General features: G+C 33.0%; 9 protein-coding genes across 11 annotated transcripts; 6 read left to right on the forward strand and 3 right to left on the reverse strand.

Moving 5' to 3' along the window:
- Window positions 1-18,821: 18,821 nt before the first annotated feature.
- On the reverse strand, window positions 18,822-19,841 carry LOC114757071 (uncharacterized). The gene has a single exon (XM_028946065.1). The coding sequence runs from the start codon at window positions 19,839-19,841 to the stop codon at window positions 18,822-18,824; it is 1,020 nt and encodes a 339-aa protein (XP_028801898.1).
- A 37,374-nt stretch (window positions 19,842-57,215) lies between these two features.
- Window positions 57,216-68,660, forward strand: LOC114757049 (paired amphipathic helix protein Sin3-like 4). Its single transcript, XM_028946046.1, is given in 26 exon segments — window positions 57,216-57,595; window positions 57,698-57,737; window positions 57,839-57,991; window positions 58,442-58,594; window positions 58,747-58,933; window positions 59,051-59,149; window positions 59,444-59,608; window positions 59,687-59,893; window positions 59,895-60,030; window positions 60,962-61,098; window positions 61,910-61,985; window positions 62,066-62,095; window positions 62,233-62,510; window positions 62,617-62,771; window positions 62,963-63,090; window positions 63,188-63,442; window positions 63,775-64,470; window positions 64,620-64,675; window positions 65,492-66,115; window positions 66,220-66,320; window positions 66,443-66,581; window positions 66,687-66,839; window positions 66,961-67,124; window positions 67,212-67,317; window positions 67,441-67,621; window positions 68,377-68,660. Coding segments are annotated over 23 exon segments (4,275 nt in total). The 5' UTR covers window positions 57,216-57,595; window positions 57,698-57,737; window positions 57,839-57,917; the 3' UTR covers window positions 67,597-67,621; window positions 68,377-68,660.
- Window positions 68,661-71,827: 3,167 nt separating this feature from the next.
- Window positions 71,828-74,643, forward strand: LOC114757050 (nucleolin). Its single transcript, XM_028946047.1, has 2 exons — window positions 71,828-72,287; window positions 74,059-74,643. Exons 1-2 carry the CDS (start codon window positions 71,955-71,957, stop codon window positions 74,278-74,280), a joined length of 555 nt encoding a protein of 184 aa, XP_028801880.1. The 5' UTR covers window positions 71,828-71,954; the 3' UTR covers window positions 74,281-74,643.
- Window positions 74,644-79,722: 5,079 nt separating this feature from the next.
- Window positions 79,723-86,739, forward strand: LOC114757117 (pyruvate dehydrogenase E1 component subunit alpha, mitochondrial-like). The gene is made up of 8 exons (XM_028946107.1): window positions 79,723-80,578; window positions 80,683-80,762; window positions 81,811-81,888; window positions 84,287-84,382; window positions 84,479-84,550; window positions 85,094-85,147; window positions 85,257-85,322; window positions 86,252-86,739. Exons 1-8 carry the CDS (start codon window positions 79,861-79,863, stop codon window positions 86,294-86,296), a joined length of 1,209 nt encoding a protein of 402 aa, XP_028801940.1. The 5' UTR covers window positions 79,723-79,860; the 3' UTR covers window positions 86,297-86,739.
- Window positions 86,740-110,212: 23,473 nt separating this feature from the next.
- LOC114757114 (probable galacturonosyltransferase-like 9) lies at window positions 110,213-112,015 on the forward strand. Its single transcript, XM_028946102.1, has one exon. It carries the CDS (start codon window positions 110,399-110,401, stop codon window positions 111,683-111,685), a length of 1,287 nt encoding a protein of 428 aa, XP_028801935.1. The 5' UTR covers window positions 110,213-110,398; the 3' UTR covers window positions 111,686-112,015.
- Window positions 112,016-115,205: 3,190 nt separating this feature from the next.
- Window positions 115,206-116,246, reverse strand: LOC114757115 (germin-like protein subfamily 1 member 1). Its single transcript, XM_028946103.1, has one exon. The coding sequence runs from the start codon at window positions 116,204-116,206 to the stop codon at window positions 115,538-115,540; it is 669 nt and encodes a 222-aa protein (XP_028801936.1). The 5' UTR covers window positions 116,207-116,246; the 3' UTR covers window positions 115,206-115,537.
- An 8,559-nt stretch (window positions 116,247-124,805) lies between these two features.
- LOC114757073 (uncharacterized) lies at window positions 124,806-125,661 on the forward strand. Its single transcript, XM_028946066.1, has 2 exons — window positions 124,806-125,135; window positions 125,224-125,661. The coding sequence occupies exons 1-2, from the start codon at window positions 124,806-124,808 to the stop codon at window positions 125,659-125,661; spliced, it is 768 nt and encodes a 255-aa protein (XP_028801899.1).
- A 5,611-nt stretch (window positions 125,662-131,272) lies between these two features.
- Window positions 131,273-136,109, forward strand: LOC114757109 (protein WVD2-like 7). Of its 3 annotated transcripts, XM_028946094.1 has the most exons (10): window positions 131,273-131,357; window positions 131,484-131,642; window positions 131,760-131,867; window positions 132,084-132,722; window positions 132,848-133,255; window positions 133,372-133,436; window positions 134,477-134,573; window positions 134,720-134,791; window positions 134,939-135,043; window positions 135,792-136,109. In XM_028946094.1, the coding sequence occupies exons 3-10, from the start codon at window positions 131,826-131,828 to the stop codon at window positions 135,819-135,821; spliced, it is 1,458 nt and encodes a 485-aa protein (XP_028801927.1). In that variant the 5' UTR covers window positions 131,273-131,357; window positions 131,484-131,642; window positions 131,760-131,825; the 3' UTR covers window positions 135,822-136,109. The 3 variants fall into 3 exon arrangements, with proteins under 3 accessions (XP_028801927.1, XP_028801928.1, XP_028801929.1); XM_028946095.1 differs by lacking the exon at window positions 131,273-131,357 and having other exon boundaries at window positions 131,432-131,642; XM_028946096.1 differs by lacking the exons at window positions 131,273-131,357; window positions 131,484-131,642 and having other exon boundaries at window positions 131,695-131,883.
- A 137-nt stretch (window positions 136,110-136,246) lies between these two features.
- Window positions 136,247-139,377, reverse strand: LOC114757051 (formin-like protein 4). The gene is made up of 2 exons (XM_028946048.1): window positions 137,997-139,377; window positions 136,247-137,903 (listed from the first exon to the last, which is right to left on the reverse strand). Exons 1-2 carry the CDS (start codon window positions 139,352-139,354, stop codon window positions 136,703-136,705), a joined length of 2,559 nt encoding a protein of 852 aa, XP_028801881.1. The 5' UTR covers window positions 139,355-139,377; the 3' UTR covers window positions 136,247-136,702.
- Window positions 139,378-144,179: the final 4,802 nt, after the last annotated feature.

A 144,179-nucleotide genomic window follows, 5' to 3' on the forward strand; every position in this document is an offset into this window, starting at 1 on the left:
ATGTTAACACGTGAATTGAGAAGGTTTAGTTCAGATAAAAAAATCTGAAAGCTCATTTTCAAATTTTAGAAACCCAGTTATAGATTTTCTTTTTGGTAATTTACAGCTTAACGGCAATTTATATGTTTTAGCAAACATCAACGAGTTTTTTATATTAAAAACATTAATGATCAATATTAATGTTTTAACAGTGTGAGACGATATTCCTAGAATTTTATAGTAAAAAAAACTTTTAAATGCCCAGTATTGAAAATTTTCAAAACAAATTTATACCTTAATCATTATTATTATCTTCATCATCATCACTATTATCATTATTATGCTATAATGGTAAATATAATTATTGTTATGAAAATAAGAAAAACACAAGAGTGATTGGGGATAGGGGTGTTCAAAGCCAGCCTGTCCCTGTCGGCCCGTTCTGGTCCCGGTCTTATTGGGACGGGACGGGACAAACCGAGACAGGACAAAAAAGAAACAGGGATGGGACGACCCGTCTCGATTTTTTTTTTTAATTTTTTAATTTTTTATCTTATTTATATAATATCATTTTTTTCATATTTTTTTAAAATTTGAGACTATTGTATGGAACAATAGATATATTTATTTAGAGTTTTTATATTTGTTAATGATTTGAGATTATTGATGATTAGAATTTTTAGTAAGTTTTTATTGTGTTAAAAGCTTTTGTTTAGAGTTTTTAATGACTATTATATGTAATATTTTGAGCTTTTGTTTAAGAGTGTCCAAACAAATAAAAAAGAAAATAAAAAGATGTTTTTATAAGGTTTAAGCCTAACAAAATATAATTAAAAAAATCAGATTTTTTTTTAAAATTAAAATAAATTAAAAAATTTTTTAAAAAAACTTCGGGACATCCCGGTCCCGTCCCGACCGGGACCGGAACAACCCCGAGACGGACCGGAACACAGGACAGATTTTTTGTCCAGTTACTGTTCATCGGGATGGAACCGGGACGAGCTTGTCCCGATCCGATCCGTCCCGTGAACAGTCCTAATTGGAGATATGAGAGAGATGAGTGGAGAGAAAGAGCAAGTGGTTCTTATTCCATTTCATTATCCCAAATGTGTGTACATCTCCTTTCCAACCCAAAAAAAAAAAAAGCATCTGCATCTCCTCTTTTTAATTATTTACAAGACACTAACATTAAAGATTAACCTACAGAGTTATAAATGTAAAAAGAAGAGAATTAAACAACTTAATTGTGCAATTAAAGTCTACAGGGAATAAATAGTAAAAAAAATAAAAACCCCACAATATTTAGAGATTATATATGGCAAGATGTCATTCAATATGAGATGGAAGATCAAAAGCCTCATTCTTTGATATAACGATCCAAGCATAATTATAATGTTTATAACAATTATCTAATATATTATTGTTAAACATCATCAGTCCTCCCCATGAGTGTTTATCTGTTTATGAGAGCCTAATGCCCTCATTATTCATCCAATCCCAGTTATAAATCTAAGATCTATTTTATAGTATAATTTACATTACAAAATAATTCTTATATTTAAGACCGGAAGAATATCCAAAAAAAATTAGGCATTTTCAAATAGAGCCAAATGTCGGGTAGGGTCAAGTATCAAGCTAAGGTGTGTGTGTGTGTATATGATTTTATTTAATATATATAACATTCATTATATACAACTTTCTTATACGTATAATATACATAGATGGTAGTTTTGTAGTTTTATATATTTCAAGACTCAAGTTGCTGCCATATTTGTTGATGTTGTGCTAACATTTATTTGTTGCGTTTAATTACTACTTCCGATACCAAATATAAAAATTAAAATTAGTTGATTAATTTGAGTAGATTAAAAAAATAAATTAAGTTAGTTATTTATAATAAATATATATTGTTTTTTCAAAAATATCATTACTAATCAAGTATATTGGCCAGAACTATTATTATTAGAAAGACTATTTTAAAAAAAATGAATAAATATGATAAACAAAATGGATTATGATCTTATATTTAGAACCAAAATAAAAATTAAATAAGGTCTTATATTAAGACTAGAAGTAATATATAATCATGTGGAGATTACTTGTAGTGAGGTGTTTATTCTTCTCTTGGAATATTTCAAATTATGACATCCATCACGTGGTATAAAACCAGTTTAACAAGATTTTTGAGATTGATATTTGCCCATACTTTGACCGTTATTCTAGAGATGGATATTTGCTCATAAGTGGTTGATTGAGAAACTCCAACTTTATTTTGTGTTAGTTAAAGTTGCATTTAAAAAAAAAAAAAGGGAGGCCAAAATTTTTCTCCACGGTCAATTGAAGTTTATATTTAACAAGGTTTTTTACTTAATTTTGATGTGTGCGTTTTAGCTCATTTTGATCACAATTCTTAAATGAAATGTTCAACTCTTTTACTATCTTTAACTTAATTTGATTAGCAAATTGAGCCCTATTGAGGACATATCATATTTTTTTGGGCAAAAAAAAAAAAACTAAGACATTTCATGCTTTGTGTTATGTTTGGATGGAGAGAAAATGAGAGGAAAAAAAAATTAGGAGGAAAATGAGGGAGAAAAGTGAGTTTTCTCTCTTTGAATAAGAAAAGAAAAGGGGAAGGAAAGAAAAGTTGAGAGGAAAATAAGATGAGTCCTACATCTCTTTTTTTTCCTAATTTTTTTCTTTATATATAGAAAGAAAATGAAATGAAAACACATTTTTTGTCTCTATCTTTGCATTCATTTTTCTAGCAAAATAATACCTTGTTATTTTTTTATTTTTTTTATTTTTTTTATGTCTTTTTTCCTGTATTTACTTGACTGATATCTTTATCAAATTGAATATTCGTGTCTTCTTATTTCTGCATGTTTCCTGTAGTAGTGCACTGTTCCACATATCAAAATTGAATATTCGCTAACATTTTTGTGTGCTTTAGAACATCTTTGACCTTTTGCCAAAAAAAAAAAAAAGAACATCTTTGACGTAACTCGTTTGTTGAATCCACAAAGTTCTTCTGTTTCCACCTTCATTAAAACAAAATCAAGTCACAAGCAATGACGAAAGGACTTTTTTCGGAAGGGTTGTTTTCATTTCTTGCTATGCCTTGTCACATCATGATGCATCTAATATTTGAATGTCAATAGAGGAATCCCATGGCCAACCGTAATTATTAAAAATATTTATTCCCTGTTCACTTCTTATCTGATTATTTTAATGCCCATGTTCTCCGCCTTGCAGGAGTACCTCAGTATTGCAAAAGAATTTGGTCTTCATCCTGTTTCTCTTTCAATTGGTTTGACAACATCTTCCTACGTCTCCTGTGACTAAAGGGGTGTTTGGATTGAAACCAAACCATAGTTTCAGAAGTGATTTTTACGGATTACGAAGTAAATATGTGGAGGAGGTTACCTCGTTTTGCGAAAAGTAATTCTGAAACCTAAGTTTTGGTTTTGCTAAACACCCTTTAAAACTGGTAATATGAGCCAACCTGGTTATGGATTGACTCGTGACAAGTTCAAGAAGCGACAAGCCGGTCTAAAAGATTGAATTCTGGCAGGCTGATATTTTTCCAACCCAACTCGTCATGACTTGTTTTCAAAAAAAATTTTTGTGCCTTCAATTTTTTTAATAAAATTTATTCTAATTCTTAAACACCTAAAATAAAATATGCATATAGAAATTATCATAAATAAAATATGAAATCTAAAGTTTCAAATATTCCAAATACTACTATAAGCACACATGATTCATCATCCTAAATGATTAAACATACATCCCAAATTAAAACATAGCAAATCTAAATATAATAATACAAACACAATGTTACAAATCACTATCAAGTGTTCAATCATGAACTACTATTCAATGTTGATATAGTTCGAAGAATAATAGGAAATTGTGAAATTATTTTCTTAAGCTTCATAATTATAATCACCTTTTTTTTACTCAACTAACTTTGTCAAAAGTAAAATTCTTAATATATAGTAAAAGATATATTATATTATGGTAATTTTAAATAATAAGAATGAGACAAAGGCCAAAGTAGTAAACATAATTATATTTGAGGAAGGGAAAAAAATTTTGAAAAAATAAAATGAGCTGGCCTGCAACCCTGTGGGTTAGCCTGCCACGGGTTTGGTCTTGACAGTTATGAGTTTAAAAGATCTGTTTTTAAAACGAGTCTAATTTTTATTAACCCAATTTGTCATTTCTTAGCAGCTTGGCGGGTTGAGTCCTATTACTGACCCTGCTTATGGCCGTGCTGTTCTAAATTTTTATGGTGGCTATTACTTTTGTGTGATAAATATTTGCTTTGTTAATTTCATAATTCAGATGCGGGACAGTAGTGGCTGACCTGGCCACGTTGCCCATCTCGTCTGGTCATTACGATTTGCAGAGACCTTTCTTTTCTCGTTTTTTTGGGGGGGGGGGGGGGTAGTGATTAAATCATTACTTCAAATACAGTCCTACATTTTATAAGGTTCCAGATGCCAAGCACCGGCTTCTCTTTCTAGGGAACAGGAAGGTTGAATTTTTTTTTTTTCCAAGGGGGGTTGGGAATGTTGAGGGGCCCCACTTTCATGTTTCCATTTATTTGGATTTGTCAACAGATTGTCTCTAGTGTTGTTGTAGTATCTTAGCTTTTCTAAAGCCATTAAGCTATGTCCTAACATGCTGTTTGGTACGAAATATTAAAAATAAAGAATAGTTATTAAGATTGAAAGTGCAAACTATATTAAAAAAATATTAAACATGAGTAGTTGTATAACAATTAGGATTAGACAAACCCATATATGTGGGATTGGGAAATACCATAAGAAAAGATAAAAAATCACTCATCCTAAACATCCTTTCAACATATGTTTTCAATCCCAATCTCAACCCTTATCTGTTATTTTTAATACTTCGTACCAAACATAACCTAAATGTAATATGAATTTTCTTTTGGTATGAAAATACAATGTGATTGAAAGCTCAGCAGGAATGCATGGATTGAAATATAAGTACCCTCATTTTATTTTATTTTTCTTAAAGGCAAGCATGATTTACCAAGTAAACTTAAACCAGGTTATTACCTTTTTTTTTAATATATATATATGCGCACATTTATGGTTGAGTAATCTATTTATCTTTCACTATATCAAGGCATATCTAATTTATAAAATGTTCTGTCTGGACAGCCTTTGTTTTGAGACATCCCCTTGTAGCTAGCACTATTTTTGGAGCTGCCAAGTCGTGGCAACTACAGCAGGTTGTGAACGCAAGCAGCACAGAGCTCACATCTGAAATAATCGAAGAACTTAGCAATGTTCATTCAAGGTTTCCTAATCCGTGTCTCTCATGTATACTTATAGTAGTTTGATTTGTTGACAATTATTCCCCTCTTTCTGGGATTGATGTTCTCCCCGGCTAGTTAAATCCAGTCCAGAAAGATAACTAAAGTCCTTCATTGATTAAAAAATCATATTTTGCCAAATACATGAATGTGGAGTATGGACATACCAAAAGTGCAATCAATGGATCAAACACGATATGCTCATTGCAAAGATCCTTTTTTTAAAAAAGGATAAAGGGGAATCCAGCACCCCAATCTTTTTTTTAGGAACACTCATCACTCCAATTTTTTTTTTCAGTGCAATTTTACCCACTATTTATTTATTTTTCGTGCAATTCAACCCAACTCCAACGGACCCCTAACGTCTGTTAAGAAATTTTTTTTATAAGTCCATATCAGCATGGCTAAAAGAATTAAAATTGACAGGTAATATAAAGAAGGGAAAAAAACGAGCTCATGCGCCCACTCTACAAGCACCGGAACCCTACCTGTTTGACCGATTGGGAATACTAGTATCTGGTGAAAGAGAAGGCAACAAATTCGTGCAAGGAAAGTTGTCTTGATTTGGAAAGTTAACAACCTTACTTTGAAATTTTACTTTTGTTTTCCTTCATACTCCGTCTCTTTTATTTTAGAGGAGCAATTTGACTTTGCAAGCATTGGAACCCTAAACAAATTGCAAATTCTAGTAGCGAAGGTCGCAAGGAAGACGGTGAATAAAAAATCTTCATTGCTAAGGTAAAATCGACCTTAACAAGCATCAGAACCGATTAGCCAAACAGCTCTAATTCTTGAATATATATTAGAGAACTGGTCTTCTCAAATACTTATTCGAGAACTGGTCTTATCGAATACTTATTCGAGAACTGGTCTTATCGAATACTTATTCGAGAACTGGTCCCAATGTGTTGAACTTCATATCTTGTTCCTTGATGTAGCTTCCTTGTCCCTACATCGACATCAGAGCAATCGACAGTCTCCAGATCATCTTCAATCACTGACAAATGGACCACCACATCATCTTCGGCAACTAACACATCGAACGCCACATCATCTTCGTTCAACTCCATATCATCTCCCAGGTTCGCATCTCCCGTCATTTTCTGATTATAAAACCCCTTTCAGCAAACCCGATTTCAAACATAGGACCATACAAGGAAAACAAAAGTAAGGTTGTTACCTTTTCAAATCAAGACAACTTTCCTCGCACGAATTTGTTGCCTTCTCCTTCACCAGATGCTAATGGTCCCAATCGCACAAACAGGTGGGGTTCCTGTGCTTGCAGAGTGGGCACATGAGCTCGGTTTGTTTTTTCCCTTCTTTGTATTATCTGTCAATTTTAATCCTCTTAGCCGTGCTGATGTGGACTTATAAAAAAAAATTCTTAACAGACGTTAGAGGGTCCGTTGGATTTGGGTTAAATTGCACACAAAAAATAGATGGGGGTAAAATTGCACTAAAAAAAGGATTGGGGTGGTAGGTGCTCTTGAAAAAAAAGATTGGGGTGCTTTTGGTGTCCTTTTACCCTTAAAAAAAAACTTGTAAGGGGCGATTATGTCGATTTGTTACTTGATCAAAACAACTCAAGGGTACCAAATTCCCACCCAATCATTATACAAGAATTTCCTCACACTTTGTGATGCCTGCAAGTACCCATATTTAGTGTCTGATAGTATCTTGAATAAGATTGTCTCTAATAAAAAAATATGTGTGGTTAGCACAAAAAAGGTATTTCCTCACAATTAATCAATGGAGTCTCGACTTATTTAGAATTACTTAAAAGTAACTTTTCAATTGTTATTTATAAAATACAAGATAACTGTATAATAAAAGTTTTTTTTTTTTGGCTTATGTGAAAATACTTATAAAAGCGTGTAAATTGTAGCTCCGCACAAGTCCTAAGTGAAAACTTAAATTTGCCAAGGCATCAGCACAAAAATGGCCTTCCTTATGTATATGTTGTACATAGACTTGTTGAAACCTACTAAGATACGTACAAATCATTTTTAACAAGCCAGACTGCATATCTCTGCCTTCCATGGTCTTGGGTTAGTAATTGTACAACAGCTGTCAAGCCGCACTCTAAAACTAGCCTTTCAACCTTCATTTTCCTTGCTCTAATTTCAGGCCAGTCTTGACGCCACATAATTCAGCTTTGATGTCAGAACATTCTACATTCTTTACACTTCTTGTGGAATTCTTCACAGTACTCTTTCAAATGCCCAAACGTTCCACATTACGCAACATTCCCATAAACCACGTCCAGCACTTGTCCCTCCATATCAAACTCTGAAACCGAAGCTTTGTTAAATCCAATTCAATGCATATTCGCGCGAATTTCCATGAAGACCTCCGTGCAGCATGGATATCCAATCTGATAGCTTTCCTATAGCATTTCCAAGGATGAGCAAAAATTTCTCATCGAGCAAAGGCGCTGACAAATCTGAAAATCTAATCAACCTACAACAGACTCAGTGCTCGTTTGGATTAACTTATTTAAGTACTTACAAGCATATTTTATATGAGATGAGACAAAGCTCCTCTCACATATTTATTTTAAATTTCGTAAATCACAATTTTAAAACTACTTATAAGGCATTCTAAATGGGTCCTCAATTTTTTTAATTTTTAATTAGGATTAATTTCATGCCTCCATCTAGTCACATTCAAATACGCATCATAAATTACCCGTGGAACCTTGTTAGAGCCTCCATGTAATCTTCCATAGACTGGAAGCTAACTAAATAGAAATCATAGTCAAAGATCTCTATGTTACCTTTCCTTTCCCAGATTTGCTTTAGCTTTTTATCCATGAAATTGTAACTCGGCTGCCTTCCCATCAGCTTCACATTCAATATCTTCTTGAAAGGCTTTAGCAACCTCTCTTTTTCCTTCTCGTCTAGCCTGAACTTTGGGCACAAAGGATTTGACAAATCTACATGAATTCCATCACTTGGGTTTAGGACTTTTTCAAGGTCAGTGCTTGCGCCATAACCTTCAAACTAGTCCTCATCATCCTCCTTCGACCATTCCCACCCTCACACCTTTGGTCCCATATTTCGCATCAGAGACTCTTGATAATGTTTACGCCATGAAAGCACTCAATTAAGGTAGGACTAACTGCAAATGTAATATAGTTGCAACCTAGGTTATTTTTTCAAGAAGCAATTTATGTGTTTTCTTTAGATATGAATTTAGGAGATGAAAGATTCAATGGAATGGACCTAAACTATGCAAATGCTCTAAAATCTATATGAAAATAAAACTAAACTAAATGAATGGAAATAAAAAATTTTGGAAAAATTTTATTAGAAAGAAAATTAAAATGCTAAATAAAGAAAATTAATAAAGCAAAATTGAGGAGTCTTCTTCAAGCCCAGTAAAGAGAACAACTGAGAATTCATATGGAGTACACTTTTCTAGCCCAAATCAATTAATTGGACAAAAGAAAAAGTGATAAAGGAGTGGAATTAACAAATTTAATTATCGATGTAAAACATGGGAAACCTTGAAGTTCAATAATAATACTTAAACTAATAGAGAACTCATGATGGTATAAGACTGATTAGGTGGTAAAAAAAAGAGCTAGATAATATCAAATCGATAATGAGAAAATCAATAATGAGAATTCAATTATAAATTTATTTAACTATGCAAGTGATCCTCATGTCATCTTAGGTGTCAAATTAAATTTGATTTGGAATGCAATATAGTGATGCAAACCAAAATTGCTCTCTTATTGAAGCCAAAGTTGATTAGGTCATAAGTTAACGATAATCAAAATTATTATTTAAAAGGAGGTTTTTGTTGATTTTCAGATATAAAAACTACTTTGCAAAATAAATTAAAAACTATTCTAAATACTTGCTTTTTTACTTTCTTTTATATAAAAAATGAAAAGGTAATTTGAAATTGGAAATCAAAGAAAATTAATTAAAAAGACAGTAAATGATAAAAATTTGGATTTTAGGGAAATACGGGAAAATGCTTCTTAAAAAATGAAAATTGGGTTATCTTTGCTCAAAATGATCTACAGGTTATTTGATTCACTAATTAAAAATTAATACCATTGAAAATCAATTAGTGAGCAATTAGAATTAAATTAATATAATTTGGGTCTCTATGCAAAGAATACTCAACTTGAAATATTCAACAAGTATCATGTAATTATAAAATTTATCCAAATTATGAAAGAATAACACAACCATACAGAACTTCAAACGGAATATATATATATATATATATAAATCTCAACTACATAATCCAATTCCAATCACGAAAATTCAATAAACAAAAGCTCTCTAATTAACTCTGAAGCGCAAACCCAATCCTTCATGATGAGATTAGCTACACATGAATTTAAATTTTGCTAACACAAACTTAAATCCCACGGCAACAGTGAAAAGTCAGAAACGCAATGCTGGTCTGCCGAGAACGATGACGGAGAAACTGGTGGAGAAGGAGAAGGAGTTCGTCGGTGTTGATGTAGCTGGAAGTCGGAGTTGGAGATGATAATGGAATGATGAAGTTGGTAGTGGCTGACTCCTCCCCGTGCTCAAGTTCTGCCACTCGCCTCTCTCCCTCTCTCTCTCTCACTCAGTCCTCTCTTCGCACCGTGTCATTGATTATGGCCATGGGGGCATAAGATAATGATGATGATGACGATCGAGGAGGATGGTGGTGGGCGATGGTGAAGGTGGAAGGGAATGGAGGTCGTCGATTTTGATGGAGTGGAGGAAGAGGATAGATGGTGGCTGAGAGAGGTGAAGGTCGTGGAGAATGGGGATAGAAGCCGCTGCCTCTCTCTAGTTCTTCTAGCCATATTAGAATCAGATTGCCCTACGCTTCCAAATCAAAATGGTGTGCTTTGCTTTTGTCTCCCAGATCTTTGTCATCATTTTCTTATTTTCAGCTTTCATCTTCAACTTATCCCACCTATCCTACAATAAAATCTAAGATAATATCAAATATTCCACAAATAAAAAACAATATTTTTATCCTTTTTAGCTCTATTTTTATGCAATCAATTTAATTCAAATTAATCATAATTAATACATTTAAGCCCAATAAATGTGATAAAATCTTTAAATAAGATATGAAAAATCATAATAAAATTTAGACTTATCAGTAAGGGTTTTAATTATAAATTTTAGTAAATATCAAGCACAAATTAAATTTGAATATCAATCAAATCCAAAAATAAAAATAGTGACAATCTAAAACAAAATTGTTTTAAAACAATACAACTCAAAATTACTTAAGCTACAAGAACTAATGAGATCCATCATTATTTTAAAGATTAGGAAATATTTAAGCTATCATAAAATAAGGAAATAAAATATTAGCAATTAATGCCCAATAATCTCATAGCTAATTCAAAATTATAATATTTCCTAAAATTAACTAATAATCCAAATATTATCTAATAAACCCAAATTATCCTAAAATTATAATAAAAATACATGAATAATTAGGTTTTTCTTGTATTAATTTAGGTTCTTTGGGAAAAAAATATTATTGCATCAGTAGTTGAAACACCCCTAAGTCCAGAGTGCAACCTTGGCCACACCAGGGTGTCACTTGTAGATATTATCCATTTTGGTACAACTGTAACCACCTCACAGTTTTGTTCCACTGGGTGCAGCCGTAGCCACTCAAAAAACGTGTCTATGAGGGGAAGCTATCGACACCCTTATAAGGTGTGCTTCGTTCCCCTTTCCAATCAATTTGGAACTTCACAATCCACCCTCTTAGAGCTCAGTGTCCTTACTGGTATACCGACTCAACCCTGGCTCTAATACCAAATGTTCTCCTCTCTAGTCGATGTGTGACTTCACAATCCACCTCGTAAAGCATATGTCATTGATATATCTCAGGGGCAAAAACCTAATTCCCTGCTATTTGCAATGTATAGTATTATTGAGGATTTAAATTGGGAATTTTTTATTTTCTTTTATCTTTAAATCATTTTCTTATCTCGTTATCACTGCTGTCCTTCTTTGCTTCTGCTTGTATGTTTTCGAGAAGTTTGGATGAATGACATATATTATCTTGAACTTAAGACTTGCTCTGTGCTGTTTTTTCAGTTTGATGTGAAAAGAAAAAGGGAAAAATTCCTCTTTTTCTTGTTTTGGAATGCTTCAATTTGTGATTTCCTAATAATAAGTAATTATTCCGTTTTGAAAGTAGATCCTTTTGATGAAGAAATCTATCGACTTTTTCAAACGTGGAAGAAGGAGTATAATTAAAAATACAAAATCCTAGAAGAAGATATTCATAGATATAATAATTTCAAAGCCACATCAAAGTTTGTGAAAGAGCATAATGCTGTGGAAAAAGACTATAGTTTGGGTTCGAATCAGTTTGCAGACCTGAGTTTCAAAGAATTCAGCAAAATGTATCTGAAGAAGAAAATCCCAACAATGCCAGAGAGCCATACACTGATAACCAAAGATAGATACAACGGATCTAGTCCAAATGCAAACCCAAGCTGTACCATATGCTAAAGACCAAATCACTGGATATATAAATATAAATATATATACAAGGATGATCTAATAATGTCTTGCTATCTTGTTTTTGGACTTGGTTATAATTTTGTTGAGTTATTTTTTATGAATACTTTTTTTATTGGCTATCAAGAAGACCAACCAAGCCCTAATATCATTGGTATATATTCACGATGAACCAATGGCGCCCGGTTAGTGCAACATGATAGTGGAAAGGCTTGGTGATTGATCAATGATTACCTCGTCTTTAGTTTTCTTGGTAATGTCTTGTCAAAAGTTAGATTTTTATAACTTGCTTTACCTCCATGAGACACTTAGTGCTTACTATTTGGAATCACTTAAATAAGTACTTATAAGCACGTTTTACATAATATTTCAAACGGGTCCTTAAGAATTATAATTTAAGGGGATGAACATTTTGTAGGTATATGGAGTTTTTCTCAATTTTTAATTTGGTATCTATAAGTTTTTCTCTTTCAATTAAGCACTCCATTTTTGCTCAATTAGCACCCTTAGTTTCTGTATAAGGGTTAACAATGAGCAAAGTTATAGAGATGGTGAATATAGATTAAAAGTTGAGAAAAACTATAAGTAGCTTAAAAATGGTTTTATCTTTTTAAAAGAAAGTCATTTCATTTATGAAATTAAATTTACTTTAATTGATAATTATCTACGATGTCCTTTTACTAATTCATGTCACTATATCGGTTGTGGCATATTGGCAAACTTCTCCCTGTCTCTCCTAAGTTTCCCTCAAGATATGCATGCATAAGATATGGAGAGAGGCGAGAGACCAATTCCAGATCATCAAGATGGTCCTATATATATATATATATATATATATATATATATATATATATATATATCCCTTACAAGTTTTAATTTCCATAAAGAATAATATGTTTAGTGAAACGATAAACAATTCAACACACAATGGGCACTTCAGGACATCTAATTTGCTGAACTGAGCTGGGTGGGATAAAATAAAAGGCACTTTTAAAAAGTAAATTCATCTCACATACTTATTTCGTATACCATAACATCACTCTTAAAATTATGGTTTGGTTTTTATTTTGTTTAGATCGCTAAGAATTCAGCTTCTTAAAGTTCCATGATGTACCTTTTTCTCAGCTCTTAGATCCATCGGGCAGACAATATTAGAGACGCTGAGATTAAAAAAAAATTGATTTAGGTATTCTAATGGGGCTTATAGATAAAAAGTTTGTGATAAGCTCGTTAATATAATATAATTACGAAGTGTGGGAGACTTTTAGGTATATTGCGAATCATTGTTTTCAGCTGTGCTAATCAAATAATTTTATTAGCTATGCAACGATCAAATAGTTATTGAGGCTTTTGAGGAATTTTATTTTAAATAAATCAAATTAAATGTTCCTGCATGTAAATTACAGGAACTTTGTTAGCATCTTTTTTTTTTTTTTTTTGGGATTTGGGGAACTTTGCTAGTATCTTATTCGTTTGAGATTTGTAAAAATCTGAGCTATAAACAACTCACATTTAATGCGCGGGGATTTGTTTATTAAAATAAAAATAATATCCTATTAAAATTAAAATTGATAAATCTACATTAAAAAATTGATAAGTAATCTGCGTAGGATTCTAATGATAAGTATATGTAAAAAATATTAATAGAGCAAACTCCATTTGGTATATTTGTAGTTTTTTTTTTTTTTAATCATGAAGTATCCCTTCATTCCTAATCTTCTTCTCAGGAGAGTTCTTCACAATCCAATAAGGATAATTTGCAATTTCACAAGTGCATCTAATATTCCCATTTTTTAGTGGTCTAATTTTACTCATCATTTTTTTTTATAATTTTATCTGTGAACTTTTAATTTTAGTGCAATTTTTTTTCCTGCCGTATGTTTTTTCTAATATAATGTATTTTATTTAAAATATTATTTTTCCTTAGATTTTTAACTAAATATAACAAATTTTCTTAAGACTCCCTGTTCGAACTAATCGTTGATAGGTTTGTATATGTGCATGCATTTAAACTGTATAAAACCAACCGAAAAAAAAAAACTTTCAACATAATTAACATCTATACACACGCACGTGCAAGAGTTGAAATACTTGTAACTCATATAAACAGAAATATATAATGATTTTGTTCGGATGTAGAAGTTACCAGACAATTGATGTTATTTTAAATATATATGAAAAGCTGGTATATACAATTTGGTGTTATTTTAATTTTTAACTTTGCTTTTCCATCTCTTTTAATTTTTAAAGGAAAAGGCACAAAATTAAGAAAAATCTCTCAACTTTAATTGTAAAATAAAAAATCTATCTTTATTATCTTTGGTTGTTTTTTAAGGTTATTATGCTTTGGCTGAGACTTGAGAGCTTATTATAAACTCATAGCAAAATGCTTCTTGGTGAACTGTCAACTCATAACAAAAATGTTTTAGATGACAATTTGTTGAAATATTTTTGTTGAAAAGTGTTTCAGTTAATATTTATTAATATTAAGAATTATTTGGACCATAATTGGTTTCTTTTTTTGTGTGGACCCATCTCAAAAGATGTTTATACTCTGTGGTTCCTAAATTTATGAGACAAATAATTAATTTGCAGATGTTAGAAAAAGTATTTAAGTAGTTACTTATAAAAAATATGCGTTAATTAACTTTTGTGAAATATCTTTTTAATTATGTGTATTGAAAACTATTCTTTTGATGAAAAATCTCCTTAATATTTCAAATCAATATGGACAGATTTGGGGGGACAGAAATTATAAATTTAAGAGATAAATGTATTGATGTTGTAAATAAAGAAGGAGAACAGAGAAGAAAGAATATCAATAAGAGAGAGTATTTCTCTTTCTATTCAATAGGGTACTGAATACATTGTACATGGCCTCTATTTATAGGCACGACTTTACATCTTTGATAGAATCTACAGATATAAAGATAATTGCAGATAATGGGGATAATGGGAGTTACTGAAGATATTGGGAGATAAGGGAGATAATGATAGATACATGGACATCCATAAAGATATTATATTCATACCACTCCCCCTTGGATGTTCATAACTAAATATGTGCCTCGTTAAAAAACTTCTACTAAGAAAACCCTGTGGGACAAAACTTAGTAAAAGAAAAAGAGTGCAACATTTATTGATATATATTTCATAGTGCTGCCTCGTTAAAAACCTTGCCAGGAAAACCCAATGGGAAAAACCATAGACAAGGAAAAAAGAGTACAGCATACATTTACTCCCCCTCTTGACAATGTCAGTTGATATCTCTGAGTCTACGAAGTCCAATGTCATGAACAAGTCTCTCGAACGTGGTGGCTGGAAGTGATTTGGTGAATAGGTCTGCTAAATTTTCGCTGGAACGAATTTGTTGGATATTGACTTCACCATCCTTTTGAAGATCACGAGTGAAGAAGAATTTTGGGGAGATATGCTTTGTTCTGTCTCCTTTGATATACCCTTCTTTTAGTTGGGTAATACATGCAGTATTATCTTCGTACAGTATTGTTGGGATCATTTTACCAGAAGACAAGCCACAAGTAGTTCGTATGTGATGTATTAAGGACCTTAACCATACACATTCTCGACTTGTTTCATGCATTGCTAGAATCTCCGCATGGTTAGATGATGTGGCTGATATAGTTTGTTTCATAGATCGCCATGAAATGGCTGTACCGCCACATGTGAATACATAGCCAGTTTGTGATTTACCAACATGTGGGTCAGACTGAAATCCAGCATCTGCATAGCCAACAAGATCGGTCTTGGATGCATTCGAATAAAATAATCCCATATCCATTGTACCCTTAAGATAACGAAGGATATGTTTAACTCCATTCCAATGCCTTCGTGTTGGTGAAGAACTATATCTTGCTAGTAAGTTGACTGCAAATGATATATCAGGTCGTGTATGATTAGCAAGATACATTAGTGCTCCAATTGCACTAAGATATGGTACTTCTGGACCAAGTAGCTCTTCATCACCTTTTTCCCCGATTTCTCGAGGTCTAAAAGGGTCCTTATCCACCTCCAAAGATCTTACAACCATTGGAGTACATAATGGATGTGATTTATCCATATAAAAACGTTCTAGGATCCTTTTTGTATAAGTTTCTTGATATACAAAAATTCCATTTTTCAAATACTCAATTTGTAATCCAAGGCAAAATTTTGTTCTTCCTAGATCCTTTATTTCAAATTCTTTCTTTAGGCAATTCACTGCCTTTTCAAGCTCTTCAGGAGTTCCAATAATATTTATATCATCAACATACACAGCGATTATAACGAACTCATTTCCTGATCTTTTCATAAAAATACATGGGCATATTGCATCATTTTTATATCCTTCCCTCAATAGATACTCACTAAGCCTGTTATACCACATTCGCCCTGATTGCTTTAATCCATATAGGGATTTGTTTAACTTAATTGAGTATCGTTCTCGAGAGTTTGAATTGTGTGCTTCTGGCAATTTCAGCCCTTCAGGGAGTCTCATATAAATGTCATTGTCAAGTGAGCCATACAGATAGGCTGTAACAACATCCATTAGATGTAAATTGAGCCCTTTATTTACTGCGAGGCTAATCAAGTATCGAAAAGTAGTTGTATCCACTACTGGTGAATAAGTTTCTTCAAAATCGATACCAGGTCTTTGTGTAAATCCTTGAGCAACGAGTCGTGCTTTGTATCTTATGATTTCACCCTTTTCATTTCTCTTTCGCACAAAAACCCATTTATATCCAACCGGTTTTACATCTTCAGGTGTAAGGACTACTGGTCCAAAAACTTTTCGCTGTTCTAGCGATTTTAATTCTGCCTCAATTGCATTTTTCCATTTTGGCCAATCCTTTCTTTGTTTACATTCACTAATTGACTTTGGCTCATGATCCTCATTATCATTCATCACATCGAGCGCTACATTATAAGAGAAAATATCATCAACGTCGACTTCACTTCGGTCCCATCGTATCCCATTCATAACATAATTAATTGAGATCTCATCATTTTCACATATTTCAGGTACCTGACTTTCACTGAGAATTGGGACGTTAGCGTTGTCTGATGACTCTTCTGGAGTTGCTAACTTTTCTAAATTATTCTCGACTAGGCCATCTATACTTTTAACTCCTTTTTTCTTTCGAGGATTTTTATCTTTGGAGCCGATGGGCCTGCCACGCTTCATGCGTGCTTTAGAATCATTCACAATTGGTTGTCCATCAGGGACATCAATTTTAATAGGAGCATTAACAGCTGGAATATGTGATTTTGTTACTCTCTTCGGGTCAGTAAATGCATCTGGTAATTGATTTGCTAAACTTTGTAAATTGACTATCTTTTGAACTTCCAGTTCACATTCTTTTGTGCGAGGATCAAGATGAGACAGTGATAATTCTTTCCAGCTAATGTCCTTTTCCAACTTCTTATTTTCTCCCCTCATTGTTGGAAAAACTGACTCATCAAAATGACAATCGGCAAATCGAGCTGTGAACAAATCTCCTGTTGAGGGTTCTAGATATTTTATTATAGTGGGAGATTCATATCCAATATATATTCCCATCCTTCTTTGAGGCCCCATCTTGGTACGTTGTGGGGGAGCAATTGGAACATGTACAGCACATCCAAAGGTTCTTAGATGGGAAATATTTGGTTCATGACCAAAAACCACTTGTAAAGGGGAGGACTTGAGATAACTTGTTGGCCTGATGCGAATTAACACTGCTGCATGCAAAATTGCATGTCCCCAAGCAGAAATTGGGAGATTTGATCTCATAAGTAATGGTCTTGCAATTAATTGTAAACGTTTGATTAATGATTCTGCAAGTCCATTTTGTGTGTGCACATGAGCCACAGGATGTTCAACATCAATCCCAAGAGACATACAATAATCATTGAAAGCTTGTGAAGTAAATTCACCAGCATTATCAAGACGTATTTTCTTGATAGGAAAATCAGGGAAATGTGCTCTTAATCTAATTAATTGAGCCAATAATCTTGCGAACGCCAGGTTACGCGAAGATAATAAACAGACATGCGACCATCTTGTTGATGCATCAATTAGAACCATAAAATATCTAAATGGTCCGCATGCTGGATGTATCGGTCCACAAATATCTCCCTGTATGCGTTCTAGAAAAGTGAGAGGCTCACTTTTTAGTTTTCCTGGTGATGGCCGAACAATTAACTTTCCCTTGGAACATGCATTACATGAGAAAACATTGGATTGTGGTATTTGTTGACTTTTCAATGAATGTCCACATGAATTCTCAATTATTTTTCGCATCATAATTGTCCCGGGATGGCCTAACCGGTCATGCCAAACATTAAATTTGTTATCATTTACAAACTTCTGGTTTATAATGATGTGTACTTCAATTGTACTAATAATTGTATAGTACAAGCCAGAAGAAAATGCAGGCAATCTTTCTAGTGTGCATTTTTTACCTGAGGTTGACTTTGTAATAGCAAGATATTCTTGATTTTCCTCAATTGTTGTTTCGATATGGTATCCATTCTTGCGGATATCCTTAAAACTCAACAAATTTCTTTTAGACTTAGTTGAGTAAAATGCACTATCAATGTATAATATTGTTCCTCCAGGTAACAATATATTGGCTTTCCGGAGCCTTCAATCAGTTTTGCACTTCCAGATATAGTCTGAACGTTGGCTTCTTGCATTACCAAAGAAGAGAAATACTTTTTATTTCTAAGTATTGTATGAGTTGTTGCACTGTCAACAAGACATAAATCTTCATGATTGACGTCAATAGGAGCCATTCTTCGTTACAAGGAACATAGTCAAGAGAGGGAGGAAGAAACAAAATTAATAAAAGGAAAATACTCGTAATTTTATTAATTTGGAAAGATAACAACATTGAAAGTAGAAACTTTATAAAAGAAGATGAAAAAGAAGGAAAAAAAATCATAGAAATTTAACTTCACTAAAACAATTTATTGTTGAACATTCCCATCACCAATCAGGTGATCAATCTTTCCATTAGGATCAGCAAAGAAATCAGCAATATCCAAATGAGTGACATCCATGTTGCCATAATCAAATCGCCCTCTTCATCAACAAAATTGGTTTCTACCCTTGGCATTTTGCCGTTGCCTTTACTTTTATTTTTAAGCGATTCTTGATAAAGGTCAACCAAATGTTTCGGTGTACGACAAGTACGTGACCAATGACCATTCCCACCACAACGATAACACGAGTCTTCAGAGTGGTTATTACTTCCACTAGTTTTTCTCTTGCGATTCTCATCATTCTTTGTCCTCTTTGAATAGGAATTTGAACCACCTCGATTATGACCACGACCACGTCCACGGTCAATGCGACGGCCTCGTGCACGTCCATGTCCTCGTCCACGACCACGTGTTGGTCCATTTACTACTACATTCGCTTTGGGGAATGGAGTGGAGCCGGTTGGACGGGATTCATGATTTTTCATTAGAAGCTCATTATTTTGCTCAGCTACAAGAAGGCAAGAAATAAGTTCAGAATACTTTTTGAAGCCTTTTTCACGGTATTGCTGCTGCAGGAGCACATTGGATACATGAAATGTGGAGAATGTTTTCTCCAACATGTCTTCATCAGTGACTTTTTCTCCACATAATTTCAGTTGAGAACTGATTCTAAATATTGCAGAGTTATACTCACTAACAGATTTAAAATCTTGTAGACGCAAGTGCATCCATTCATAACGAGCTTTTGGGAGAATGACAGTTTTCTGGTGGTCATACCTTTCTTTCAAATTGTTCCAAAGTACGAGTGGGTCTTTAATGGTCAAATATTCCATTTTTAGTCCTTCATGTAAATGATGGCGTAAAAAGATCATAGCTTTAGCCTTTTCTTGACTAGATGCCTTATTTTCTGCCTTAATTGTGTCTCCTAGACCATTGGCATTTAGGTGAATTTCCGCATCTAGTACCCAAGATAAGTAATTCTTCCCAGTAATGTCAAGAGCCACAAACTCAAGTTTTGTAAGGTTTGACATGATGGCACTACCACAAAAGAATATAATATTAAAAAAAAATTATCATGTATGGAAATTACATTGCTCTTCGTTAATGAGAAGAAAAGAAAAGAAAAGAAAAATTATAAATTACCAAAAGAAAACAAATGAAGAGAAAATTTGAATGACTTCTGGTCATGAGTTAAAAATTATATGGCTTCTAGCCATATGTTAGAAAATTAAAATTATGGCTTCTGGCTATAAGGAAGAAAACAAAGTTTTATAGCTTCTGACCATAAAGTATAAAATAAAGTTTTTATGACTTCTGGCCATAAGAAAGAATAACAAAGTTTTATGGTTTCTAGCCATAAGAAAGGATAATAAAGTTTTATGGCTTTTGGTCATAAGAAAAGATAATAAAGTTTTATGGCTTCTGGCCATAAAGTAGAAAACAAAGTTTTATGGCTTCTGGCCATAAGAAGCAAAACAAAATTTTATGGCTTCTGGCCATAAGAAAGAATAATAAAGTTTTATGGCTTCTGGCCATAAGAAGCAAAACAAAATTTTATGGCTTCTGGCCATAAGAAAGAATAATAAAGTTTTATGGCTTCTGGCCATAAAGTAGAAAACTTTAAACCATATAGCTTCAAGCCATTTAGGAAAAGAATGGAGAAAAGAAAAATACTCATAGTGTAGAAGAGTATAGAAAAGTATAGAGGATAGACAATAAATCATGAAACATAATGTATAATAATAAGATCGAAATATTATACCTTTGTTAGAGCCCTCGTGCTGATAACGTGTTGTAAATAAAGAAGGAGAACAGAGAAGAAAGAATATCAATAAGAGAGAGTATTTCTCTTTCTATTCAATAGGGTACTGAATACATTGTACATGGCCTCTATTTATAGGCACGGCTTTACATCTTTGATAGAATCTACAGATATAAAGATAATTGCAGATAATGGGGATAATGGGAGTTACTGAAGATATTGGGAGATAAGGGAGATAATGATAGATACATAGACATCCATAAAGATATTATATTCATAACAATTGAGATATTATATTGAGAACGAATACAAATCTTTCTGCTAGCTTTATATTTAGGACCAAGGAGAGTATCAAATATTAACTAAATGTCAAATGCAAAATTTGCATCAAGTCATGCTATTAGTAAATTATGGATACAAGTTCATCTTGTTTAATTGATCATAATTCATAAAAATTGAGAGATGCAAAATATAATATATTTTGATTATCATTACTTTTTTTTTAACCGAAGATTATCTTATCATTATTAGTAGTACTTCGATCTTTTTACTTCTTTTTTTTTTTAAATCAGAGACACACATGAGAATATTTCACCTATAAAAACCCACTTTTTTTATTCAACAATATTTTTGCCTCTTATGGCTCATGAAACTAACGGAATCTAATGGTTTGAGATGGAATATAATGTATATGTAATGGAGATTATGATAATTATATTTGGTCTGACTTTACATAAATATATTTTATATATAAATAAATATAAATTATATGCAATGATCATACCCCTTTTAAATAAGAAAATTTCAACCCTCCCATCTTTTTTCCCTTCAAGTATGAGATTTAGTTTCCAGCAAACAACAGAGTTTTACGGTATTCAAGATGAATATATGAGAAGAGTTTTATCTTGTCATGAAAGCATTTTTTTCAAATGTTTATAAGGTATTCCAAACACCCTTCTAGTTTGTTAAGCATTTGCCAATATGTGAAAGTATTAATAATTGTTAAAAGATTAAAGTATACATTGAATTCTATACAATATTACAATTTATTTTCTTAACTTTAAAAAATATATTTTTGGTCTCTTAGCTTTAAAATGTTTGGCTTGAATGATAACTTTCTGTGATAATTATAGTTATTTTAAAAATTAAACTTAATATGTTAGTATTTAAGAATATTTTATTAATATTTAAAATCTCAATATCATCAATTTTTTGTTAACAATTTTAAGATAATATGTTTTTTAAAGCTAAAAGACCAAATGAAAACCCTATATTAAGTTAAATGACTAAATATATATATTTTTTGTGCTTCAAGACTACATATTTACTGGTTATTATTAAAAGACCAAATTTGACTAAATTAATTCACTAAGTAAGTGCCTGTTTGTTTGTAGAATAATGCAAGTTGTTTAGGGAATCAATATAGAGAAAAAGTCGGCCGGCTCTGTTGGGGGAAAAAGTGTTGGCTGGCTCTACTTACTTAAAAAGAAACCTATGAATCATTTGCAATCGCTAACAATTTTTTTTAGTGATATTTAGATTTAGACTATAACTAGCGAGTTACCTCTTGCGATGCATGGACAACATAAACAACAATACCATCAAAAGTCAATGTGAGCTGCAAATACTAACCAAAATCAAATTAATGATTACCTAAGTTAATCATGTTTCAACGCATGTATTTTGGGATTGTACATTTCTGAAAACTTCCCTAAACACAACTTTAGTAGTGGTGTTCTTCCTCTTGTTCTCAACATCATGCAAGAGTATCTTCAGTCCTGTAACAGATTTCACTCTAGATAAGGCAACATATAATTGACCATGTGCAAAACTGGCTTAGGTAAGTATAAACCGACAAAGTGTAACGATTGTCCTTGACTCTTGTTTATAGTCATTGCAAATGACAGAGAAATGGGGAACTGTCTCCTCTTCATCCGAAATGGCAATCGACTATCAAAGGGGTTCATGTCCATGCGATGTATCAAAACCTTTTGATTAGGATGGGAACCATTCAAAGTCAATGCTTCAATCATAGATTTACCAAGATGAGTGACACGTAGTCGTGTTCCATTACATAACCCTGAAGCTTGATTAATATTCCGTAACAATATTCCGTAACAACATAACTGGCACCCCAACCTTCAAGGTCATCTTGTGCATAGGTAATCCAGAACTGTTAATTGTATTCAAAAACTCAGTTGTATATAGGTCTTCAATCCTATCGTCATCCTGGAATGATTTGCAAGCTGAGTCACAACTAAAATAATCAACAGGCTCCCCTGGAAGCAAAGAACACATGTATTCATTAACATGGTTAGCAGCCTCAATAATTGGTGCTAATATAGCCCTATCATTAAAGTATGAACTATCATCCAAGTTTTTTAAAAGATTTGGATATGTAGAAGACACAATAGCACTAATTGGATTTTCATAATCCTTAATCAAAATATCTGAAGGAATCTCAATTTCTGCTACTCCATCATGTGGCATACCTAGATTACCATCACCAATATCTAGAAGCCATTGTGAAAAACTTTGTAACCGGCAATAGTCTTCATCAGATGAATATGAACAAAGATGCCTGTTCCTTGTCAATTGGAAAATAGTGCAATAATCCCACAAGTAGGATGAACTAATACATGCATTTATAATATCAGCTCTTGCACCTTTAGGGATGATAGGGAGTATTTGACGAAAATCCCCTCCCATCAAAACACATTTACCACCAAACGGAGCATCAGAATGCATAATATCCTTCAACGATCGATCAAATGCCTCAACACAAAAACACTGAACTATAGGAGCTTCATCCCAAATGATCAATTTAGTTGATTTAATCAAATTGCCCAATGAAGAATTATGCTTTATGTTGCAAACAGAGTCTTCATTTAGTTGTATTGGGATGGCAAATCTTGAGTGAGCAGTCCTCCCAGCAGGCAATAGTGTAGCAGCTATTCCACTTGAGGCTACTGTTAGAACAATATCACCTTGAGCACTAAGTGTGCATGTTAATGCATTCCACAAAAACGTCTTCCCTGTGCCTTTGTAACCATACACAAAGAAATAAGCACCTGCTGAAGCATTCAATGATGACATAACAGTGTTAAAGATGCTTCTCTGTTCTTCATTCAAAGCAACTGTCAGTCTTTCTGCCTCTCCTTGTAGAGCAACACGATCATAATTTAATTCTTGTAAAATCAAGTGATTTCTAACATCAATTGTAAGACTTGATGGGGGATAAGGTAGTGATGGGAAATCTAATAAACTCTTCCCATTTTGTTGTAGCAAGACTTCAATTTCTTTCAATGCTGCTGCTACTACTTTATCACTATCAGATATGATCACACCTATAAAAATTGTTTAATTTATTAAATTACTATTTCATCAAATACAAGAGACTAATAAAAATTTGTCATTTTGACTTTATATAATAATTGAATGAATGAAACATAAATATCACTTACTTGGTGACATAGGATCACTACGCGGTATGTATAACATATCCTCTGACAACTGTTTTGAAGTCTCATCCCAAACATAATCAGGCCGACTTAAGGATGAACAAAGAAGCGTGCTAACAAACATTTTCCTTAATGATACACCAGAGGCCCACAATGATGCTTCTTTGATGTCGCTTATGTATTCATTATCATCATCTAGCAACCTAAGAGTATAACATGCTGATCTGCAAGTTGGGTAAACAATTCCATTGACTGTCCTTATATCTTCATAAGACATACGGCCTTTAACCTTTGTTAAAAGAATCTGAAGATAATACAGTTCACCAGATGAAGGTGGAGTGTAAGTTATCCTCCCAATTGAAAATCCTTTCTCTCTACGTTTCCATGCTCGCTTAGTTCTTTGATAAACATAATGCTGAGGAAATTCTGAGTACGTTAATGTTCTAGCAAATGTATCCTTAACATTCTCTTGCATCCATGCAAGAAACATTGACTCACAAACTCTAGACTTATTGACCAACTCAGCAAGATCATCGTCATTAGAGTATACCACATATTGTTGATTGGGACGATGAAAACTTAACCTCTCAACAGCAGGATATCTATGATGGATGTCAAATGCAAAAATTCGCCACGCTACTTCACATGCAGATATGTATCTAAAGTTGTAATATTGACAGACCTCATCAGCTGATCTATCTCCATTCCCATCATGACTAGTATCATAAATAGAAGCAACCACCCTATCATTACCCTTACTGATATACTTAAATAAGTACTTAATTGCAGAAGACTGATTACACTTCTCAATATTGATATGAGCTTGAAACTTACAAAGCAATATAGGGTTGTAGGGCACAACAAATCGATTATCTAATGATATACCTTTTATTTCTACAGTCTGTCCATCATCTCGTCTTCTATATGTAGGATACCCATCATCATCAATTGTCGTATGATCAACAAACTTCTTTGGATAATACTTGCTACATTTATTATCTTTCATACATGGTGACTTTGTATTCAAACGACCACATGGACCATGTATCATGAACCTCTTCACCAACTCATATAGAGTATGATTCACCTGCCTATCAGGAATCTCTGCGGATATGACTTTATCCACACTATTTGCATCTTTAAGTTGATCTTGTTTATCAAGGAATAACAGAATATCTGCATGTGGTAGCCCTCTTTTTTGAAACTCTACAGTATAAACATATGTAAAACATTCAAGTAACAAAAGATCACAGATAGAAAAATATCTTCTAAAAGATTATCACTTGTGAAATTATAAAACAAAAGCTCAGCAAATATTTCATACCTGCACAAACTTTGCCAAATATTTTTTTCTTCTTAATCATTGACATCAATGCTTTAAGTTTCATATGGAACACCCTAGAAAGTATATCTAGCCTATTTGATGACAACAACGAATCACCTTCACAATATCTTGCAATTTCAGGCCAAGCTGGGTTACATGTGAATGTTAGAAATATACTTGGATATCCAAAATATCTGCAAAGTCCCATAGCATCCTGATAATTTCCGAGCATGTACCGTGCACCCCCTGTAAATGAAGAAGGCAATATAACACACTTGCCAATGAACGCCCCATTTCTTTCACCACTCATTAAAGCATCTGTTAGACCTTGGTATAAGTCAGCCCTTAATTCTTGCTGGTGCATTCTAACCCATAACAACCGTTGAGATTCAATCATTGTATAGCCATCAACTATGAACTGTTGAAACAATTTTCCTACATGTAATATTGATGATATCTCATTCACCCTAAACATCAGTCTGTATGCAAAGTATTCTCTCATGCTAAGCATCTTCTTCTTCTTAGTCACACTAAGAGTCTCTTCACGATGTGCGACATCATCTCTATAGCCATCTTCCCCCTTAGGGAACAAAATAGGGTATTGGAGTAGGAGATACGATGCATGCAACTCACTAATATGTTGAGGTGATCCAAAGAGTTCATGAATTATCACATCCCTTCTATTAAAGTTCATATCAATATCACCTACTATAAGGGCTGTAACCTCAGATGCACAAGGCAAATTATAATTGCGACCATCTTGAAGTCTATTACTAATTAAACGTAACTTCAGCTTAGTATGTTGCTTACTATTTATCATTGATGATGCCAAACGGTATTGCTTGACATTATTTATTTTGTCTTGTGGACAGCAAGCATGTGAAGGAATCTACAATTGATCCTGCAATAGTTGATCAGATAAAGAAGGTTCTTGATGATCAATATTCAAACAATAACATCCAAAAAATTCATAAATTACCTTACAGCAGAGATCCGATTTGATATTTCATTATCTGTGTCATAAATATATAATCGTGAATAGACCGGTTTGGCTCCTTGAGGCGGTAATAAGCTACCAATTTTGTGATAGTTCATTCCAGATAACACATAAGTGTATGGCCCACCACCACAATTCTTTGAATGATCAACCTTTCCACCTATTGATGTAAATGAGAACATATTGTTATAAGACCTAATATTTGTATGGAAGTTCTTTGATGCAGCTGATCTTTTATCAAAGAATAAATTGTGCAATTCCAAGGGAGGTGGAGTCATAATAGGAAGTTGAACTTTCCCCTTCAAGCAACACATCGAAAATTTAGGAAATGTCTCAGACAAGTTATTCTCAACTTTCTCATTGAACCACATCATAGCTCCGCATGATTCACACTTATAAGTAGGATCTCCCTCATCAATGTAGTCTATCAAATTAAAATAATTAGTTAACACAGATTTTTGTAGGTAAGGTACATAACAGTAATCAAATTGTAAAAAATTACTCTTACCAACTAATAAAGACTGCTCTGAAAACTCGGGTGCCTCCACTCCACCATTGTCAATAGAAGTTGATGTCTCACCATTAACTAAATCTTCTAAACAATCAATAATCAAGAAATTTGTAATAACAATAAAAAAAATACCGTGGAGGTGTGTGTTATTACAACATTTACCTTCAAAGATGTCAAAATCATTGCCACTATCTTTACCATCATAACTAAGATCTGTGGCAAACAAAAATTGTGTATTCTTGTACTGGACATCTACAAGAAGTAATGTATAACCAAATAAATAAAAGTTTATAATACACTAATATTACAAGTGATGAACAGTCGTAATAACAACAATAGTAATTTAATATCGGTGTTATTTCATCCACTTCATCTACTTCACATAAAGTAAAATAAAAATCAAGATGTAATAATTTATTTTTAAATTACAAAACTAACCATATTTTAAACTTCAAGCTAGCAATTGCCTGTTCATATCACAAACTATACGTTTTCATACTAGACTCATAAAAGATTCTGTGCTCATTTGTACCTCTAATGTCCAATAATCACTAAGTGAAATTAATTATAAGCACAGCAATCTAAAAACAAAAATATCTCTATATTATATGTAAACTATTATATAATATTTAGCTCAAATTACATAAGGACATGGGCAATAATCCAATTTTATTTGAAATACCATGTCTTAGTCTAATACCAAAAAAAAAGAAGCCAAATACAAGATACATATACTTCTTTCAAGAAATATAACGACCATCGCCTCTTGCAAGACCATGCACCACATCCACTTCAACCTCTTGCAAGCCCATGCATTATGGTTTTCTAATAAACATAATATGAATTATATTGTTCATTTAAACCCCCAACACCACCTGTATTGTGTAGATATAATTTTAAGCCCAATAATCCATACACCTATTGTAAGGCCTCAAACTTAAAGCCTCGTATAATCTAAAGTCACATCATATAAGCCCATTAATAACATGGAGGTTCAGGTTAAAGTGCCAAGAAGTTGAAATAAAAACAAACACGGTTCATTTCACACAGCATGTTTCAAGATCTTTCATTGTAATATTCCATCTAAACAACTAACTTTTAAGCCTAGTGACCTATACAAAATATATTGAAGTCTCATACTTCAGCTCTTGTATGCTAAACCATCAAATACATTAATCCCAATAAACATAAATTAGGTGCTGCTAAGATTCAAGATGGTTCACATTTATAAAATCGTGTTTTATGCTCAACTAAATAATGGTCAAATTCTAATCATATAGTATAAGGAAGAATAAATCACAGAAACAATCAGAATAGAAAAATAACAAAAACAGATATCACTTTGTATAGCAAATTGTTTGTGTCTCACAATGAATACATATACATTGGCACCTGTTATTGTAGATGGATGCATGCTGTTGGTTACATTGAACATATTGATATGTTCATTAGAAGACTCTTTTTCAGTGAAGCTCTGCATCGATTCTTGTGAAGAAAAAAATAAGCCTCTACTACTTCTTCTAGAGGAACCTTTAAAAGTAGTGACAAAATTTCATGAGTATTAGAAAAAATTGATTACTCAACAAATGATACAATACTAATATCCAAAATCTAATAATATTCTTATTTGCACAGTGCAGACTAAAAAACTGCAATCATATAGTTATGTATTCATTATTTAGTATCCATACTAAATAAACCTGGAGTAACTTTTGAACAAAGTACTGATTGTTCATATGGCCCTGTTCTGTCTGAGCTTTCATAACTAATAGCACCGGATTGTGAACTCAGACCATGAGCTACAAACTTGAATATTACAGCATTCATCTGGCATAGATCTTCATAATACAGAGATGAACATTCATTTCTATTCCTCCTCTTTGAGCTACTCTGTTCTGAGATAATTCCACCTATAGCACCCATATTAATAATGCGATCATAAATCTTCAGAACAAAGCTTATTAGTGAAATTAATTATGGAAACATCTTTTAAGTTTACCAGATATCATGTCATCCTCATACGTAGAATTTAGATTAAAGGACAAGTTGGTGATATCTCCCAAAGCAATAGCTCTTCCTCTACGTTTACAGGGTGGAGATCTATTGTCAGACGCTAATAATTTTGCCTGAGAATTCACTGCAGAATCATGATTCTCAGTAACAATATTTTCATATCCTTCCAAACTGCCAATTGTGCCAGGACGAGAGACTTTTTGACCACCTATAAACGCATAAACAAATCATTATAACTTAATAATAAGTGATATCGTTACATACTGACATATATAAACTGAAAAGAGAATACACTACTCAACATACTTGGAGTTTAACAAGAGGCATCTACTGAATTTTGTGAGCTCAACATCTTTGCTGTTAGTCAAGCCACGTAAACCTGTTCCTAATGATTAAGAGAGATTCATACTCATTCAAGAACAGAAGTTTGAATGTAAGCCTTAAAGTTACCTAAGCAGATAATACCAAAATCTATTATCCTCTTCTCTGTATCTTGGCGCTTTATATTTCCTATGTCTTAGGCAAAAACATACTAATGAAATGACTTATGAAAGCTACGAAAGTTAGCAAGTATGCTTACCAGCCTATCAATCAATTATTTATGCATCCCATAATATATTTCAAAAACAATATCTATCAGAAAATCTAAAGGCAAATAAGTAAATCATATTCTCCCAACAACCTCATATATGCCATACCCTTCATACAGTGTCACATCAGAGACTTTCTCTCTTCATACTAAAAAAAAAAAACACACATAACTCACAGCAAACGTGTATAAAAGGTAAATTAACTGTTCATAATGTACTGAGAGGCCAACTCTTTTTCTTCCTTCAAACTGAAAGTCAATCATGTTAATCTTTTATGTGAACATACAATTTGACAATTATTACTATTTGATGCACCTGAGAATATATATATTTATCTAAAAACGTATTGGCCCATACTTCATCTGACATATGATAATAATATTGCATATGTACAACAATGTTTAATAACTACACGAATCTATATGATTTTTAGATTTTGATGAAAACAGTCATTTAGAAATTACCACCTTCCAGCAATATTTGTTTATATCACCAATATTATCAAGCTTTTTGAAAGTTTAAGTTTTAATTCCCTACGTCAATCTCAATTAGAATGGACCACAAGATTTTGATGACTTTCAAGAAGCAATAGTGACGGCAAATCGGTTTATTGTATATATAAAATCCAGTGACAAGTTTAATAATATTCATATTTTTCTAAAGTCATATCTAATCAAGAAATTATAAAATGTCTCCAACACTAAGCTTTGAAAAAATCCGTAAGATTTGATTTTTTAAGAAGCTATCTTCAACTAATATGAAGCAACTAACAATTCTTGCTCTAGTATTGTCATAATTATGTTTATTTAGTAGACTTATATAGATGATTGAGTCTTAAAGATTCGTGCATGCACATACTCACCGACTGTATCAAAGTTGTCTTGTCCCTCTTTTCTAACGACAACAAATAATCAATAATACTTGTCCTAACTTTAACATAACATAAACTTCCATTCATTAATAATAGCACCACAGTACATATATAATATTAGATTCTTCTGTCAAATGGCAATGATTCCTATGGTAAATTACCATTGACGCAAAATAACTCCTATACTTAAGAGGACCACTAAGGCACTACAGATACTATAACACACGCATAAGCTATAACATTATTACAACAATGGCCACTGTGGACACATGCTCCAAACATAAGCTTCTAATACAAAACACGTACTACACATAACATCACAAGACTCTTATAATAGTAACACAGTTAAGACAAAGAGAACAAAGGTGTCACATCTCCTGCTTCACATTCTTTGAGGGAATCCAACCTCCTCTGACAGGAGAGGCATTGAGATCCTGCATATACTTCATCTTGGACGTGCCCCCCCTTTTGCCTCCTATCTTTCGCTTCCCTTTATATGTCATGGTCTTAGTAACTTCTGCATTAGGTACTTGTTGAGACATAGGCACCACATCCACTTCAACTTCCTTATCGTTATCCTCAGATATGACGGTTACATACCCATGAACAACACTTCCATCAGCAACATCTTCTCCCACAATAAGATATTCAGCAAGCTACATAGAATAATTGAAAAGAGTAACTTAGCTTTTAGTCTTTATAATCAACTATCATAAACATTACATTATTCCTTGTGGTTACCTCATCTGGCTCCGATTCAACTACCTCACCCACCTTCAAAACAAAAATAACAATGAGCAAAACTTCATAAAATTATGAAACTGAAAATTAAGATATCAATTCAAAAAATCATCACCTGATTTGGAGCTTCTGCAGCAATGCCAACAGCCTTACATAATTTTTAAAAACATGTAAGAAATATTATCTTACACCTAAAATCTTAACCGACATAGCTTTCACTATTACAGATATTGAGAATAACACAAGAACTCACCCTATCAAATTCTTCCATTAGGTCAGCAGCCTCAGTAAAAGTTGAAACTGAAATGCTTGAGTGAGGGAAATCCAGATTGTATTGGTTCAGTTTCATTTTCAATATCAAGGTCTTTCCAACCAAATTGTCCAGGTCATCAGGGAAATCATATGAGCGCTCATTCTGGTTTAATAAATGGAAAAAAGTGTTATAAACAATCTTAGCTCAACAGATATATACTGTATCTCATATGTGATTACCTCATTAAGAAGCTTCTGAAGCTCAGAAGCAGATTTTCCTATGAATTGGAGAGCTAATTTGTCAAAGAATACCACAGTACACCTGCCTGAATCATCCACAACCGCATAATGCACCTTTAGCCTACAAACCATTAAGCCATAACAAAAGTTTACTCCACAACCTAGCCATTTGTTAATAACAAATATCACAAATAAAGGTAAAGTATTACTTTGGCTTGAATGAAACTGATTTATTTTTACACATTTTGCTTGTGCAAATCATCTTTAATCCCTCATATCTTGGCTTACTCCCACACCTAACACAGCCTTGATAGTTCCATCCATGCCTAGTGTCTAGTTTGACCACCTTGCATTTGATAACAAAGTACTCATCCTGCAATTATGAAACTTAAAATTAAACCTCTCAAATACAATGAAAAAAAACCCAATTAATATTGCATATCAGGAGATTGACACCCACCAACTTGCATTTTGGTATGTCAGAAATCTTTATAAGAGGGTGATCATACAGCAAACAACTCTCAGCAGGATTCCCTTGTTAGGATGGGATAGTAGCAGACATGGTGCTAATAGTTGGCAAGGGAAAACTTATGGCACTGTAGCGAACATTCAATATCAGATAAAATCAACATATAAGACTGTTTACTAACCCGTGTAGTCAAAACATATACCTCTCAATAAACTGGTTAACTTCAGGATAATTATGTTAAAGAAAACTTTAGTAGCATAGAATGCACTACTAACCTCAGGCTTACCTGCAAAAATAATGTACATTTATGTCATATCTAATAAACATCTATAAAACATGTTGAATTTTAATGCATCACCCTTCTCATCAAAACCAATTCGTCCAAGCTGAATCAGGATCACAACTGGGGCCTCTAATTTGCTGAAGTCTGTCATACAGACACTTATAGCACACTCATCATACAAGACACATGATACAGTATTCTCCCTATAACCATACAAAAATATTAAATAAGCAGCAGTTTACTCAGAATTATTTATCTGATAAATAAAAACATATCAATGACTGAATAACTGTAAATTATACATACAAATTATCAGACAAAGTCAATCGAATCCTGTTCTTGTTCTCAGGGTTGACAGAACATTCTTCAAGCGGACCAATAGAGGTCACAAATCCGATTACATCTGAAAAAAATAATTAATCTCTAAACAAATACATGCATGATCAACCACTTAAATACATACAATAGTATAGACAGCAACAAAGTCATCCTTACCAATAAGGTAATTTATTAGTTACTTCCAATATTTCAGAAATAGGGAAGAAGTTGTAAGAATATTTAGGGATATGAGCTTCCTTTTCTTGAAAATAGGTCTGACCACCAAAAGTGATCTTGTATGGGTGGTTAGAAGCTCGGTACTCTTTGATGTTCTCAGCAACATAAAAGTTTGCTATGAAATAGACCCTTAACTCTACAGGTTTATCCTCATAAAACCTGAACACATTCTTGTTCATTACAGATGCTTGGATCCTTGTCCCCTGTTTAAAATAAGACAGCAGTATAACTATAAATATTCATTAACATAAGCACACAATAGATCTTCATGTATGTTAAGTATAAGTTATCAGTATAGTAAAAGAATCCGAATCGTCCAAACATACCTCCTCATCAATAAGCAACATTGAGATGTAGAACACTTCATTAGGAGCTTCCTTGCAATAGACATTCCATCGCCTAATCACACGAGCAATAATCTTCTAACGGTCTGTTGAGTCATTAATATCTCTTATCATTGAAATCTTTGAAGGAGCCATTGAAATCACAGCTTAGACACAATGACTGAATCTCTATTGTGAAGCTCAGATGAAACTATGTAACTAGCAGTGTGAATTAATCAACCGCTCAGATCTATTTATACTACACAAGATTTGAAAAAAAAAATTATAGAACTATGGCACTCAATTACTTCTTTTGTCTTCAAGCATGGCCTATCTTTTGTGAGTGTGTACTACTTAGGCTCATGTCTCATCAAGACAAACCATCAAAATATGACTCATAATATGGCAGAAAAGATACCAAAAAACCATGCGGCAGTCATATAGATTACGTTTTCAACTGATCTTTACAGATTATTATAATTTAAAGTCAACTCTGTTACTTACCAGAAGACCATGCAGTAGCCTCTCTTCAGGAACATAATCACTATGCCTACACAAACAACAACTCTCTGATAGTAAGATATTTGTTAGACTCAATGTACACAGTCTTACACATGTTCACACGCATGATATCATATTCATTTATATTTTTTACATAGATCAGTAAAAAGCTAACTAAACCTCACCTTACACAATCTTTTACAATTCAATCTGACATGTTCTGAAAAAGCTTAATTGGTCAAACACACATAACTTAAACTGATGACCATAATAAGCACCATGCCTCCGTATATTATTTTACATCTTCACACGCATAATATTTCCTTGAATGCAAGTTTAGCAAAGATTTAGATAACACCTAACTATACTATATCACATAAATCTAGGTAGCAGTTTTATACATCAACCAAATCATTTCAATCTCATCACTCTTCTGACATTTGAAACTTGTACTCATTAAATGATATGATTACACATAATAAATCATTACTCACTAAGGAACTGGACTTCTTGGCTGAAACAACTGATACTACAAATTTAAAACACTACAGTTACTTAGGCCATAAAAAATTCTTGTCATTCGACTTATGACGTCCACAGTTTAAATAACATCATTGATTAACTTATGTGGATTATAATTTATGATTGGAACCATTGCAAGTTAGCCATAATTTTCAATTAACTATTCTAAATAAATAAGTTACGACTTCATGGTCCTAACAATGATTATATTACTTTATAACATACGACCATTTAAGCTGATACGATTATCTCAACAGGAATCATGTAACTTATTTGTGGGGGGTGTTACACATAAATACTGAATCGACAGCATTGAAAAATTTCAAATGGCACATATGTTACCAAATGCATCTTCAAAAGTGCATCAGTCCCCATATGAGCAAGAGCAGTTTTAATCCACTCATGCCCTTGGAGGTCATCAATTAGAAATCTTAGATGGCGGCACTTGAGATCTAAATGTCAATTGGTTGGTCATAATTATCTAGTTGAAGAATGACAACTCATGCTCATTTTATGAAATCATTTTCATTCAGATTTTCACCTGCAAGCTTATCATTTAGATCCCCAAGACAATGCATAAAAGAATATCCAAGGGATTAAAACTGCTAGCCATCTCCAACAATAAAACGTTAAACACTAATGAGCATTCTGAATAAAGTTTTTGATATATGTGATATTACCTATATATATATATATTACTTATGCTGCTTTAATGGAATTATTATTACAAAGCATTTGTTCCATTTAGTTTTTCAAACCATAACACCTCAAACAATAATGAGCAATTTGCATAAAGTTTTTGATATATGCGATATTACCTATATATATTACCTATGCTGCTTTAATGGAATTATTATTACTAATGTATTTCAGCTGCATCTATAAACTGAACTCTATTTCTGAAATGATTGTATAAGTTTCAATAATAGAATAATCATTAACTCCTCAACGAAACTTAGTGAACCAATTATATTACTAATATTTTTTAGTACATTCCAGTAATAAGGAAGACACAGCTACAGTACAAAGTTTAGCTAGCAAACTTTCCACTAAAATCAAAATATTTAGATCCTAAATACTGCAATACAAACGGCAACATTACATAAGAGAACACTGCTGAGGATCATTCCTAGTCCACTCCAAAATAATCCATAGTGCTAACAAATTACACTTCTTTAGATAGAATCTGCTCCTAAATGCACACATAATCCTTGGACATATTAAAGGAACACACACAATAAACAAATCAATCTTCTTAGACAATCCGATGATTGACCTCGTCTATTGGCATGCAATCACTTTTCACTATAGAGGCAATAACTTCATGGAGATACTTCGTCTTGACAGCAGCACCTCTCTTCCTATGATACTTCTTGAATTTGTGTGTTGCAGTAGGAACGACATCATAAACAATCATAGTATTAGTAGAAGTATTCTTCACCACCTTAGAATCAGAGACAACAACAGGATTCTTATTTGTAACACTACCTCCACCGATATCATCTATCGCATCCTCAGCTGCCTCGCCATCCTTGGAAAAAAAATATTTATAAAATTAAGTGAAATAAAAGCATTCATAACAGAGCACACAATTAACCTATAGAAAATTTAAAAAACAATTACTCATTTATGTAGATAATCAACAACAATGATCTATTCATGTCTGTACCTCATGTATATAATCTAACTTCATATCCACCTCAGTATAATCATACACAGTTATACCACATTGAGGAAAATCCATATTGTGTGGAGTGACTTTCACCTTCAGCAGCAATGTTTTGCCAATCAATGCATCAAGATCAGATGGGAAACTATATCCAACACCTTCCTGCTATTAAAGAATAAATTTTACTTTAAAAGTCAACAATAGACCATTAACTACTAAAAATTATTAAGTATTATCTCATTACTCTTTCAATGTTTTATTGCAACTGTGATGCAGTTTTCCCTATAAACCTATAAATCAATTTATCAAAAAACACAACAGATGCCCTGCCTGCTCCATCATGCACCATGTACTGCACTTTAAACCTGTAAAAACATGAGAACGTGTAAGGAGTAAAAGTCCCTGACATTAGAAAAACATATTATATAGCCTGTAAACACAATTACTTAGGTTCAAATACTGAAGGCTTCCTCTTGCATGGATGATTGACACAAATTAGCTTTCCACTTATATATACAAGTTTTCTACTACACCTAGCACACCCAAGATACTTCCAACCAAATTTTGTCTCCACCTTCACAATAACACACCTAAGTAGAAAATATTCATCCTGCATAAAAATTAATAAATAAGCTGCAATCATCAATGACATGGCTATAGCGCGCACACACACATATATATATGAAAAACTAACAACATTTAGCTCCATCATACCACACTTTGATTAATAATCTGAGTTGTCATTATAAGAGGATGATCACGAAGGAACATAATCTCAGTTGGAGTTCCAGATATTAATAAACCACTTGCCATAATGATGAAACTATTAGAGATACTTGAAAGAAGAAGCTTAGATAGCTAAGAGCAAGTTGGGTTAATTGGCAAGTTGAATTGACAAACTCCTTGCCAGTTATTTATAATACGTAGACTTGAATGAAATCTAAGTGACATAATAATAGTCATTATAATTGTATTAAATTTAAAAACTTAATTCTCACTCCTTATTTTAGCTTTACATGATATGATAGAGCAGCACACTGATTGCGCTGTGCAACTAAAATAATTACATTGACCATGCATGACAAGATCACCCCTCACACATTTTATCATTGCCAGAGCAACCAAGAAAGCCAGGAAATCTTGCACTCAATTCACTGTCTTCAACCAGTGCAATCGTGTGGCAATCACTCATAAATCTAAGAATAAGCTACTAAGGTAAAATATATATATATAATATTTAGTTTGAACTTCAACTAAATCATGTAAACTGAACAAAAAATACAATCATATACTAACTGAACACATGCATATATGTCCGTATACTTCAATAATGAACACCATCCCTCACCATTATTTTTTCATCGATTGTAAACCATAACTATGTTAAACAAATTAATTCACAGCAATTTCATCGCAGTCAACTAAGTTAGCGTGTTGCTAAAGTTAGCTATAGTTCTGTTAGTTGTGATACAATTTATCTAACCAAACTTGTATGAACTTTACCCTATAAACTAAAACAAAAGCTTAACTTAATTCAAATTTTATATTTTCAATGCGGTATTTTTTTTAGTTATTGGTTTTAAATTCCATTAATAATTTTATTTTGTAGTTAAAGGCACATCATCATTATACAGTTAAAACATGTTCTTTGCAACAATGATTATGATGCAAAACACTATTTTCTACTTCAAACCAGTAGATTATGTCTATTTTTTCAATTTATGAATGTTAAATAATTTTTTTTACAAATTTTAAGAAAAAACTACCAAATTATTCACAACATACATGCCTCGTCCAATTTTCACATCTTTGCAGTCTTCAGTGGAATCTCACCCATCAAAAAGTATTGCGAAAAAACATATTCAGTAACTTCAATTTCTCTCACAACACATGCATGTGATAAGACAAAACGTTAGGTGCCATGGCACTTCCTATTTTCTTACACTCATGCATATGACAATTTTTCCAGCGCATACACACTTATGTGTACTAATGCATATGTCAGTTTTTCCAGCATACGCACTCTTATGGTAGATATGAAAAGTCTTCTAATATTAAATTTACACAAAATAACGCATGTGTGCTTCTTACGATCTCACAATAATAACACACCCATGACAGGATCTTCATAAAATATACTACAGTTTTTTTGCCCAATTGACAAGGAACATTGAGTGCTGCTATTGCTAAAAATTGACCTTACAAATAAAGCTGATCACACCAACAACTTCACCTGCACACACATGTTCCTTAAACAGTATTACATCGAACCACTAAAAAATCAAGTCATAATTCTATCAGACCACTTTTGGTTCCCAAAAACTCTTGATGGAACATGGCGATTAAACAAAAAATATATTAAATCATATTCATATAAAAGACTAGTTCAGTTGACATAAAACCTGTCAGAATTACTTGTTGAAAACCATTTTTAGTACCTTCTATTTGTACCACGCCACATGTGTATGATAAGACAATGCCATGGGTGTCATGGCACTTACTATTTTCTTATACTTATGCATATGTCAGCTTTTCCAGCACAGACACTCTTACGTGTAGTAAGTATACTAATATTAAATTTACATAAAATAATACGTGTGCTTTTTATGGTCTGACTAACATAACACCCATAGCAGGATCTTAATAAAGTATACCACGGTTTGTTTTCCCAATTGACAAGGAACATTGAATGCTATTTCTGCAAAAAAAATAACTTTACAAAAAAAGATGATCACAAAGACAACTTTACCTGCACACACATGTACCTTAAACAATTCCACATCTAACCACTAAAAAATATAACCAGATTTCTATCAGACTACTTTTGCTTCCCAAAAACTCTTGATGGAACATAGGGTAAAAAATATACTAAATTATATTCATAAACAAGACTGGTTCAATTCATATAAAAACTCACTCGTATCCTAATATCTAAAACTTGAATTACATTTAAGCATAAATCTGACACATACTTTTTGGAAAAAATGGATGAACAAACCACCCAACAACTAATAGAATATAATAAACCATTCACAACTTCATCTCTGTAACTATATCAACATCCCATCAATTCTTTAAAAAAAAAAAAAAAGCAACGACTTCTGTCTAGTAAAATTGTTCCCTAAAACATCAATAACTTTGTTTACTTCTCAGATTAGACTAAGTCTCTTCACCTAAGCAACGCTCAATATTACTTTACCTTGGTTATCAAATACATCGTGGCTGTTATTCATTATTCATGATTCAGGATTGAAATGTTTCATAATTACATTAATTAAATATCTACTACCAACATTTATAGTGCAAGCCATGGACAAACTTTCTCATTAGCTGAATTTTTTCATATTACATTCTCATATTATACATGGTGGATTTGTCAAAATAAACACCTAACTAAAGACAGGGTAACAACACACACACAACTTGATTATATTTACACCGTTAATATGCATAGACCCTTAGTAAGCAACAACATAATATAACCTTCAACAAAAGAGCTTCAACAAAATACTAAACAGCTTAGACAAACTGATATTACATCCAAACACAAAACCTAATAATCACATATTCGAACTAAACTCTGCAGAACATAAACATATCAATTCCTCCCAGCATCCTTCAATAGTTAAACATATCAATTCCTCCTAACATCCTTCAACAGCTCCCTCCTCATATGTTGAACCTCATAGAAAGTGGGATTCCAAAATACTCTTGTCACATTTGTGTAGTTAGTAAGGGAGGACAGTCCTATAAATAATAGATTACGAAAATTAATCAAGTTGTGGTGAGACAAATTTCGACTACATTAAAGCTCCTAAAATAACCCTTTACCTTGAACCCTCTTGACAAGGGCATACTGGACAACACAGACCAACTTACTCATCCCCTTTACAGCCTCAAAGTCCTTCCAAGCTTTATTAGCAGGATCACCATAAATATCACATGTAATCCTTCCATTACTGTATACAACATTATACAAATTTGATTAATTCACACAAAGACCATATTTCTAAAGTCTGATGCATATAACAAAAATTAAATAAGCATATATAACAACACTCAACTTTAAATCATGTAAGGTAAAGCTAAACACATAAGTGTGTGCTCCCCTATAGCTAGTAATTTGCAACTCCTCCACACTAACCAACAGACTGCAAATGTCTGCAAAATGCAAAACAAAAAATTTACTTGTATCATTCATACCATCAAATAAATAATGTAAAAAAAAATATTTATATATTATTAGGTGTGCAAGTAAGCTCAGCTAAACCTCTAACTTTAACTCCAGGAGACCAATCAAGCTCTATGGCTCGAACAGTGGTAAATTTGAAGTTGTGTCGTGGCAGCCAGTAAGAACGCTGCTCAATGAATGTGTTTGCCATTGGGACAATATGATACCTTGGGTTGATTCCTTCACCGCCCATAATCACCAAGAAATTTTGCACAAAATAAACTTTCCTGGCTTCAATACATTGCAGAACCGATCAATGAGTTCATCTCCGTCTAGACGCAACAACATATTGGTGCCCTGAATGCGATTTCGTGTGTTGTTAATATAAATGTTTAAATGAAACAAAAAACATGGCAGAAAAGACCAGAGAATTGAGTGCATAAACATAAAACAGGGATAGTTATCCGGCACTAATATAATATGGTGAAAACACTACACGAAAAAAATAAATGACAATAAACAAAAATAGAATACAGACTTACTTCTTCATCGAAAATGATCATATCAAGAGAAAGCAATTTCTTCGGGTATCCACAATCACGATCGTAGACGTCAAAATCAGTTCTCATGAAAACTCTATCTACCCTGATTATCACTCTCCAGACATCAACTGGAGGAGATATAGCTTCAAGCATCTCATATTGTTCACCTATCGCTACTATCAAATGCAGGCAATGACAGACTCAGAAAGCAAGCAAAACAACACACGAAACAACAAAGAAGAGGAACTGAGTACTTGAGAATGAATATAACAAGGGGACTGAAAAGGCTCTTCAAAAATAAATTTTTACCAATTCATCTACCTACCTGTATAACAACTGACCAATTGCCATAATTACCATAAGCTAATAATAAATGTAAATAAAACCAATGAAACAACAGGCGATTGAATGAAAAGGAAAATACATACCGCAAAAGATAGAATAGGAGAATGAAACTGAATACCAGCTCTAATGAATCCTGTCAGGAAATTTAGTTATACTTGGATAAATTGGTTCTCAAGACAACAACTTATATACAACCCCTTATCAAGTAACTAAATGAAATGTTGACCATTAACTAACATGCGCACGTGGGACTTTAAGTAACCCGTATAATGAATCAAAAATCGCACGCAGCCACACAAGTGAGTCGACACTGTTCATAAGCTGATACTGTACTTAGAACAATAAACTGAGTGAGGAGCCGACCATGAACTGTAAATGGCTCAGTTGGTCATCAATTTTTGTTTAATATTTTGAATGATTGAAGTTAATTTTATACAAGTCACCTAAAATCCAAATGGTTATTAAATTGGTTGTGAAAGTAGTTTGATGCTGAACATCATGAAAAGAGTAATATTTAAATAAAAAGGTATTAATTTACAAATAAATAAAATATTTATGTATGAACCACACATAATCTGACAAAATAGAATTAATAAAGTATAAATATGATAAACTATTATTTTTTAACCGAAGATGTGTGTTTAGACTCAACAAAGAGAGAAAAATATAAAATTCAATCAAGCTAATACATTCATAATTTTTGACCAAATCAATTAAAGAACTGGTTCACTAGTCTGTCCAGGTGATCCAAGTTGAGTATCAGTACCTTGATGAGAATGGAATTAGAATTAGAAAATTTGGTGAAAGTACGTAATATTTGTTTTTCATATAAATGTTCATGTTCACTAAAAGAAAATTTTAACTATTTATTTTACTGATATACTAAAAAAATTATTAAAATAAAGATCAAAGAAAGATAATACAAATTAAAAGGTATATAATAATAACATTAAACACAATATAAGTGTTTTGGGCCTATTTGGGACATTTAGGCCTCCAAACGTGCGTCCCCACCGGAGAAGCAATAGGCAAGCTGAAAATGAGTGTTTGGGCTCATGTTTACGCGATCTGACTTCTACCATAAGTTGAAAGAAGCTACTTTTCAGTGAGGGTGTGTGTTGCAAAATACCGTTAGAGGATTTGGGCATTAATTTATTGATTTTGTGCGACACATGTAGCCCGACATCTTGCTTTCAACAAGTATTAAAATATTAACATCCTGATGTTGGTGGACTCTTTCTCTAATATATTATAGGTGTAACTTCATGAATTTTGTGAGAAATATTAAATGTCTTGAGTGCGAGGAGGCAAGGCCAAAGAGGCAACTAAATTAAATTTCCTTATTTTTAATAATTTTATTTTCATTACTTCTTTGAAAATAATCACATTATATATATAATTTCTTTCTAATAATAAATTAAATTTCTTTACTTTTAATAATTTTATTTTCCTTACTTCTTACAAAATAGTCATATTATATATCTAATATTAGATATGTACTATTTAATAAAATTCATATCCTTTTAAGTCATTTTACATCCAAATTTACTTTTACATTTATCATCTAAACAAGTTTCAGCTTCTCAAACTGATTTTTTTACAAAACTCAATCCAAACACATAAATTTTTTCACATTACACTACCTAACTTTTACTCAATCTGATTTCTGTAAAAGTTAGATTGAAAAAAAGTTACTTCTGCCACCGCTATCCCAAACACACTTTTTTTGGGACAATAGTTATAGTTGGCTTATGATAAAAACAAAACAAATAGCATCAAAATTTACAATACTTATTATGGATTATTAGAACTATATTACTGTATTTTGCCTTACATAAATTTTATTTATAGTGTCTGAAAAATACATAGATAACCATTTTTCCACGTCGACGGTCATCAATTCATTAAAAAGCATGAGAATTAATTATTGTGCAACAAGTTTGGGCAAGATTATTTAACGTTATAGTATTTTCTTATGGCCAAAAGTTATAATACTTTTTAGAAAGTTATTTCCCAGATCATCATAATTACTTGTTTCACATTTTTATTTCTCAAAGAGTTCAATTATTTTTTTAAATAAATTCTAATATTTAATACAGAAACTCCCCTTTCACTCCATAATGCTAAAAAACACTATTTATTTTAGCAGAACATTAAAAACACTATCAAAGCAAATGAAATGTCTCGAGCGTAGCATTTTTCAGTCATGCTTGGCTCATGTTCGGATTTCCAATCATTCAAATGGAACCTTTAATATGAGTTAAAAAAATCATTTGAATTCTCTGGGAAAAAAGAAAAACAAATCGTATAAAAAAAAGAAAATAAAAGAAAGAAAACCATTTGAATTCATGGAGCCATTTTCAATAATAATAACATAATATAAGGAAGAAAAAGAAAAGGCCAATGTTATGGAGTTCTATGATTTTACACTCTTAATATTGAAACATAACTTTATTGATACCTCTAAAAGGGATTTCTTAGGGAGGACTTTGGAAGAAGCATATGATAATTCACAACGGGGTTAGCTTTAGGGCTTTAAGATTAAAATAAGTCAGTGGATTATTATTTTGAAACAATATTACTCTCTCTATCCTTAAATGTTGCAACTAATTGAGAGATTTATTTTAGCATTAAGTACAACATCTCAATTTAATTTGTTTTCCAAATTTATAATTTTTCTTTAAATTATTTTTAATTATTGATTACGAAGGTTAATAAGAGTATATCAAAGAAACCAGCACAACTTTTTTTACGAATAACTAATTTAAATAATTTTTTTATTTTTATAACTTTTTTTTTATATAAACCATCCGGTATCCAACCGCGCCTTTTCTGGGCCCCAGCCTCTTTGGGCCAGTTGTACCCGAGCGATCGACTAGTCCGGATTCGGGCCGGGCGACAAGTAAAGCCCTCCCCGGTACCCTTTTTAACAAGTGAGGATTCGAACCCCCGCCCTCAAAGAGCAGAGACTCGCCTCACTTGTGGCCTAGCCAGTCACCACTAAGCCAGGAGTATTCGGGTTTTATAACTTAATTATCTAATTTTTATTTTTAACAATTCCCTGTTTGATACATGACAACGAGGGGTTAGGGTTGGGATTGACCTCGTTTTGCTTTGTTTCGCATGAGAGATCAGAAGCAACTTGGAATTAGGCAACATAGGTAAGATTAAACAATACCGCCTATCCCTCGGCATTGATAAAAGCCTCCCTTGGATTGGCCTTTATAAGTGTTTACAAAGATAAAACTCCTTTTAAGTACTAATTTTATTATACTAATTTTATTTTGTATTATTTTTTGTTCTAATTTGTTTGTATCTTATGATTGGAATCAAGCCAATATTTGGGACAAAATTATCGCTGTTCACATCCTACAGTTGCCCTCACCGCACCGCCCCCATCTTCTCCGATGACAACACCCACAATCTTCCCTATTGCAAGAGACAAAAATCTATGAACCTGAAGAAAGTGGCGTTGAGATCTTCACTGCTGGAAATGCATGGAGTTTGGGAAGGATAAAGACGGAGACGGTGGTGGCTGGGGAAGGAAGATGCGCCTGTTTGATTTTAATACAGAGATTTAAAATAAATGAATGAATTTTTTTTTTGGGGGGGTTTTGGGGGGGGTCTTTATGTTAACACGTGAATTGAGAAGGTTTAGTTCAGATAAAAAAATCTGAAAGCTCATTTTCAAATTTTAGAAACCCAGTTATAGGTTTTCTTTTTGGTAATTTACAGCTTAACGGCAATTTATATGTTTTAGCAAACATCAACAAGTTTTTTATATTAAAAACATTAATGATCAATATTAATGTTTTAACAGCGTGAGACGATATTACTAGAATTTTATAGTCAAAAAAACTTTTAAATGCCCAGCATTGAAAATTTTCAAAACAAATTTATACCTTAATCATTATTATTATCTTTATCATCATCGTTATTATTGTTATTATTATGCTATAATGGTAAATATAATTATTGTTATGAAAATAAGAAAAACACAAGAGTGATTGGGGATATGAGAGAGATGAGTGGAGAGAAAGAGCAAGTGGTTCTTATTCCATTTCATTATCCCAAATGTATGTACATCTCCTTTCCAACCAAAAAAAAATATTTATCCACATCTCCTCTTTTTAATTATTTATAAGACACTAACATTAAAGATTAGCCTAAAGAGTTATAAATGTAAAAAGAAGAGAATTAAACGACTTAATTGTGCAATTAACGGCTACAGGGAATAAATAGTAAAAAAAATAAAAACCCCATAATATTTAGAGATTATATATGGCACGATGTCATTCAATATGAGATGGAAGATCAAGCCTAGTTCTTAGATATAACGATCCACGCATAATTATAATGTTTATAACAATTATCTAATATATTATTGTTAAACATCATCAGTCCTTCCCATGAGTGTTTATGAGAGCCTAATGCCCTCATTATTCATCTAATCCCAATTATAAATCTAAGATCTATTTTATAATATAATTTACACTACAAAATAATTTTTATATTTTGGGACTGGAAGAATATCCAAAAAAATTAGACATTTTCAAGTAGAGCCAAATGTCGGGTAGGGTCAAGTATCAAGCAAGGTGTGTGTGTGTATGATTTTATTTAATATATATAACATTCATTATATACAACTTTCTTATGCATATAATATACATAGAAGGTAGTTTTATATATTTCAAGACTCAAGTTGCTGCCATATTTGTTGATGTTGTGCTAACATTTATTGTGTTGTGTTTAATTACCATCTCCGGTCCTAAATATAAAAACTAGTTAACTAATCTGAATAGATTAAGAAAATAAGTTAAATTAATTATTTGTAATAAATATGTATTACTTTTCCTAAAAAATCATTGCTAATCAAGTACATTGGTTAGAACTACCATTATTAGAAGGACTATCTTCAAAAGAAAATGAATAAATATGAGAAACAAAATAGATTAGGATCTTATATTTAGGATCAAAATAAAAGTCAAATAAGGTATTATGTTAAAATCGGAAATAGTATATAATCATGTGCAAGTTACTTGTAGTGAGGTGTTTTTTCTTCTCTTGGAATATTTCAAATTAGGACATCCATCACATGGGCATAAAACCAGTTTAACAAGATTTTTGAGATTGATATTTGCCCATACTTTGACCGTTATTCTAGAGATGGATATTTGATCATACTTTGATAGTGGTTGATTGAGAAACTCCAACTTTATTTTGTGTTAGTTAAAGTTGCATTTAAAAAAAAAAAGGGAGGCCAAATTTTTTCTCCACGGCCAATTGAAGTTTATATTTAACAAGGTCTTTTACTTAATTTTGATGTATGTGTTTTGGCTCATTTAGATCACAATTCTTAAATGAAATGTTCAACTATTTTACTATCTTTAACTTAATTTGATTAGCAAATTGTGTCCTATTGATGACATATCATATTTTTGTTTGGCAAAAAAAAAAAGACATTTTATGTTTTATGCGATGTTTGGATGGAGAGAAAATGAGGGAGGAAAAAAATTAAGAAGAAAAATGAGGGAGAGAAGTGAGTTTTTTCTCTTTGAATAAGAGAAGAAAAGAGGGAGGAAAGAAAAGTTTGGAAGAAAATAAAATGAGTCTTTCATCTCATTTTTTTTCTAACTTTTTTTTTATATATGGAAAAAAATGAAAAGAAAACACATTTTTTGTCTTTATCTTTGCATTCATTTTTCCAGCAAAATAATACCTTGTTTTTTTATTTATTATTTTCATGTTTTTCCTGTATTTACTTGACTGAACAGTAAAATAACTAAAATAAAAAATCTTTCTAAAATGAACCGAAAGGAAAAATAAACAGAGATGTTGTTTTAGTTGTTTTTTTAGCATTACACAAACTTTTTTTGTAGAAGAAAAACAATTTTCTTACAAAATTATTTGATGGTAAAATATAAAAACATGATAATATATTTTTATCAAATTGAATATTGGCGTATTCTTATTTTTGCATGTTTCCTGTAGTAGTGCACTGTTCCACGTATTAAAATTGAATATTCGCTAACATTTTTGTGTGTTTTAGAACATCTTTGACCTTTGGCCAAAGAAAAGAACGTCTTTGATCTAAGTAATCTAACTCGTCTTTTGAATCCACAAAGGTCCTCCGTTTCCACTCTCCACCTTCAATAAAACAAAATCTAGTCACAAGCAATGATGAAAGGACTTTTTTCGGAAGGGTGTTTTCATTTCTTGCTATTCCTTGTCACATCATGATGCGTCTAAGACGTGAATGTCAAAAGAGGAATCCTATCGCCAACCGTAATTATTAAAAATATTTATTCCTCGTTCACTTCTTATCTGATTATTTTAATACCCATGAGTACCTCAGTATTGCAAAAGAATTTGTGGGGTGTTTGGAAAACCCAAAACCATGGTTTCAGAAGCATTTTTCCGCAAAACGAGGTAATCTCCTCCACATATTTACTTCGTAATCCGTAAAAGCACTTTTGAAACCATGGTTTGGTTTCTATCCAAACACCCCTTTGGTCTTCATCCTGTTTCTCTTTCAATTGGTTTGACAACATCTTCCTACGTCTCCTATGGCCGTGCGATTCTAAATCTTTATGGTGGATGTTACTTTTGTATGATAAATATTTGCTTTATTACTTTCCTAATTCAGATGTGGGACTGTAGTGGCTGACCTGGCCCATAGGAGAGGTTGCCCATCTCGTCTGGTCATTATGATTTGCGGCTGATCTTTAGGGCTGCCTATTCAATCGGGAAAGGCTGAATAGCGGAAGGAGTTTTGTGATTAAATCATTACTTCAAAGACAGTTCTATTTTATAAGGTTCCGGATGCTAAGCACTGGCTGGCTTCTCTTTCTGGGGAACAGGAAGGTTCAATTTCCTTTTTTCTGTTTTCTTTTTTCTTTTTGAGGGGTTGGGAATATTGAGGGCCCCCAGTTCCATATTTCCATTTATTTTCATTTGTCAACAGATTGTATCTGATTTCTGCCAGCCATATGTTTTGGTTTTTTTTTTTTGACGAGGTTTTTGGTTTCATCACCTTGAAAATGACAAAAGAAAGTGTTGTTTCGCAAGTGCATCTAATATTCTGATTTTTTAGTTGTCTAATTTTACTCATCATCTCTTTTTTTTGCAATTTTATTTATGAGCATTTTATTTTAGTGCAATTTTTTCCTGCCGTATGTTTTTCTAATATAATGTATTTTATTTAAAATATTATTTTTTTCCTTAGATTTTTAACTGAATATAAAAAATTTTCTTAAGAGTCCCGGTTCGAACTAGTAGTTGATATGTTTGTATGTGTACATGCATTTAAACTGTATAAAACCAAACAAAAATTTTCAACATAATTAACATATATATACACGCACATGCAAGAGTTAAAATACTTGTAACTCATATAAACAGAAATATATAATGATTTTGTTCGGATGTAGAAGTTACCAGCCAATTGACGTTATTTTAAATATATATATATATATATATATATGAAAAGCTGGTATATGCAATTTGGTGTTATTTTGATTTTCAACTTTGCTTTTCCATCTATTTTAATTTTTAAAGGAAAAGGCACCAAATTAAGAAAAATCTTTCAACTTTGATTGTAAAATAAAAAATCTATCTTTATGATCTTTGGTTTTCTTGTAAAGTTATTGTGCTTTGGCTGAGACTTGAGAGCTTATTATGAACTCAGAGCAAAATGTTTCTGCGTGAACTGTCAACTCATAACAAAATGTTTTAGATGACAATTTATTGAAATATTTTTGTTGAAAGGTGTTTCAGTTAATATTTATTAATATTAAGAATTATTTGGACCATAATTGGTTTCTTTTTTTGTGTGACCCATCTCAAAAGATGTTTATACTCTGTGGTCCCTAAATTTATGAGACAAATAATTAATTTGCAGATGTTAGAAAAAGTATTTAAGTAGTTACTTATAAAAAATATGCGTTAATTAACTTTTATGAAATATCTTTTTAATTATCTGTATTGAAAACTATTCTTTTGATGAAAAATCTCCTTAATATTTCAAATCAATATGGACAGATTTGGGGGGACAGAAATTATAAATTTAAGAGATAAATATATTAAGATATTATATTGAGAACGAAAACAAATTTTTCTGCTAGCTTTATATTTAGGACCAAGGAGAGTAACAAATACTACCTCCGGTCTTTAATATAAGACCCCGTTTGACTTTTTGTTTGGTCCTAATTATAAGACCCCAATCTATTTTGTCTCTCATATTTATATATTTTTTTTCCAAAATAATCCTTTTAATCATGATAGTTTTAGCTAATACACTTAATTAGCAAGGATATTTTAGGAATGACAACACTTATTTATTACAAATAACAAACTTAACTTACTTCCTTAATCTCCTCAAATTAGTCAACTGGGTCTTATAATTAGGACCGGAGGTAGTATTAACTAAATGTCAAATATAAAATTTGCATCAAGTCATGCTATTAGTAAATTGTGGATAGAAGTTCATCTCGTTTAATTGGTCATAATTCATAAAAATTGAGATATGCAAAATATAATATATTTTGATTATCATTAACTTTTTTTTAACCGAAGATTATCTTATCATTATTAGTAGTACTTCGATCTTTATACTTTTTTTTTTAAATTAGAGACACACATGAGAATATTTCACGTATAAAAACCCACTTTTTTATTCAACAATATTTTTGCCTCATATGGCTCATGAAACTAACGGAATCTGATGGTTTGAGATGGAATATAATGTATATGTAACGGTGATTATGATAATTATGTTTGGTCTGACTTTACATAAATATATTTTATATATAAATAAATATAAATTATATACAATAATCAAAATACCCTTTTTAAATAAGAAAATTTCAACTCTCCCATCTTTTTTCCCTTCAAGTATGAGATTTAGTTTCCAGTAAACAGCAGAGTTTTACGATATTCAAAATAAATACATGAGAGGAGTTTTATCTTGTCATGAAAGTATTTTTTCAAATGTTTATAAGGGATTCCAAACACCCTTTCAGTTTGTTAAGGGTATCAATTTGAAAATATTCTTGCATGCCTATGAAGAAATCTACATTTTTAAAAGCTCCATTTGCCAATATGTGAAAGTATTAATAATTGTTAAAAGATTAAAGTATACATTTGATCTTTTAATTCTATATAATATTACAATTTATTTTCTTAGCTTTAAAAAATATATTTTTGGTCTCTTAGCTTTAAAATGTTAGGCTTGAATGATAACTTTCAGTGATAATTATAGTTATTTTAAAAATTAAACTTAATATATTAGTATTTGATAATATTTTATTAATATTTAAAATCTCAGTATCATCAATTTTTTGTTAAAAATTGTAAGATAATATGTTTTTTAAAGCTAAAAGACCAAATGAAAACCCTATATTAAGTTAAATGACTAAATTTTTTTTTTTTTTTGCTTCAAGACTACATATTTACTAGTTATTATTAAAAGACCAAATTTGACTAAATTAATTCACTAAGTACTCGTATTTGTTTGTTTGTAGAAATCAAGTTGTTTAGGGAATCACTATAGAGCAAAAGTCGGCCGGTTCTGATGGGGGAAAAAGTGTTGGCTGGCTCTACTTATTTAAAAGGGAACCTATGAATCATTTGCAATCGCTAATAAATTTTTTTTAAGTGATATTTGGATTTAGACTATAATTGAAGTTAATTTTATACAAGTCACTTAAAATCCAAATGGTTACTAAATTGGTTGTGAAAGCAGTTTGATGCTGAACATCATGAAAAGAGTAATATTTAAATAAAAAGGCTAATTTACAAATAAATAAAATATCTATGTACAAACCATACATAATCTGACAAAACAGAATTAATAAAGTATAAATATGATAAACTATTATTTTTTAACTTAAGATATATGTTTAGACTCAACAAAGAGAGAAAAATATAAAATTCAATCAAGCTAATCCATTCATAATTTTTGACCAAATCAATTAAAGAATTAGTTCACTAGTCTGTCCAGGTGATCTAAGTTGAGTATCAGTACTTTGATGAGAATGGAATTAGAATTAGAAAATTTGGTGAAAGGACGTAATATTTGTTTTTCATATAAATGTTCAGGTTCATTAAAATAAAATTTTAACTATTTATTTTACTGATATACTAAAAAACTTATTAAAATAAAGATCAAAGAGAGATAGTACAAATTATGAGTATATAATAATAACGTTAAACATAATATAAGTGTCTTTGGGTTTGTTTGGGATCACGTTTGGGCCTCCAAACATGCGTCCCCACGAGAGAAGCAAGAGGTAAGCTGAAAATGAGTGTTTGGGTTCATGTTCACGCAATCTGACTTCTGCCATAAGTTGAAAGAAGCTACTTTTCGGTGAGGGTGTGTGTTGCAAAATACCATTAGAGGATTTGGACATTAATTTATTGATTTTGTGCAGCACATGTAGCCCCACGTCTTGCTTTCAACAAGTATTAAAATATTAACATACTGATGTTGGTGGACTCTTTCTCTAATATATTATAGGTGTAACTTCATGAATTTTGTGAGAAATATTAAATGTCTTGAGTGTGAGGAGGCAAGGCCAAAGAGGCAACTAAATTAAATTTCCTTATTTTTAATAATTTTATTTTCATTACTTCTTTAAAAATGATCACATTATATATATAATTTCTTTCTAATAATAAATTAAATTTCTTTACTTTTAATAATTTTATTTTCCTTACTTCTTACAAAATAGTCATATTATATATATATATATATATCTAATATTAGATATGTACTATTTAATAAAATTCATGTCCTTTTAAGTCATTTTACATTCAAATTTACTTTTACATTTATTATCCAAACAAGTTTTAGTTTCTCAAACTGATTTTTTTACAAAACTCAATCCAAATATAAATCACATTATACTATCTAACTTTTACTCAATCTAACTTCTGTAAAAGACAGATTGAAAAAAAGTTACTTCTGCCACCGCTATCCCAAACACACCTTTTTTGGGACAATAGTTATAGTTGGCTTATGATAAAAACAAAACAAATAGCATCAAAATTTACAATACTTATTATGGATTATTAGAACTATATTACTGTATTTTGCCTTACATAAATTTTATTTATAGTGTCTGAAAAATACATAGATAACCATTTTTCCACGTCGACGGTCATCAATTCATTAAAAAGTATGAGAATTAATTATTGTGCAACAAGTTTGGGCAAGATTATTTAACGTTATAATATTTTGTTATGGCCAAAAGTTATAATACTTTTTGGAAAGTTATTTCCCAGATCATCATAATTACTTGTTTCACATTTTTATTTCTCAAATAGTTCAATTATTTTTTAAAATAAATTCTAATATTTAATACAGAAACTCCCCTTTCACTCCATAATGCTAAAAAACGCTATTTATTTTAGCAGAACATTAAAAACACTATCAAAGCAAATGAAATGTCTCGAGCGTAGCATTTTTCAGTCATGCTTGGCTCATGTTCGGATTTCCAATCATTTAAATGGAACCTTTAATATGAGTTAAAAAAATCATTTGAATTCTCTGGGAAAAAAGAAAAACAAATCGTATAAAAAAAAAAGAAAATAAAAGAAAGAAAACCATTTGAATTCATGGAGCCATTTTCAATAATAATAACATAATATAAGGAAGAAAAAGAAAAGGCCAATGTTATGGAGTTCTATGAATTTACACTCTTAATATTGAAACATAACTTTATTGATACCTCTAAAAGGGATTTCTTAGGGAGGACTTTGGAAGAAGCATATGATAATTCACAACGGGGTTAGCTTTAGGGCTTTAAGATTAAAATAAGTCACTGGATTATTATTTTGAAACAATATTACTCTCTCTATCCTTAAATGTTGCAACTAATTGAGAGATTTATTTTAGCATTAAGTACAACATCTCAATTTAATTTGTTTTCCAAATTTATAATTTTTCTTTAAATTATTTTTAATTATTGATTACATATATCAAGTGAAGGTTAATAAGAGTATATCAAAGAAACCAGCACAACTTTTTTTACGAATAACCAATTGAAATAATTTTTTTATTTTTATAACTTAATTATCTAATTTTTATTTTTAACAATTCCCTGTTTGATACATGACAACGAGGGGTTAGGGTTGGGATTGACCTCGTTTTGCTTTGTTTCGCATGAGAGATCAGAAGCAACTTGGAATTAGGCAACATAGGTAAAGATTAAACAATACCGCCTATCCCTCGGCATTGATAAAAGCCTCCCTTGGATTGGCTTTTATAAGTGTTTACAAAGATAAAACTCCTTTTAAATACTAATTTTATTTTGTATTATTTTTTGTTCTAATTTGTTTGTATCTTATGATTGGAATCAAGCCAATATTTGGGACAAAATCATCGCTGTTCACATCCTACAGTTGCCCTCACCGCACCACCCCCATCTTCTCCGATGACAACACCCCCAATCTTCATCGACCCCTACGATCAGCAGAGCCACCGTCTCCAAGACCAATAGCCACCATCTCCTCCACCGTCATTCACCCCTGCCCTCCTCCTCCACCTTCCCTTCTGATGCCACATTCCAATCGCATATGGGTCTAACTAAAGCCGGGTCTTCTTCCCCCTTTGACGACACCCTACGACTCCGACGGCGATATTGGGTCCCTCGTAGGCGACTTCCGACGCCATTTCATGCTCTCTTTCAAGTCCTAAGCCAACGTCCCCTAGATTAGATTTGAATCCATAAGAAAAGGAATAGCTCAAGCTAACAAGTCGCATCAAGAAGTCAATACATTAGATCTATAATCCATAAATCAAACAATAGGAAAATCATAGCGCCGTCTATCCTTCTTGTCGATTCTAAATCCAAAAATCATGAGCTAGAAAAAGAGAGGGGGAGACACCGGTTCGGCTTCACCATATCTACAAACCCAGATTTGTTCGACTTCGCCATCTGAGAACAAGAAGACGAACTTCACTACGGCATCGAGAGAGAGAGAGAGAGAACCATCACGACATAAGAGATTCACGCAAGCTTCATCTGAAGGAGAAGACAGGAAAGGAAGGGTTACCACGACCAAGAGGGGCAGAGACGAGCGGCGCGCCCCCTTTTTTTGGGTTGTTTAATAATAAGGGTACTCTAGTCTTTTTATAATTCATAACTGATGATAAAATAATAAAATAATAAATATTGTAATAAAATAATAAAATAAAATTAATATAAGCATTACCTTTAAATATTTTGAACGCAGCTTTGCCATAATGGCTTCTGGCGATTTGGTTTGGGCACCATGCATGTAACCAAATAGTCAGAGGTTCGACTTGGCAGAAAAGAAGAAATTAAACATAATCTTAAAATCTCATTCTCACGGTCTCACCCCCCAATCTCACTCTGATCCCCGACGTCAGCCCCATTCTCAATCCACCAAATGTCAGGCCTACATACCAAACAGGGATGTTTGAACAAAAAAGGTAAAACCTTATCAACAACCCATCTTCTTTGAAACTTATAGGGTGTTTGGATACTTTAAAAGTATTTTCTAAAAGTATTTTTTTTTATAAATCAAAATAAATTTTTTTACATATTGACTCGTATGTCATAAAATCACTTTTAAAATTATAATTTGGTTTCTATCCAAACATCTCTTTAGATGTCATTTCACGTTGTAGGAGCTTTGAGGAAATAACACTTCTAGGAAAGTTAATGAGTTATAGGATAAGATGCGTAAATGTTAAATATTCTGAAAGTATTTATGAGAAAATACCCAATATCTGAAAAAAATTTTCTTCTTATATGCTTTAGAAGTTTTATTTCGCAGCATTTCTGTCCTGAACCATTATCTACTGTTAAATTTGACTGTTATGAACACTGGTTAAACAGCATAATTTAATGGTAAGACCTAACATCGAATAACGACTATGATACTTTTACTACGAAAATAGACTTTCAGGGTATATAAGAGCAAAAAAAATTTTTACATGCTAGGTGCTTAGTCATGAATACTTTCAAAGTATTTAAGTAGCTTATCTTTTTTACCAACATATTTAAGTACATTGTCTAGTAATTTATTTCTGTTTTATTATTATTTTTTAAATTATGAGCTCCCATCACAACCCGGAATGTAACTTTCTGGATATAGTGGCAATGTTTTATTAGGCTTTTTGGGCGGATGATGTTGGGTGGGACCTGAATTTTGTAGAAGGTTCTCCCAGGGTCTTATATAAACAAATAATTTAAAAGAATATTATTTCTTGAAATAAGTAATTATCCATACGAGTGATAAAAATAATATAATCAATTTCTTCCAAAAAAATTGACCAGGAAAAAAATTTCCAAAACAAAACACTTATCTATCGTATCATATTTTAAAATTCAAACCAGATGCCCTACTGCACCAAACTGAAAAAGTAAATCACATTATTTGCAACATGTGATCTTCGTATAAGCTATATTTATAAAAATTATTATAAAATGATTGTATAGTAAAAACATGCAAACCACTCCAACGCGACCCAATAATTTAAAACATAAAATTTTCGTTTCTAAAATTAAAATTGCAAAAGCAAAAAAAAAAAGGAATTTTTTGTCAAGATAAACATATGAATATTTAAAATAATAATATAATAAGTGTACTTTGTTTTTTAAAAATTTTAAAATTTATTGGGATAATCCAAAAAAAAAAAAACTTTTGAATTTCAAAATTTCAAATTTGTCTTACTTACTACATTTTAATGATAATTGACAACGTTTGAAAAGCAAATCACAATATATTTTTGTAGTCATTTTTGATTTGGGATTGTAAAATTTTAGAGGTATTTTTTTTTTTGTTGGGATTTTGTCAAATTTCTTTATTAGACCATGTACTTTTTAGAGTATTATATAAAAAGCATATAGTTATCATGTTTAACTATCAAATGCATGAAAAAGAATTTAAATATTTTATTACTAGCCATATGTATCATTTTATTGGAGGCAATCCTATTCGAGGTACGATTGAACACTAAATATGGATACTTATCTTAATAAGAACTCAAACCATAGTTCACCATGTTATAAAAGACTAATTTTTTTTTTTACTAGATCTAAACCATTGGTAGAATTTAAATATAGATATATTTGATAGACACATGTATTTTTTTTATTGGATGCAATTCTGATTAAAGCATTGTAGGGCCTTAAATATGAATACTTCTTTTAATAAGGATTCAAATCTTAGTTTACTACACTGTGGGGATTAGTTTTTTTTATTAGATTCAATCTCTTTGGTAATTTAAATATTTTATCATAATGACTCCTATATGGATCATATCGGGGCTTGATTCGCTTCATTTGGGCCCAGTTGTTGGGCCAACTATTGAAGACTGGCCCATGATTATTAGGAGTCCATGGGCACTAAAATTGAGCGTAACACTTCATTCTGAGTAAGGAAATTTGTTACAACAAAAAACTAATATTGCTGGTTAAAAAAAACAAATATAAATAAAATTATTTGAGCCTAATACATGCCGACGTGTAGCAATGTGAGGTACGAAAAAATTTGGGATTTCTTCGCAGACAAAATAGAATATGGATCATTCCATTACTTAATCTAATAACATATTTATAAACCTTACATTAAGCAAAAGAATTGAAGTTTTCTTGTTGCTATAATCGTCGGTTAAAGCAAGTTTTTTCTGGTTATATTTATAAAAAACTAATAGGCTTATATCAACTAGTCGCCAATCAATTTGATCATTCAGGTCCAAAAAAAAAAAAATCAATTGATCATTAATACATATAAAATTTATAGCAGGCAAAATATTTACATGATCTCAATAGATCATATCTTTACTTCTTAATTGGATATATTTTTATTTTAAATATAAGTTTTTAATTTATTTTGTATTTCAAATTTATAATTTTTTTTTACAAATAACTAAATGGATATTTTGGAAAAATCATCTCCAATTTTTATAGGACTGTACGGACAATTACTTTAAAAAAATAATTTTCTTTCAGCAGCAGGACTAAAATACCCCTCCAACTAATTGGAATGTCGGTAATGCCACTGGTAAGTCGGAACCGGGCCGTGATGAGTACGCACATTACAGAATCTTCAGCCCTAATTTTATGATCAGAAATTAACCGCCTATTAGCGGTAAGAGCTTGAGGGTGACCGGGAAGCGGCCGTCAATGACCATAGGCAACCCAAACCCAAATCCAAATGCACAATGTGCCGAAGTTATAATTTTTTCTTCGAAAGAGTTTTTTAATGTGTTATTTTTCATCTGCATATCCGCACATACGCACATCACATTGTGTGCTCTCACGTTCATTTCTCTCTTGGTGCATTGTCTCTACCCACTTCTGGATTGTATTTCTGCCCAGGAAAAAAGAAAAAAAAACGGGTTATTAGTAAATAGATAGATGGATTGGAGAAAAAGATTTTGAACTGAGGAGAGGTTCTTGCAATTTGTCTATCATCATCAACATCATCTTCTCTGATTGTTGTTCCCGAGGATCAAAGGGACCTCCCGAAACCGCTCGTATAGAAAAAGAGCCTTTTTTTTTTCTCTCTCTCTCTTCCTTGTGCGGGTTTCATTTGTTGTCTTTGGCCGTTGCTGGGGGCGGAAGCTTGTTGGGGAGGACTTTGCAGTTCGGCAACCTCACGATCACTTTGTAAATTTCGGCTTTGAATCCTCTTCTTTTTATGTGCTCCATATAATCTTCATGTTGCTTTACATTGACGTAATTCAAAATTTGCTTTTATTCTTTTGCTAGGATTTGGCCCTTCGGAGGTGATCTGCCTCTGAGGTTTGAGGTTGGAATTCTTGCTTTTGTTCCTTTTATTTGTTAATTTCCTCTGGTTAGATCTGTTGTCTGCTTGTTGCTTTTGTTTGAATGAGCAACTTGGGCTTGTAGGATTTTGAATATAATCGGAGTTCAGAGCATGATTTGGTGTTGAAGAGAGCGAGAGTTTTATTTTGGTTTCTTGCTGGAGATGAAGAGGTCTAGAGACGATGGTTATGTGAGCTCTCAACTCAAACGGCCCATGGTGTCTTCAAGAGCGGAAGCGTAAGTTCGAATGCTTTTATTGCCTTCAATTTTATGTTTCTTGGATTACGGTCGCACTTTCTCCTGTGCTTGATTAAACAATTGAACCTTCAACTGAGTGATTAAGCCTTTTAATTTTAGCGGTGGTGAAATAATGCGAATATTTTGGTCTGTTGGTGAATTCAACGAATACACATCGTTATACTCTACGGTAGTTTGGTTTTCTCATCTTTGTTTTAGGTTTAGTCTCTCGTGAAGGTTTTTATCGCTATTAATGTTTTTGTTAACGTTAATGTTTGACTTTGTGAGTAAGATCGGACGTTGCTTATTACTTTGATTTTAAGAAATATATTTTTGTATCCTGACGCCGTTTTCATGATCCTCATCACCAAAGTCATCTGTATGATAATGTGCTGAGTACTTTGACAATTTCTCAATTGGTTTAATATTTATCTACTCTCGTTAATGTAGCCCGGGGCAACCCCAGATGATTGGCGGAGGTGCTCAGAAACTAACAACTAATGATGCTTTACTCTATCTCAAGGCCGTCAAGGAAATGTTCCATGACAAGAGGGAAAAATATGATGACTTTCTGGAAGTCATGAAAAATTTCAAGGCACAAAGGTATGATCACGCTATTCAACTTTTGCTTCCTTGTCCTCTGACCTCGACTTTCCTCATTTTTTATTAATGTATTCTCTTGCAAGAAAAAATGTTGGCTTAATGGCTTTGTAAGCAGAAATTGACGCGTCTGCATTTTTTTGGTACATTTATAGAATTGACACTGCTGGTGTCATAGCAAGAGTGAAGGAACTGTTTAAAGGGCACAAGGATCTAATATTGGGATTCAACACCTTCCTGCCGAAAGGATATGAAATCACACTTCCACTGGAGGAGGAACAGCCTCCTCAAAAGAAGCCTGTTGAATTTGAAGAAGCTATAAATTTTGTGAACAAAATTAAGGTGAAATGCTTTTTAGCTTGCAAAATTAAGACATATCATCTATTACCACACAAAAGGAAGGAGGAGTATGACACAGAGTTGACTTACTTTTAATTCTGATGTCTTTTTTTGATGCAGGCTCGGTTTCAGGGCGATGATCATGTTTACAAATCTTTTCTAGACATATTGAATATGTACAGAAAGGAAAACAAGTCTATCACTGAGGTCTATCATGAGGTCTGTTCATTCTATGTGCTTTCTGTGCGTTTACATCACTATGAAAGTCATTTTGGCAAAAATCATGGGCAAAACACATGGTCATTATGGGGAAAAATGGTATTGAATCCGTACATGGGTTTTCTGTGGATCCCACCTGCCTGTACAGATGAAATCTCATCTGTTAGTTGTACATCCATGTATACGAAAGAATTGCTTCAAATTTTGTTATGTTGGTTGTACAGCAATGTAGTTCTTTTTTCGCTTTGAACTTTCTTTTTATGCACAATTTAATCTTGTGTTGAAATTCTTCAGGTTGCTGCTCTTTTCCAAGACCATCAAGACCTCCTTGTTGAGTTCACTCACTTTCTTCCAGATGCTTCAGCAGCAGCTTCTGCTCATTATGCTCAATCTGCTCGGAACTCCTTGCTTCGTGATAGGGGCTCTGCAATGGCAGTGCGTCAAATGCATGTTGACAAGGTTCTTCTCATCATACATATATGTCCCTCTGGATCAATAGTTTTTTATTGGGCTAACGTTTAATCATCTCTATGCCAGAGGGAAAGGACCATGGCCTCACATGACCGTGAACATAGTGCTGATCATCCTGATCCAGATGACAGAGGTTTTATGAGGACAGAAAACGAGCTAAGGAGGCGTGGCGAGAAGGAAAAAGACCGTAGGGACGATAGAGACAGGAAAGAGCGGGGACGGGATGATAGAGATTATGACCATGATACTAGTCGGGACTACAGTATGCAGGAGTTTCCCCCACAAACCAAAACATGGTGGTAGGGGCGATGATTTTGGCACTGAACCTCTGCATCAAGGAGGTGATGCTGATGAACATTTTGGTCTGCGCAGTATGTCATCGTCTTGTGATGATAAAAGTTCTGTGAAAAGTGAGTTTATCAATACAGAGAGATCTTAAATTGACCAATATGATTTTGAATTTATTTTTTCCTTGTCAGACCAATTCTAACAATGTTTTAGCAGTGGAATATTATGCTTAAATCCTGTAAGATGTGTCAAGTGCACTTTGAAATTGGAAGGAATAAATGGGGAATAAACAGACACACATTTCATCTTGAAAATTCATATTTAGTGCAAAGAGTTGCCTCCATTTTTCTGCCACTTGCATTCCAGAAGGATTTAAAATAAAGATGCTCTTTTGTGCTGATTGGATTATCCATAACTTAACGAAGCAAACTACTATGTTTTTGCTGCTATTGTTTTAGACGTCCTATCCTGTCTCATACCCCCCCCCCCCAAAAAAAAAAAAGAAAAGCGAAACTATCTGGTGCTATGCCTAATCATGATAGAAAAGGGTTGAAATGTTGTTAGCCAACTTTGAAATGTTATGAGCTCAAAGAAACCCTATACAAATAGTTAGAATTTAACAAAATGCTTGAGAATATGTTATACAATGACTTATACTTGTTAAACTTCGAATATATATTTTTTCGATGGCAAAGTTTATATATTATGGTATTTTGTAATAGTGAATATTAATTATTTTGTAAATGTGCAAGTATGCTTTCTTTTATTAGTAAATGTGCTGGTACTATAAAATTTTGCATTAATTTATTGTCATAGCTTTTTATTGCAATGTTGTATCCATATATGTGCATTAAGACATGGAATGTTTTTATTATTGATGTTTTGAGGTTGTTCAGGGGTAGAGAATCTTTCTTGTTTTACTTAAAAGTCTTTATGCAAATTTATGTGTTGGGCTTTTTGGTTCTTTGTATAATCTTTTGAGCTGCGTTTCTTTTACACAGGTTCTTTCCTTTTACACATTGTCATCTAACTTGGGAGTTCTGTTTGTCTTAGGTATGTATAGTCAAGAGTTTGCTTTCTGTGATAAAGTCAAGGAGAAATTACGGAACCCTGATGATTATCAGGAATTCTTGAAGTGCCTGCATATCTATAGCAGGGAAATAATCACGCGTCAAGAATTGCAGTCATTGGTACGCTTTTGTATATAATCTGCATGGCATATCATCACATACTATCAATATGATTGGATTAAAAAGTTTTACTATTCATTTGTTTTGACTGATACTTATCATAGACTAGGAAGTGGTTACTAAACATCTTTGTTTTGGGGTATCCTCTATATCTTGGGTAATGCTGATCCGAGCAATTTTTGTTGGAGTTTTACCCCACTCTCCATTATTTCTTTGGATTTAAAGTCATAGGGCCAAGCTCTGACAATTTGTGATTATTATGGAACGTGATTATAAAATTTTGCATAGAAGAGGAATCAGTCTATAGCAAAGAGAAATAGATTGTTAAACAAGACTTGGAGACAGTTGCATGGAAAATGCTAAATTGTGTGTGAAAGGGACTAATTGTGACCATTAAATCTGAGGCATAAAGCAATAGGCTATGTTATTTTTTAATTAATGATTGGATTTGGAAGTTAAGTTTTAACGTGGACTATTTACTGTTTACTGATGTCTTCTTGAAAATCCTTCTTAAATACTTGCTAGCATTTTCCCTGCTGGATTTTTTTTTTTTTTTGGTGGGGGTGAGGGTTAGATGACAGTAGTGTGGGAATTGATGAAAGATTCTCATGCAGTCACTTCAGTTATTAATGTGGCACTAAAAAAATATAAGTTAAATTTTTTATTTTATTTTTTGCAATCATGGATCAATTTCCTGAGTTTAATAATACTTATATACTGAAAGTTATTCCTGTTCCCATAAATCACCTATTTAAGCTCAAAAGACAGCGTTGAAATATGATGACTACTTATGGGAATCTTGTTCTTCCAGGTGGGGGATTTACTGGGAAAATATCCTGACCTTATGGAGGGGTTTAATGAATTTTTGGCAAGATGTGAGAAGAATGGTAATGAATTTATGGAGGGATTTGTTACTTTCTGACATGTTAAATTTTTGAAATGATTTCTAACTGCCCTTTTCACGCAGATGGATTCCTTGCTGGTGTAATGAATAAAAGTACGTGAACTGTCTACTTTTTATCACTGTCACTATGATAGATGCCTCCCTTTTCTGTCATCTGGACTGCTGATCCATTTAAACATTTGCTTCTTTGTCGTCTGGTTCAAAACTTCTGACTGTTTTATTTTCATTAGAATCCTTGTGGAATGAAGGACATGCACCAAAATCAGTGAAGGCAGAAGATCGGGACAGAGATAGAGATCGTGATCGTGGTCGGGATGATGAGGTTAAAGAAAGGGATCGTGAATACCGAGAAAGGGACAGATCTGCTGCCATTGCCAACAAGGATGTTTCAGGTTCTAGGATGTCTATATTATCCTCCAAGGATAAGTATATGTACAAACCTATAAATGAGTTGGACCTATCTAACTGTGAGCGATGCACTCCAAGTTACCGGCTCCTACCAAAAAATGTATAATTGCTTTACTTTTTCCTTCCCCCCCCCCCCTACTGTTTAATTGGATTCTCAGGCTCCGTAGCTGTTTTGTTTGTCATATACATTATTTGTGCTTTTGTAGTACCCAATACCTGTGGCCAGCCAGAGAACAGAGCTTGGTGGTGAAGTATTGAATGATCATTGGGTATCTGTGACATCTGGAAGTGAAGACTATTCTTTTAAACACATGCGGAAAAACCAGTATGAAGAGAGCTTGTTTCGATGTGAAGATGACAGGTTGGAGCTTGCTAGAGAATTTTTAACCCTTTATGATTCCTGTTAGATTAATTATTATTTATGGTTGAAGTGATAGTTTCTGTTTTGTTCTGGTTTTTTGGTTCATTTTGACTTGCCAAATAGATTATGAAATGTGATTTTCCACAATCCGTTACGTGCACTTGCTGACGTTATTTTGACTATACTGGCAGATTTGAGCTTGATATGCTGTTAGAATCTGTGAATGTGACAACAAAGCGAGTAGAAGAGCTCTTGGAAAAGATCAACAATAATATAATCAAAACAGAATGTCCAATCCGAATTGAGGAGCACTTAACAGGTTATATCAATGGAATTTTATAGAGCTTATATGCCGTTTGAAATAATATCTTGATGTTTCTCATATTCTAATTGGATTCTTTTCTCTATCATTTTAGCTTTAAATCTTAGGTGCATTGAACGCTTATATGGTGACCATGGGCTTGATGTAATGGAAGTGTTAAGAAAGAATGCTCCTCTAGCTTTGCCAGTTATACTGACCCGCTTGAAGCAGAAACAGGAAGAGTGGGCAAGGTGTCGAGCTGATTTTAATAAAGTCTGGGCTGAAATATATGCCAAGAATTATCACAAATCTCTTGATCATCGGAGCTTCTACTTTAAGCAACAAGATATGAAAAGCTTGAGCACTAAAGGTAATATATAACTTTACACTTCTATTATATGGTATGCGTGATGCTTCTTGTTCCTTTTTTTTTTTTTGGGGGGGGGTGGGTTGTGTAAGTTTTTTAATGTTAGGGAATTATTTTCAATCTATTGCATTTTCCAGAGTTGCTTCCTCCTTTAATTCCACTGTAAAAGTTGTATGGTTGGAATCTTCTCATTTCTTGCACACCTACTTTGTTTATCCCTCTCTTTTATTCTGAAAGAAATCTATGTGCACACTGCATAATTCCACCATAGCTTGCAAGATTTTTTTTTTTTTTAATCATTTTCTTGACACTATCATTTGCTATTTATTTTACAGCCTTGTTGGCAGAAATTAAAGAAATTAGTGAGAAGAAACGTAGAGAAGACGATGTTCTTCTCGCCATTGCTGCTGGAAATAGACGGCCCATTCTTCCAAATTTGGAATATGAGTTTTCGGATCCAGATATTCATGAAGATCTGTATCAGCTCATAAAATATTCATGTGGAGAAGTTTGTACGACTGAGCAGTTGGATAAAGTTATGAAGATTTGGACAACATTTATAGAGCCCATGCTTGGTGTTCCTCCTCGACCTGAAGGTGCTGAGGACACAGAAGATGTTGTCAAGGCAAAGAACAATTCCGTCAAAAGTGGTGCTGCAAGTGTTGCCGAGAGTAATGGTAGTCCAGGTAGTGGTGCTACCATAATGAATTCTAAACAATTAAGTGCTTCTAGAAATGACGAGGAGAATATTCCATTAGAACAGTCAAACTCTTGCAAAGCATGGCAAATGAATGGAGATGGTGGGGTTAAAGATGATAACTGTGTTGACACAGACCATACAACTAGGAAGACTGAAACTTTGGGAAGCAGCACGCAGCTTTGTAAAATGCAAGCTAGTGCATCCGTGCCTGATGGAGGATCAGGAGTCAATAAGCAAGAGCATCCTAATGATCGGTTAGTGAATGCAAATGCCTCATTTGCCACCGGAATGGATCACAGTAATGGAAGAACATGCATTGATAATGCATCAGGTTAGCAACTTTCTTTTCGAATGATGACAGTTCTTGCTAATTACTTCATTGTTCCACTTAAATACTGTGTCCTCAGTTTATTCTTTGTTGTTTGACTGTTAATTTCTGAAAGATGAATGAAACACTGAGATGTATATTTTTTCTGCTAGGGCTTACTCAATCTAGACCTGCTGTTGAGGGAGGACTTAATTTACCTTCATCGGAGGTATGGCTGAACTCCCCATGCAATTTAGATCTACTTGTTTTCCAAGTGAAAAATGCTTTTTTCATGATTTACATTGAGATGATAGCATATGTGGTGGAAAGAAAGAGACATATGTCATTGAAAGTTTTTTAGGACATATAGTTTTGCTGGACTACATTTTATTTTATTTTTTCCCAAGTATTCATCTTATCTACAAGTTTTTCAGCGGTTACTAGCAATTGAAGTCAATTGATTTAGACATTCGGAGCATTATGTTGCAAATTATAATCCCTACTTGTTTCTATTTTTAATGCCTTAGACTATAGTTTTGTCTGTTGCCCCAAACAGTGGAGAGCTTGTTGCATGTCGGTGGTTTACTATTGGCATCATTACTAGGTGCATCATCTTGCTATAAGATTTTGATATTTGTGTCTAATTCCTTAGAAGTTGGCTGTTTGAGGCAGAGTTCTTTTTTACTAATTTCCACTTGACCATTGGTGATAAATTGACAATCTGTTGCTGAAGGTCTGTATGACCTCATCCTCCAGTTGTTTTAGCATTTTACTTGCACCTCAATTTTCTTTTTCTTTTTTTCAATTTCAAGTTTGTTTTATTTTATGATGTTGATTGCGTTTTGAGTCTCCTTTAGTTAAACTTCGTCAATAATATTTACTAGATTTTACATGGCTGTGGCTTTTCAAATCAGTCTGGACTTCAATCTTCCTGGCCTTTTCCATTGATGATTGGCTAGTCTGACTACAGCCTTAATTTATTGTTTTTTAGACCAAGCATTATCGGAAATAATGTACTGAATTTCTTTTTTCAATCACGAGTTAGGGTGGTGATTCTACTAGACTAGGAGCATCTATGAATGGGACCATCACTGAAGGCCCCAAAGTTCAAAGATACCAAGAAGAACCAGTTGGACAGTTGAAGGGTGAAAGAGAAGAGGGTGAATTATCTCCAAATGGAGATTTTGAGGAGGATAACTTTGCAGTTTACAGGGATTCTGGTTTGGAGGCAATGAGTAAAGGCAAGGATGGTGGTATGATTCAACAATACCAAAATAGACATGGAGAAGAAGTTTGCGGTGTAGCTGGAGGAGAAAATGATGCTGATGCTGATGATGAAGGTGAAGAAAGTCATCAAAGGTCATTGGAGGACAGTGAAAATGCTTCTGAAAATGGGGATGTTTCTGGTAGTGAGTCTGCTGATGGCGAGTGTTCTCGAGAAGAACATGAAGATGGTGAACACAAGGTTGAGAGTGAAGGTGAAGCAGAAGGAATGGCCGATGCCAATGATGTTGATGGCGATGGATCTCTATTGCCATTTTCAGAACGCTTTCTCCTAACTGTGAAGCCTCTGGCAAAGTACGTTCCTGCAGCTTTGCATGAGAAAGAAGAGAATTCTCAGATTTTTTATGGAAATGACTCCTTTTATGTGCTTTTCAGACTCCACCAGGTAAGGATCAAAACGTGCATGCGTGCCTTCTTAAAAGACTAAATTGGTTTTTAAGGGCATATTATTTACCTTTTTGGGGCTGTTTGTTTTTGCTAATTCGACAGACATTATATGAGAGGATACAATCAGCAAAGATAAACTCTTCATCTGCTGAAAGAAGGTGGAAGGCTTCAAATGAAACAAATTCCACTGATCAGTATGGCAGGTGAAATTCAGTAGAAATAGCATTTTGTATCAAATTTGAACATTTGATCAGAAGAGCTATGCAATGACCGTGGGCTTCCCTTTTCTTTGGCCTTTTTTTTGTTTTTTTTTCCCCTGCTTCAGGTTCATGAATGCCCTTTACAGTTTACTGGATGGTTCTTCTGACAATACAAAATTTGAGGATGACTGCAGAGCTGTTATTGGAACTCAATCTTATGTCTTATTCACCTTAGACAAGTTGATATATAAACTTGTTAAACAGGTTACATGCATAAATCTCATTCCTCCGTGTCTTTTGCTCATCATTTCATTTTTCTTCTCTGTTTCTTAAAAAGTGTGTGCGTGTGCATGTGCGTGTGTGTGTTAGCTTCAAGCTGTGGCAACTGATGAGATGGATAACAAGCTTCTCCAACTTTATACATATGAGAAATCAAGAAAACCAGGAAGATTTGTGGACAGAGTTTATCATGAAAATGCCCGTGTGCTTCTTCATGATGAGAACATATATCGAATTGAATGTGTAAGAATTTATTGGTTTTGAATTTTTACATATTTAAATTTAAATTTGCTTTGGAAATGGATTTGTAATGGCAAGTTGCATGTTTTTTCTAACTAAAAAATTTATTTCATATTCTCTGCAGTCATCTACACCATCCCGATTATCCATTCAACTGATGGACTATGGACATGATAAGCCTGAATTGACTGCCGTGTCCATGGACCCAAATTTTTCAGCCTATCTGCATAGTGACTTCCTCTCTGTTGTTCCTGACAAAAAGGAAAAGTCTGGGATTTTCCTGAAGAGGTATGATGAATGAGAATGATTGGGGTTGCCATTATGTGTCTGTGCTCAAATCTTATTATTATTATTTTTTTATTCTGCTTTTGTCAGGAATAAACGCAGATATGCATGTAGTGATGAATATTCAAGCCAGGCCTTGGAAGGACTACGAGTTAGTAATGGTCTGGAGTGTAAAATAGCTTGCAGTTCATCGAAGGTATTTAGATAATGTTTTGTTCTGTATGCAGACGCAAATATATATTTCATTCTTTGCTGACGTACTGCCGAGTGGATTATAATATCAATTTGTATTGCCTTTCTGAATTGCCCGCACTTGTAGGTTTCATATGTTTTAGATACCGAAGACTTTTTGTTCCGGATGAGAAGGAAAAGGAAAACTTTGCATCAAAACGGTTTATGCCATGAACAGGCAAAGTCCTCAAACATTTGTTCAAGCAGAGCACAGCGGTTCCGCAGATTGTTTCCTGTTACATGATATTTTCCATTTTGAGCTGAACAAGGTATGCGTTATTCCTTTTATTGCTACACAAGTTATTTTGGGCTTGACAGATTCATACTTATGCAGAATGCATAGTATCATCAAACTTAAATTGATAATAATAAAGTTGTTACACCCTATGGTTTCTGGATGACAATTGCATCCTGCAAACTACTTCCAAGGTGCTAAATCAGAAACAAATTCATGCACATGTTACTATAAAATTTTCTCAAACCACTAATCACTATGCCGTTTCAAAATATCTGTCATTTAAAGCTATTGAAATTCTGAAGTGACATTTCTTTTTGGGGAGGGGATTCTTTAACTCACCACAATATTTTTAGAAGTCAGTCGGGGAACTGGAAAAATTTGATTTTCCACTCGTCTTCTTCCAACAAAACATAAGGCCAGTTTGTTTAACATTCTTTTGAAAAAGTAAGTGATTTTGGTTTAGTTAAACATAAGGAAGTTGATGGGAGCAGGGGGATTTGTTGGGAGAGCCTTATACTAATCATAAAGATTTTGTTGGAAAAATATGTTTTCAGTTTATTTTGATAATCTAAATAAGCTAACAACGCTATTTTTAACACAACTAAAATCACTTTTTTCCCCCCTAACATTTTCTCAAACAAACTGGCGCTATAATCTTCCAGTGATCCTTGATCAAAATAGACGTGAACATGTGGTGTCTTGTTTAAGGTTTCCAGGTTAATCTGTTCTTAAAGCTCCTTGGTTAGCCAAGTTAAACATCTCTAATGACTGCACTTTGTCCTTCAGTAGTTTTGAAGTAGAGCATCATTTGCAGAGGTGAGGAAAGAGAAGGATACCGCACTGAAGCAGTTGAGAAAGGAAAGGGTGGTTTTTTTTTTTTTTTTTGCCTTTTTAACTTGAAATTATTCTTGTATTTTCACATTTCTATACCAGCAGCCAAATAAAAGGGAGATGTAGCATACTGTAACTTGGTGGCTGCTTAGTCACATGTAAATAGAAGTAATTTGTGATGTAACTAAAAGGAAAAATTTTCGTTCCATTAATCCATCCATATTTTTCTCATGTTTAAACGTTTTCTTTTTCTCTTGGCATCTTCTACTTCTTTGGATTTCTTTTAGGTAATATGCTGTGACTACAGTAGGCGGAGAGACTCGACCGGCCAGACAGAGAAACAAAAGCCATTGTCATTGTAGCAAGGGTCAATTAAGGCCAGCCTGTATCTATTCAGTGGGCCTTTGAAGAGTCGGATTAAAATCATCTTTATTTAATTTAATCAATCCAAGTTTAAATTTCTTAATTGATGATTAAATTATAAATTAGTTTTTGATAAATTAATTGTTAGAAGATTATTTTTATTTTAAATTTCATGCTATTAAAATAAAAAAAACATTAAAAGTATAAATATAAAATCAAATCAAATTTGAGCAGTTGGATTTTATTGTGCATGGTACAAATTTGGTGGCAGGTGATAAGCACCCCAACTCGATCCTAAATGAGAGTATGATATGAATTAGGCAATACAAGATAGAAACTTTGCTACCTACATAGGAGGATGGGAAATTAAGAAGGGGAAAAAAAAAACCCTCCGAAAGAATGAAGGGAGGATGAACTTTATTTTTATGATTAAAAATTGAGGTGACTTGTGTCCCATCTCTTGAGATCTCAATATGACAGCAAGGCTATATATAGTCACACTAAAAATTAATGGGTTTAGCTCTTCCTTTATTTTTCTATGTAAGAAGGTTTCAAAAAGAATGCAAGAAATGGAATTGGGAGTTCAAGTGTTGAGCAGTTACCATGGCACAGGATTAGGACCATTCACATGCCAGCATTATCTTTCTTGGCACCCAAAAGGCAGTTAAAAGAACTTCTTTTAAAATAAAAACAAAACATAAAAATAAAAAATAAAAAAAGACACAACATATAATCCCCATTTTATAAAACAAGGGGTATTAGAGTTTGGGAAGAGAGAAATATTCCTAAAATGTATAAATGGAAACCAGAAAGCAAATTAATCAATGCTATAAAATATTTAGCAATAACATTAGAATAGATAAGAGATTGTAGTTTTTTATGACAAGAAATCTTTCTGAAACCTATCAAAATCTCTTAGCAAATTCCTTGAAGAGCTATAGATAGGAGGTATAACTTCATAGATGAGAAAGACATATTTTTGATCTAGACAAGGTTTTGAATCAACTCAACATAATACCTAAGAATGATGATGTTGGAAGAAGTTTTCCTCCTTTTAATCCTTCTAATCCAAATATTCACTCCATGCAAAAACTCATTAGACGGGGAGCTGACATTTTCCAAAGCAAAAGGGTTGATGCCCACTAAAAGAACCCTAATTCAGTTGAAGACAACCTTGCCTTTCTTTCTATCCACTTTTCTCCGAACAGTAGAAGTTCATCCTCTCTCTCTCTGTGTTCTCAGAATGAAGTCCCCTATTGAAAGTAAGGATTCAAATTTGAAGCTAGGAAGAAATAATTTGGGGTGGATTTAAGGATATATATACAAACTAAATAGATTTATTCGCAATTCCATGGGGTTACATTGGATATGCACGACTTTTTCTTACCAACATGTAGTGAAGTGGCTTGCGTAATCTGTAATGCGGACTAACAAACTCAACCCTGATATCCTAAGGCAACTGACGTTTGAATAGATGAAATAAATTGAAATTTTATTCTATCTATGAGATCTCATTCTATCCTAATACTTTTAATGAGTTTTGGTCCATATACAATTATACATACACTTACAACAAACCTATTGTTTATAACACTATAGAAACAATTTAAAATTACAAGAATCAAAATCAAAATTTGATCAAATTGTATTAAAGCATATAATTATAATTTTAATATTAAAATAATTACTATAGAAAATAATAAATTCTAAACTACAATAACAATGATAATAAAATAATGAGAAAATTGGAGATAAATCTCTGTTTGAAAAATTAATTGGGTAATGGTGCATGAAACATTTAGGTCCTTAAATATAATTAATTGTAGTGAGAGAAAGACCAAATTGCACTGATTGCATACTATTGATTCAAAATTCCATATGACTGATTCTAATTGTATATTGAGGATGCCCAATTAGGTATGGATTTTATTATATATTACGGATCCTAATTGCATATTATTTATCTAAACTTGCATATTGCTAATTCTAATTGCATATTATAAATATCTAGTTGTATATGAGATTTTATTACATATCACAGATCTTAATTTTTGCATATCATTGGTCTAAAGTTTCATATTGGTAATTCTAATTCCATATGTGGATGCTTAGTTACATATAAGACTTTATTGCATATCACGGATGCTAATTACATATTATCAACCCAAAGTTACATATGACTAATTTTAATTGCATATTACCTATGCTTAGGTGCATATGAGATATTATTGCACATCACGGATACTAATTACATATTGCCAATCCAAAGTTGCATATGACTTGTTTTAATTGCATATTATCAATGCCTAGTTGCATATAAAACCTTATTGCATATCACAATCCTAATTGCATATATACATATTACTATTTACATGAACGAATTCCTCTAAACTACTCACAAATAAACTCTTATCTAAAATTTCACCAAAAAAATTCTTGTATACAAATTAGCACTATGAAAGGTGATTTGCATGTTATGGGAAAGTATTTACATATTAGGGAGATGATTTGCATATTATGAAAGATACTTGCATATTGTAGACCCCACTTGCAAGAACATAAGAATCCATATACAAGTAAGCATCTTATATATGCAAGTTAAAATGTATCATATATAATTAGTATTCATATTATGCGTTAACATGCAATAAAAACTCATACAAATAGGAATCCGTCATATATAATTAACATTTGCTTGGGCAATATAGTCTCTTTTTCGTACACTTATTGATGTTTGAGGAGCCCACGATATTATATTTATTACAGGTCTTATTTTTCAATTAACTTGTCATGGGAAATTTTTAACGAATTTTCCCCGAAATAATGTTTAAAAAGAAAAAAATTTGGACTGGAAGAGTGACGGAGTGAGTGTGACTGTGAGCTCAGCATGGCGAGCGCCGCAAGGGCGGGTGACACTATCTACTGTGAAATACAAATACTTCCGCGAGGACCGTCCGATATATAGACACGTCATTGATCCGCGTGAATTCGTATTTTCAACGGCTGAGATCAGTGTTGCAGAGCTCCAGAGGGAAACCCCGGGAGAGGGTGGGATCTTCCTGGTCTTCTCTACTATTCCAATGCGCTCGATTTTCTTCATAAATTTTGCTTTTTCAGAAAATTGAAGAATTGTCTTGAGAAAAGCATTTTTCTGAGTGGGGATTCTGAAGATGGAGTCCACTTTGGAATTGAAGGAGCATGTGGAGGAAAATGATGAAGTGGTGTTGAATCGACAGAATGAGGACTATGACGTCTTGGATGAAGAGGAAGATGAGGATGATGACGAGGACGACGAAGATGATGATGATGATGATGATGATGAAGAGGAGGAGGAGGAGGATGACGATGATGAGGATGAGGCTGAGGATGACGACGATGAGGCTCCTGATGGCGAAGATGATGAAGAAGACGATGAGGAAGAAGCCACTGGCGAGCGCGGCGGTGATGCCGACGATTCCGACGATGACAACGACGACGATGACGAGGAGGAGGGAGACGAAGAGGTAACTGGATTTTGCTTCATTATCAGTGCATAATTTTTTTTAGGAAATAGTTAACAATTCGGGGGCTTTTCTAAATCTGGAATTGAAGCTACTTCCTGATTTTTTGCCTAATTTGTACATTTTTTCCTTTTTCCTTTTGCACTGCATTTTTCCCCTTCGGGATGGGTGGGAAGTCTGCCGTGTCCTTATCCTCAATCAGTTCGATTACAATGGCATTATATGGGTAATTCGGGAGAGAGTTTATATATAGCGTAGTTAATCTGAATCTTCTAACTTTGATACCATTATTCAATTCTTGATTGACGCATTGTTCTTAGTTTATAAATCACATGTGTTTCCTTAAATCCTCATTGTTCACTTAATATGTCCTTGATTTCATGTTTCATAGTTCTCTCAGAATATGAGATCACTTTTGCACGACAGACCAAAAAGAGAATCTGGCTTTAGTTGTCGACCAAATGAAGTTAAAGAAACTTGATTTAATCTATGAAAATGTTATGATGTCTATAGTGCACTTCTGGTTTAGGTGGCAGTGGTATTGTTTTGTCCTCAATATCCAGATTCATCAAAAGTTGATAACAAAATCCGTCCGTCAATTCAGTTATGTAATGGTGTTGGCCCTGTAGAGTCATGGTTACTTTCCACTTAACTGAATATAATGTCTCATCAAATCTCTAGTTAGTCTAGGAAAACCTTTCAACGCTTTTAGATGGGTAAAGAAAAAGCTCCCCAATTCCCATAGTTACATAATTTTTGTGTGATGTTAAGCGCTTAATATTTGACAACCTACCCTCGCTTCAGTGCCTACTAGAAGCTTAAATATTTCATGAAGCCTGAGAACGGATCCGTGTGTTTTTTGTCAAATTCACTGTTCAGATGGTTTAGTGAATGGATGGTTCGTAATTAGGCATTCCTTGCAGGCTCTAGTATGATTCATATGATTTACGTCGACAAAACCATCGTAGAATATCTCTGGTAAGGAATCTTAATGCATTAGATATTTGGATAATCTAAATCTGAATGCCACGTCACCAATCCAACCTGGCAGCTTGACTGGATTTGATGCACAGATGGGTTGAACCTGTATGAGCGATATGTAACATGTAGCTGTTAACTAAATCATTTTGTGTAGTGACTGGTGTTTCACTTATTTACGTTACATTATGGATTAAATTTTCTCATATAATGGGAGGGACTTAAAATGTCTATGCTGTGACTCTATTCCCTCATCATGGAGTTCTTGAATTTTGGTGTTGGGGGGATAGAGAGAGTTTATCACTTTGTCTGACACTGTTCCTTTTCAACCTTTGACCCGTACTTCTTAATTAACGACAATATTCATGACGAGTAAATTCTCTATCCATGTGAGTCATTGTTTTTATTTTTATAGATCCCCAATCAGTAAGTTGATTTGATTGGCTGCCCAATTCATTCTTATTTTCTTATTTCATTTTTTTGGTGAAAGATTTTCTCATTTTCTTATTTTATCTGATAAGTAAACATGTTTACTTGAAACTGATGCATATGATGCTAATAGTTGATGAATTTTTACTCATTACATTTACAATTTTTGATGGAGTATTATTAAATATCATGAAATCTGAGTCTTACAATTCCTCATTATATTATCTCTAATTTACTTGCCCCTGGTGATGAAGTGTGCCATAAATTTAGTTTGTCTACATTTGTTTTGCTGCTTCAATGTTGTATTGTTAGCCGTCACTGTCTTGCTTCATTTAAGGTTAACTAGTCTCATGCATAAAACTTGTAGGAGGATTTGGGAACAGAGTACCTCATTCGTCCGGTAGCTACTGCTGAGGAAGAGGAAGCATCTAGTGATTTTGAACCAGTAGAGAATGGTGAGGATGAAGATGAAGCTGAAGATGATGAAGATGAGAAAGCTGAAGCTCCATCAAAAAGAAAGAGGTCAGATAAAGATGACTCAGATGAGGATGATGGTGGAGAAGATGATGAGAGACCCTCTAAGCGATAGAGTGGGGTCCGTTCTTATTTTGTGGGACTTCAACAGATCACAGATAGGTCGATTTCTCACTCTTGTTTTTACCACTTCTTCAAAGAAAGGATAGAATGGGGGAATTGGTTTTCACTCCTTTGTACTATTATGGTTTAGCGCATTGCTAGGGTAGCTTGTTTCATCTGATGGGTACACTTGTCAAGGGTAGTTTATGGGAAGCCACTTTTAAAAGGTTGGTCCAAATTTGTTGGAGCCTAGAACTTAATTTGTCTATGGGTTCCTTTGTGGGCTTTTATTAAGGGTTTCTTGTGCACTTCAATTTCGGATGTTCTGGAAATGTTGGTAGATCCTGCATGGTTTTATTTTCTATTGTTGATCTTACCATGATTCTAAATCTTAGATCGAGTATGTATGTATGTAAATGATTTGATAACTTTAAAAGAAATATTAGGTTTAAAATTATAGAAATAAAAATAATTAATGTATTATTGAAAAAATTTGTACAAAAAACACTTAAATTAGATGTATACAATGAATAAAAATATAAATATGTGTAAATATAAAATTGTAAAATAATATTGATAATTTAAAATTAAAAATATTATAAAAACATATTAAAAATTATTTTCATTGAAAAAAAGCCTATTTGAAGAAAATTAATTTTTAGAAGTTTTAAAATCTGACTTCTAACCTTACTGATTTTTGGGATTTAAAGGGACATCAATGTTATAAACTTAGGGTCCGTTTGGATCAGCGATTGAAAAAGTAACTTATTGAAAAAGTAGCTTATGGAGAAGTGAAATTAAGTAAAAGTTAAATTGGATAAGCTGAATTGTGTTTGGATTGGAATTCAGAAAAGCTAGTTTGTAAAAGTGAGATTGATAAAAAATTGTTTGGATTATAGTTGAGTAAAAGTAAGTTTGGTTGTAAAATGACCAAAATAAGTATGAGTTTTAATAAATAATGAAACATGATAAAAAAATAATTTCACATAATACAATGAAATTAAAATAATTTAATATAAAGAAATCAAATTTAATGAACGAATAAATTTTAAAATTTTAGAGAAATTATATAAGATATTTTAAATATAAAGTGAAAGATGAAAAAAGATGAATTAAGATAATATAATGAAGAAGTAAAATTTAATGAGTGAATTAAAAATAAAAACTTTACAGAAATCATAAGAAATATTTTAAATATGAAGTGAAACATAATAAAAAAATAAGTTGATATAATAAATTTAAATTATTTCAAAACTAGAATGTTTATAATTATTATAAAAGATAAATTTGCTTTTTATGTAAATTTATTTTTTATGCTCCCCACCCCACAAAAAAAACGCCAACCCACCCCTCTTTCTCTCTAGAGTTGGGAATCAGGGCCAGCCCTTCAGGGCCGGCGGGCTTAAAAGGGCCGGCCCTCCAGGGCTGAAATTTTAACAATACCCCAATTTGCTAGGCCTGGCCTTTAAGCTACAGGGTGAGGGCCGACCCGCGGGCTTTTGGCCCGTTTAAGAAAAAATACTATTTTTTATATTTATCATATTTTTTTATAAAAATATAAAAACAAACCAATGAAATTATTAATAAAAGACACAAATATGAATAAAATTAAGTCACAAATATAAAATATCATCATATATTCATCAACATCTAAGAACATCTAAAACATTCATTAACAAGATAACAACATCTAAAAGTTTTATCTATAATACAATTGTGCAATAAATAAACACTATCATTAATCTTTTGAAACTTCATCATCACTATAATTAATTACTTTTTTTCATAAGTATGCTTTTCTTTCGTAACAAAAATATCAAGTTTTTCTTCTTTATAAGAATTTTATTTTTAAATTTTACAATCTAACTATTATTTTACTTTAATATAAGAAACATTATTGTTGAAACTCATGAATTTCTAATTCAAATTATAGAATCACAAGTTATATAAGTATAAAAATATTCTATTATCAAATATATATATAGTTTAAAAATATCAACGCATATAATATAAATCAAATCATTATTAAAGTCCAAATTAACCCATTTTTTAAAAATTTAATTGGATAAATTATTGTCTAAAACTAAATTTAATTTTAAAATGATAATAATAACTAAATATTTGAAATATTATTAACAATGTAAAAAATTAATAACATTAATATTATATAAAAAAATTTAAAAAATAAAAAAAATTATAAAAGGGCTTAAAAGGCCGCGGGCCGGCCCTTTTAAGCCCTCGGCCCTCCAGGGCTAGCCCTCCAGGACTTATTTCTCATTTTAAGAGAAAAATATCAAGCCCGACCCTCATAATTTCAGGATCTAAATGGGCCGGCCCGATGGGCTCGGCCCGTTTTTCCGGCTCTATTTCTCTCTCTCCCCCCTTCTCCTTCTCCTTCCTAATGAACGAAAGCTCCCACGCCTTTTCTAAATGAAAGCTCTATAGCCCACTAGTATCACTACCTCCGACCCTTCGTTTTCTAACGTTGTTGCTTCTGATAAAAAGAGTTGAGAAAGCACGATGACACAGCAGTAGACGCGTTCACGGTGACGACGTGATGGAGCTCACGGCTGCGATGCTCTGCCTTTTGTCGATGGGAGGATAAATGAGATGCTTTCAGATATAAGAGAAAGAGAGAGAATAAAATGAAGGAGACTCCTACAAGCACGATGAAAAATCAGAAATAAGCTACTCACAGCAGCTTCTCCAATCGTGCGACTCAATCTTACTTTTCAGCCATATGTGCGATGAACCATAAGCCATGCCAAACAGGTCAAAATTACAGATCGAGCTTATGGTACCAATAAGCTACTTTTAAGCTCCACAAACGCCCTGCCAAACAGGCACTTAATAAGTTAGTCGTTGAGCGCATTGCTTATCCTCTCTAAAGGCATGGTATAAATAATACTTTTTTGATTTTTAATATAGAACTTAATTAGGAAGTTGATATTAATTTTGTATACAAGACTTGTTTTACATATTTTTCAATTTTTTTCTAAATTAATCCTAGTGATATTTTCTCAATAATAATTAAGTAGAAGTGGAAGAAAGGAATTGAAAAAGATATTTATGGTATTTTAGAAAAAACATATCATATTAACTAATTTAACTAACATTAATTTACACAAATTAGTTAATTAAGCTTTATATTAAAGACCTGAAAAATAATATAATACTTCTCCAATCCTTAATATAAGACCCATTTAACTAATTTGATTAGATTAAGAAAGTTAGATAAGTTAGTTAATTATAAGAAAAGTGATATATTTTTCCTAAAACACCATAATCATCTTTCTTAATACCTCATCTTCCTCTTCTACTTGATTGTGGTTGAAAGAGTATTTATAGGGGTAATTTAGATAAAATTGATAAATATGAGAAATGAGTCTTATATTTAGGACTAAAACCAACTCAAAAATTGGGTCCTATATTAAAGATCGGAGGACTACCTTGTCATGAATATTAAAGAGTGTGTAGTTGTACATCTCCTTTTTTTTTTTTTCATCTTTTCCAAGTAACTCCCACTATTGCTCTACTATTTCATTAATCTTATAAACTCAGCTCCCACTCAATTTCATGAAATTTATATCTTCTTAATGTTCCACTATTTTACATTTAATATTATGAGACTTTTGAGTTGTGAAACTGTATTTACAAATATATGGCTTGTATTATGTACTTGAGACCTTGGAAGTGAATGGGAAATATTCTCACAATCACTGATCTCTTCTCTCCAATTTTTCACTCTTCTCTACAATTCTTTTATTCTCCCGTTGAAATTTGGCTATTTGAATGCTATAAATAATACAATCCTGAAGGCTAATATTTCAAATATCTTATATTATGAGAAATTTTCAGATCAAGTTGTGTGTGGGTTGATTCATTTTTAGCTCTTAAACCTGAACTGTACATGCTGATACTCCAAGAAAAATAAGAAATTTGTAACAAAAATTTAAGATAACATATAAATATTACTTATATTTAAAGATAATAAAAAAAATGTAAATTATTGCTTATAAAAAGAAAGGAAGGGAATGTTGTGCATTTGGGATAGCAAATGTGTACATTTGCGGCGGCAAACTGTACAGAAGCCCCAAATTGCACTTTTGAGTCTGTTGCTCCTAGCTTGAGCTTTTTTACCTTCTTCGTTTCTGGTACCTACAAAGTCAAAATAGTAATGTGTAGCATCAAGAGATTCAAGGAATCAAATCTAAGAGTAACTACAAAAACACGTCGAGCATGCAATTTTAAACCAAAGATTCATGCAGTCACACTGTTTACCAAAAAAACAATAAAATAGGCACTAATCCTCAACAATCCCAACTAAACACATCAAAAAGATATATTCAAAAGTCATTCAATCAATGATCCATTAAAAACACAGCGACAATGACACAAAAAAAAAAAGCAATAAAAAGACCATAATGGTTAAATATGTATTTAAAATAAAATTATATATACTCTTTAGGCAAGATCAAGTGGGCTGAGTAGCATACTATGTTCAATGGCAATTGCTCGATAAGTAGCCCGCCTAAAAACACCCAGTTTTTGTTCAGATTGTTTTTTTATGGTCAAGGCTAAACATTATTTCTATAGAACTCAAGCGGTACCGACAGAGATTGGATCTAACGAAAAGGATTAGTTCCTCACAACGTGACGAATTAATATTCAAATCCTAGTTAAGAGAGGTGTCCACATTTAGTACCTGACAGTATCTTGAATATGATTGTGTCCAATAGGAAGATACATATATTTTAGGGGAAAAAAAAACTCAACCGAGTAGTTTACCCAAAAAAAAAAACAAAGAACTCAAGCGGTATTATGCTAAGTGAATACTCGTAGTATCTAAACCCAACGCCTTTTTATACAAGTAAAACCATATCACAATCCTAATTTTATTTTAGTTTGTGAGCAATGGATCAAAAATTTGATTTTATTCCAAGTCAAGGATAAGTAAACTATAGCAAAGTTTTTTTTTTTGGCCAAACAAAACTATAGCAAAGTTGAAACTTTGATTAAGGCAGGTAACATTTTTTTTAATATTCAGATAACATTATTCTAATAATAGCCTACAAACTTTATCATGTCATTGATTTTTCTTTTAATTTAATTACAACATTACAGCAGAGTAATACGGATGTACCAATCATGGGAATTGGCAAGTTATCCGACATATATTTCTGACATTGCTGAGGTGACTGGATTGAGCTGGCCTGCTGCCATTTGATCACAGGAACATGCTCGTTGAATAAAATCGAATAAAATAATGCAAACCCGTTTCGCTTGCTCTCATCCACTTTCTAACCTCACAAACGACAGAGAAATTGCTTTCGAATGCCTTCTTTTTCTTTTTTTTTAATCTGTTTTATGAGCTAATGACGAGGAAAAGTTCCCATTTTTTAGCTCATGTTACTGTCTCTGGATTCGATTCCTTAACCCTTCGTTCTCTGTTCAGACCTAACCTGATAAATAAGTAATCTCTCGTCAAACGAAGAACCCTCCTGGGCTTTCGCTTTGTGGGTTTCAATTCGGTTGCTTTCTCTCGAAATCGACTTGTCTGCGTAATCCCTGTGTGGGTTTATAGCAGATTGACATGGCTCTCTCACGCTTAGCTTCTTCTTCTTCGTCTTCTCGATCCAGTCTCGTGAAACCCATCTCAGCCGCTTTATCGTTCACTTCTTCTCTCCGCCGTTCGCTTTCTTCCTCCGCTGATGACTCCACCTCGCTCACCATTGAGACCTCCCTTCCGTTCACCGCCCACAAGTGTGATCCTCCCTCACGGGCCGTCGAGACCAGTCCTAAGGAGCTCATGTCGTTTTTCCGCGACATGGCGATGATGCGACGGATGGAGATCGCTGCCGATTCTCTCTACAAGGCCAAGCTGATCAGAGGGTTCTGTCACTTGTATGATGGCCAGGAAGCAGTGGCTGTAGGTATGGAAGCTGGAATTACGAAGAAGGACTGCATAATTACAGCTTATCGCGATCATTGTATATTCCTGGGTCGCGGTGGAACCATGCTGGAGGTCTATGCGGAGCTCATGGGTCGTCAGGCTGGTTGCTCAAAAGGCAAGGGTGGGTCTATGCATTTCTATAAGAAGGAGAATGGATTTTATGGTGGTCACGGCATTGTTGGAGCTCAGATACCCCTCGGGTGTGGATTAGCTTTTGCTCAGAAATACTCGAAGGATGAGAATGTAACCTTCGCTTTGTACGGTGACGGAGCTGCAAACCAGGGACAGTTGTTCGAGGCACTTAACATGGCGGCGCTCTGGGATCTACCCGCAATATTGGTGTGCGAGAATAATCATTGTAAGTAGATTAATTGATTTAAGCAAGGCAGTTCATTTCACTGAATTCAAGTTATTTTTGTGTATCTGTGGCTTGAATTTGATCTGACGGAATTTGGTTATCAGATGGAATGGGAACTGCAGAGTGGAGGGCTGCTAAGAGTCCGGCCTACTACAAGCGTGGGGATTATGTTCCTGGATTGAAGGTTAGAATGAGCTTATGAATCATTTTTAACTTTGCTACATTGTTAATTTTGCCGGATACTTGTGTCCTTGTGATCTTTATGCTACAATTTTTTGTTTATATTTGTTATTCATTAATTAAGTTCATGTTTTTCTGATCGCCCCCATCGATAACAAGGTTGTGCTTGATTACAGAAAATATAAATGATTGGCAAGTGCTTTCATACAACTTTTGAAGTTAGAGAAACCCTTTAATCGAGGATTAAAAGAGTTTACACTGTTCAGTGAATATGTTTTCAAATCATCATTCTTGATTATTATTTGCTGAATGGTAAAATCGTGTTTTCCTCAATTTTTTATATTAAAAATGGTAAAATTGTTTTTAGAGATGCACTTCTATTTATAGCTGTAGAATGATGACGGCTTATTTCCAGCTGTGTTACGGAGGCGTCAAATTTTTTAGATGTTCATTTGCCAAAATTTAATGCAACATATGCTGCTGATGCCAGCACACAATTGTGCATTATATTTGGTCAAGCCTGTCCTCGTTGTAATTTCTCTTAATTCTGAAAACATTGGACAAATAGGTAACTGCGGTATTGTATTGTGTGATATTGTTTTTGTTTTGCTTCTTATTTGAAAATTAGTATCTTCCAAGTTTGCTCTGGTAACTTCTGAAAGTAGAAAATTATTCAATTGGCATTGACCAGCTTTTGAATGGTGTGCACTTGTGTTCTTGAATGGTGGTGCTGGTACTCTGGTGTTCTTCATTTTTGTTCTTGTTAATACTTTTGTGGAGTTCTTTTCTCTTGAAGGTTACCATTTCCAGACCTTCTTGTTTAAACCCGTAGGATTATGGTGGCTTTATGTGGTCTGAACTGTTAAGTTGATTTGGTTTTGTGAATATGTGTTTTGTTAGCTTAGTTTTAGCATGTGGGATATCAATCCATATATGGAATATTTGCATATACGTATTCAAGTGAAATTGTGTGTGCGCATGCATGCCTGGTTATGCGTATATGTGTTGTCTGGATTGAACGTATTCTTCTAAGGCTTTCTTGCTTTATACAGGTGGATGGCATGGATGTTCTTGCTGTGAAGCAGGCATGTAAATTTGCCAAAGAGCACGCTTTGAAGAATGGACCCATGGTGAGTAATATATGTGCTATTATATATCTTTAAAATTTCTTTTGAATTGGCTGACTTGTGGAGACCAGGATAGTATTAGATGCCTAAGTTCCATGTTAAGTAGCATGAGGTGCTTTTTAGGGTATCTTAACCAGTTGGTTTTCCCACCTTTTTGGGGACAGTTCTTCATCTCGCTTGAGGAGTTATCAAATTTTATTAGATCAAGTGCAATGACCACAGAGAGAGGAAGAATTCCATTGAGAGAGAGGATTTTTACCACTTTCTGTACACCTTTTCACCTTTCCCTTTTTCCCCTCTATAGAATATCCTTCTCTCACTTCTTGCCTTTCCACATCTTCCAATTCTTATAGCAAATGCGAGATGTCCTTGATGCCTTGCCTTCTACCTCGTGCCAGTTGTGCATCCATACTCACCAACTTGAAATGCTGCTTCAATGGACATTTCCAAATGATCCAAATGATGGGAATTTGTGGCATTGCTTCATCCAGTCCTATGAACCAATTGCTTCACCACAATGTCTAAGGCCATAAATGCGGAGGCATCAACCTCAGTATGCAATGAAAGCACCCATACACAAGCACGTAATCAATGCACAAGACTCACTGTTAAATTGAATCTGATTGCAAACAAACAAAGGCTTCAAACACATTTAGAAGCATGTATTATAGATTAAAGCAATGTAATCAAAGGAGGTAAGAACAATCTTGCTGAATCAGAAAAGGAAATACTAGAGGCAGAGGAAGAATTCCAGAGAGAGGATCTTCAACGCTTTCTTCTCACCCTTTTACCTTACACTTTTCCTCATCTTATAGAACAACCTTTCTCTCACTCCTTGCTTCAACCTCATGTACCGCCTGTGCGTATGAACTAACCAACTCCAAATTCTACATGGTTGTAACAGCTAGTGATTGATCATTCTGGAAACAACTACTTGCGAGGGGTTTTGACTGGTGAGGAAGTTGAGTGAAGTGTTATGGAGTGTATCCACTGGAATGCCAGTAGTGCAAGGGCGCATATTGATGGAGATTAAATAGTAGGGATGTACAATGAAATATTGAAGTGGATTGATTTTTCTACCCCAAGGAGGGTTTCCAATTTGACTTTATTATCCCTGCCAACAGAAGAAGGGGTGTTTCATTTCTAGATTAGTAATTAATAATTACTCAAATACTCAAATTACTAATTGGATGATAGTTATCTTCTAGTAAACTTTTTACACCTGGAACAATTCTTTTCATTCTTCTTCTTGGTTTTCTATATGCAAGCACTGCACATCCAGCGGACTTGGGGATGATGTGGTGTGATTTGTGTTCTTGCCTGCCCTGGGTGTTTGTTATTTGATGAACATTACTTGCCTATTAGCATAAGACGTGTTCTGGGAAATAATGGCTTTTTGTATTTTGTGTCACTGTACTACCTAGAAAATTTTTAGAAGGTAAAATATTCCATTATAAGTAAATAGGTTGTTCTGGCGCATTTTCTGGATCAATTTAACCTCCACTGCAAAAAAAGGGGGGAAATAGGAAAAGGAAAAACCTCTCCAAAAATTATGGACAGGTTAAGGTGCACTCAGCACTCTGAAATATTTTCTCTGATGCGTCCAACATTTTGAAATATTTTTTTGTGCATCTGACACTCTAAAGTATTTTTTTCAGTGCGCCCAACAGCCAAAAATATTTTTTGGTGCATCTAGCACCAACACAAAAAAAAAAAAAGGCTTCAGGATGTAATGCACCTAAGAAATACCGTGGGGTGCTAAATGCATTACAAAATATTTCAAGGTATTGGATGTACCTGAGAAAATACTTCATGATGTTGAATGCACCTTAACCCAAGTATGGACTTTACTGTCTGCTTGAGAATTCTGTTGATTGATCCCAACTGACAGCTATAATACTAGTAAGAAATGACTGATGATACGTAGTTCATGTTTCTTGAGTCAACTGAAGACACCGTCACACGAAAAGCCATTGAGAAGTTGGGCATTCTTCTGCACCTCTGTTTCAATATTACTTTTCCCTTTGAAAGATTTTGCTGAAAAGTAATTCAATGCTGTATGGCCTTGGGTAATTGGTCTAATTCTGGCAACTCATTCATTTAGAAGAATCCCTAATATATGAGAATGCATCCGTGGATCATATGTCATATTTTGGGCGTATGCGGCTTCTTTTCCCATTAGTCACCGGAAGAAAAAGATATTTATTTTCAATGACTTTGAGTTAGTTAAATTTTGATAGCCTTTGCTTTGACATCCAGCAGGGCTGGATGATGTGTATGCACTTCTCATCAATAGGCATAAAATTGACTATTATTTGGTAATTTGTCACTTCTTATTATATTATTGAAGCTTCTTTATTCAGATTCTGATTAATTTCTTCATCTCGATTGTTCTATTCAGATTCTTGAAATGGATACCTACAGGTACCATGGCCACTCTATGTCTGATCCTGGTAGCACATACCGCACGCGTGATGAGATTTCTGGCGTGAGACAGGTTTATTATACATTCCTGAATCAGGCATGCTCTTATTTTTATTATGAGGAGTTCACTTTATTCATTTCTTTGTTTTCTTTATTAATATGTTTGTAGGAGCGTGATCCAGTTGAGAGAGTAAAAAAGCTGCTAACATCACACGATATTGCTAGTGAAAAGGAACTAAAGGTGATTTAATATTAAGTTTGTATTTGTCCTTGATTAGTTGATCCTTTCCTGCATGAAATAACATATCAGAGTTGTTTTTGTGTAAATGATTCATTTTTTGGTCTCATAGTTGTCATTAAACCCTTGCAATTTTTTCTTTTTAACATAATCCATGAGCAAAACTATTCCTTATTTTGATATTGAGCATCTGGAATGTTGGACCATAATCTTTATGTAGTAGATAATTTAGGTCTTTATTTTTCCTAGCAGTTGTTTAGGAGTTCTCTCAATTTTATGAACTAGATTTCAGGCCTCATGCTTCACATGAAGTCTAAGGCAAGGCACACCGCAGACTCTTCACAACTTATAAATTATACGCTTTCCTATTAATTTTGTATTGTATATTAATATGTTGATATTTGATAGTTGACTTCCCAATCTTTTGTAGCTTCAACAATTTTTCTTCCTGGTAGATTCTAAGAATTACTTATTTGAACAGGAGTATCTAGTCTATCTTTTTATGTTGATGAAGCTAATGACGTTGAGTGCACTTTATTATTGTAGGACATTGAAAAAGAAGTCAGAAAACAAGTTGATGAAGCTATTGCTCAAGCAAAGGTGAAAAACGACATCTTTAATTGTTTCTACTCTTACATATCCGTTGAAAAACACATTAGTTATTTTCTGTATGATTTTAAGTCTGATAGTTGTTTTTTCGGATTTCCAGGAGAGTCCAATGCCTGAGCCTTCCGAACTTTTTACCAACGTATATGTTAAAGGTTATGGAGTTGAGGTATTTTATTTAATCTCTATGCATTACATATTTGTCAATAGGCCATATTGCCTTAGCGATGCCAAAATAGACATATATCTGAACTGTAAATATTCGAAGTATGTATGGTTGATTAGCTTAAGAATAGAGAAAAGAAAATGTATCCAGTTTTTTTATTCAGAAAAGACTGGATATAGTTGGACTTTATGTTCTTAGCCAGTTGAATTATCAAGGTAAGGGAAAAGATGAGATTGAAATTTTGAAGGGTGCGTAAAATTAGACTTGCTGCTGTAGTCTTATTCAAGCAATATCAGTATTTCTTTGTAGATGGTGGGTGATAGAGCCGCTACATTTTAAGATGGGGTCACATTTCTTGCTAAGACCTACGGTAGGCATCTTCTAAGGAAAATGTCTTGAGGAAGACTAACACTGCTATTCAAGAGAAATATACTATACTGCTATTCGAGAAATATACTAAGGTTTATAATCAAACAGGGAAAAAGGCTGCAGAATAGTGAGGGATTAGATGTGACTTAGGGTATGGGCAGTGTTGTAGTAGGTGAAGGTAACTTTCTGGTTTTCAAACTTCACCCCTCGTATAGAGAGAAAAGGTTCGATATTTTAAAGTGTGGTGTGAGGAGAGTTCTGGCCTCTTGAACACCAGAATCACGCCTTATGTGTGTGTGTTCTTTTTCTGCTTCACTTGCAACTGTATTGTGAGTAATTTCTGGGTGCGATACGGCCTTGGGTTTAGCTAAAATCAGTACCTGTCTCGTGGGAGTGATTGTATTTTGTCATATATTAATGTCAAACCCCAACATTTCCTTCTGTCCCTCTCCTTTTTCTTTATCCCTTTTTTTAATTTTTAATTATTTAAGTGTTGGAAAATATTTTCTGGCTCCTATCTGTGTGCTATATTTAATTTCTGCAATTGGTGTTCTGAATTTCAGGCATTTGGGGTTGATAGGAAAGAAGTTAGAGCTAGTTTGCCGTAATGTAATTGACAGTCTGACACCTTATCCAGCAAATCTCCATCCTGCTCGGCATTGTTCGTGGCCAATTGAATAAACAAAGAATAAAAGATTCTGTGGTAGAAGGTGATCTCTCTGCCGTTCATGTGAGTTTCCCCTACTCGTATAGGAAATTGATTCTTCTGTGGGTGTGGTGAGGCCATGTAATTTTGCCATGTTACTTTGGAAGAGCTAATAGCCATAACATTGCAATGACTGATAATGCTTCTCCTGCATCGGGGAGACATGCATATTTGAGGGAGCTTAATGAGCTCAACTCCCATGACAATTAATAGATCGTCACCGGATTAAGTTTCGATGAACCATTTTGTTGGGTATGTACTATGAGTTACTGATAATCTACAAGGTTTTCAAGCCTGCAAATCGCAGATAATTAATGATTATTGTGTCTCTTGTAGCTTTGATTACGTGAAGGGGATTTTTTCTTTTTTAAACTAAATTTGCTGCGCAAAAAAAAAAAAGAAAGAAAAGGGATTAAGCTAACAATACACGGATGCATAAGCAGGTTAACAATTCTTATTCGCTTGGTTTACTTATCTTTTGTCTATGGGTTCTACACTAAATGGTTCAGTCTTGGAAAAGCAAGATTGGTCCGAGGCATTTATTTTTTATAATGAAGTTAAAATGAAAGCATCATTAAATCTACACCTCCCTAACCCTAAATATTAGTTCAGGGGTGAAGCCTCTGGCGGTGACCGGATTGGTTACAGTGACGGTAGTGGGGTTGAGGACCTTGCTAAAAACTTGGTTTTAATCCGTACATCTCGGCCAAGTTGATGGGTCTACATATACTAAAATGGCTTGAAACTCTATTGGATCAGGGATATAGAAGAGTCATGCCATGTGGTGACTAGGTGGTGTTGAATCTTCTCTTGACATTTTAGCCACCGACATCTAAAGGATATCTGGAAAAAGGTTATGAACATCATCACTTGCTTCTAGTCTGTTATCTCTGAGCATGTTCTCTAGGTGAACTCTTGTGACAATGGGCTAGTTCAGAGTTCTCAACACGTATAAGGGAATTTCCTTTAAGGAAGACATTTTATTTTATTTCTTTTCTCGTACCCTTTTTAGGTGTAGGGAATTTCTCAGATATTCACGGATGTATTGAGCTTAATATTCATAGGCTTTCATTCTCCTCTCTCGTATGTTCTTCATCATAGCCTTTGTTAATTTCAGGGGAAGAAAAATCTTTCCACTGCTCTTTCCCTTTCATTCTTGGCATCGTTGTCTTTTGTTTCTCTCCAAATTTTTGCCTTTGTTCTCTCATTCCCAATCTCTAACTTCTACTTCCCCACTGTCTCTTTCTTTTCTTTTGTTTTTGTTTTTAATGCAAATGAATGGTGGAGGTCGAGCTCCTAATTGGGCATGATCAGGTCTCTTAGCATTATTAGTGCGTCTCATTTGAGCCTCTCTACATCTTCATCTCCATTATCCTTATATGGTTTTCTAGGCATTGACAGTTTCTTTGAAGTCAGATCTTGAGATTTTCTTGCAACAAACTTCGCATTTCTAGTTTGTCTTTTTTTCTTTTGCTTCTTCCATTATTTGGATCTGCAATTTCCTTTCTTCGGATTCTCATTGCTGCATCTCTTTTATCTTCGTATTTTTGGATTGTGTGTGTATGTTGGCTCATGGTTTGCGTAACTGAAGTTTGGGTAAAATAAGTTGGGTCCGTTTAAAGTAGAAAAAATAATTTATTTTTAATCTGACTTATAAAAAAATCAGATTGGGTACAAGTTAAATTCAGCAATATGATTTATGTCTGAACAAATTTTTGTAAAAGTTAGTTTGTAAAATAAAAAAGTTGTTTGGATTATAATTGAGTAAGTAAGTTTAGTTTGTAGAATGACCAAAATGGGTATGATTTTTATTAAAAATGAAAAATGATTAAAAATATGAATTTACAAAATATAATAATTTTAAATTATTATAATAGAAAGAATTTATATTTAATTAATAAAATATATTTAAATTAGAAATCATAGTAATGTTAAAATTTTTAAACTGAATAATATTACATAATTAATTGGATGATATGTTCCATATAATTTATGTAAATATAAAATAAAATAAAATATTAAAAATTAAAAATTAAAAATATTATAAAAACTGTTGAAAATTATTCTTACTTTAGAGAATATTAAAAATAAATAACTAAAAACTCAATGAGAAATACAAAAAATATATAGAGAGAACTATAAGAATAACATAAATATAAAGGTAAAATATTTTTTAATTCCAAAAAACTACTTTTGTATAAGTTATAAATAAGTTTTAGGTGCTGTTGAAAATAGGGATTTTGACTCATAAGTCAAATTAGTTAAAACCCATGACAAATTAAACAGCCGTCAAATTTACAAACTGGCTTATCACATCTATAAGTTACTTTCTAAAATGCCTTACCAAACAAGCAGATCGAGATTTATGTTTAAATACCATTTTAAGGAAGTCAGATTGACCAATTAAAAAGTTGTTATAATTATATAAAGGGTTAAGGTGCATCCAGTACCCCCAAGTATTTTGTCAGGTGCACCCAATGGCCTAAAGTAATTTATGGTGCAATTTTGCCCTTAAAGTAATTAAAATGGTGCACCGGTATCCCATGCTAATAGATCTGTTACTTTGACCGTTAAATTGATGAGTCAGCACAAGTTTGACCAAAATAATCTGACATGGCATGTCTAATAAGCAGGTGATGTGGAATTTTTTCGGGGTTAAGGTGCATCCAGCACCCCCAAGTATTTTTCCAGGTGCACCCAGTGGCCTAAAGTAATTTATGGTGCAATCTTGCCCTCAAAGTAATTAAAATGGTGCACCGGTATCCTATGCTAATAGATCTGTTACTTTGGCTGTGAAATTGATGAGTTAGCACAAGTTTGACCAAAATAATCTGACCTGGCATGTCTAATAAGTAGGTGATGTGGAATTCTTTTCGTCTGCCACTGCTTTGTTTTCTCTGTTCAGTAAATGCTCTCTTCGACTCTTGGAATTTTTTTCAGAGTAAGAAATTTTTTTAGAGATACTCCTCTGGTCCTATTTATAAGGCACTGAGAGAAATTTTTTGTATGGATGTACAAATTTACCCCTCATTTATTATTGTATTGACTTTGTTTATATGAGGTATAATGTATATTAAATATGGATAAAGTTGAAAAGTTATTAAAATTTAAATGAGAGTTAATGAAATTTAAGGTTTTCCTTGATCTGTGTGAAACATGGTGGAAGTGCCTTATAAATAGGACCAGAGGAGTAATATTCAGACAAAACAATGGAATTAACAAGAAAAGCCATGTCACCTGCTTATTAGACATGCCGGGTTAGATTATTTTGGTCAAACTTGTGCTGACTCATCAATTTCACAGACAAAGTAACAGATCTGTTAGCATAGGATCGGTGCACCATTTTAATTACTTTGAGGGAAAAATTGCACCATAAATTACTTTAGGCCACTGGGTGTACCTGGAAAATACTTGGGGGTGTTGGATGCACCTTAACCCCGAAAAAATTCCACATCACCTGCTTATTAGACATGTCACGTCAGATTATTTTGGTCAAACTTGTGCTAACTCATCAATTTAACAGTCAAAGTAACAGATTTGTTAGCATGGGATACCAGTGCACCATTTTAATTACTTTGAGGGCAAAATTGCACCATAAATTACTTTAGGCCACTGGGTGCACCTGGCAAAATACTTGGGGGTGCTGGGTGCACCTTAACCCTTATATAAATCAAAAGTACTTCTATCTTTGTAATTATCAAACAGGGTAAGAGTATGATGGTTTTGGCATGTAAAATTTTATATGTTGAATGAAAAATTAGTGTCAATATTTCTGTGCTGTTTGCATCAATGTGTGTGCGCGCACGTGCGCAATCGGGGGGGAAAATCGATGTGTTCAAAAGGGGCGTTTGCGTGTAAAAAATTTGAAAGTAAAAGTAATTCCGAGAATGAGGTGCATTTTGTAAATCTACTATTCATGTTCAGTTTAGTTGAGTAAATGGTCTGTCAAAAATAACCAAACATGAGTTTTAAGTTAAAAATAAATTTTCTAGAGTATACTTAGGGCCTGTTTGGCAAGCATCCCAAACCATGGTTTGGGAAAAATGCCAGCAAAACAGCCCCTGAAAATATGAAACCATGGTTTGGGGGCAAACCATGGTTTTGAACCCCCAAACCATAGTTTTATCAGAAGCAACTCTGATCTGCTTCTCGCCTCCAATTACTAAAAGCTCACGGTGGGCCCATGACCAGATGACCAAATAGCCCCGGCTCCAATTATCAAAAGCTGATCAAATAATTGCTCCTCCTCTCCTCCTTTACGCTTTCCCTAGTCGGTCTAGTGTTTCATTCCCCTCGTCCACGATCTTCCTTTCCTCCTTCGCTCTTTCCTCCTTCACAGAACGAGTCGCCGCTGGTGAAGAAGTCGTCGTCCAGCCACAATTTGAAGGTGCCGGTGAGAGAAATCACAGCTCTGTGGAAGAAGATCGCAGCCATCAGTTGTGAGTTCCGGCGCTCAGGTTCGCTGTGAAGCATTCGGCAGTTGTCAGTGTTCCTTGGCTCAGATCCGGTGCTCAGGTAAGGTGGCTCAGATCCGGCGTTTTCTTCTTCTCCATGGCGCCGAAATAGTCCCTACTCTTATCCTCTGCTAACTTTCTCGATGCCTTTGGAGTTTTCATCCTCTTCTGTTAATTTCAGTGTCAATTTAGCTCAACTTTTGTTTCAGTATTTGTGGATTCTAGATCATATTTGTAATTGCAAATTTGCAACTTGCAAGCCAAAACTAGAGCCACCTCTGTTTCTTCCTCTACGTGTTGTGACATCGACCTTCTTCTGCTTTTGGGTAGATTTGCTTTTGTTAATTACAATCTGGGGTTGAGCCTGATTTATGGTATTTTCGGTTGGTTTATGAGATCTGTTTATCTAGCTCCACATCTCTCTTTACTTCGTTCTTGCTCCTTCACAGGACTCTCATACGCACAAGTATACCAAATGCAAATCTTTGTGTTTAATGTTTGAATCATGATAACAAAAATATTCAACATTCATAACTTTTGTCGCATCACGGTTTGTCGTCTGAACGTAGTAAATTTTTTTTGAGTGCTGGCTTAGGGTGTTTGGTTGGTGCTGATTTTGCTTGATTGATAGTTGTGGCTGACGTTTTGCTTCAGTGGTGGGTTGATTTTCATTCGTGGATTCATTTACTTTCGGGGTCAGAGGATCAGTTTTCGATCTATACAATTGACTAGTTTCCAGAGACATATATTTGTAATCCTTATGTTTTATTTTTTGTAATCCTATTTTGAATGAAATTATAGGATGTTGTATTTGTGGTAATTAAAATTAATTTATTTAATTTTTTTTCTGGTCATGAAAGGAATGGGAACATAGTTTCATTTTATGTTGGATTAAAAAAATTAATTACATGTTATAAATACATAGATTGAATTTCTTTTTGTTTTAAATAATAATGAAGGAAAGAAAAATGTCAATATGGTATTCATAGTTGATTTGGGTAACAATGACACTTGTTATTTCAATTGATTTTGAATTGATTAACCTGTGATGACTGAAGAGTTGTAATTGTGCTATAGCATAATGGGTAAGGATACGGTGAAAGCTTCTTGGGACCTACGAACCACAAAAGTGTTTATTGACCTGTGCATTGAACTAGTACAACAAGGTGAAAGAAAAGGTACAAGCTTAACAAAGAAAGCTTGGGATATTCTTGGTGATAAGTTTACTGCCAAAACTGGGAGAGTGTACGCAAAACCTCAATTTAAGAACAAATATGATTCCTTGCGAAAGGAGTGGCAGACATGGGATAAGCTGCTTCGTGAAACAGGTTTGGGATGGGATACTGAAAGGAATACTGTCAGTGCAACTGATGATTGGTGGGAGAGGAAAATAATGGTAATTATTGAACCTTTTGATCTTATATTTTCTCTGCCTGTTAATGTTTTTTGTATATTTAATGTTTTTTGAATATTTTATGATATTATTGGTGTCTAATGTGCAGGAAGTTCCAAACTAGGAAAAATTTAGAGAAAGAGGACTTCAATTTAGGGATCAATTAACTCAACTGTTTGGAAGTGTGGCTACAACTGAACCACAAGCATGGGCACCTTCTTCCATGACACTTCCAAGCGAAGGAGCACCTAATGAAGATTTGGAAGAAGGGTCCAGAGATAGTGATGAAATTTTAGGTGCGCCAACTGGTATAAGTGGAGAATTTAACTCAGTGAACTTTAATGAGAATAGTGGAGGTAGTGGGGGCAACACTGAATTGAGGCAGGATAACAGTGGTGGGGGTACAAGTAGAGGTGGGAATCGACCTAGTAGCTCATTAGGGGTTAGAAGGAAGAGTGAAGTCATGAAGAAACGCACATCTCCCTCTATGAAAATAGTGGATGCACTTAGCAAGATTGCTGAAATAAATATTTCTGAGGCTAAGCATGGAAATAAGGTTGTTTCACGAGTAGAAGCCAGAAGCTTGGAAGAAGAAGCACGTGCTTATGAGATTCCAATTAGGGGAGTCTTGTCTCACCTCAAAATAGTTCCTGAAGTTGTTAGTGACCCTGATTTCTTTAGATGGTGTATACTACTCCTTATGGAATGGCCGGAGGCACGGGAAATGTATGCAGCTCTGAAGGATCAGAAGGAACAACTTTTGCCCATTTTGGAGTATTACACTAGGGATTTATGACTTGTTTATTATATTAGACAGTTCCTTATGTGTATTGTTTTATGTGACTAGTGGATTGTTGTATGAATCAGATAACTCTGTAACTTTTATAAATGTTTCGTAATTTCTATGTAAGGATTCTAAATTTTATGTGTATGTGCACAGGATAAAACGAAAATGGATGCTGAAATTAAACTTGTGGAAGAGCATGCTAAAGGACAAAAAAAAGGGGTTAACAAAGTTACAGCATTGGTCGGTGCATACGCTACTTTGAACTTGTGTAAAGAGCCTCGACATACAAGTACTTATACACGCAGGTTATGGGTAAGGGACGTTTTAGATAGCAACCCCAGTCGTTGTTATAACATGTTTAGGATGGAACGGGATGTGTTCTTAAGTCTGGTGGAAGAATTGCAACAACATGGTTTAAAAGAAACTAAAAATATAGGGATGCATGAATCAGTTGCAATGTTTTTACATACCGTTGGCCATGCACTTAGTAGCAGAATGCAACAAGAAAGATTTCAACATTCAGGGGAGACAATTTGCAGATATTTTCATAATGTTTTAATGGCATACTGTAGACTTGCCATGTCTAATACCAAACCGAAAGATCCAACATTCCGGCATATTCATACAAAAATTCGGTTTGGTAAATACTGGCATTTTTTTAAACATGCTATTAGAGCAATTGATGGCACACATGTTTCCTGCGTTGTCAGTGCAACAGATCAAACTAAATTTATTTCTAGAAAAGGAACAGTGTCGCAAAATGTCATGGCGGTTTGTGATTGGGACATGTGTTTTACTTTTGTCTTGGCCGGATGGGAAGGCAGCGCACATGATGCTCGGATATTTGATCATGCCCTCACAACTCCTTCAATAAACTTTCCCCATCCACCTGAAGGTATTTTTTTTTATTTCGTACATTTTATTTATATTTAGCTTAACAATAGAAATATAATTTACAATCATTTCATTTTTGATATAGGAAAATATTATTTGGTAGATGCTGGATACCCAACACTAAATGGATATCTCGGCCCATACAAACGGGAGTGTTACCATCTGCCTGATTTTCGAAGGACATCTGCGTTTGAAAATGATAATGAGGTCTTTAATTATTTCCATTCAAGTTTAAGGAGTACAGTTGAAAGAACTTTCGGAGTTTGGAAAAATAAGTTCGCAATCTTACAAAACATGCCATCCTATGACTATGAAACACAAGTTAAAATCGTTTGTGCAACGATGGCTATACATAATTTTTTTAGAACGACATCTATTACTGATCCTGGATTCGTTCAATTGGAAGAAAAAAGTACTTATGCAGAAGAAGATGATGATGGGGTTGGATTTTCACGTATACATTCATCAATTCAATCTTCATCTTACATGGCTCAGGTTCGTGACAGTATAAGAGACAAACTTGTTAATTCAATATAAGGATAGTAGTCATGTCTTATTTATTTCCTTTTATCATAAATTGTAATATGTAGTTAAAAACAAAACCTATTACAAATGCTTTGTATTGATGCATCATCTTAATTATTATGACACTTTTTTATTTATATTCTTTTTATTAATATTATACCTTATATTCTCACGCCAATTATTACTTACTTTAATAATTAATAAATTGTTTTAAGGTTTGTTTATTCAATTTTATCAAACAATATCATCCCATTTCATGTTTATAATCTTCATGAAAAATACATAATTTTCTGTTTACAACAAAATAATTCGTCTTCTCCAAAAATATTTTTACTCTTATATTTTATGAATATATATACATGTGGTGCCAATTAATTAATTAATTATATTAAACATCGGAGGTAGTATGTTATTACAAAAACTAGTTGTGAAAAAATGTTATGAGATTTCATGTTTAAAATCTTTAAAGAAAATTAATATTTTTCTATTAGCAAAAAAAAATTCATTTTTCTATAAACATATTTAATATTATGTTTTATAAATATATATATACACATATTAATTATGTTTTAATTATATTATCTTATATTTTATTAATTATGTTAGTAAAAATTATTTCATTAACAATTTTATTTTTTCAAATCAAAATATATCATAAAATCTATCTCTTATATAACTATCATATTAACTTATACTTTTTTTGGTAATTTCTACATGTAAAAAGTGTTTCTGATAATAACTATCTAAACACTCTCACTTCTCAGAATCACTTTTTCACAAAATATATTCTTCACAAAATCTATTCTCTAAAACACGGTTTGGTTTCATTCAAATATCCTTTTAGACTCACAAAAAATGCATGGGGTGATCACAACACAAAACCCTTTCTACTGTAACCTGTTTTAATTATGCCAGACTATCTCATTAATTTGATTTACATTTACAATTCTCATATAGTCGACCGCGGGTGATATTCATGGCTTTTGTTCTTTTTGGGAATCAAATATTCAGGAGATTTGAATCCAATAGCTAATCGACTTGTAACGTTATCTATTAATGATAGTCGCAGGTTTGGTCGTACTTGCAATCTTGTGCTTTTTATGTATATCCCTAAATTGAAAAACAAAAATATCATCCCATGGTCTTTGTTTTTTCTTTTTTTTGGGGGGCGGTGGTTCGTCAAGTGTGATTCTACAGATTTGGGCCGTCCGGCCCATGCTCAGCCTCTTGTGAATAAATCATTAATTCCTAGTGATATTGATGGAATCATGGAATTGAATCAACAAATGTTAGGTCTAGTAGAAGAGGCAAGTCCGTCGTGTTTGAAGTTTTATTAGGAGAGATATTTATATTCAGTGTCACAAGATAGAATTGCTTGCGTAGAAAAAAAGATGGACCGTTTCAGTGAGTTACATTGAGAGGAAAATCGGACCAATTATTAAATTTGAGTGAAGATTTGGTTTTATGGTTAATGGTTGCTAGACCAATCATGATTAGTTTAATACTGTCTTTAGTTTTAATTATAAAACCTCGTTAAAAACTATAAATAAAGTCTTTTAATTAGGACCGTGGTAGTATATTATTAGTTTTATATGTTGGCTATTGTATTGAAAGTGGTATTTTATGGAACACTTATTTTATGAAAATATCATTGTATTAATGTATAATCTGGACCAGAACAATATAAATAAGATTACTATAGACGGAAGGTAATTTTAGGCTAAATATCTTAACTAACAAAAGATTATTAATGGTTAAATTTTTTTAAAAATTTTTCAAAGAAATTAAAAACATGAAAAAAAATTAAGATGAGTAAAATAAAATAAGTAAAAATAGAAAGAAGCTTATAATTCTAATTTAAGATATATATATGTTTTCATTAAAATTTGAGGAAATTAAAATAATTGTAGGGGACACAATATTGCTATTTTAAAAGTTCATTTCTTATGTGTTTTCACTTGTATAAATGCGGGAAAAAAACCGCTAGCAATCTTGAGTTTAAAATAATTAAGTTTCATTTTCACTATATATATATACACACACACACATAATCCTTGAAATTCTTTAGAAAGAAAAACTGGTCTAGGCGGAAATTTTATTTAGAATCAGTTGTTTAGGATATTTGAGGAAATTGTTTAGGAAAATGGCAACAATAACCATGTAAGGATATTAACGATAATTGGGGACCAAGATTTTTTTTTTTTGAAATTTTAAAATAGGATTAAATAACTTTTTTTAAGTTGGGCAGATAAAAAAGCTCTTTGTAACAATGGTATGGCTTGCCAATGTCATTTTTAAATATCCATTAAAACACTTTAGTGTTTTTTTTTAATATTTCAAAAGTTTGTCATCCTAATTATAATTAATAGATTAAAATACTCTAACCACCGATCTAGTTTACATCAATTATACAGACCTCCCTTCTATGTTCAAAACATACAGTTTGGTCTAATTAGTTAACACCGTTAGGAATATTCTAAAAGATTCTAAAAATATTATTTTTAACTGAAATTTATATTATAATAAATTTTATTTATCATTTTACCCTTGATTCTAATAAATTCTTAACTTATATTTTTGCAGTTACAGGAATTTTATTTAGTTAAGACAAATATAAAAGATTTGATTAAAAACTTAATTAAGTTTTTCAGTAAATATATATATTTGACTGAATATGTTGATGAATTTTTGTAATAAAGATTTGTTTAAAAGTTTTGAATTATAAATTTAAATAATTTATAAAATCTTTCAAACTTATATCATTTAAACTTTACGATAAACAAAAACTATGTATTTGAAATATATTTTTATAATTAAAAGAAATTAAAATAAATAATTTCTAATGAATGTGATAAAAAATCAAAATTATATAATTTATAATTTAAATCAAAATTAATATATTTTATAATATATTAGAAATTTTAAAAATATATGTATTAGAATTATTTTTTTATAAAAAATATTTTTTGGAAAATATGAATATCGAAATAATTATTAAGTTAAAAAGGGGTGTTTTGGTTAAAAAAACAATTTAAGGTCAAACTTAGTGGCGAACTAACGAATTAGATAGATGGAAATAGAATCTTAAATATAGGAGGAAAGTTTGTGCAACATAAGCTTTAATTTTAAAGGAGATTTACATACATTTTTAAAGTAAAGAGAATGTTTATGTAATTGAGGTAAAATAGAAGAATAGTCCGTGTATTTTGCTCTAATTTATATCTTATGTGGTCTTAATTCTCATTTTCCCAATTATTCAAACAATTTGGTAATATTGAGTTAGGAAAAACTGTTATACTTTCTCTAATAATTTAACCATAACCAGATTATGGACCACATGATTTGTATGAAATCCAAATTAAATCTTATTGATTATATAACTCATAAATAATTTGGTTAGTTTAAATTTTATATTATTTATTGATTATTGACTCTAACAACCGCCACATGACCCATCTATGGTAATAGGAAAGGATAGGGCAGTGTTCTTAAAGAAAAAGACATAATGTTGTAGCTTTACAAGACCTTGTCTTACAGTATAAGGGAAAATTGGATGATTCCCAAAATGGGCATTGAGATCATAAATACACATAACTTCATCATTAGTGGGATTATTAAAATTTACGATAACAATGATTTATTAATCATTATCCTCACCAAATTCCAATATACTCCTACCATACAACTTGCCATTATTAATTTACTTGTTTTTCTATATTATATTATACGCTTCCTACTTTCCACTTCCTGTCATTTTTAATTAATTAATTAATTAGGTGTTCAGTACATTTACTTGTAGTAAGTAAACTACACTTTTGTGCTCTTTCATGCTTAATTTTAAAAATCAAAATTTTGGATTGAGTGAAGGTTATATTTTAATTTTGTTGCAGGTTATAATTTCCTAATCTGCCAGGTGTATTTTTTAGTTCTGTACCTTAATACGAAAAATATTATATTTTTCGTAAAAAACAAAAAATAAAACTGATTCCATTGACAATGGATGTCAGCCATAATTATTCAAAATTAAATCAGTTTAATCCATGTAACTCAACTTTTATCCAATTGATTCAATTACTTATTTGATTGATTCAAATTAGCTAGAACTTGGTCAATTTTGACTTTACACATCCTTAAAATTCAATTCCTCTACGATCCATGAATTTTCTCGGTCATGTTTTCCGTGCCTTTTGATAGTTTTCCTCTTTTTAAATTAATTTAGAAATATTTCTTCTTTTAATAAATTAGGAGAATTTATTTTTTTGGTAAGCACAAATATCCTCCTGTTGGAGGCAATTTTGTTCAAAGTATCCTCCTATTAAAATTAGAAGAATTTAAATTTTACACCCCTAGTCCCAGATTGACAAAATATTTATATACTCATCTGGTCCTAAATATAAAACTTTTATACTAATTATAAGGGTCTTATATTTAGAACCGGAATAGTATTTTTTTTTTTTTGATAAACTTTCAATTTTATTCGAACGTTAAATAAAACAATTATATAAAAAAGCCGGTTAGTCATATTTGGTTAATTTGAACAAAATTCAAAAGAATCAAAGAAAAAAAACTGGCCCAACACGACAGAAATAAGAAAGCAAAACAAACAAATAACAAAAACAACTGAAGAGACCAATATAACAAGAACAGAAAAAAAGACAAACAACGCCATGAAAACTAAAGCAATCCTGTATTTGATTGTAATTCCCTATTCTTGCAAACAGATTTTAGTTGGCCCAGGGCGAAAGACCCTTGCCACACCAACTATTTCTCTTCTACACATGGACATGTAGGAGTATGTGTTTATTTTTATGAGGTTTTTTTTTTTTCCTCCCCCCCGACCAGCTTCATGAAGTTGTATCATATGAAGGCACTCGCATACATGCTTTCAAGAGACATGTCACTACGATGCATTAAAGCAATCCAATATCCAACGAATGTTTGTACTTTTTGGGATGTTGACAGGAGTTCTGGTGCAAAACACCATAGAAATATAGCGACAACAAAAATGAATGTAGAATCTGATTGGTGATAGATCTTGGTCCGTGATAATCTGAAACTCGAAAGATGGCACTACTACTACTACCAAGGAAAGCTAGTGATGTGAGCGCTTTTGTAGCAACCAAAAACTAAAGTACCAAAAAACAAATAGAACTAGCACGTCAAGAGGAGACTCTGATTAGTGGATACCAGCTAACTTAGAGGACCCCGATAGTATCATAAGCATTTGCTGAGCTTTTTGGCAGAAGCTCTGCAAGAACCCAGAAGGCCAGAATAAGATCAAAAGGCTCATTCAAAGGACAATGTCTTCCTCCATCAGCTGTAAAATCCAAGAATCCTCATACGTCTCTATTCGTGATCAGACCCAGAAAAATAAAACTTGCACCTTGTGCAAGACACCCACATCACCAAATACATCAATCGAAGAAAGCTTTGCCTGTTTACGCTGTTGAGTGGAAAAATATTTGTACATTTTTCATCATCAAAAGCATAACATACTTTCTGGCTTGCTTAAAGTAAACTTGAAGCAACAGTTGGATTTAACTTATATTTTTCGTATTTAATTAATTTGTTCGTTGTGTATTTCTACAAGTTTCTCGCAATATTCTACATAAGAGCTCATCCTTCAAGGTAATATAGAAGATCACCTTAATTCTAACAAAGTTCTAGTTAACAAACAATGTCTACTTCCTCCGATATTAAATGGAGGGGCTAGATAACTAATTTTATAAATATTTTTTAAAAAATAGTTATATTTGTTTTTTTTATAAATATATACACGCATACACTTTGATTTTCCTAATATACCTCTTTTATATGTTCATTTGCAATGAAACTATTCTATTGATAGAACCCTTCCTTTAATATACTTTGGCAAAACAATTATAAATTTAGGCGATAAATACATTGAGGTCCTAAATATAAGATCAAATTAAACATCTTAGCTAGTTTTTATATTTACAAACATAGGATGTATTATCTATTCTATTATTCCCTTTAGTCACAAATACAGAAGCTAGTTGAATTATTTATTTTGTTCTTAAATATAATAGCCTACTATATTTTGTTTCCTAAATTTATAATTTTTTTAAGCTGTTTTTATTGATTATATATATATATATATATATATATATATATGAAAGGAGGTTTTTATCAATGGAGTAATGAGTAAATAAGGTATTTTAGATAAAATAATTACATTTATTATAACTAATTAACACAACTAATTTTTTTAACACCTATAAATTAGTTACATGGGAGAAGGACTATGTGTACATGGAAGTAATAGAAACCTTAAAGGAATTCACTGCTGTCGATTGAGAGTGCTAACTGAATCGAAAAATAAAAAAATAAAAAATAAAAACAACAGCATCATGTGAGCAAATCAATTTGTAATTTTTGCCAGAAATATCAATTTGTAATTACTACTACTATATCAATTATATTCGCTGTAACTATTAATTTTTAAAATTACCAGATAATTTGATTACTCTTATATTATTGACAGAATTCGAATGTTAATCTCGTAAAGAGAGCTCTCTTTAGTCTGTTTTTATGTTGATGTTTCGCTTGAACAATTTCATATCCCTTGCTACATATATATTTTCTCTTATAAATATTAAAATATAATCCCATTTGTTGGGAGAGATTGTAAAAGCCATTAGTCTTTCCCTGGTCAAAAAAAAAAAAAAACCATTAGTCTTCCATAGAAGTACACCTTTTTTCAACAGGGACAACTATATGTTGTATTAATTTGGTCTCTTTTGAAAGAAATAGTTTGGGTTCATCTCTTTGCAAATAGTGTATTCCATTGATTAATATATTTGTTGCTTAGCCCTTTGCCCTTTTGGCTTTCCAATATGCCCTTTCGACCCAAACAAATTTAAATATATGAATTGTAAATCTAAAATCCAAATTCAAATCCATCTATCCAAACACATTTTTAGTTTCTTTTAAAACATTCCCAGAAAATAAATGTAAAATCCAAGTTCCCATTTGTTTCTGAAAGAAGATAATTGGAAGCATATATAATTAAAAGAGGTATATATTGAGAGATTTGTTTAGAAAATGAGAGGTCATATGGTGCCAATGAAAGTTTGAGAGGAGGAATAAACGAAAAGCATATGCTATAAATGCAGTTGTCTTTGCACGAGACATTGAGAGATCACATGCTGAGGAAATAGATTTTCTTTTTAAAAAAAAAAAAAAGGTTATAAGGATACTGCGGCCAATTTAATTTGGTTTTGTACTTCAATTTATGGTTACCTTTATTAATATTTTCAATTCAATTTTAATTATTCTGTCATCTACAAATTATCATTAATAGTATTCTCTCGCGTCCTTTTTATAGGAGCCCAGCAATCGAATTACACGGTTTAAAAAAATGATTAAAATTAGTTAAAAATAATAAACATGCATAAATGAATTTTTTTAAAAATACTCTTATTTATGAGGAGCAAGTAAAAAAAATATGAAAGAAATTTAATATACCAATTACTAAGTTGCCATCCTTTTAATTAATGTAATATCTAAACTTAATTAAGGACAAAAAATGATAAAAACATATTAAATGTTCATCCAACTACAATTAAAATTTTATAAAAAAGATTAAATTAATTCAAATTTCATGCTCTTATCAAAAAGTACGGAAGGAGTATTTACTCATAAATCCTCCCATATGGTTTTCCAAAAACATGCACTTTGTCCAACATCTCATACTGTTAATGGCATGTGAATAGTATATCTCTATACATTTTAATTATATTTTATTATATTGATGTTGGTGTACTTTTATTTTTGATGCGATAATAAAATAAATGAGTTTATCTTGAAACAAACAAACATCAGGTATAAATTAAGTTATTTAAATTTATAAAGCATTTCATTTGCCCATTTTCACAAGACACTTTTCGCAATTCGAAAAAGAATTGGTATATTTGGCCCCCCCAAAAAAAAAGGAATTGGTATATGTTTTCAAATATAACCCGAATAGACGGTGAATTTTTTGACCAGAACCCGAATAGACAGTTAAGGTACAATAAAAGAGCATTTGAAATTATGTAAATTACCATATCTAATTGATAGACGAATTGAAAAGAAGTGGAGAGTCTAAATATCAAATACTACCTCCTCTTTTTAATATAAGACCTTATTTGACTTTTATTTTGATTCTAAATATAAGATCTCAATCCACTATGTCTCTCATATTTATAATTTTTTTCCTAAAATGATCCTTTTAATAATGATAGTTCTAACCAATATACTTGATTAACAAGGATATTTTAGAAAAGACAATATCTATTTATTACAAATAACTAATTTAACTTACTTTCTTAATCTCCTCACATTAGTTAATTAGGTCTTATAATTAGGACGGGAGATAGTAGTTTTAACTACTTGTTGGAAAAAAAAAACTTTTACAACTTTTTTTCTATTCATGAATTTTAAGTTAAACTGCACCGCATGGTTCCACCAAGCATCGTTATAGTCTTATTCAAATGGGTTGGCAACAGGAAAAAGAAAAGTCAAATTCGTTAAACGAGTTGAAGGGGACTGTGAATGGGACATTCGACAACTTTTCCAATAACACGGCTTCTAGCCGTACTTATAAAATCTTATTTATAGTTTATAAACTAAGTCTTATAAATATTACAAGCTAGGTCTTAAAAATAAGATCGCATATAGTATTAAATAAAAATGGATCAGAAATATAGATCCAACACTCTCCTGCATTCAACATCTTGATCTTTTGAATAGCGTATTTATACTATATTTAGCATCATGTTCTTATTTTCTTAATAAATTTAACATCCTGATGGTATTTTTTAGTTACGTCTAGTATCCTAATCTTTAAAGTCTTTGATGCGATATGAATAAGATTAGAATCTTGGATGCACCATAAATAAGATTAAAGTAATTGAAGCACTTAAGACATAAGATTTGGAGCCTTTACCCAATAAAATATATGATTATACCTCTGATTTTTAATATAAAAATCAATTAACTAATTTGAGTATATTAAAAACACTAGTTAAGTTAGTTATTTGTAATGAATATATGTTGTTTTTTTTAAATATCCTTACTAATCAAATATATTAGTTAAAACTACTATTATTACAAAGACTACTTTGAAAAAAAGTAAATAAATATAAGAAAAAAAGTTAATTAAAATCTTATATTTAAAACTAAAATAAAAGTGAAACAAACTCTTATATTAAAAATTAGATATAGTAGTAACTATAATAATTAAAAGATAAATTTTGGTCATGTTATTTATATCTATTAGGTCAACTTATATGTGAATTCACTTACAGAAAAAGAAGCCATGTGTGAATTCAGCAGTATACCTAGCTAATTTAATATCTAACCATAACAAAAAAAACGACTATCCATGTGCATGCATGTTTCATGGGCAAATTAAATATGCATACGGCATTCAACAACAAACAACAACATATAACAAAATAACAAATAGCTATATAAAAATTTATAAATCCTAATTTACATTATAAAAGTCAATAAAAAATTTTACAAATGTTTATAGATAAATTTGCAACTAGATATACGAGTTTTAACAACTACCAATAACAAAGTAATAAGAATAGTAAGAGAATTTAACCTAATAGACATAAGTAATTTGGTCCAAATTTTACCCATAATTAAAGATATACGAGTATATTTCTTTTATCCTTAATATAAGACTTATTTAACTAATTTGATTAGATTAACAAAGTTATGTAAGTTACTTAATTATAAGAAATATGATATGTTTTTTTTAAAACATTATAATCATCTTCCTTAATATCCTCTCTTTTTCTTCTACTTGATTATGATTGAGGGAGTATCCATAAGGGTAACTTAGAAAAAATTAATAAATATGATAAATAAATCTTATATTTAGAATAAAAATCAACTTAATAATTAGGTCCTATATTAAAAATCGAAGAGTATTTTAAAAGAAAAAATTGGGAAGAAGCACGTGGTCACATGGCATGTGACGTAGGCTCTCCAGCTGCGCCGCTTCTCACTGCTGGCATCCCTTAGCTGTTCATGACATGCCCCTCACTCTTACTTTTCAAAATTCAAACATTCGCTGCAATAAATAAGAGGAAATTTATTGTGCAGTGTTATATCAATAATTTAATTATTAAAAAAATATTACAATAATTTTGTGCACCGAAATTTCTTATTGCGTCCTACATATCTTATAGTGAAACTTTTCTTAATGATTAAATTGCTAATGTAGGATTGCATAATAATTTCTCTGATAGTAAATGGTATCTACTATGTTGTTTTTGTTCTTCGGAAATAATTGAACTTTTATCATTGATGCAAAATTTACCGGAAAAGTGAAGAACAAAAAATATGGTAGGTAATTTCTTTACTTTTATCTCCCTTTAATTACAGATTTTTTTATTTTGTTAAAATAATTGCAGCAAGTTACTTTAATTCATAAATGATACTTAATTACGATGTTAGATGCATTTTAAAAAATACTTTAAGAGTGTTGGATGTACCGTAAAATATTTTCAAATGTTAAATACACTCAGGAATACCTTAGCCCATTAAAATTTATAACTATTACTTTCATATTTACAACTAATTTTAGAGATGAAATTTCAGCTATTAAGCTACACTTGAAATTAACTTGTGAATATGAAAATAGTAGTTGTGAATCTCGATTGTGATATTTGTAAAATTAATTCAAAATTATATGAACTGATCTGGCCTTAATAATTTGTACGGTTGAAAACCCAGCAGAGGCCCCAAATGACACTTCATTTGTGGGTCCTCTATTGTTTTTTATATAATTTTTTCAATTACATTTTATTGTTTTAGTTTAACATTGACCTTCATTCTTATATAATACTGTAACCTTAAAGTTAGGGGGGGAAAAGGTAATTGACATGTCTTCAAATGAACCAACAATTTTTTTTTTAAATTTAACCCTTTTGATTTATTTGAAATTTTTAGTTTTGTCCATAATATGCATTTTTTTCTTTAAAAAATACACTTGATTTATTATTATTATCACTACTACTACTAGTACTTGATGGTAAAGACTAAAGCCTGTTCTTTTCCCAATTTGCTGTATTCAAATGATATAACAAAAACAAACCCAACTTATCAAACATGTTATAGAAAAAGACAAATGACAGTTAATATCAATTCATGTTTGTTGCATTTTATTTTCTTGTGTCTCTATAATTCAAGTCTTGTATATATAAAGAAAATTACTGTTTATAAGAGAGCTTTATATTCATATGATTCAATTTCACTTTAAATGACTAACGGGGATTAGGTTTAGTGAAAAAGACTAATCCCTCACAACATGACGAATTAATGTTCGAATTCCTGTTGGAAGAAATATCCACATTTAGTGCCCGACAGTGCCTGGAATAGGATTGTCTCCAATAAGAGAATACCAATATTTTAGCAAAAAAAAAAATACTCCTCCGGTCCTTAATGTAAGACCCATTTAACTAATTTGATTAGATTAAGGAAGTTAGGTAAGTTAGTTAATTATAAGAAAAGTGACATATTTTTCCTAAAAACACCATAATCATCTTTCTTAATACCCCATCTCCCTCTTCTACTTGATTATGGTTGAGGGAGTATTCATAAGGGTAATTTAGAGAAAATTGATAAATATGATAAATGGGTCTTATATTTAGGACCAAAATCAACTTAAGAATTGGGTCCTATATTAAGGACCGGAGGAGTATCACTTTAAATGGAATTTAAACTGATCTTGTTTCAGAAAGCGGTTGCTATCACTGAAAAAAACCCACATATTCTGGCAGATAAGTGTTGATTATATGACACATATCTTGATCTTAATAAGCTGTCTTGAATCCCTCTCATATAAAAGATTTTCTTATAATGGGAAAAAAATCCCACATGATTAGGTATAAGTTTAATTCAGTAATTCTTTTATAGTTTTTATTATGCTATTAAAACTCAATTCGTGTCAATTGGTTAGATTAGTAAATCAATAAATAAATCTCCTACCTCGTCTGATTAAGATTTCTGGGTGAGTCAACCGAATATGATTTTGTATTTTTGTTCTCATTCTTAAGTTTGAAACAGCGTTATTCTAACTTTTTAAAAAAATAATAATTGGTCAAATTTGTGCTCCAATGACTTTGTTTTGTGAATGTTCAATTTATTTGAGTTAATGCTTTTTTTTGTTTAAATGTCACTCTCTTCAAAGTTATGCATGAATATTTTTATATTTTAATTAAATTATATTATTCTAACTATTTTAATTTAATTATAATTAGGTTTATTCCAATTTAGTCACGATTAAAGTATTGACCCTTGAGTCACTCTTCAACCGGCTCAATGACCATTTTGCTTAATTTTAAGTAGCCTGATTTGTAAAACTTTGTACATATGCAATTCCCCTACTCTAATGGTAACGAATAATGGGGATACACTTGTCAAATATCCACAGAAGAGAGATGCATGCCATTAAAACTTTGAACAAATTATCGGACTAAATTAATTTTTTTAACAAAACCATGAAGATAGAGCGCATTAAGCTTTAAGTCAACACCAACATGTGTTTATTTAACAACTAATAAATGATAAAGTTAACGCTGATGTTCGAATTCTCACTAAGATAGATGCCCATATTTAATACTCGATAATACCTCGATTAAGATTGTCTATAAAAAGATACTCATGCCTAGCCAAAAAAAATAATGATAAAGTCAACTTCAAGGGCCAATAATGTGTAAAAAAATCTAAACTAATAGTAGCTCATTAAGAGTAAGGTTGCAAGCAATGAGAAAATTAGGGGTTAAAAGTATTTGATAATATGCATATGACTGAATGATTGAATTTAAAATAAAAAAAGAAGAAGAAAGAATTGGACAAAGTGGATTACCTCAGATAGAGCATCCAAATATGAAGAGTGACGTTCATATTTCTTTCTTTATTTCTTTAAATTTACATTGACCTTAAAAAGGGATTATCAATGGATGGGTACATTGAACCAAAAATCTATACATCGGTTGATGGGTCGATTTGAAATGAGATTAAATATATCAAATAAAGTTTAAAAATTCCTTATTAATGAAAATAAAAATCATGTTAAAAAAGATGGCCTAACAAACATCTAATGTGAATTAATCAGTAGTTTGAAATATCAAATAGTTGTTAGAAAAATAATTAAAGAAGCCTATAAAAAAATCATTAAAGAAAGGTTTTATTACATGAAATATAATGTCAATTAACTTCTTGTCAAGCATACTTGGAATAGAACATAACGAACAAAAAGCTATGTATGAATGGATACATAAAACAAAAAACAATACTCCTCCAGTTCTAAATATAAGATTCTTATACACACTAATATAAGGGTCTTATATTTAGGATCAGAGGAGTAGCACATAGACTTTGATCCTCCTTAAATCGGTAAAAAGTTTTAATTTTGTAAATTTTGTTTCTTCCATAAAGGATAATTATCATTTTCTTTTTGTGAAAATAGGACTATTCTTCATAAAAGAAATAAGAGGATAATTTTTCTTGATATAGAAAAGGTAAATAACAGACATTTTTCAACTGAATTTGCTTCGTAAAAATTGAAAAAAATCTAATAAAAAATGTTTATTGAAAAATTATTTTTTTAAAAAAATTAATTTCTACTGGTCTAAAATATAATCATCAAATTTATGGCGGGTTTAATTTTTTTTTATAAAATACAATTTCGATTTATCCAATCATTTAATACTTTTTTTTTATTTTTACCCCCAATTAATCATATATTTTTTCATCTCTTTGTTTACCCGTTCTTTCTGCCACTTGCCCTCTTCATAAATAAAAGTATTTTTAAAAAATAAGTTATATTTTTTTTACATTTATTATCTTTAATTAATTTTAACCAAAATTTTGAATTATGTAATTTAGTTATTGAGTATTTGTACTTGTTTGTGGCTCAATGAATTTTTGTTTTAAGTAAGAAAAAATTATAACTTTTTTTCCACCAAAGAAAAGATTACTACTCATTCCTTATGACTATTCACGCATACAATTAATTTCACTTTAAGGAGATTAAAGAAACTACCATTCTGTTTTCTGCTGCTTGGGACGATTGGCAATTATGATTTTTGGTTTATAAATTTGATAGACAAAATAAGTTGAGATATTATATTTATAATCAAATTCTACTGTCCAACCTACTAGCTTTGATATTAAGAACAGGAAATAACAATTCAATATTATAATGGATAGTTTTGTAAGACTTTTTTAAGTCATCATACCCAAGCTATTGAATTTTTAAAACTTAACATACCTGAAATTTTTACAATTAAGCAAAAACTATATATAATAGAGCTCAAGAAGAAAAGTCTTGATGATTATCATAATCTTTTATTGTCATTAATTTCGTTAATTAATGATATTTATCAACCATATGCAGTTTTTGATATGCATAAAAGATTAAATATTTACTATTTTTGAAATTTTTATTAGTACCCAACAATATTTTCAATAGGATTGCCTCTAATGAGAAGATACCTATATTTTAGTAAAAAAAAATTAAAATTTTAAATCTAATTAAAATTGTTTGGAATTGTAAACTCATCATCCTCTTGAAGGGAACACTTTTTTTTTCCCCCTTTTTTGACCTTAACTCTTGAAGGTAACTTTTTACCTGGCAAGTTATGTATTCAATTTGTTTAGATAGAAACCAAACCATGGTTTCAAAGTGTTTTTACGGATTACGAAGTAAATATGTGGAGGAGGTTATCTCGTTTTGCGAAAAAGTGATTTTGAAACCTAGGTTTTGGTTTTGCCAAACACCCCCTAAATAAACATGAATCACGCTGTCTTTAAACACCCACAGAAAATATAAAAAGAAAAAGAAAAGAAATTAAAAATCCTTATTGAATATTTGTTTTGGGAAAATCAAGTCATTATGTTAGATTCATCAACTTTTCACATCCCCACATTCCCACAAGGGAAGTATTCATTTTTTTTTTTTGACCAGAGGTATTCATATTTTTATTGGATTTATTATGTTAAATATGATAAATATAATTGTTTAATATTATTTAATAATATGCTGAGTGCATGCTTTTAATTTACATTATTATCACCTACTATAAAAAAATTATTTGTCTTATTTTTAAAAAAATTATATTTATATATAACACAATTTACGAAAAATTATTCCATTTATAAATTATGGATAATACAGTTTCTTGGTTAAAAAAAATTTATATCACTCAGAACTCACAGTAGTTTGTTTTTTTTCCTGAACTATTGCAAGAAAATCCACACTAATTTTAGTAACAAAAATGTGAGGAAAAATATTAGAGAGATCTGCATGAATTTCAACCTACCCACGCCATGCTATTACAATTTTTTCGCTAACATAAATTTACAAATTCAAAATTAACAATTTACAAATAATATAAAATTTTATGCTTTTTCTAATTTTACTATTAAAATCTGATGTTAGATTTTTCTCAAAGAAAAACAGATAGTAAATCCTATATGTTGTGGAATCTAACGAACGTTACATTATAAACAAAGATAAATACTATTTCTATATTTTACCAGCACTAATACTATTTTTATAAATTTTAATTGTATATACGTAGATGATGATATTGAAAAATGAAGAGTCCAATGATTAGTGGTATAAAATAAATATAAAAAAAATAATTTATATATATTTTTAAAAAAATAATGAGTCATGGACAGAGACAGTGAAGCGAATCTTGTATAAGTACATTAATAAATTTCTCTCTCTCTCTCTGTCTCTGTTCCTCCCCTCTCCCCCTTCCCCACCACTTCTTCTTTCTTCTCTTTGTCAGATGGCAAAACCGTGTTTCTCTTTGGAAAACGCGCAGAGGTAGAAGAAGAAGAAGAAGAAGCCATTGAAGGTCAAGCGTAATAACCAGGGCAATCTGGCTTTTCTCTGGTCTTTACCCATTTCGTTTCATGCCAGATGTGAACCAGATTTCACCTTCTTTATCAGCTCCCACTTCAAGAACTTTTACTGTTTCTTTCCTCTGTGCCCACCTACTTCAATCTCTCTCACTTCTTTTCTCTCTCAACAAGAACAAATCCGAAAGAATGCTTTCTCTCCGGTTAAGCCTAGTTGTTTCATTGCTACTTCCCTTATTTCCACTGCTTTGTCTCGGGATTCGGTCTTTCCCGACGATGGTCGCCGGCAGAGATCGGTTGGAAATGGGGTTCGACGGTTTGATTCAGTTCGCCGAAGCTCCGGATTACAGAAACGGAGCTGGGTGCCCGGTTTCGTCAAACAAGGGTTCGGCTTTGTCTTGTGATCGGTCTCTGGTTCACATAGCTATGACTTTGGATTCGGGTTATCTTCGGGGCTCCATCGCCGCCGTTCATTCCGTTCTCAAACACTCCTCATGCCCCGAAAACGTGTTCTTCCACTTCATTGCGGCGGAGTTCGACCCGGCTAGCCCACGGGTCCTGACCCGAATCGTCCGCTCCACCTTCCCTTCCCTCAAATTCAAGGTCTATATCTTCAGAGAAGACACCGTCATCAATCTCATCTCGTCCTCCATTCGCGAAGCCCTAGAGAATCCACTGAACTACGCGAGGAACTATCTCGGCGATATCCTGGACTCCTGCGTTGACCGGGTCATCTACCTGGACTCCGACGTGATCGTCGTCGACGACATTCAGAAGCTCTGGAGCGTTAGTCTCACCGGGAATCGAGTCATCGGCGCACCGGAATACTGCCATGCCAACTTCACCAAGTACTTCACCGACACATTCTGGTCCGACCCGGTTCTTTCTCGGGTGTTCGCGTCGAGAAACCCTTGCTATTTCAACACAGGGGTGATGGTGATGGATTTGCAAAAATGGAGAGAGGGGAATTTCAGGAAGAGGATCGAGACATGGATGGAATTGCAGAAGACGAAGAGGATTTACGATCTGGGTTCGCTTCCGCCATTCTTGCTGGTTTTTGCAGGGAATGTTGAAGCTATTGATCATCGATGGAATCAACACGGATTAGGTGGAGATAACGTGAAGGGAACTTGCAGGTCGCTTCATTCTGGTCCTGTGAGTCTGTTGCATTGGAGTGGGAAAGGGAAGCCATGGGCGAGGCTCGATGCTAAGCAACCTTGTCCTCTTGATCGTCTCTGGGAGCCTTATGACTTGTACAAGCCTCAGAACAGCAATGAAAAGGATCAACAATGGAGTTTGTTTTCTTCGATTCTGGTTGGGTATTCGCGTGATTTGTTTTGATTCTTTGATGTGTCATTTGTTTACAGTTACTGTCCAGATAAAATATTCTTTGATTAGCTGTGTACAGAGAGATGCACTAGAACACAATTCAGGGGGGAGAGAGAGAGATTGAATGGAAGAGAACTTGGGGGGGGGGGGGTTTTGTTTTCATTCTTTGTTCAGATTCTTTGGTGTAATTTTCACATGTCAGATCTCTGGTTAATTTTTTTTCTTTCTTGTGGGGGTGGGATTAAGTTGTTTGTCATGGCCTTATGGGGCCATTGATCATTACAAAGTGGAGAATAATGATGATAATAATAATAACAGAGTTGGCTCATTGTTGTATTTCAATTGAGTTGGAATTGATCTTCTTCGGGAATCCTCAATTAAATGAAATGAGAGTTGTGAATGGCCTGGTTGCTGACAGGCAAGTAAGTCTTCTTCAATTGTTGAGGTGAGGATGGTGTTTGGCACTCATAACTAGTTTTAAAAAATACTCCTCCAATCCTTAATATAAGACTTATTCAACTAATTTGATTAGATTAAGAAAGTTAGGTCACTTAGTTAATTACAAGAAAATGACATTTTTTTCTCAAAATACCGTAATCATTTTTCTTAACATCTCTCACTCACTTACTTGATCATAGTTGAAAGAGTATTCATAAGATTAATTTAAAAAAATTAATAAATATGAGAAATAAGTCTTATATTTAAAATCAAAATTAACTTAATAATTAAGTCTTATATCAAAGACTGGAGGAGTACCTTCGTGCAATTGAGGCAATTCTTTCAGTATGCTTAAAATTATTTTTAAAATTATGTTTTGTTTCCATTCGATTATTTGATAACATCAACTAAAAAGTCTGAAACTGCAAGGTGCTCATTTGAAATCACGATAGTTTCTCGTATATTTACCTCATATTTTATAAATGATAATTAAAAAGTTGTTTATAAATTATTTCTATTACTCTAATTGGTGCGGATTTAAATTAAGAAAAATAAGAGTTTGGTTGTTAGAGTGTATGATTGAGACGATCATGGGCTCTCTGTGATTCGAAGTGAAGATTGAAATTAAAAGAATTAAAGTGGAAAGGGACGAAGGAAAGAATATATAGGAAGACATGTGGCGATGCTGGTGACAATGAAAGTTACTTGCAGGACTTTGCCTGCGGGTTGAGGAACCTCAGTGATGCTGTGATGTAGGTGGACCCACACAAATAGAGCTCATGTATCAAATTATCAAATCCAAAGTTGTGCGCGTAAAGTCTAATCATCTTGCATTTTAGTACTAATCTTGACCAGCACTTCTCTTTTCATGCACCTTAGAGTTCCCTTCTCCCAGTTAAAACACGACTACAGGAGGGGGGGGGGGGATTCTAACTCTCATCGAATTGCTTCTGTGCTGGTTTAAATTGGCTTCCAATTCCTTCCCCAATCTTGCCTTGGACCCCATAATGGTGTTATACAAACCACTTATTATCTTATTAAACGGGATTAGTTATATTAATCGCACAACATTATTATGTTCGATTAACAACAACTAAATTTTTGAATAAATTGTTAAACAAAAGATGCCGCTCAATCGCTCTATTGGATGTTCTCTTTAATTTTCACTTAGTCCTTTTTCTTATTATAAGAGACGAATAACCGAATTACGTTAATTAAAAAAACAGTTAAAATTAGTTAAGAACAATTAATGTGTAAAAGATATAATTTTTTTCCAAAAAAATCCTCATTAATAAGGAGAGAGAGCATGAGAGAGAACAATGGTAAATTATTCAAAAAAAGAGAAGTGGGAATGAGAGAGAGTGTGAGTTGGAGACAATAAATATGGGTAAAATAGGAAATCAACACAAAAAAATAGAGACAACTTTTAAATGTCTCTTATATATAGGAACATGTCATAAGCATCAAATGTCTCTTATAATAAAAAACGAGGGAGTAGTAATTATAGATGATCTATTTTCATTATCTTATAAGGTTTTCTTGAACCACTGAGATAATTACTAAAGTTGTATAAGAGGTTCGTATGCTCTAGCTACTTGACTTGATCTAAGAAGAGTCCATGTAGCCTAAAGAAGAAGAAAAACAAGTACATGAAAATTTTTGGACGTGGTCAGGCAAACCCAAACCTTGAGTTGGTTAGGGTTTAGAGGACTCACATTCCCAGCCGTCCTCCCCAACCCAAGTTGAGTTTTTCCCCCTAAGAAGATGTCACTTTTAGTTTTAGGGTTGGGAAATTGAAGTCTAGGGCTTTCCCCACCCTCTAAGCTTTCAATTCATTGATATAAGCATTTCAAAGGAAGGAATATTCAACGAGATAATTTATGACAATTTCATTTTCAAATGGTCTTTATGACGCATTCTTTTTTGCCCTACAAGTTAGCCACGAATATGCCTCGAAAGAACTCTTCAGAAAAAATGCGTAAAGACGTGTTAGAGGCACAGCCAACGTGGCAACATCGCGTGACAATTGTACGATATGATGACGTCATCCATCGCTTACCAAAGTTGACTTCATTTATCCCCAAACCGTCATAAAAAGCCAGTTCAAATCCAATTTTTTATTTGCTTACAAAACTGAATTCATACATACTACTCCTTCCGTTTTTTATTATAATAGACATTTGATGCTTATAGCATATTTTTATATATAAGAGATACTTAAAAGTTGTCTCTATTTTTTTGTATTGATTTTCTATTTTACCCCTATTTATTTTGTCTCCAACTTATACTCTCTCTCCCTCTCACTTCTCTTTCTTTTAATAGTTTAATTGTTGTCTCTCATACTCTCTCTCCTTATTAATAGGGGTATTGTTAGAAAAAACATTATACTTTTTACATATTAATTGTCCTCAACTAATTTTAACTGTTTTTTTTATCAACGTAATTGGTTATTCGTCTCTTATAATAAGGAACGAATGGAGTATTAAGAAAAAAAAACTGAGTTCACACACACACATGTTGCCACTATTATCATGTGATGTGGAGCTTGATTTGCTATTGTTAATCATAATAATTAAAAGATTCTTAAACTCAAATAAATTGATGACCCAATAATGCATTAAGAAATTAGAGAGGCAAGATTTACAAACCTTAGAATTAGATGTTCACAAGATGTGTTATCATATTCATATGGTATTCTCAATATAACAGCATCTAGATCAAATTTTTTTATATTTATTATGTTAAGTTTTCGAATAACATATGACCGTATATTCTATTTTTAAAATATTATCATTAAATTATAAATCTACATGAAAAAATAGGACAGATGGCTAAATATAATTAGAGAAATTGACATAATAAATTTAAAGAACGTAGTAATATAACTAGTTGGTAACATATTTAGGCTTTTTCTCTTAGTCATTATTGACTTATTTGTTATAGGAATCTATTGACTACAAGCTGGGGCTTTTACTTAATTTGATTTATGTGCAATTATTCATCCTAAATGAATTGCATACAATTAACTAAGACATGGTTGATGTTAAACCGAATTGATTAATTACCCAATTAAGCATGAAAATATCCTGATACTCCACATCAAAGTGATTAAAATTAATCCAATAACTTGTCCAAGGGGGCAAAAAGACAAATATGCATACTTAACTCCTTCACGGGACGTCAACACACACAGGAATGAGATGAAGCCATTAATAATTTCATTAAACAAAATAAATGACCGTTAAAATGTCTCTTTCCACATGGTGTTTTTCAAATATAAAGCCAACCAAACATCACATTCCCACCTTCTCCATTGGATCCCAAGGTCACGCAATTTCAAGTATTAATAATAATACAAACACAATAGGATATGGGCATTATCATAAGACATAAATCATATACAATTAAAATTAATTAATTAATTAATTAGCCTCCAAGGTTTTTACGGATTATTCTCACTTCTTGTTGACTTATTTGGAAAGCCTTCGCCAATACTTCGTCCGGAACTCCTGGTTTACTCGCGAACGTAGCAACTGATGCAATTTGGACTCCCGGGTTTTGGCTGTTAAGCCCAGAAATTGCTAGGGCGGACTTTCTTGAATCAACATTGAAAAGAAAATGAATCAAACCTTTGGGGAATACAAAAGACTCACCGGGCTTTAAGTTTTGTGTGAAGACCCGGCTTGACGTGTCAATAAAGCCCACGAGTAATGTGCCCTGGAGGCAAGTGGTCACTTCTGAGGCTCGTGGATGAGAATGAGGTGGCACAATTCCATTGGCCGCTATGTCAACCCGGGCCAAGACCAAGCCCAGGGTATTAATCCCAGGAAGATTAGCGATGTTGGTAGGGGTTACACTAAACCCGAATTGGTTGGCACTTGTATTTCCAGGCTTGGATAGAGAGGACGTGGTAAAATGAGACGTGGTAGCTAGTTCCGGGTTAATGCACGGAGCCCCGTTCAGATATATTTTTTGGGGCTTTGTTGTGTCTGCAATGCAATAGTCTTGAAGCGGGTCAGGGTCTGGTTTGGATAAACCTAGTAAGAGACACAATGAGAATAAGAACAAGTGAAGGGATTGAAAATTTGTTCTCATTCTCTCAGGTCTTATATAAGAAGACAAAACAAGGGGTGTATGTTTATGAGATTTTAGTTGTGAGTGGAAGTTTTTGCGTATTTATAGTAGGGGAATAGTTGGTGGATGGTGGGAGAAATGGTATAAAACAAAAGTGAAGCTTTTCTTTTATGTGGGGTATGGATATTGAGTAGCTTAAGAGTGTGGAATGAGAAAGGCACAAGGCAAGCTTTAAAGAAATGTGATCAAATGGGAAGAAGCCACACTCAAGTTGATGATGTTCATGTTTCATTTAACTGAAAATGACTTTTGATTAGTATAATAGATAGAAGCGTGAATAGTTTATTATATAAACAAGTATAAATATTGGCGTTTATGTATAGCTTTAGTTTATCAAATTTATTAGTTGTGATCCTCTGGCTAGTTTCTTTATTTCAACCAATCATGTATTTATTTAAATTGGAGAACGAACTCTCTCCCTTCCTCCCTTGTCCCTCCTTCCTTCTAAATAATACTACCTCCGATCTTAATTATAAGAGCCAGTTGACTAATTTGAAGAGATAAAAGAAGTAAGTTGAGTTAGTTATTTGTCCTAAATAGGTGTTGTTTTTCCTAAAATATCTTACTAATCAAGTGCATTGATTAAAATTATTATTTTTGAAGGGCTACTTTGAAAAAAAAAATATAAATATGAGAGACAAAGTGGATTGGGTCTTACATTTAGGATCAAAATAAAAGTTAAACAGGGTCTTATATTAAGGACCGGAGGTAGCACTATCTTAAATACATTTTAAATCAAGCATGGTATGATATTTTTAAATCATAGTGTGATTAATTCGTTGATGGGGTAAACGACCATAAGTTCTAAGTTAGATATGTTGGTTCATTTAACCCATTTTAACCTTGTGACTTGAAAAATCAAAACTTGATTCATTATGTAAGTTAAGTGGACATGTTTAACCACAAATCATTTTCTAAAATATTATCATCGAAAAAAAAAGAAGAAAAAAATGCCTTCAATTATTCTAATCCCTTAAATTTTGACTATTTGAATTGTTTTGTAGGAATATTTCATAATCTACAGTAGTATTTATCTCTCCCATACGGAATCTATAAATCTATCTTCTTTAATTTCATTGCTAATGATAAAAATATGGATGCAGGGATGTTTTGCCCATAAGTAAGAGTTTGTAGGCTTAATTTTTGTTTATATTATTTTCAATGACTGTCCCTTTAAATTAAAAAAAAAAAAAAGAAATCGTGTCGTCTATGTGACAGAGTTAAATGCAGCAATGGGTTGAATTTAGGAATTCATAAACCCGGGATTTTTTTGGGAATATTCTTTTTCATGAATTAATTTGGGATATTATTTTAGATTTAGTTTTTTCAAAAAATTGGCGGATTAAATGGCTTAGTGCACCCTACTCAAAACCGGTTGGTTTGATTTGTTTAGGTCCTATTTGACATCATAATTAAAATAATTTATAAGCACTTTTTATATAAGAGAAAACCATATGAAAGTACCTTACTTTCTCTTCATTTTTAATTTTGTACCTATGTGTTTTTTCCTTAATTAAATATTTAATTTTATCTTTTTAGTAACATTACTTCTATAACTTTTTGTTTATTGATTTTTTTAGTCTCTACATAGGATTAATGATGTTAAAGAAGAAAAATAAAGATTTATTTAAGAACAAAAACACTAGGTACCAAATTGAAAATTGAAAAAAGTTAGGTACCTCCAATATGGTTTTCCTTATATAAGTCTAGATAAAATCCTTTCATATACTTGTCTTGTATTTCAAAATTAATATTAAAAAGCTACTTATAAGCCATTTAGTGCCTGTTTGGTAGTGGTAGAAAAAGCATTTCATTTTTTCTATGACTTTTGAAAAAGTTAGATTGGATAATGTGATTTATATTGGATTGGCTTTAAAAAAGTCAGATTAGGCAAAAGTAAAAGTTGTTTGAGTTATAATTAAATAAGCAAGTTTAATTTGTAAAATTACCAAAACAGGTGTAATTAATAAGCCACTTAAAAAAAAAAATTGTTCTTAATATAGGAAGTCAGTTGTAGTATAATTAGTGAGTTTTTTTTTTCTAATTTTTACCCTTATTGACTTAATAAATACATAGAGAAAAAAATAAATAGGTGAGATAAAATATAAAACATATTTTTCATACCCTTTCTTTAACAAGGGCAAGTGTGTGAAAAAAATTATCAATTTAATATATTTTTGGGTTTATGAGTTTGAAGTATATGTGACTTATAAATAGGAATATGTATTTAATAGGGAGGTTTAGATTAACTTTTAAAAAGGTCAATTTGATAATTGAAACTTATTTGGATGAATAATGAAGAAGTAGTTTAGATATAAAATGATTGAAAAGGACATGTGTTTTATAATATGAACTATCTTTGATTTTTATATAAGACTTAATTAACTACTTTTGAAAAATTAAATAAATTTAAATGAATTACTTTAAAGTATTTGTATTTATCATTTTTCTTCAACTTAAGTTCCTTAACTTATAAATTAATATGTAATCTAATAAGACATAAATATTTTTAGAGATCATATAACATATAATATAATTAAATAATTTATTTGACCTCTTTAATTTGTTCAAATTAGTCTATTAAGATCTTATATTAAAGAGTGAAGATCATATATAGACAATTTGATCAATTTTTTTAAAAAATAATAAATTAAATTATTAAGGTGAAAGGAGAGATGAGCGAGAGAGAATGAGAGAGGTCGACAGAGCGAGGAAGCCCAGCACCGTTGCCAGAGGAGAGGGATGCTTTGGATTGAAGTTGTAAGAAAGTGTGTATGATATGGGTGGTTTCCAAACGAGCAATCTCTGGTTCCTAGGGACGAGGAGTGGATGCATGATAAGCCCTCAGAGACTAGTGCAGACAGTTTACACCGAGGAAACTCTTAGGGTTTTGGTAGGAAATAGACATCTTTTAAGCAGGCATGCACCCAAGGTAGGGATGAGAAGGAGCAGGAGGAGGACTGGTAGAGTGAGGATAAGTGGAAGGAGAGAATATCATTCCTTTGGCTGAGAAAACTAGATTGGTTGCTCGATGGAGTAATGCCCTGATTGTTAAACTACTGGGGAGGATGATTAATCCTGAGTTTTTAGACTCAAAGCTCTAATAGTTGTGGCTGGGGATGGGGACATAGAAACGATTGATGTGGGAGCAAGGTTTATGATGGTGAATTTCATGAGTCAAAAAGATTATGATTTGGAATTAACAGGGGGGCCATGGCTTATCCATGATCACTACCTAGCAATTCAACCATGGAAGGAGACTTAACCCGGAAGAAGAGAAAATAACAAAAATTGCAGCTTGGATCCGTATTGCGAAACTTTCACAGGATTATTATGATGAAGGAATCCTTTATGTTTTGGGTTCATAGGCTGGTCGTGTTCTTAAAATTGATATGAAGACTCTACGATGCAAGAAGGGTTGCTTTGCACATATCTGTGTTGAACTGGACCTAACCACCCTGTTAAGACTGATCATTCTGATTAATGGGAAGGAGAAGAGAGTTCAGTATGAGGGGATCCATCTTATCTGTTTTAATTGTGGGCGGTATGGTCATCATACCGACCATTGCCCTTATTCAAAGGCTTCCCAAACATCAGGTGTCGATAAAGGCAATAGTCAGGATACGCTAAATGAGAGCCATACACCAGGGAACAGTGCAACAAATGTACGTAGCTAATCTAGAAAAGCAGCTCAGTTGGCGTCGAAGTTTGATAGCTGGATGCTAGTTCAAAGACCTTGCCGAACCCACTGTCTAGGACCACCGGAGGGAGGGTTGCAAAGTCAATGGCAAGTATCTCGGGCTATTATAAATGTTGATAGGAATGGATCTCGTAATGCGCTTAATGTGGAAGAAGGCGAAAGTTCATATAGTGGTGGGATTATGGTGACAGCGGATCTCTGCTGAATGACATCACAAATAAAAAAGTTGTGATTCGAGCTAATTCAGGGGTGAATAGAAGAAGCCATGGGCTAATTTTGGGCAGAGAGAATGGGCCTACTAAGAAGGGCTAAGTAGGTGAACCTAAAGCAAATGGGGCTGGGAAACAACAGAAGACGAAAAATGAACTACCTAGGTTATTGAAGGCTAAGCCTAATTTAGGTTTGGGCCAAAAGGATGTTTGGGCCAAGGAAATGCAAGAACAGAGATGGATGTGAATCCAGGGTCTACTAAGGCTGTGGGGACTAAGTTGATAACACATAAGTAGCCCTTCCTTCTCCCACACAGGTTGACTTGGTCAAGAGTTTGACTAATCCATTTGTAGAGGGCGTCGTTAAGCACATAGCATTAGATACGATGTCTGCTAATGATCCTACTGATCCCGGAGAAAGCTCAAGTCGTGCGTTCCTCATTCATTCGAACCCAGTTTGAGAGATGACGTCATGGTCGAAATGAGTGGACTGGCTCAACTTGGATAGTAGTGTATCCCACTTTCTAAAGGCTATTTCTTATGGATTTGAATATACTTATTTGGAACTCCAAGGGTGTTAGGAATAGGTCTTTCTTGAGACTATTGATGGAACTCTGCCACTGATATTGTTTTCAATTTTTGGCGTTGCTTGAACCTAGACAATGTGGGATAAGGCTTGTGTGATAGCGCGTCATCTTTGGTTTGGTTAAATTTAAGGTAGTTGAAGCTTATGGTTTTAGTGGTGGAATTTAGTGTTTATAGGAGGATAATATAGACTTTTTTATTTCCTGTAAAGCTTCTCGGGTAATGCATGGGTGTTTAACTTCAATGCAATCCTGCATATAGATGAAAGGGTGTCGATGGCTCGTGATCTAGTTGTCCGGATCATGGTTTAGTAACATGAAATGGTCTAAGGGGTCGACTTTCAGGGTCCAAGGTTTACGTGGTTCAGAGGAAGGTTTGCAATAGGATCGACCATGTGCTAGCTAATCATGAATGGAGCAAGATGTTCTCAGAAGCTTCTATGGTGTACTTACCTCGGTTTAAATCGGACCACTATCCCCTCTTGTTGAAATTAAATATTTGTGCAAAGAAAAGATATGAAAGCTCACCATTTCTGTTTCTTTGCTCCTTGGGTACTCATGAGGGCTTCTCGAGGTTAAACATAAGTCATGGAGGGCTCGATGTTGGAAAGAGAACGTGGAGGGGTTTTAAAAGGAAGCTGTTGCTTGGAATAGGAGGTGTTCGGAGATATAAATAAACGCAAAGCAATGCTTTGGGTAGGTTAGAGAAACTGAAGTATGGTGCTTTAGATAACCCGGCTGTGGAGGAACAGCGAGTCAAGGTGTGGGAGGAACTGAGAAGTGCCTCTTGCAAGAGGAAATCATGTGGCTCCAACACTCTAGATACCAATGGTATGCACAAGGGATAGAAACACCAGATACTTCCACATTGTAACGTACAAAAAAAAAGAAAGAAAATATAATACGTTATTAAAATAATGTTTTATTAGTTAAAAAAAACCCAACCCTCCTTTTTCCACGGAGAGTGAAAATGGGGGGGTAATTAATGCAAAGGAAAAAGAAGGGGTGAGGGATGGTTGAAGGGAAATAGGATAAGGCGTAGGCAGTGGAAAAAATTAACATTGGGCTATTAAATACCTTCACCCCAGATGATTTCAAGTCGAGGAGGAGACAGAACAGGAAGAGAGAGCAAAAGAAGAGAGAAGAGAGTGAGAAGCAGAAAGGAAAAGAGAGAAGGAGCCAGTTGTGAGTACCAGATAGTTTTGGGAATAATTATATACATAAAACTACTTCTTTTTGTCAAATTTCCTTTATGAATATTTCCTATATATTTAGAGCTTTATATTATTAGTTTCATTATCAAGTTTAAGAAAATTTTACTTTAGATATGAAGTAAATATAGAGTTTTGACAATGTATGACGTAAAAATTTAAAGATACATTATTAAGAAATTTAATCGTTTATATTTGTCAATGACTATTTTGAGAATTTTAAATTGAATTTTAGTTGAAAAATTGTTATTTAGACATATAGCATCTTTTTACCAATTAAATTAAGTTAAATAATTTATTTGAGTTATTTACTATATTATTGAGGTTTTAATTGGTTTAAATCTTAAAAAAGTAAATATATATTTTAAAATAATTTTTGAAGGCTTGAAAAATTGTAAATTGAGAATTTTGTGAAATCAGATAAAACTATAGTTTGTTTATAATTTAAAAAGAAGTTGTTTGGTTTGAGGAAAAATTTTAAAGGAGACTACAATAAATAATTCAGAATTTTAATATAAAATATTTAGATTTTGGGTAATAAAAATATATTTACTTAAGTTGTTAAACTTATATGTAAATTATATTTTTCAAAATAATATTATATCTATTATAAATGCCTAGATTTGGGAGAGTTAATATATTTATGTAATTTTGGTTTAGAGGGTAATCTTAGAATTTTAGAGTAGTTTTGAAGCACTTTTAAGTTTATATTAATAAATATTTATGTGTAATTTTGTAGACCCTTGAGAATTTTGGAGTAAACTTTGTATAATTATTTGTAAGCTAAGAATACCAAGTAACTCTGAAAATCTTTTCTTGTATATGTGAATTTGCTAATTTTTATATACTGAAATATAATATTATGAATTTTTTAAATAATGTTTTGGTATGTCACCTGATTTTATTAAGATTTATTGCTAGTAATTATGATCAATATTTAAATATATTAATAGCTATGAAATTACCATAAGTCGCTGTTAAATGGTATATGAATTTTATTGCTATCTTATTTTTAATAATATATTTGAGAATATATTTATGATGTATCATTATTTGCATATGACATGCATTGTTGGGTTAATGATAGAAGGAGATTACATGGATATAAATTACCACGTGGTATGCTATCACTCGGTGCACAGTGATGGCACTTGTCAGGTCCTTTTCTATGTTTTCCTTTGTCGAGAATTTATTGAGTTGTGGGACATGTGACACCTCCCTATTCACAAAGGAAGGGAGCCATAGTCCGAGCTTGAGCTCTATATCTTTGCAGGATATATCTCTAGTATCGGTGAGCTTAGAATAATTCAGTAAATAGATTAGTTCTATCGATATGTGTTAGCCTATGGCTCCAGTCAGCGGTATAAGGGTGGATGATATAAGGGAGGCAACATATTGCATTATTTTTGGATATATTAGAAAAATGATATTGGTATATTGTTGAAAAATGATGAATGTATCAAATATGTGATTTTTAATATATTTATATACACACATATAAACAGATTTTTGGTTTATCATATATGTTTGCTTGTATAGTTAGAATTTCAGTAGTTACTAGACGTTTGATGTCACCCCATATATTAACAATTTTCAGCGAAGGATCTAGTAGAATCAAGGAAAGCACTAATAAAGTGAGCGTGAAGGCTTTTATACTCTTAAGCACATGCTATGTTATATTTACATTTGCATGACTATAAAATTTAATAGTTTTTGTTGTATGTCAGAAATATTTTAAAATTATGACTTGTTTGGAGTATTAGTAACGTATGGATTTTATATGAAATATTTTATCGAGTATATGATACAATTATGAGAGGTATTACATTTTGTATCAAAACTACAACATTCCATGGCTTTTTATTCGAATATATTGAAATAATTTTCCAAAAAAAAGGCTAGAAGTCATGGCAATTTAAATATAAAACATGTGCACTCACATAATTATATCCATGTACGCGATAAATATTTCATTTAAAAGTCCATACGTATTTCTAACACTTCAAATAGGTCATAATTTCAAAACATTTCTAACATAACTTGACAAAATAAACTATTAAAGTCTTATAGTCATGGCAATTAAAAATATAATAGCATGTGCACTTCCTTTTAGTTTTTAGATTAAAGGTTTATTTGTGTAACACTGCTTAGTTTACCTAGTATCCCTGTGCTATTCTGCATAGAAGGAAGGATGGTGAACACTCGAGAGACTAATTCTACCCCACTTCCACATCAAAATGCTTCTTCTCGTCAAGATAATAATGCTATTTTGTGAGAATTACGAGATCATGTTGTGAGCATTGATTAGAGAGTGAGGAGACATGAGGACGAGTGGTGGCAATCAAAGGACAGTGTGATAGCCATCAAGAAGAAAATGGCCCTGTTAATGATGAAGCTCCCAGTAACCACCAGTCAATAAGTGATACTCTTAGAGGCATTGAATCGAAAGTGATAGCAGTGCACATTCTCAACACGACCTTGCGTATCACACTGCTCTGGGAATTTAGGAAGTTTGATCCTCCTAAATTTGAGGGCAGGCTGAATCCATCTGAAGCTGAAGAATGGATCGAAAGGCTGGAGACTATATTTAGAATAGTAATCTGCACCTTGCAGGAAAAAGTGCACCTTGCTGGGCAGCTATTACAAAAGGCAGCAAAGAAGTGGTGGGATAGCATTAAGCCTTTTGAGAGCACAGAGATAACTTGGGAAGGTTCAAGGAAAAATTCTTCTAACACTATTTTCTAATGCCCTTATAGTTGATCAAGAAGCAGAATTCTATGAGGAAGACTTTATCGCTCGATTTCTCGAGTTAGTTAAGTACACTACTTATCCGCAATATAATATAACTCAAAATGGATGGCTGATAGGCTACTGGAAAAGGCCAGGCCAGAATTAAGAACAGCTCTAGCACCCTTAGAGATTAATGATTTTGAAAAAAATATGCACAAATTGCAAATCATTGCTAGAAGAATGAGAGAAGAAGAAGCTGAGAAGAGGAAGGACTCTTATACAAGGTCCATTCCATTCATGAGACCAATAGGAGGAATCGGTAAGAAGAATACCTACATCTTTAACAGCTCAAAGAAGTGGTTTAATCAACCCCCAAGGAATCAATCTGGTAGATCTTTGAGGAGTCAATTCAGTGGACCCTTGAGGAGTCAATTCAATGAACCTCAGAGGAGTCAGGTCAGTAGGGGACAGAGCTCTTACCGAGGTCCTACAACTCCTATCACTAGCACTACCAATAGTCAAAAGTGTGCCAAATGTGAAAAAGTGCATCAAGGAAATTGCATTATCTGCTTCAAGTACGGGAAACCGAGGCCACATTTTTAGATTCTGTGAGGAATGCTCGCAAGGGGTCAATTATACCAGAACTGTTGTCCCAGGAAGAGTGTTTGCTTTATCTCAACAAGAAGCTGACGCTGCCCCTAATTTGATTAAAGCTATTCTTAAACTCCAAGGCTTTGAAACTCAAGCTTTATTTGATTCTGGTGTGACACACTCATTTATATTTGATGATTATGTGTCTCGTTTAAATATGCATACGTATGAATTGCCTTGTGATGTGATTGTTTCTACACCAGCAGGAGTCTCGGTGAAAACTTCCAAAGCATGCTTGAATCATATGATTGAATTTGAGGGTAGGACTTCCACTGTAGATCTTGTTTGTCTACCCTTAAAGGGTATTGACTTAATTGTAGGAATGGATTAGTTGTCGACAAATGATGCCATCCTAGATTGTAGAAGGAAGACCATTTCTTTGCTGGTCTTCTCCGTAAGTTCTAGTGGGCCACAACTGTTGTCTTTAGTGCAAGTTGAAAAGTGTATTCGAAAGGGTAGTCAAGCCTATATGGTGTTCTTCTCCATTCACACAACAGCTAAAAAAGGCATAGAGGAGATTGCAGTGGTGAGTGAATTCCCGGATGTGTTTTCTGACAAGATAACAGGTTTTCCTCTAGAGAGAGAAGTGGAGTTCTCTATTGATCTTGCACCTGGAACTGAGCTTATCTCTAAAGCTCCTTATTAGATGTCTCCATTAGAATTAGCAGAGTTAAAGAAACAGATCGAGGAGTTGCTGGAAAAGGGCTTCATTAGGCCGAGTGTATCCCCTTGGGGCTCACCTGTGCTCTTTGTGAAGAAGAAGGATGGGAGCATTAGATTGTGCATTGATTACTGCCAATTGAATAAGGTAACCATAAAGAACAAGTACCTTTTGCCCAGGATTGATGATCTACTTGATCAGCTATCTGGAGCATCAATATTCTCTAAGATTGATTTAAGGTCAGGATATCACCAATTAAGGGTTAGATCTGAGGACATCCCAAAAACTGCATTTAGAACAAGATACGGCCACTATGAATTCCTTGTTATGCTGTTTGGATTAACCAATGCTCCAGATGTCTTTATGGATTATATGAATAGAATCTTCTGACCTTATTTGGATAAATTCGTAGTAATCTTTATTGATGACATCCTCATTTGCTCTAAGAATGAAGAAGAGCATAAACAACATCTTAGAGTTGTACTACAAGTGTTAAGGGAACACAAACTCTATGCAAAGTTGTCAAAGATTTTGGCAAATCGCTTGGAAAGAATTATGCTTTTAGTTATTACTCCTAATCAGTGTAGCTTTATTCCTGGAAGGCATAGTTCAAACAATATTATTTTGCCACAAGAAACTGTATATTCGATGCGGAGTATGAGCAAGAAGAAAGGTTTTATGGCTCTTAAAATTGACTTCAAAAAGTCATACGATCGTGTACGATGGGAGTTTGTCACAGAATGCCTTGAAGAACTAGGAGCCCCTCTACTCTTCATTGAGTTAATCAATGAGTGTTTGTCCATAATGGATATGCAGATTTTATGGAATGGCATGATGGGGCCTAAGTTTAACCTAAGTCGTGGTTTAAGGCAAGGAGACCCAATTTCACTTCACCTATTTGTATTAGTTATAGAGAGGCTCGCCCATATGATACAAAATGAAGTACATAATGGTAATTGGATTCCATTCAAACTAAAAAAGAACAATACACCTATTTCCCAGCTTTTCTTTGCTGATGATCTGTTTATCTTTGTTGAGGCAATTTTAGATCAAGCAGGTATTGTAAAAACTTGTTTGGATGATTTTGTCTAGCTTCTGGAGAGAAGATTAATGCTGCTAAGTCTAGATATTTCTTCTCCAATAACGTTAACCATATGTGTAGGCAGGAAATTAGCAACTTTTTGGGCTTTACGCCTATAGTGGACTTGGGCTGGTACTTAAGCATGCCTTTGCTTCATAAAAAGGTAACTAAAGCTACCTATCAACATGTTCTCAATAAAATGGATAAACGTTTAACGGGGTGGAAAGTGGATACTCTCTCTCTAGCAGCACGACATACCTTAGTGTCTTTAGTTGTGCTAGCTATTTTGTCTTACACTATGCAATCTACTTGGCTCCCCAAGTCTTCCTGCGAAGCAATTGATAAAAGGTGTTGCTCTTTCCTTTGGGGAAGCACTGCCGCCTCTCGTCGGGTATACCTGGTGGCCTGGGATGATGTTTGTCGTAAGAATGATGAAGGTGGGCTTGGTCTACGTTGTGCTCGTAAACAGAACACTATTTTTATGATGAAGCTAGGATGGGGCTTAATTAAGGAACGTGATGCGCTGTGGGTGAAGTTTTTAAGAGAAAAATATAAGTGTGGTGCTGACATAATCCATAAAATTGAGGCTAGACGCAATGGTTCACAGATATGTAAAGGAATCCATAATACTTGGGATTTGACTTCACAAGGCCTGGGTTGGCGTTTAGGTGATTGTCTTAAAGTTAACTTTTGGACCGATAAGTGGCTACCTCAGTTTGACGCACTTCAAGATTTCTCCATAAGAAGTCTACTTGAAGGTTGGTAGGAGGAAGTAGTTGCTAACTATTTCACAGCCTCGAGGGCCTGGAACTGGAACAAGATGGCTGGTTTCCTACCAGTTGTTGTCTTGAGGGTGATTGAACAAAGATTCTTGAATGGTCGTATGATACAGGATGACTCCCTAACATGGTGGCCAGCTCCAAACAGGGAGTTCTCTATTAAGTCAGCATATCTGATGTTAAGTCAACCGTCTCATAATACTCATTGTGGTTTGTGGAATAGAATTTGGAAACTAACCGTGCACAATAGTATAGATCCTTTCTGTGGCTGTGTGCACGTGAGAGGTTATTTACTAATAGTGCTAGGAAGACCCGTGGTATGCAGGGAGACGATTTTTGCTATCTGTGCAAAGGAGAGCAAGAGGACATCTTACATGTGCTTCGTGATTGTCGAGTAGCGAAGGCTTGTTGGGACGTGATCATTCTTACCCAACTTTGACAGCAGTTCTATTCTATCAACTCGGCTATTAAGTGGATTGATTAGAACGTTTGGCAGGCATATGCAATGATGGAAGTCAGATGGCATGTCTGTTTTGCCCTCTTGTCGTGGCATCTCTGGCTCAATAGGAATGCGGGCACTTTCGAAAGTAAAGCTGCAGGATCAAGGACCTTACTTGCGTAAACACGAGCTATGGTGAAATAGTCGAACATCAAGCTCTGTGCGTCACAGCTTGGGCCAAACAAAACCCTCAGATGGACAACTCCCTTTTTGGGATGGTTGAAGGTTAATGTGGATGGGGCATGTATAAGGGATGACAGAAGAATTGCTTGTGGTGGTCTTATGCATGACTTTGAAGGCAGAGTAGTGGATGGTTTTATGTTTAAGATTGGTAGAGGTAAGTGTTTGCATGCAAAGATCTGGGCTGTTTTGTGGGGACTTAAGAGAGCATAGGAACTACAATGGAAGAAGGTTTGTGTAGAAACTGATTGCTGGGATATTATTAATCTCATTACTACGGGATAGAAGGATGAGCATCCGGATAGCACCTTGCTTGCTAAGATTTGTCGCTAGCTTGAGAATGATTGGGAGGCAAGGGTTGAGTGGTATAGAAGAGAAGCGAACTGTGCAGCTGATATGTTAGCTAAGGAAGCTCTGAATATGTCTGGGTCCTTTATTTCTTTTGTTTCTCCCCTTGAATTTTTACTTGATTGTCTTAGAGTCAATGTAAAGGGCTAGCCTGCCTAGTCTGGTGACAATTTTTTTATAATAAAAAAATATATAATGTGATTTATGTTTAGATTAACTTTTAAAAAAGTCAATTTGATAAATTGAAACTTATTTGGATGAAAAATGAAGAAGTAAGTTTAGATATAAAATGGTTGAAAAGGACATGTGTTTTATAATATAAACTATCTTTGATTTTGAATATAAGACTCAATTAACTAATTTTAAAAAATTAAATAAATTTAAATGAAGTACTTTAAAGTATTTGTATTTATCATTTTTTTTCAACTTAATTTCCTTCACTTATAAATTAATATATAATCTAATAATTCACATAAATATTGTAGAAAGATCATATAACATATAATATAATTAAATAATTTATTTGACCTCTTCAGTTTGTTCAAATTAGTCTACTAAGATCTTATATTAAAAAGCGAAGATCATATGTAGACAATTTGATAAGTTTTAAAAAAAATAATAAATTAAATTAATTAAATTTTATTAGTTATTTTTTTTTTCTTAGACGAAGAAAACATCAAATTATTAGATAGAACCTCCTTAGATACCCTTCTCATTTTTTCTATCTTCACTGTTTTTCTCTTCATGTTCCAAACAGAAAAGGCTAAAATTTCCGGCATTAAACTTTTCCTCCAAAAGTTGGTTAGACTAAAGCCCACCCAAATAACTTTCAATTTTCAAATAAGCATCAAACTTGTGTTTTATAGAGTCCCGTTCCTCGTTAAAACAGCAATCCAAACACACCTTTAGTAGTGGATAAAACAGGTTAATTGTTTGAGCTTTTTTAGCCAGACATTCTTTATTGTACGTTATATCTTGTCTAAAAGAGGAACTATCCTTTTGCTATGGATATTATTATACACGTTTGAATATTTATTATATGTTGGTCTCATAACAAATATTTCCTTTGAGATGTTAATTCTTATCTAATTGATTCACAAAAATTAAAAAAATTCGTTAAATTAATTATTTATGATATATGTGACTTGTTTTCTAAATTGTCTTTTTAATGATTTGTATTAAATATTACTCTGTTAATAAAAAAAAAGTCTCTTAATATTTGCAATCAATATGAAAAGTTTTACAAAATTATAAATTTAGAAAATAAAATAAATTAATATTTTATATTTGGAATTAAAATAGTCTCCACGAGCTTCCCCCCTAACTTCCTTACTATTTCCCACATTTAGGATCTATTAGAGAATATATATTAGATGGTGATATTGGTATGTGGATGATTTATGGTGTGGGCTTGTACTTCATTTTTCTATTAAGATAAGAGCTTTTTAATTAATTTGAGAAGGGTGGGAAAGTTAAATAAATTAGTTAATTATAAAAAATATTAACATGATTTTTGTAAAATATCTTTACATGAGCTTAGATTCTTTCTTAACTTATCAATTAGGCAAATTAATTTGGTAAAATAATAAATATGTGATAAAAATTAATTAAAATCTTATAATTAATTATTTAGGATTAAATTCAACTCCAAAACTAATTGTAATGTAATACACTAATATTACCTCCAGTTCTTAATATAAGACCTTGTCTAACTTTTATTTTGATTCTAAATATAAGATCTCAATCTACTTTGTTTATTATATTTATGTATTTTTTTTCAAAATTGTCCTTCTAATAATCATAGTTCTAGCTGATATAGTTGATTAGCAATGATGTTTTAGGAAAGAAATTATCTATTTATTATAAATAACTAATTTAACTTATTCTCGTAATCTTTTCAAATTAGTCAACTAAGTCTTATAATTAGGATCGAAAGTAGTATATTGGTATATTGGTATATTGGGCTCAGGCCCAATTTGGATTACAGCGCATAAAACGCCGTCGTTTTTATTCCCATGGGATGATGCCACGTCGTTTTACATGTTCCAGTTCATCTCCGTTCTGGCAGAATGCTGTTCAGATATGGCTTCAGTTAAGCTAATTCAATCGGGTCCACATGGGTCCAAGCTCATCTGACAAATTCAGGAAATTGTCTCTCACTCGTCCTTTTCACGCTCCCTCTTTTTATCTTCCTCAGTGGGCCTTCCTTCAATTTGCCTTCCACTTCATAGTTATCTGGATCGAATCAATCGATCAAATCATCGCCATCGCGGGAGATAGTAAGTCTCTCGTCTACCAAATCTATAGTATTATTCAAGATTGGTAAAATTTTGTGCTCGATGATCGTTTCTTTTGTTTCTTCAATTTAACTTTTTTGCGTGATTTTTCTGGTGCAGGTTATTCTATCACAATTATACAACCTTTTTGGTTCTGGATGGCCCCTCACTGAAAAAAGCTAATGCTTAATGTGATTAAAAAGGTTAATCATCTTTGGGAATATAATAATAATCAAGTTGATCTGTGGGTTTCGAGTTTGTGACCCGTGAGGTTGCACTTTGCTCACGCTTTTGTGGAATATTTTCCTTGTCTTGATGATTTGGTTCAGGACTTTTCCAGAAGTGCTTCGCTAGTAGACAAAGAATGTCTTTACCGTGGAAAGTTTGTGTAGAATTTCAAGTTAAAGGGATCAGTGAGTGAGCGAGCGGTACTGCTCACTGGCATGGCACATGCACATGTCCTGCTATCACTTTACTCATCATTTGCTGTAAATTTTTTAGAGCCTTCTTTTTGTCTCCATTGTGAGCATTCTTATATGTATCCTTTCTGTGAGATTCCCAGGATTGATTGATTAATTGTTCGTTTCCTCATTGCTTGTTCACAGGCCGTGCCGTGCGTTAGCTGTCCTAGGGTTGTAGCTGAGTGGTAATTGAACAGTAATTGAACTTCCATGTGTGATTTCGTTGTAGATTCTTCAACATGTGAAGATAAGGTAAATCCATTTGTTGGTAAGATTGTTTAAGAGCACTGATAGATCCTTTTTTTTTTTTCTTTTCAAATTATTGTTCTTCTAAATCTATCTATTTAAGAGATTCCCTATTCATGATTGTTGAAATCCTGTGTTTTTTTGGTGCTCTTGTGAGTTGTCGTTTGTGTTCTTGCGTGAAATTATGTTTACGGCTTTTGTTTTTCTCTGCCGTGCTGGCAGATGGGAGAGACTGCGGCTTCCAATCCTGGTTTGCAATTGTCTGTTTCATTTGGTAGATTTGAGAATGATTCCCTGTCCTGGGAGAAATGGTCGACTTTCTCACCAAATAAGTACCTGGAAGAGGTTGAGAAGTGTGCCACGCCTGGATCAGTAGCCCAGAAGAAAGCTTACTTCGAAGCTCATTATAAGAAGATTGCCGCCGGAAAAGCTGAATTACTGAGTCAAGAGAAGGAAACGGACAAGGATCCTTTGAAATCAGAAGATGAAGATGGTGAAGATCAGAGTGGCATTTGTGGGGCTGATGCAGAATTTGATGCATCCGACAATCCAAATTCCATTGAAGGGTTTAAGCAAGAGACCCATTCTTCTGGTGAGATCAGCAGGACCCAGGTTGATTCCTTTGAGGGGGATTTCTCGGCCTCTGGAGATTATCAAATCTCATCTGTTGACGGAGAGAATAAACAGTTGGACGAATGCAGATCAAACAGTTCCCAGGTAGAGAAACCTGAAGAAGAAGAAAGGCCTACCATGGAAGCTGAAGATTTAAAGGAAAGTTCTCTCGAATTGGACAAGGAGATGGTAAAGGTATCAGAAGTTGAAGCAAAACATGTAAAAGTGGAACAGTCAAAGGACTCGAAGGTGTGTTTGATGCCATAGAAACTTATTGAAAAATTTTACCCGTTAAATCTCAGTTTATACATGCTGTATAAACTTTGCTAATTTGGTTACCCTGTTTCTTGTTTCTTACTGTTTATTTTGGACAGGTTACCACTGGAAATAAGAAAATTAACACAGCAAAGGCTAAGAAGAAACCACTGCTACCTTCATCTAAGGTAGCTCAGGCTTCCACACCTGGAAGTTTAAGATCCATAACAACTCCGACCAAGACACCAGCATTTGCCTCTTCAACTAGGAAGGGAAATTCTCCCTCTTTATCCGGGAGGCAAGCAACATCCACTGGAGAAAATAAAAGAATTGCTAATAAATCTCTGCACATGTCCCTTAGCTTGGGTCCAAGCAAACCTGATCCAGCCCCTCTTACCTCAATGAGGAAATCATCCATCATGGAGAAAATAGGGGATAAGGACATAGTTAAACGAACATTTAAAACATTCCAGAGCATCAACCTGCGAAAAACTTCTGGTGAAGAAAGATCTTTGGTGAAAAAGCAGGTAATTGTATTGAGATTATGTGTACTCTTATATATATTGAGAAATTATGTCCATAACAGTGGAAATGCTCATTTATTATTGTTTTTTTTTTTTAATGTCGCAAAATTCTTGGGCAGATTCCTTCTGGGTTGACTGAGCGAAGGGTCCAAAAATCTATGCCTTCGCGAATAGAAAATGGACGGTAATCTTTTGAGTCTGCCTTATCAATGTGTTATTTTATTCCATCAGTTTAGTTTCCCTTGATATATTTTATGTTGCATCTTTCGTTCCTTACATACAATCAACACATTTTAACATAATTCGTAGTGCTGACAATCATTTCTTTGTTGTGGTTTGTTGTGTTTGGAAGAATTTTAATCAATCACGCATGGATAATGTTGAACAAATGAAGAATACAGTTATTTATTATAAATGTGATTAATCATTGTAAAATATGTTGGACTCCATTATAAAATTTATTTACAGGCTTATTTTCCCAACAATTATCTTTTGTGACCTTGATTGATGATTTTTCTTTACTTGGGGAATGGTGGCTGGAAGAGCATTACGAGTCATATTATAGTAATGCCACGCCCCATGCTATTATAGTTAAAACTACATGTTGCTCTGTCAAATTTGTTTGGGATTGTGTAGAAGTGCTTTTTAAAAGCACTTTTCTGCAAAACGAGACAAACTCCTTCACATATTTACTTCATATACCGTAAAAGCACTTTTAAACCATGGTTTGGTTTCCATCTAAACACTCCCAATCCCCCTTTACTTCTGCACAGTGCCCAAGCGCTTTCCAACCTGAAAGTTGTTCATTTGTTCAATAATATCAATGATAAACTTTTGCCTATCCTTTTATTGAACTACTTGTATTATATTGAATGTGGAATTTCTGTTTTACACCTACAGTAGAAGACTACTTTTCCAACTTGATCTCTTCCTTGGAGCCGACTTTTTCCAACGGCCTATAACCTTATATTGTTACTTTGAAATTTTAAATTATGTTTATCTAGATAAAATATAAAATTTATTAAATGATTATGGAAAATTAATTGTCTGTAGGAGAGGATAGGTACCTGTGCATGATAGAAAGACTGTTAATTGCTTCCATCTTTCCTCCTCCTTGAAAAGAAAAAAAGAGTTTAACCATTCCTTAAGTTCTTTTTTGATGCTAGCACACAGTGATCACTGTAAATATGTGTTTGCTGATCTGGTGAAATTGTTTACAAATAGGCCAACTAAGGTTGATGGTATCAATAAAATAAGTGGAAATGCTGTCCGAGTTTCTGGAGGCTTAAAAAGTGACGTGAGAGCAGAGAAAGGAAAAGAGGTATACACAAGTCCTGTTTGTGTATGCAATTCAGTGCATGCGATGATATTAATGCTTCTATTTTCATTAACTCCAAAAATGCTTCTATTTTCATTTTGGAAGTCTTGTTTATTTCTTCTAACCCATCTCTTCACTTTTCAAATCAGTTTCCTAAGAAAATAGAGGAAAAATCTAATGCAAAAGCGGCAGAAAGAGTACGGCTTCAATCAAAATTGAAGGTACACTGTTCTGTATAATAATTTTTTCTAACTTAGGCGTGGGTGCATGTATTCATAGTTCGTCTTAGATTTAGCCAGCTGGCTACTGCTATTATTATCCATATCGTATGCAGAAAGTGGGTGCCTGACCATCATTTCTGAAAACAGGGGCAAAGGGAGATCGAGAACAAGAAAGCAAATCACAATTTCAAGGCAACGCCTTTGCCAGCTTTTTACCGGGCTCAAAAAGTATCAAAAACCCGCGCAGAGAAGGCAAGTATCATACATCTAAATATTTGATCTCTCTACCGTGTTAACGAGTAGGTTGAAGGATTAAATATAGCAGATCTTCCTCCATAACGAAGCGTAGCTTGGGGGTGTTTTAAAAAAAAAAAGGAAAGAAAGAGCGTAGCTGGAACGTTATCTTCCTTTTTTTCCCATTGATTATAATGATTTGGACTCATCTTTAAAATCGTTCTAGGAACATTGCTGTAAGAGGTATTCTGGCAGATAAGCATAGATGATAGTGATTAGTGGGCCACACTCATGCTAAATGTTTACTTTGACTTCATTGTAAGTCGTTTCTAGAATTGCAGCTTCTTACTATTGTTTAAGTCATCCAAATAATGGCCTCTTTGTAAATCAAGTAACATTGCAAAACCTTTAAGGCGTTCAATTTGGCTGCTAGTAATTTGATCTTTGTGATTAGCATTGACACGGTAGATCATATTTTCCATTAAAAGGCACAAGTCTGAAACCTTGTATTAATGCTACTAACGAATATTAGAGCCCAGTAGATGTAAAATTGCCAAGAGACAAGCAGTAGCATTAAACAACTTTATTAATAATTGTTTTATACCTGATTATTTGTGAGCAAAATGAAGGAAGCAAGGTGAGAGAAAGGCAGGAATGCATTGACGTAGGCTTATTCTTTCAGTATTTTAAATTGTGACTGATCATGCCAAGTCACTATAATCATTCCCAAAATATTTCTTCTTAACTCTGTCGTGTTCTTATGCAGGGGGATATTAATTCTGAGACTCCTCAGTAGCCCTTTTAAAGGGTAAAGATATAGAGAAACGAAAAATAAGACAAAGTACATCAGTGGACAGGTAGATATGCATTTTCAGAGGAAATGTTTGCGGCAACGACTCACTCCTCGATTGAGAATGAAACAATCGTTTAGACTTTGTATTTGAATATGTAAAATAATCAGAAATGTATATTGTGGAGATTATGGACAGTGTGAGGAGTAGGATTCATGCATTATAATGAATTTCTTCTCCTCTTGAGCAATATAAAGCCCGTAACGTAAGATGCACGTATTTCTTGTATTGAATTGCAACTTTTTCCTTCTTCCTGATATTTTCTATGATTGAATAGTATGGTTTCTGAGGTGCTACTAACCATAACTGGAAATTTTTCAGAAAATTGGAAGTTAAGATTAATACGAAGTTCAGCTCAAAAAAAAAAAAAAAGATTAATACAAAGTAAATTCTCTATTACGTTGCAATATGGGAAGCAACTCTGATGTGTTTTCTTTGGTGAATAAATACAAATTCTCATTCATCTAAAATTACATATCAAAAGAATTATGATATAGTAACAGAAAATCCCAAGAAGCTGTGCAAATCCTCGTTAATGCCAGAAGAATCCAACATTAACAGAGAAGTAAACTAAAGAATGAGTGATCTGGGTAACATAAAAAAGGATGGCTCTAGTTCCTGAATTTGCCAGACACAGGCTGTCCCAATAGTTGTCAGGTCCACATAGTTTGGGACCAATCCAATTGTCTCTCGAGTACGAGATTATTTACAGCTGTCTCATGATCAGAACATGGACCATCCTATGACTTTGAACGGAATAATATAAATTCCATTCGGCAAAACTGATCATTCTACTGTACAAGGATTCTGTCCCTGTTCCCAGAACTTACCCAGAATTTGATTTTGTTTTCTTCCTCTTCTGCATATTACGAGCAATGTCAATACAGGCCTGATCAACCATTCCCAGAAAATCCTTAATGATGACAAAAATTTCCAGAAGATTCTCTGCTTTCTCTTTTGAAGCTCCTCCTTGATAATACTCCGTTGTTTTCTTCACAATCTGCATTACCCTTGTTTGCTCATCTTTCACTGATCTCAATTCTTCCTCAGCACTTCTCAGAAAATGGTCCATTTCTCTCACAAAGTTCCCTCCTTTACCATTCCCACACTGTGAAACTAGTTGTTTGATTTCTGCTATCCGAGTGGAGAGGGATGATATTGAAGCAACTAAACTATTATAATCAATAATGGCTGCTTTCTTCACATTGGAGAACTCAGTACTAATTCCTCCAACAAATGGTAATCCTAACTTTAGGTATTCCATTTCTCTCTGTTCATCTGAAGCAGAGTTCTCAGACTCACCTTTGTTGTTCACTTTCCTACTTCCACTCCGATTCAGGCTCCAATCGCGGTTAAGAACGCACCGTTTTCCCTCAGACCGGACTACTTCTTCAACCACAAAGTGAAGCAATGTGGTTTTCCCATCTGTGCTTTTGACATCAGAGAGTTTCCTCAAAGAAGTCAAGTTAAAAGCTTGAGCATTGCCTCTTGAAGTACCAGCATTCATACGGTTCCCAGCCTTAAGGACTGCTTCAAGAAGTTTCACAAAAAGCCCTCTAGTTCTAAGCTCCTTGCAGGCCAATTCAAGTGTGTTCAAAGATTCCTTGATCTCTAATACCTCTGAATCATAATTGAACCTGAAAAGCATAGCATTCAAACGCTTGAAAGCTGAAGGAACAGCTTTGAGAATATCATAGAGGAAGGATTCTGCAACTGCAAGTCTTGCAGGGTCTCCATTATAATCAAGTATTTCAGATTGTTCTTCTTGTGTTGGAGCAACTCTAACAAGCTTCTCAATTATATCTGAATTAAGGCCTTGACCCTCATCAAGGGCATCAAGGATTTCTCGTCGCGACACAGCTAAAGATCTCAAGACAATAGCAATATTCTGTGATTTCCTGGAATCAAGAATGAAAGTTGTGCTTGATTGTGCAGAAACCTCCTTGGTTGGACTAGTTGAATTGTTCTTGGTTCTTTTGCTTGTAGCCACATATCCAAAAAGAGCTTCCATAAGATCTTGATCCACCCTGAAGTATATAACATAGGCATATCAGGAACTAAACTATAATGGACAAATAATATATCAGAATTCACAAAATCTATTAAATTAGGATTATTACCTGAAGGAGCCACGATTCAACTTGTCCCAAACCATGGAATGATCAACGTTGGTGGTGACTTTATCCCAATGTAAAGGTTTTAGTTTCACCTTATCATTGTCTTCCCCTGACATTTCAACTGGGGTAGGTGGTGGTTTTGAAGATGACCTTGAGCTTCCGGCCATGGGCGGAGCTGGTGGTGGTGCTGGACTCTTTTTAGCCGGCGCAGGTGGAGGTGGGGGAGGCGGCGCCGGACCTTTTTTATCTGGAATTGACGGAGGAGGAGGTGGAGGCGGTGGTTCAGTGGTTTTCGTTTTGTTAGCAGCAGAAAAGTAAGCAGAGGGCGGTGGTGGTAATGGTGGTGAAACAGAAGAAGAAGAAGAAGAAGCAGTAACATGATGTGGTGGCGGTGGCGGTTCACTGTTTTTCGCTTTTGAAACAGCAGAAAAATAAGCGGCGGGCGGTGGTGGTAATGGCGGTGAAACAGTCGCCGTCGTCGTCACCGGAGGAGGAGGGGGAGTGGCTGCTGTTTTTCGAGAAAACGTTCTCCTCCAACTCCGATTCGACCCATGTTCATCTTCTGATATTAAATTCTTCTCGGAAGCCGAAGATTTCCCACGAAGCAGAGGAATTTCTTGAACAGGCCCAGATTTTTTCCGGCGATGCTTTCTTCCATACCCATCATAATCATCATCTTCTGTTACAACCTCTACTTCTTGTTCTTGATCTTGTTCTTTAGCGATAGTTCGAACCTCCCTCTGTAATCCCTTCTTGGACCTATTCTTCTCTTCAAGCTTCCTCCAATAAATCACATCCAAACCATTCTCATCAACAATCAATCCCTTCACATTACCTTCAATTCGTTCAAACGCGTTCGTCTGAGGAACAACAGTTCTTCCATTTCCATCAGCAGGTTCCGAAGCAGAGGTGACACGTCTCTCATCTCTTCGTCTTTTCTTTAAACACCATCGGATAAAGAAGAAGACTAACGCAGAAACAACCACTGTGCTTGCTGCAGTAATAGCCACAGCCCTCCCTACCTTACTATTCGATGATGAAGAACTTCTAGTTGTTTCCGCCGGCACCGGCGTCGGTATCGGCTGAACTGCAGGTGACGGCGGTGGAGAAATGCTCGGTGGAGGAGCTGGAGGTGAAGTTTCAGGTGGAAAGAAGGTTTCGATGTTCTGAGGCTGACAATTACAGATTGGTGCGAGCAGAGAAGTGTGAAGAACGAAGAGAAAGCTCAAACAAAGCCATGGCTTCACATTAGAAGAAGCCATGAAAGCTGAGGAGCGAAGAAGAAGAAGATCACAAACAAAACGATCGAATTTTTTGTTTTTTTGAACCGAATCTGTAAAGATTGTCCCTTTTCTGATCATGGATCGTTCCCGAGTTTCGATTTTTTGGATTTTTCCTTTGTGCTAATGGAGATTTGGGCGCGTTGCCTATATTTTCTGACAGTTTCAAAAGCGAATCAGTTTATTATTGTTTTCTTGCCTTCACTTCTCACTGCTCCTCCAATATGCAATTACCGAAAAACCCTGACCTTAGGAATGAATCCCAACATTCTCACCAAAGGTCAATTTTACAAGCAAGTTGTCATCCATCGAATCTGAGTTTAAATTGATAGGTGGATGTCCCATTCATAAGGAATTTATTTAAAAAAATTAAATACTCATGAAGTTTGAGATTTATCATGAACCCAGTCCAACTCACACATTTCTTTGTTTCCCCTGGGTAAAACCTTAATGGCTACAGGGGTAATTTAGTACTTTCACAGATGATTTGGTCTTTGTTTGAAACAGTACAACGGTCCCGAGAGGGATTTGGTGGTTACTTCATTCACTGTTTCAAACTTTTTTTTTTAAATATAAAAGAAAAAAGTTTGAAGAGGTAAGATTTTGGAACATGGAATTAAATTAATTAAACATCCTCTAAACATGCCATATAGTTAAATGCATTCGCACCAAAGGTCAGTTCTATGATAAAGATGCCCATATGAATTTTGAGCTTAGATTATCATCTTGATGCCTCCTTCATGACTAATTTATAAATATTTTAAATTTTTTCTATAATTATTTTATATCCAATAATACCATAAGATGCAAGTATTGTTCGCTTTAATCAGGTATAACTCATTTTTATTTATAAGAAAAATCAGCCATCTCCACTTGATATTAATGAACATAATAATTTAGCTTATTTTTTTCATCATGAGAAAGAAAAAAATATAGAGACAATCCCTCAATGGAGATGATGATCTGTAAATATAAATTTTTTACTTTTATTAATGCAAAAGGGAAAAGAAAAAACCGATCGAAACGCCTTGTATAGAAATTTTATTAACTAAAAAGATTTGATATATTTCTATACATAAAAAGTACAAGTATATTAGAAGATTTTGCACACAAAAAGTATAAATACTTAAATTCAAGTCCTTTTTACTAATTTTTTCAAAAGAAAAATAACCCTAATATTTGAAGGGTAATTCAGTAGTTTCACAAGAGATTTGGTCCTGTGTTTGAAATAGTACAAGGGGTTGGGTGGTGGGGTGCCTTCCTTATACTGTTTCAAATAAAGAGAATGAAAAGGAAAAAGCTTGAAGAGGTAGGGAAGGGATTAGGACTTGGGAGCATGAAATTAATTATTTTTTAAATATGCCATATAATAATAATAATAATAATAATAATAATAATAATAATAATAATAATAATTGTGGGTACGGTCTTTTTCTGACTTAGCGTTATGGCGTCCGAATATGAAAATGTACCAAACCCTCTTATTTGAGATTATATGCAATAGATATTAGTATTATGAATCTAGAACTTGAAATAGAAGGTGACTGCTTTTGACTTGGGATTTTAGTGGTGGGCCCCACCCCCAACCTCCAATGATTAGGTAACATGAGAAAATGCCAAGAGTGGCTCACCAAATTGGCCCTTTTCCCCCCATTTATCCCTTCCGTTTTGGCCTATTCACCAAATTCATATAAAATTAGATGTCAAAGAGGGTGTTATGGTTGAATTTGGCTTTTATGGCGAGCTGGATTTGGTCAAATATTTAAAAAAATTTATTTTGGTCAAATCTCGTGATTTAATATTCATTGTGATTCGAAAGGTAAGAAATAATTAAATAGTTTGTTTCCATGTGAATGCAATATTTTCATTTTGTGCTGTAAATTTTTGTTTTTCAAGAAAAGAAAAAGTATTCCTTGGTACTTATTGATTTCACCCATTTATCCCCAGCCCATCCATTATGGCATGGTTGAATGACTTTTGGTCAAATGTTTTTAAATTTTTCATTTTTGGTCAAATCTCTTTTGTTTAATGCTCCAATTGGTTCTAAGTGGAAGAGAAAATTGAGTTAATTATTCTTATGTATTTTTGTATTTAAAAAAAAACTATTCAAACGCCGCTAAAATGTGAGTTTCTTAGTAATAGGTTCGGTTTAGCCAAAAGTATTAGTTCTTCACAATGTAAGAGGTACTCAAATTTAGTATCCAATAATTCCTTAAATAGGTCTCAAATACTTTTGCTTAGAAAAATAAATAAATAAATAAATGTGAGTCTCATATTTGTGTGGATTGTAACATAAGTTGGCTATAGACCTATAGTGGAGTTTGTTATAAATTTTATATGGAATAATGTGTTTAAATACTATGAAAATATCCGCGCACAAAAACCCAGTGCTTGAAAGTTTTTTTTTTTGCTTTTATATATTCTAAAAGTTTTTTTTGTAGTATTTCTACCATGAACTGTTATCTGTCGTTAAGTTTGATTGTTAAAAACACCGGTCAAACTGCATAATTCAACAATCAAACTTAATAGCAGATAACTGCCAGGTATTTTTGTTACAAAAATAAACTTCTAGGATATATAAGAGCTAAAAAAAAACCTTTCAAGTGTTGGGTGTTCTTTTGTAGATACTTTCAAGGTATTTAAATACTCTATCTCATTTTATATCTTGTATTAATTTAAAGGAACCCAATGATAAGCAACAAATTACTAGTCATATTCATTTTTAATAATTGTGATATTGTCATTTTAAGATAAACATAATTTAAGATGAAATCACTTTTTTGGAACTAAAATCCTTTAAATAAAATGAAATAAAAAAATAATTGAAATTGGAAGTGTTATTGCAATTGATATGCTATCACTCTCCATCCAAAAGATTTTTCCGCCTATTAGACTAGAATCCACAAAACCTATTTTGAAAACTTCGGGCTGGAATTTAGGTCAAATCTGGAAGATGAAGGAGCATATTGGTAATGGTGTGGATTATCAACCAACGCAACTATCAGAATTATTATTTATTATCAATATTGATTATTAGTTAGGTACGAAAGATGGGAAATTTTGGCGATGCAAAAAAAAAATCTAAATTTAATAGTTGGGTCAAAATGATTTCATCCAAACGTAATAGAGAGTGTCTCCTGGTAAATAAATAAACAAAAAAAAAACAAATACAAAAGATGTGGAGGTTCTTCCAACTACCTCTTAATTAGCTCTAAAAATATTCTTTTTAATTCGAGAAATTGAGCGGCAGACTCGGTGATTATATGGAAATGAAATGAATGTGGATGTGAAAATGAGTATTATTAGTACAGAACTTATTTAAGAAGAGGGTGAATTGGATTATTATAAAACTTTAAAGTTGAAACTTAAATATGAAAGTAATTACGTTGTTTAAATTTTTTTTTTTTGGCTACATATAGGTAAGTTACGTTATGAGGGATGATTTTTTTTTTTTGCCAGCCCAATCCCATTCATTGTTTAAATTTAAATTGTTTGCTTTTCTAGACTTTTTGTGTATATTAATATTCTTAGATCATTGAGTTTAGGGTTGATAAAAAATTTGGCCAGTGGAATTTGAGAATATTTTGATTTTGGTTTTTCAAATTTTAAACTCATAATTTTTTTTAATGAAATTTGATCCATCTTAAAATGTTAGTTACTGAATGTGTAACGGTGTTAAAAATGTGCTGAAGTGTTGTAAACAGCATTAAAATAGTGATATGAACTTACTTGATGGCACATAATTAGATCTTGTATGCATTAAAAAGAAAGGTCCTCAAAATGTAATACAGAAAACAATTATACAAAGAAAATGAGTTCTCAAAATGCAATGCAATGGACAACTTCTAAATTGATGCATCTATCCCCTCTGTGTAATCCTTCTCTACATTGTATTTGGAGAACCGGTTCTTTTGTTCTATTATACTCCTCCGGTCCTTAATATAGGACCCAATTCTTAAATTGGTTTTGGTCCTAAATATAAGACCTATTTCTCATATTTATCAATTTTCTCTAAATTACCCCTATAGATACTCCCTCAACCACAATTAAGTAAAAGAGAGAGGGGATATTAAGAAAGATGATTATGGTGTTTTAGGAAAAATGTGTCAATTTTCTTATAATTAACTAACTTACCTAACTTCTTTAATCTAATCAAATTAATTAAATGGGTCTTATATTAAGGACCGGAAGAGTATATCCATATAAGATCTAACGAGATGTGAATCTAATAATCCACGTCACTACTTTAACACCGTTTATGATACTTTAATAAATTTTAAGACCATTACACTTTTAGGTACTAATATTTTAGGATGGATTAAATTTTGGGACTAAAACTACAACTTTAAAATCTCAAAAACCAAAATAAAAATAGACCTAAATTTCATAGATTAAAAATTGTATTAACCCAAAAACTTATGACTTTATGATCTGAATCATAAAATTTTTATAGGTTAATATAATTTTTTGTCTATCAAATTTCAAATCATAAGTTTTAGTTCATCAAATTTCTTTTTATTTAAAATATGAGTCCCTATAATTCAATAAAAAAATTAGATTATTTTGCTATTTGAAAGACCAAAATTTATAATTTAAAATTTAAGGAACCAAATATCATATTAACCTATTTTTATATAATAAATATACTCTTTGTGTGCGTTCGCGCGCGTGTGTAGGGCTAGCCCTATGGCTCGAGGGTCTTGACTCTGGACCGGGCTTCAAAATTCCTGAAGTAACTTTAGACTTTCTAATTTTGGCTTGTAGGCCGGATCCTATTCCCTACCTCTAATATTAAGCATTATTTTTTAATAACATTATATTTTTTTATTCTAAATACAAAACTTATTTTATAACATAATTTATATTATAAAATAAATCTTATATTTAGGAAAAAGAAGTACCTTAT

This window comes from Neltuma alba, unplaced genomic scaffold (genome assembly GCF_004799145.2).
Source record: "Neltuma alba isolate B1F8T4 unplaced genomic scaffold, ASM479914v2 tig00010560_pilon, whole genome shotgun sequence".
Lineage (NCBI taxonomy): Eukaryota > Viridiplantae > Streptophyta > Magnoliopsida > Fabales > Fabaceae > Neltuma > Neltuma alba.

Coding starts and splice junctions, on each gene's coding strand:
- LOC114757071 (XM_028946065.1), bottom strand. CDS start 19,841: ATGTCAAACCTTACAAAACTTGAGTTTGTGGCTCTTGACATTACTGGG.
- LOC114757050 (XM_028946047.1), top strand. CDS start 71,955: ATGGAGTCCACTTTGGAATTGAAGGAGCATGTGGAGGAAAATGATGAA. Junction 72,288..74,058: donor AGGAGGAGGGAGACGAAGAG/GTAACTGGATTT, acceptor TAAAACTTGTAG/GAGGATTTGGGAACAGAGTA.
- LOC114757117 (XM_028946107.1), top strand. CDS start 79,861: ATGGCTCTCTCACGCTTAGCTTCTTCTTCTTCGTCTTCTCGATCCAGT. Junction 84,383..84,478: donor AGATTTCTGGCGTGAGACAG/GTTTATTATACA, acceptor ATATGTTTGTAG/GAGCGTGATCCAGTTGAGAG. Junction 84,551..85,093: donor CTAGTGAAAAGGAACTAAAG/GTGATTTAATAT, acceptor TTATTATTGTAG/GACATTGAAAAAGAAGTCAG.
- LOC114757114 (XM_028946102.1), top strand. CDS start 110,399: ATGCCAGATGTGAACCAGATTTCACCTTCTTTATCAGCTCCCACTTCA.
- LOC114757115 (XM_028946103.1), bottom strand. CDS start 116,206: ATGAGAACAAATTTTCAATCCCTTCACTTGTTCTTATTCTCATTGTGT.
- LOC114757073 (XM_028946066.1), top strand. CDS start 124,806: ATGGCTGATAGGCTACTGGAAAAGGCCAGGCCAGAATTAAGAACAGCT. Junction 125,136..125,223: donor ATGAACCTCAGAGGAGTCAG/GTCAGTAGGGGA, acceptor AATGTGAAAAAG/TGCATCAAGGAAATTGCATT.
- LOC114757109 (XM_028946094.1), top strand. CDS start 131,826: ATGTGTGATTTCGTTGTAGATTCTTCAACATGTGAAGATAAG. Junction 133,256..133,371: donor GATCTTTGGTGAAAAAGCAG/GTAATTGTATTG, acceptor ATTCTTGGGCAG/ATTCCTTCTGGGTTGACTGA. Junction 133,437..134,476: donor TCGCGAATAGAAAATGGACG/GTAATCTTTTGA, acceptor GTTTACAAATAG/GCCAACTAAGGTTGATGGTA.
- LOC114757051 (XM_028946048.1), bottom strand. CDS start 139,354: ATGATCAGAAAAGGGACAATCTTTACAGATTCGGTTCAAAAAAACAAA. Junction 137,904..137,996: donor TTGAATCGTGGCTCCTTCAG/GTAATAATCCTA, acceptor TATATACTTCAG/GGTGGATCAAGATCTTATGG.